This window comes from Bos indicus x Bos taurus, chromosome 3 (genome assembly GCF_003369695.1).
Source record: "Bos indicus x Bos taurus breed Angus x Brahman F1 hybrid chromosome 3, Bos_hybrid_MaternalHap_v2.0, whole genome shotgun sequence".
Taxonomy (NCBI): domain Eukaryota; kingdom Metazoa; phylum Chordata; class Mammalia; order Artiodactyla; family Bovidae; genus Bos; species Bos indicus x Bos taurus.
Window position 1 is genome coordinate 48,574,110 of NC_040078.1, and position 144,179 is coordinate 48,718,288.

The 144,179-nt window shown below is 41.0% G+C and overlaps 1 protein-coding gene and 1 non-coding gene across 2 annotated transcripts; one reads left to right on the forward strand and one right to left on the reverse strand.

Annotated features, from left to right (window-relative positions):
- The first annotated feature begins 19,077 nt into the window (after positions 1–19,077).
- Positions 19,078–117,518, forward strand: ALG14 (ALG14, UDP-N-acetylglucosaminyltransferase subunit). The gene is made up of 4 exons (XM_027536443.1): positions 19,078–19,613; positions 24,621–24,772; positions 55,920–56,051; positions 117,081–117,518. Exons 1-4 carry the CDS (start codon positions 19,475–19,477, stop codon positions 117,309–117,311), a joined length of 654 nt encoding a protein of 217 aa, XP_027392244.1. The 5' UTR covers positions 19,078–19,474; the 3' UTR covers positions 117,312–117,518.
- On the reverse strand, positions 90,543–90,614 carry TRNAY-GUA. The gene has a single exon. It is a non-coding gene; the product is annotated as a tRNA-Tyr (tRNA).
- Positions 117,519–144,179: the final 26,661 nt, after the last annotated feature.

A 144,179-nucleotide genomic window follows, 5' to 3' on the forward strand; every position in this document is an offset into this window, starting at 1 on the left:
CTTATTCTATGGTCTACCCATTCCTCTTTTCATTGTTTTAACGGTGGCTACTTTGAGGTAATCTTAAAAAATAAGTAAGTGTTAGCACCGTTAATCTGATCTTTGCTGAAAGGCTAGGTTTGTTTCTTTGTCAGAGGATCTTAATTCGTTGTTGTTGTTCACTTGCTAAGTCATGCCTGACTCTTTGTGAGCCCATGGACTGCAGCATGCCAGGCTCCCCTATCATTCACTATCTCTCAGAGTTTGCTCAAATTCATGTCCATTGAATCAGTGATGTCATCTAACCATCTCATCCTTTGCCACCCTTTTCTCCTTTTGCCTTAAATCTTTCCCAGCAGCAGGGTCTTTTCCAATAAGTTGGCTCTTAACAGCAGGTGCCCAAACTATTTGAGCTTCAGCTTCAGCATCTGTCCTTCCAATGAATATTCAGGGTTGATTTCTTTTAGGACTGACTGGTTTGATCCAGTCAGTCTTTTCCAAGACCACACTTTGAAAGCATCAATACTTCAGCACTCAGCCTTCTTTATAGACCAGCTCTCACATCTGTACAAGACTACTGAAAAGCTTTAGACTATACAGAACCTTTGTCAGCAAAGTGATATCTCTGCTTTTTAATACACTGTCTAGGTGCATCATGGCTTTCCTTCCAAGGAGCAAATATCTTTTAATTTCATGGCTGCAGTCACTGTCCACAGTGATTTTGAAGCCCAATTTTCCCCTTCTATTTGCCATGAACTGATGGGACTGGATGCCATATTAGTTTTTTGAATATTGAGTTTTAAGCCAGCTTTTTCACTCTCCTCTACTCCCTCATCAAGAGGCTCTTTAGTTTCTCTTCACTTTCTACCATTAGAGTGGTGTTATCTGCATATCTGAGGTTGTTGATATTTCTCCCTGCAATCCAGATTCCAGCTTGTGACTCATCCAGCTCAGAATTTCACATGAGGTACTCTGCATATAAGTTAAATAAGCAAGGTGACAAAAGACAGCCTTGTACTCCTTTCCCAATTTGGAGCCAGTCTGGTGTTCCAGGTCCAGTTCTAACTGTTGCTTCTTGACCTGCATACAGGTTTCTCAGGAGATAGATAAGGTGGTCTGGTATTCCCATCACTTAGAATTTTCCACAGTTTCTTGTGATCCACACAGTCAAAGGCTTTAGCATAGCCAATGAAGCAGTAGATGTTTTTCTGGAATTCCTTTGCTTTCTCTATGACCCAACGAATGCTGGCAATTTAATCTCTGGTTGCTCTGCCTTTTCTAAACCCAGCTTATACATCTGAAAGTTATTGCTTCACATACTGCTGAGGCCTAGCTTGAAGGATTTTGAGCATAACCTTACTAGCATGTGAAAATGAGCACAGTTGTACAGTAGTAAATTGAAGTAGTCTCCAGTATCACTGTCTGTACAATCCCATGGTCAAAGATGTCTGTCGGGCTATTGTCCATGTGGTTGCAAAGAGTCACACACAACTGAGCATGAGAAATCTTAATGGAAGGGCTTTAAAAATATATATATATATCTGAAAAACAACCTTTATTCTCCTGTTTGCACTACAAAAATAGTTGGATTTTCTAATCCTGTGAGGCCCAAATTTTCTATACACTCTATTTCCTTCCATTTCTGTTTACAAAACCCTCATTTCTTATATGAGCTCATCTCTTTCTCAAAAAATCTTGCTAAAGTCAGCAAGGACCAACCATCACACATTTATTTTCTGGTTCTTCCCAAATGCTTCCACTAAACTTCTGCCATAGAAAGATGGTCAGGCTTCCAAGTTGACTAGGTAAAATTTCTACCAAACACTTTGCAATGGTATTAAAAGGATCACCAGTTTTCCAACCTGAAAGATCTATTCCTTCACTGTCAATTGTCTGATTGTTTATGTAATGCCATATGTTTTAAGATTCTGTTAGAAGTTCCCCATTTCCAGGTATCAATTTTTATATTAAATGCTAAATTGCTGTGATAAAGAGGCCCTAGAAGTCACAGACATAAAGAAAGTGAAAGTTTCTTTCTTTCTCAGATACTAGTTGGGCCTAGACTGACACAGCATCCAGTGTTATGAGGTCATTTAGGACCTGGATTCCTTCTACCTCGTTTTGCATCCCCTCCTACCATGTCTTCCCCACTTTTGTGCTGCAGTGGGTCACAGACATGTCCATGAAGGACACAGAAAGGCGTCTAAGGCAAGCCATGTTCTTTTAAAAAGAGTAAGGCAAAAGATTTTCTCATCACTTCTAGTTATATTCCACTGGCAAGAACTTAACCACAAAATCATACCTAGCTGCAGAAGAGGATAAGAAATATAACTGCCAACTGAGTGAGCATGTAACCATAGAGAAGATAATGGATTTTATGGTGAAAATCATTTACCTTAGGAAAAAAGATACACAAGGTTAAGAAACCTCAGAAATAAAAATTAAAAAGCTCAAGTGTAGGGGGAATGGTGGTATAAATAAAGCTTTTCTTTCTTAGAGAGGAAAAAAAATGACAGTCTGAACAAGGAAGAAAGGAAGGAATGGAAGGAAGAATGGAGAGAAGGAAGGAAGGAAGGAAGAAGAAAGAAGGAAGGCAAAATTATCTAGCTGGTGGGTACCCAAGTTCCCATTTTATTTTTTCCAATGTTTTCCTGAATATATTTTTAAATATGTGTGTGTGTGTGTTTTATGAGAATTAATAGAGAAATAAAGGCCCAGGAAGACTATGAAGGTAAAGTTAATAGTGATATGAGGAGACCCAGTTCAGTTCAGTTCACTCCCTCAGTCACGTCCGACTTTTTGCAACCCATGGAATGCAGCATGCCAGGCGTCCGTGTCCATCACCAACTTCCAGAGTCTACCAAAACTCATGTCCAATGAGTCGGAGATGCCATCCAACCATCTCATCCTCTGTCGTCCCCTTCTCCACCTGACTTCAATCTTTCCCAGCATCAGGGTCTTTACAAATGAGTCAGCTCTTCACATCAGGTGGCCAAAGTATTGGAGTTTCAGCTTCAACATCAGTCCTTCCAGTGAACACTCAGGACTGATCTCCTTTAGGATGGACTGGTTGAATATCCTTGCAGTCCAAGGGACTCTCAATAGTCTTCTCCAACACCACAGTTCAAAAGCATCAATTCTTTGGCGCTCAGCTTTCTTTATGGTCCAACTCTCACATCCATACATGACTACCGGAAAAACCATAGCCTTGACTAGACCTTTGTTGGCAAAGTAATGTCTCTGCTTTTTAATATGCTACCTAGGTTGGTCATAACTTTCCTTCAAGGAGTAAGCGTCTTTTCATTTCATGGCTGCAGTCACCATCTGCAGTGATTTTGGAGCCCAAAAAATTAAAGTCAGCCACCGTTTCTACTGTTTCCCCATCTATTTGCCATGATGTGATGGGACCAGCTGAGTACATCAAGTCTCTACACTGTCACCCTGCTTATTTAACTTATACGCAGAGTACATCATGAGAAATGGTGGGCTGGAGGAAGCATAAGCTGGAATCAAGATTGCCGGGAGAAATATCAATAACCTCAGATATGCAGGTGATACCACCCTTATGGCAGAAAGTGAAGAGGAACTAAAAAGCCTCTTGATGAAGGTGAAAGTGGAGAGTGAAAAAGTTGGCTTAAAGCTCAAAATTCAGAAAACGAAGATCATGGCATCCAGTCCCATCACTTCATGGGAAATAGATGGGGAAACAGTGGAAACAGTGGCTGACTTTATTTCTGGGGGCTCCAAAATCACTGCAGATGGTGATTGCAGCCATGAAATTAAAAGACGCTTACTCTTTTGAAGAAAAGTTATGACCAACCTAGATAGCATATTCAAAAGCATAGACATTACTTTGCCAACAAAAGTCCATCTAGTCAAGGCTATGGCTTTTCCAGTAGTCATGTATGGATGTGAGAGTTGGACTATAAAGAAAGCTGAGTGCCGAAGAATTGATGCTTTTGAACTGTGGTGTTGGAGAAGACTCTTGAGAGCCCCTTGGACTGCAAGGAGATCCAACCAGTCCATCCTAAAGGAGATCAGTCCTGGTTGTTCACTGGAAGGACTGATGTTGAAGCTGAAACTCCAACACTTTGGCCACCTGATGTGAAGAGCTGATTCATTTCAAAAGACCCTGATGCTGGGAAAGATTGAGGGCAGGAGGAGAAGGGGACAACAGATGATGAGATGGCTGGATGGCATCACTGACTCAAAGGATGAGTTTGGGTAAACACCAGGAATTGGTGATGGACAGGGAGGCTTGGCGTGCTGAAGTTCATGGGGTCGCAAAGAGTTGGACATGTCTGAGTGACTGAACTGAACTGAACTGACGGGACCAGATGCCATGATCTTAGTTTTCTGAATGTTGAGCTTTAAGCCAACTTTTTCACTCTCCTCTTTCACTTTCATCAAGAGGCTCTTTAGTTCTTCTTCACTTTCTGCCATAAGGATGGTGTCATCTGCATACCTGATGTTATTGATATTTTTCCTGGCAATCTGGATCCCAGCTTGTGCTTCATCCAGCGCAGCATTTCTCATGATGTACCCTGCATATAAGTTAAATAAGCAGGGTGACAATATACAGCCTTGATGAACTCTCTTCCCTATTTGGAACCAGTCTGTTGTTCCATGTCCAGTTCTAACTGTTGCTTCCTGACCTGCATATGATTTCTCAAGAGGCAGATCAGGTGGTCTGGTATTCCCATCTCTTTCAGAATTTTCCACAGTTGATTGTGATGGACATAGTCAAAGGCTTTGGCATAGTCAATAAAGCAGAAATAGACATTTTTCTGGAACTCTCTTGCTTTTTTGATGATCCAGTGGATGTTGGCAATTTGATCTCTGGTTCCTCTGCCTTTTCTAAAACCAGCTTAAACTTCTGGAAGTTCACAGTTCACATACTGTTGAAGCCTAGCTTGGAGAATTTTGAGCATTACTTTACTAGCGTGTGAGACAAGTGCAATTGTATGGTAGTTTGAGCATTCTTTGGCATTGCCTTTCTTTGGGATTGGAATGAAAACTGACCTTTTCCAGTCCTATGGCCACTGCTGAAATTTTTCAAATTTGCTGGCATATTGAGTGCAGCACTTTCACAGCATCATCTTTCAGGATGTGAAATAGCTCAACTGGAATCCCATCACCTCCACTAGCTTTGTTGGTAGTGATGCTTCCTAAGGCCCACTTGACTTCACATTCCAGGATCTCTGGCTCTAAGTGAGTGATCACACCATCGTGATTATCTGGGTCATGAAGATCTTTTTTGTACAGTTATGTGTATTCTTGCCACCTCTTCTTAATATCTTCTGCTTCTGTTAGGTCCATACCATTTCTGTCCTTTATCGAGCCCATCTTTGTATGAAATGTTTCCTTGGTATCTCTAATTTTCTTGAAGAGATCTCTAGTCTTTCCCATTCTATTGTTTTCCTCTATTTCTTTGCACTGATCACTGAGGAAGGCTTTTCTATCTCTCCTTGCTATTCTTTGGAACTCTGCACTCAAATGGATATATCTTTCCTTTTCTCCTTTGCTTTTTGCTTCTCTTCTTTTCACAGCTATCTGTAAGGCCTCCTCAAACTATCATTTTGTTTTTTTTGCATTTCTTTTTCTTGGGGATTGTCTTGATCCCTGTCTCCTGTACAATGTCATGAACCTCCATCCATAGTTCATCAGGCACTCTGTCTATCAGACCTAGTCCCTTAAATCTGTTTCTCACTTCCACTGTATAATCGTAAGGGATTTTATTTAGGTCATACCTGAATTTTCTAGTGGTTTTCCCTACTTTCTTCAAGTTAAGTCTGAATTTGGCAATAAGGAGTTCATGATCTGAGCCACAGTCACCTCTCGGTCTTGTTTTTGCTGACTGTATAGAGCTTCTCCATCTTTGGCTGCAAAGAATATCAGATTTTGGTGTTGGCCATCTGGTGATGTCCATGTGGAGTCTTCTCTTGTGTTGTTGGAAGAGGGTGTTTGCTATGACCAGTGCGTTTTCTTGGCAAAACTCTATTAGCCTTCGCCCTGCTTCATTCCGTATTCCAAGACCAAATTTGCCAGTTACTCCAGGTGTTTCTTGACTTTCTACTTTCGCATTCCAGTCCCCTATAATGAAAAGGACATCTTTTTTAGGTGTTAGTTCTAGAAGGTCTTATAGATCTTCATAGAACCATTCAACTTCAGCGTTTTCAGCATTACTGGTTGGGGCATAGACTTGGATTACTGTGATATTGAATGGTTTGCCTTGGAAACAAACAGAGATCATTCTGTTGTTTTTAAGATTGCATCCAAGTACTGCATTTCGGACTCTCGTTGACCATGATGGCTACTCCATTTCTTCTAAGGGATTCTTGCCCACTGTATAGATATAATGGTCATCTGAGTTAAATTCATTCTAGTCCATTTTAGTTCGTTGATTACTAAAATGCCCACATTTACTCTTGCCATCTCCTCTTTGACTACTTGCAGTTTGCCTTGATTCATGGACCTAACATTCCAGCTTCCTATGTAATATTGCTCTTAATAGCATCGGACTTTGCTTCTATCACCAGTCACATCCACAACTGGGTGTTGTTTTTGCTTTGGCTCCATCTCTGTATTCTTTCTAGAGTTATTCTTCCAGAGATCTCCAGCAGCATATTGGGCACCTACCGACCTGGGGAGTTCATCTTTCAGTGTCCTATCTTTTTGCCTTTTCGTACCGTTCATGGGGTTCTCAAGGCAAGAATACTGAAGTGGTATGCCATTGCTTTCTCCAATGGACCATGTTTTGTCAGAACTCTCCACCATGACCCATCCGTCTTGGGTGGCCTTCCACGGCATGGTTTAGTTTCTTTGAGTTAGATAAGGCTGCAGTAGGAGAGTAGAAAAAGAGTAATATGAGGAGCAGTATGATTAGTATGAGGAGAGTTGGAAGAAAAAAATGGAGTCGTGGAAGTCAGTCAGAGAAAAAAATTCAGTGGCCTGAATGAAGACAAAAAAAAAAAAATTAGAAAAGGAGATTTTCTTTGGGTTTAATAATCCAGCAGTTACTAGAGAATAATTATGGCAGAAGCTAGATTTCAGTGAATTAAGGAAAAAAAAAAAAAAAAACTAGACAGCAAGTATGGAGTAGTCTTTAACAACACTGACTTTATAGGAAAGAAAAGACATGATGGTAACTAGTTATGACTGGTTGCACTAGCATGTGGACTAACATAAGAACCAGTCTTCAAGGCTGAGTTGGGGTATTGGGTCCTAGAGACCAGGGTGGTTCACAGTTCTAGCTGTCCAGCATATACATAATGTACATCTTAAACAGTAGTAACCCAACAGAGCTCTCTGATCCTCGGAATAGATTATGGATGTAACTAGTATGCACAGGGCACTGTCATTCTAGGACAAGCCCTGTGTCAATCAATACCTGACTTCTGTAGTGCTGGGAGGACCAAGTTTCTTCCATATGCTGAGAGGAGCCTCCATATACTTGAAGTCCACCAAAAACAGGCTGCCTAGCTACATGTCCAGGATGACCACCTTTCAACAACTGAAAAATAATTGTTCTATGCACACCAGAAGGCTTCAGTTCTATGAAATAGCCCAGTTGCTTAAAAATAGACTGGGAGTGGAAAAACACTCTGGCAAAAGGATAGAAGGTGTGGTTGGGCTGTGCAGGACTGGTAGTTTAAAGGAGTTCTGCCGAGCCAGGCCCAGCGAGGGAGGGTTTTATTGATTGTGCTTTTATTTTTTAATGGGAAAGACTTCAGCTTTAGAGGCTAAAGGGCAAAAATACAATGAGAGTGCACAGTTAAAGATTCAGGACAAAAGGCATAATTGATGGAGGAAATTGACCATAAAAGGTTTTGTTTCATTTATAGTACCTTTTTAGAAAGGGAAATTGAGAGTTGTTTTTTTTTTCCTAAGTTAAGACACAGACATTCCACAGTTCCCAGGAAAACATAAATGAAGTATCACAGAGTGTTAAGAATTTCTCAGGTTCATTTATTTTTTAACTTGTGTGTGTGATTATTCATGTCTGACTCTTTGTGACCCCATGGACTGAAGCCCGCCAGGCTCCTCTGTCCATGGAATATTCCAGGCAAGAACAGTGAAGTGGGTTGCTACTTCCTACACCAGGGGATCTTCCCAAACCAGGGATCAAACCCAACTCTCTTGACTCTTCTGCACTGGTAGGCAGATTCTTTTACCAATGTGCCACTTTACTCCAAAACAAATATAACCAGCAAAGATCCCACTGGAGCACTGGTGTAGAGAAAGGAATCTTAAGTTTGGCAAATAGCCAAGCCATCTGAGATTTCTATCTTAAAAAAGGTTTTCAGTAAATTGTCAAGCCTGTTTGTAACAAATTGAGAAGTAATTCACAGTGAATAGAGTACCTAATATAGATGAAAAATGATTAGGATATTAAATAAATTGTGGAGACGCTGAGAAGAAACCAGGTTACACGTCACAGCAAGAGCTATATATCCCCTGTTGTAAAGTATACTCAATATTATTCACACAGAATTTTAGGGAGAAAAATAAGACTAACCTTTAAGAGGCACATCTGTAAGTTTCATTCTTCTTATCTCCTTCTTAATGTAACATGTTCTCTGTATTTTCTGCATGAATTACTTTCCCTAAGTAACATCACTATACTCCCGAAGCCACTAGATGGCCACAGTACATCCACAGGAAGTCAAATCAAAACATCAGTGGTGTTGACTTAGCACAGTAGAGCCTTAAGTTCCTCACCTACAAAATGGGGATAATAATAGTACTTAAGTTCATAAGATGGTTGCGAGAGGTAGTTGAGAAGCTATACAAATGCCTACTAAATGGCAGACTGCTTGTATGACTGTGTATATGAATTTTGTTTTTTCATATAAAGTTAAGCAATAATGTATAGTCAGATAAAGGAATGAAAACATAATTTGTGTGTTTCTATCAAGGACAATCAATCTGATTTTGATACTGACCATTTGGTGATGTTCATGTGTAGATTCATCTCTTGGGTTGTTGAAAAAGATGTTTTGCTATGACCAGCAGGTTCTCTTAACAAAACTGTTAGCCTTTACCCTGCTTCATTTCATACTCCAAGGCCAAACTTGCCTTTATTCCAGGTATCTCTTTACTTCCTACGTTTGCTTTCCAATTCCACATGATGAAAAGGACTTTTCTCGGTGTTAGTTCTAGAAGGTGTTGCAGGTCTTCATAGAACTGGTCAAATTCAGCTTCTTCAGCATCACTGGTTGGGGCATACACTCAGATTACTGTGATGTTGAATGGTTTACCTTGGAAATGAACTGAGATCATTTTTGAGATTATATCAAAGTACTGCATTTCAGACTCTTCCGTTGACTATGAGAGCTACTTCATTTCTTCTAAGAGATTCTTGCCCACAGTAGTAGGTATAATGGTCACCTGAATTAAATTCACCCATTCCCATCCAATTTACTTCACTGATTCCTAAGATGTCAATGTTCAATCTTGCCATCTCCTATTTGACCATGTCCAATTTACCTTGATTCATAGACCTAAGGTTCCTATGCAACATTGTTTACAGTATCGGACTTTACTTTCACCACCAGACACATCCACAACTGAGCGTTGATTCCGCTTTGGCCCAGCCACTTCATTCTTTCTGGAGCTGTTACCAATTGCCTCCTGCCCTTCCCCAGTAGCATACTGGACACCTTCCAACCTGGGGGGCTCATCTTCTAGAGTCATATCTTTTTGCCTTTCATACTGTCCATGGGGTTATCCAGGCAAGAATACTGGAGTGGGTTGCCATTTTCTTCTCCAGTGGACCACGTCTTGTCATAACTCTTCACTGTGACCCATCTGTCTCAGGCAGTCCTGCAGAGACAGCATGGTTCATAGCTTCATTGATTTACACAAGCCCCTTTGCCATGACAAAGCTGTGAGAGTTGGTCCACAAAGAAGGCTGAGTGCTAAAGAATTGTTGCTTTCAAACTGTGGTGCTGGGTAAGACTCTTGAAAGTCCACTGGACGTCAAGAAAATCAAACCAGTCAATCCTAAAGGAAATCAACCATAAATATTCATTGGAAGGACTGCTGCTGAAGCTCCAATATTTTGGCCACCTGATGCAAAGAGCCAACTCACTAGAAAAGACCCTGATGCTGGGAAAGATGGAAGGCAAAAGGAGAAGGGGCTGGTAGAGGATGAAATGGTTAGATAGCATCACCAATTCAATGGACATGAATCTGAGCAAACTCCAGGAGGTAGTAGAGGACAGAGGAGCCTGGCATGCTACAGTCCATGGGGTCACAGAGTCAGACACAACTCAGTGACTGAAAAACAATAATAACAAGTTAAGGACAAAAAGTTCTATGGAAGCGGAAAACAACTTGAGAAAGACAGAATAAAGGGCAGATATACAATGAAGAAGAAAAGATGGATTTGATGGAGGTGCTGGTCAGAGGCTCTGGGAGGAGGAGGAAGGGTTGGGATGAGGAGAAAATTAATTCAGCAGATTTCAAAGACAAGCAGTGTTACGTGAAAAAATGGAATTGTTTCTTTATAAGTCTAAAACAGAAAATATGGTAACTTTGAAAATTAAGAGCTACTTCTATTGTGGTTGTCATTAGTCAATAGTATAATGTGGTATGGTACTTACCATGATAGTTTTGGAATACATTTATAAATAAGATTTTAATGTCTTGTTAAATTTGGAACTGATAAGGCATTCTGGGTGCACAGGCTAGGGCAGGGATTTATAAACATACCTGGAAAGGCATAGCTGAGATAAACGGACATAAAGTGAGAGAAAAAAAATAGCATATCTAGTCATTTCACTGCAAGTATATTGAATCAAGTGTTAAGATGAATTTACAGTAAAATGACTAGACACACTAATTTTGTTCTCTCACTTTATGTCCAGAGAGAGAGAGCAGCATATATTTGTCTGTCAACCTATCTAATCTAGTATTGTATTTTAATGTATCAATACTTGGAGAAAAAGCTAACAGTAAACCAATTCTTGACTAGCATGTGAAACAGCTACTTTTCAAAATCCTTTTCCTCCTATTGAGCTCTAATTTTACAACTGAAAAGTCAGGCATAGTAAACAATACTGTATTTCTATCTTGCTTTCTATAATGTATAGCACAGCACCTGGTGTAAATACACAATAAACACATTTAATGATACTGTAGAAGTTAAGAGTGTGAGATATTTTGAATTCTGACTTTCAGTTCCTGGCTTTGTGACCTAGAGTAAATGATGTGATCTCTCTGTACCTTATTGTCTTCATTTGCAAAATGGGGGTCATTATAATGCCTACCTCATGGAGTTGTTGTGAGCATTAAATTAGTTAATTCATGATCTGAGTGCTTGGCATATATTAAGCACACAGTAAAACGCCAGTTAAGGATTAAACAATGACCTTAAAGAGGTAGCATTCAAGGAACAGTAGGAAGTGGCTTCATCAGGAAAAGGTTGTGACTCAAATATATAATAAGTGTGTGTATGTGCGTGTGTGTGTGCAGTCACTCAGTTATGTCCAATTCTTTGCCCCGACAGCTCCTCTGTCCATGGAGTTTCCCAGGCAAGAATACTAGAGTGGGTTGCCATTTTCTTCTCCAGAGGATCTTCCCTACCTAGGAATAGAACCCATGTCTCCTGTGTCTCCTGCTTGGCAGGTGGATTCTTTACCACTGAGCCACCTGGGAAGTCCTATATGTTAAGTACATTTGGCCAAAAAAAAAGTCTTGGCTATAACTCAGATATTTGGTTGTACTGGCACAATTTCTGTCGCCTATCTGACCCAACTTTCCAGAAGATCTTTATGGTAAAGCATACAACCATCCATCCTGGTGGCCATAGTTTTATCTCTGGCCCAGGCTAAGAACTCCCTTCCAGCTTTATCCTACCTTGTCAAGGACAAACATAATGCTGACCAAAGTGGATCTCCCAGGCTCTTGCAGAAAAGCTTCATTCTTCTTTACCATCCTCATTAGGATTGAAGATTGCTGAACTCTGGTGGGAAGAGCTTCGCTGCTAGGCTTCCTGGCAGCCCACACTTCAAGGCAGCCCATGAGAGCATGGGAAGGTGACTTTTCTCTAGGAGGCTCTGGTAAGACATACACAGTTCATTTAGCCAGGATCATTGTAAAGTCACTGCTGGGGTGTTAACTGTCACTGCCCACAGAGTGCAGCATGTAACAGGTACTAATAGACCTGGATGGATATGAATTGAGAGCCTGTCCTCAACCCTCTTTACTTCAATCCAGAAGCCTCCCAGATGAGCTAGAAGCCTCATCGCTGTAGTTACTGACCCAAATGACCCAAATGGCATTCCTCACCACCTTACAAACCCTTTCGCTGCACCTGTAGACTTCTTGATCTTAACTGAAGATTTCCCCTGAATCTTCAACTTCTTTCTGAATGTCTTCTTCCCTTTGCTGCATAAGCTGAAAACTTGCTCTCTCACATTTCTTCAATATGTCTCTCAAAGACAGGCTGTCTGACTCTCACATCCTTACAGGAGGTGGGGAAAGTACTCCTCTGGACCCCTGTCACTGCTTCCAAACCATTTCTCCTTCTTCTTTCAAAAACTCCAGCTCCTTTGAAGTTCTAGTCATGCCACTGTACCACCCTGTATCAGCATCCCTAAAAGACAGCATACAGATGGCACAGTTGTATGCGGTTAATTTGAAGATGATTTAATAAAGGGACTGCAGTGTTGACTCTCACCCTAACCCTAGGGTGGGGTTAGAGTTTTCACTCTGTACAGTGGAAAATTCTAGTATAATTTATAGTCAGCCCTCCATATCCATGATTCCTTCATGTCTGTGTTTCCTGCATCCACAATTTCAACCACCTTCAGATCACGAGTATGGAAGTGCTTATTATTGAAAAAGCTCCACATATGGAGAAGGAAATGGCAACCCACTCCAGTATTCTTGCCTGGGAAGTCCCACAGACAAAGAAGCCTGGAGGGCTACAGTCCATAGGGTCGCAAAAGACTAGGACATGACTTAGCAACTAAAAACACACACAAAAAACCAACTTGTCACTCCTGAGGTATCTTTGCATCCACTTTGTTTTCTCTTTTTTAAATCATTTGTTAACCTACTCAATGCGGAAAAGATACTTGATCATGTGATTGTACAAAGTCCAGAATTAAAAAAGATATAAAACCAGAAAAAAAAAGAAAAAGCTCCACATATAAGCGGATTGCCACAATTCAAACCTGTGCTGCTTAAAGTTCAACATATTTACAAAGATGTGAATGAGGTAAGGAAGGCACAAGAGGTCATGCAGTGACTCAGGTTAGTATCAGTGGAACTATCATCATTCCTAGGCCTGATGGAACAAGGAAAGGGAACGCAGGCACCCAGAAGGAGAGAGATGTGTAGACAAAGCCACGTTGAAGAGCAGAGATCTTGAGTTCCGGGACACAGCCTCCCTCCATCCATTCTGAGGATCCCCAATGGCCAAACCCAACCAGAACCAGAGAGCAAAAAAAACCAATTGGTTTAATCTAGGTTTGAGCTCCCATGGCACTAAGTGCAATGGAGAAATGTGGATCTGGAGGGACAGATGGAACATATCTAGCTTAAAACCAATGCTTTTGGGGGGGGACTTCTCTGGTAGCTCAATGGCTAAGACTCTGTGCTCCCAATGCAGAGGTCCCAGGTTCTAACCCTGGTCAGGGAACTATATCCCACATGTGGCAACAAAGATAGAAGATACTTCTTGAGTGCTGCAACTAAGATCCAGTGCAGCCAAATAAATAAATATCCTTTTTTAAAAATGCTGTTTTTGGTTGCTATCATCTTTCAACCTCTTACTCTTTGACGATGTGAAATCCTAGCTCATTTTCTTGCTCTCCGCCCCTTAGTGACCTCAGCATCCATTTGGGTGTGCACACCCACCCTGTGATCTTTTTCATCCATTCATACTGTCACACCCTAACTACTACCACCAATAATAACAGTATTGGCTTCAAGCATCTCACTTGCTGACCACCACCTCTTATCTCTAAAGTTCGCTGACTCTTTTCATTGCAATTTTTAAACATTTTTTAGGCCTCCAATCTACTGACTTTATACTCTTCCATGATTCATCCACAGTCCCACCTCCATTCCCCTGTCTTCACTTTCCACTGTGTCCAGAGAAAACTCCATGGACCTCACTCCCTTGAAAAGAACCTCTCTAACGTATTCACCTGTCAAAAATTTAAGTCTGGTTAAAGCCAACTGTTTGCATTTTCCAGTGGCGGGGTGGGGTGGGGGGAAACATAAAATCATGCCAACTGGTTTTTCTCTATATTTGCTATCTCAAGCTACAAATGGGCATCCCAATCCACTCAGAAATCCTAGGCTGATCCTGGTAAGTATGCCAATTACTCTTCAAGATGCTTAATTCATGCATTCTTTCTTCTTGAGCTCCTCATACTCTTCTGCACCCAAGTTTCCACACCCTTCTCTATTCACCACCAATTCTACAAACCTCCCAGTACTGCATCCATATCCCTGCCCTCCATCCTGTAACCATGGAATAAGAGTCCCTCCTATCAAAGCCCAACCACTCCCTTTGTCCTCAAGATTTCAACCCTTTTCATTTTTAAAATAAATGCATTACAGGACTTCCCTGGTAGTCCAGTGGTTGGGAATCTGCCTGACAATGCAGGGGACATAGGTTCAATCCCTGATCCGGGAAAATTCCACATACCACAAGGCAGCTAGGCCCGTGAGCCACAGCAGCTGAGAACACACTCTAGAACCCGAGAGCCACAACTACTGAAGACCGCATGCCCTAAAGCGTGTGCTCTGCAATGAGAGAAGCCACTGCAATGAGAAGTCTGCCTACCGTAACTAAAGAGTAGCCCCCACTTCCCACCACCAGAGAAAACCCATGTACAGCAATGAAGACCCAGTGGAACCAAAAATAAAAATAAATAAATAAGTAATTAATTAAAAATAAATAAATGTGTTCCTATTCTCATTCTCTTTCTCTCCTGCATCAATTTGCCTCTACTGGATCATTTTTAACATCAAATGGAGTTGGTGATGGACAGGGAAGCCTGGCGTGCTACAGTCCATGGGGTCACAGAGTCAGACACAACTGAGTGACTAAACTGAACTGAATATGACAATTACCTCCCATCTTAAAAAATATTTCCCTTATATAAGGAATTTAGAAAGACGGTAATGACGATCCTATACATGAGACAGCAAAAGAGATACAGATATAAAAAACAAACTTTTGGACTCTGTGGGAGAAGGCGAGGGTGGGATGATCTGAGAGAATAGCATTGAAACATGCATATTACCATATGCAAAATAGATGACCAGTCCAAGTTCAATGCATGAAACAGGGCACTCAAAGCCAGGGCAATGGGACAACCCAGAGGTATGGGATGGGGAGTTCAGGATGGGGGACACATTATACCCATAGCTGATTCATGTCAATGTGTGGCAAAAACCACCACAATACACCTCCAATTAGCCTCCAATTAAAATCAATAAATTAATTTTAAAAATGTTTCCTTGACTACAAATTCTCCTCCATTTCCCATCCAATTCATCCGTTCCTCTTCAAAGGCAAACCTGAAATAACTATGTACAGATGCTGCTTCTCTGCAACTCCCCGTCTCTCCTCTGCCCATTTCTATCTGCCTTCCACTACCACCATTCCATGGAAATGCTGCTCCTGTTTAGACTGCCAGTGACTAGACTGCCAGTGACTTATTTGTTCCCAAGTCACTTGATGTGATCTATCTGCAGCCTGTGACGTAGCTAACTGGACTCCTATTCTTAAATCATTTTCCTCCTGTGGTTTTTGTGGACACCATTTTTCCTGATTTTCCTCCCTGGCTCCCTGGCTTTTCCTTCTCCATCTTCTTCTTTGCTGGCGCAATCTCCTTAACTGGATTTCTAAATATTAATGACTCCAGACTCTTCTCTACTCTGAGCTGTCTAATACATTAGCCATTGGCTAATGTCAATGTATCTATTTAAGTTTAAAATAACCGAAATGAAATAAAAGTTCAGTTCCTCCATCACACTAGCCACATCTCAAGGGCTCAGGAGGCAAGTGTGTCTAGTGGACAACGTGGTCACAAAACATTTCCGTCATTGCAGAGACTTCTGTTGGACCTGACTGACCCAAATTCCTTCCCTAAGTGATCTCACCCAGCTAGTCCCACGGCTTTAAACACCATCTATACGTTGAATTCGAAATTTACACCTCTAGCTCTAACCGAGACTTCAGATTTATACGTAAAGTGCCTAACTGACACAACCACTAGAATGTTTAACAGGCTATTCAAACTAACACCCAAAACAGAACACTTCCTTGTCACCCCCTCCTCCCCTTTCTTTACCCACAAAAGCTTGTTTCTCTTCCTGTCTAGTCCTGGCACGACACCATCCAACCAGTTTTCAAGCCAAATATCAGCAGTCACCTTGATTCCCAATATCTAATCCATCAATGAGTCTTACTGACTCTATCCATAAAATATATGTCAAATCTACCCTCTTCTGCCTCCCACTGTCATCTTCTTGTCTAAGGTTTTTGTCTGGATTAGTGTCCTTCTCATACACGATCCCCTGCAATGAAACCCAGCACACAGCATGTGTGCATTAAATATGTTGAAAAAAATTAATAAGTACAATGCTATTTAATAGTGCAAAATAATCTTACTTTTAAAAATATTCATGAATAATACTTGTTAAAGAAATTTTAGAAAACAGATTTAAGAAGATAATAAAAATCACTTCCAGGCAGACTTTACTTAGGATTGATTACGGCTCAATATTATTATTCAGTTTATCAATTACTAATACATTTTCACACCTTCATACACTTTACCTCTGTGCATTTATCTGCATTGTCAGTGCAGCTTACCTCCCCAAAAGAAATTTTCGTTGCTCATTCCTGATCAGTCCAGCCTTTTCTGATTAATCCAGTATAGTTTCTTGACCTCTTTTAATTATAGTCCACGCCTGTCAACCTCACAGGAGTTGGCTCATGCAGCAGACATTTATTGCGTTCTGGAGTTCCCAACTTGGTTTCTGTCCCTGCCTGCCACTCAGCTCCTCCCTGCGTCCACAACTTCCTTGTCAGCCTTAATTCAAAATAACTCATCCAATAACTCCAAACAATGTCTGCTACTCCATCTTCTTTGATTCTCGTTATTTACTGGTAGTCGCTAAAACGCTTGATCACCCCCTATTCATTCCACCTGCAACTAAGTGTGGTCAAGCTGATTTTTCGTACAGGCAATTCCAGTAGTGAGGGGATGGGTAGTAGGGAATGCAGGGGTATCTCTTGGGGCTTGGATTCTAGACATTATCAATATGTCCAACATCTGCATTGCCTGTGTCAGTTTACAGCACCACTTCAAACATACTATCTCCGCAGCAATCCAAACACTATTATTTGCCTACCCAACAATTCTCTCTCCTCCACCCTCCTCCAACTTCCTCCTCTCCAAGAGAATGTCCATTTTGTTCAGCACCCACCCTACACCAAACAGCCAGATACAACAGGTGAGTTGTATATCATCCTCCATCCTACTCCAGCCAGCTTTGTGGTCTCATTCCTTTGATGAGTGGGCAGGTGACATAACATGGCCAGAGAGTGAAAGTCTTCTGTGAGAGGTTCTGGAAAAGGTTTCCTCACTCTTACACAAACAAACAAAAAAGGGCCCGATGACAAGATAACCTCTTGAAATCTGGAGACTGCCTATCCAGATGTAATTTCTGAGACCACTAAATATCTGCTTTTAAGTAGGAGGGGAAACGGCATTAAGCTGAAGCCATTGCTGGGAATGGCAGAGCGGGCAGACGAAAGAAAACTATATCCTTTGTAATGTTCTTAAGCTGTTGTTCACACTGAGCCAGAGGCTCTACTTCTGGACTTTCATCTATGTATTGTAAGCCCAGGGGATTCTGATGCCATCAAAATTTGAGAGGCACTGACTTCTAAACCCACAATTATAAAACTTCTCCACCACTACCAGCTAAGTAATCTTAAGCAATTTAACTTTTATAGAATCCTTTTCTTTATCTGTAAAGTGCAAAAGTAATATTCACCTTATGACCTTATTGTGAGGATACAGAGTTAAGAGGATTTGATAGAATACAGAAAGTGCTGCAAGGTCCATTAGCCAGAAAATGATGCTACATAGTTCCTAAATATTTCCCAAACTTGCCTGCTGATACAAATAGATGGATTGGTTAGATGAGTTGGTCTTAGGCCTCTCCCCTGGAGATTCTGTTTCAGTAGCTCCCTACTGTACCCTAGAAATCACATTTTTAACAACACTGTTCTAGGATCTAAGCAAGTTTGAATTTAGCAAAGGAATGTGTGAAAATGTTGCTCAGTTGTGTCCTACTCTTTGTGATCCTGTGGACTGTAGCCCACCAGGCTCCTCTGTCCATAGAGTTCTCCAGGCAAGAATACTGGAGTGGGTTGCCATTTCCTTCTCCAGAGGATCTTCCTGATCCAGGATCCAGGGATGGAACCCAGGTCTAATGCATTGCAGGCAGATTCTTTACCATCTGAGCAATCACAGAAGACCTAGCAAAGGAATATACAATGTAAACTCCTATGCAGCAGGAGTTGGGATTTCCACTGTCTAAATCGAGATCTGCCACTGTCTCACTTGAGCAAGCTGTTTAACCTTTCTGGACTTGTTTACTCCTCTGTACACTTGTCCTATCTAACCTACAAGTCCACGGGGGACTGAAGGCAAATTACACGTGGGGTGAAGGGGTTTCTCTCAGTATTTTTATATTGCTGTAATGGGAATTAAGTAAACACAAAATTAAGCAAAACTGAGATAGGATAGGTGTTGCCTTTATGGTAAAATTAACTGAATAGGACGATGTGATCTCTGGCCCGCCACCTTGAACCCCTGAGCGTCCACTCCTCTCAGGATCACGGTGTAACCTGAGGTGATCACCTACTCAGGTCACACTGTTCGAGATCTGTGAAAACGTCTAGAAAAGTGAAAAGCCTGAGTGTTGGGAAAGAGGAGAAATACGAAGACCCTAAATTCAACTTTCTGTACCAAGGTACCTTTAACTGGCAAACACTTTCAGTAGCTGCGCATGTGCAACAGAAACATTTCTCTCGGCGTTTCATAAAGAAAAACGGCGATGTATGCCATTGGCCTCAGGTGGAAGTCACAAAGTTGGTAAAGCTGGAACACCTGCTAACTTGGGCGCTCCGGGGTTCTTTAGGGCGCACAGGTGTTCTGACATTCTCATGAGCTGCAACCAAACTTCTCCAGGGCGTTAATCCGTGAATTTCAGTTTATGCACTGGCTTGTAGGTTAGCAGAAACCCGCCCCCCACCCCCCGCCGGAAGCCAGCGGAGCGGTCTGAGCCCGGGCTTCCGCCTCTGGCCTTGAACTCCTCCCACCTCAAGCAAGCCACGCCCACCAAGACGCCCACTCTTCGAGTTTGAGTCTCCGGAGAGCCCGTAGTTTTGAACTCTGACCGCTCCTGCGGCCGGCACCGGGATAGCACGCATGCGTATTTTCTTTGAATGGGTGGTGCCCTTATCCTCGCTGCGGCTGCAGGAGCCCTGGCCTTGCTGCTGCTGGCAGTACGGCTGTGGGTCGTCCTGAGTCCTCGCGCTCCTGTGCCTCGGCGGTCTCTCAGCCTCTTGGTGGTGGCTGGATCTGGTGAGCATACGGGCCTTGACTGGCGGGCTAGGGTCGGGAACTACAAAACCCAGAGTCCATCGCGGCGCTCTTCGGCAGCGCCAGTAGGACTTTCTGCAGCTTTGAATGCTGAGATTTGTAGTTTGTGTGCATGATTGGCTCGTCTGCCCAACCTGGGCAAAACGCTGGTTTGTTGCCAATGTGCCTCAGGCCGCGCGTTTATTGACAAATGGGTAATTTACACTTGTCTGTAATAAACTTTTCTGTAGCGTATATTTTTCTAACAAAGTAAGTATCAGTTACCAAAGATGACACAGAAGCCTGTTGATGCAACATGAAATTTCCCTGAATAAATATTGTTATTTTGCATTATTAATCTAGACATTTGGGATTTAATTTAGGAATCACAGTTACTGCATGAAAAACAAGACAAACCGAATCGTCGCATTTTTAAGTATACATATACAAAATCTGCGAGTGTAGGAGCAATTACCTACTAACAGGAGAACAATACACACCTTAGGATGTTGTGTCAGGGAATGAACAACAATCTGTACAGTCAGATAATGCCATCTAAAGGGAATCGGCCAGCTCTGTACGCGCTTACAACTTTAAATGGACAGCTCTGACAGCCATACACACCCACACTGTGTACATATAGAAATGCCAGAAAATTGCATCCAGAAAGATTAATGTTTATAGTATTAGCAAGTGTTCTAAACCTATGTTCACCTGTAATTCATTACTTTATTCACTTAATGTGTTTTGAGCCATGGGAGAGAGGGCAGGCAGTAAACTAAGCCCTGAAAATAACAAAACTGATTAACACTACTTGTCATGAAGTGCTATGTCCCACGCACTGAAAGGTGTGAGGGAACAGCTGTGAGCGAAATGGAGAATATAGAAAAACTAACAAAACAAAAAACAGAATGGATCCTTGGCGCAATGAGAAAAGTGCTGTAACCTGGAAAGTAGAACCTGCTATGTAAGTTCACACTGGGCATCACTTTATCTGAACCTGAGGCAGGAGGCTTCCTGGAAGAAGTGATGTCTAAACAGATACTTGAAAGAAGACTAAGAATTAGCCAGACAAGGGGGAGCTGGGTCTTTGAGGTCTGGAAAGCTGTGTAAAGAAAGCCATGGCACTTCGGATGGCCAGACGTGAGAGAGCACTCCTGCAGTGAGTTGGATGTGGGGAGGTAACAATTGGAGAGGGTATTTTAACACCCCCCAAACACACACACATAGAGAAAGCGACACTACTCCACTGCATCCTACCATGTAGTCATTAGGATCACTTACCTCTAAGTTAACATAATACCAGAGTTAAATGACATCTCTGCAACTTACTAATTTGGTGATCTTGGGCAAATTAGTTAACCTCATTGAACCTTCTGTTTCCACTTTGAAAAACGTGAGTTAGGAAGAGCTGAGAGAGTAAATGTGGTGGTAAAGTGCTTAGCAAAGTGCTTGGCACATAGTAATGCATTTAATAAGTGATGACTTTTGATAGTCCTAGTAGCAATGGGATCTTTTAAAGAATTTTTAAATGAAGAGTGACCCAGTTGCATCTGAGCTTTCACAAAGACCATTCAGCCTGCATTGTCAAGAGAATGTCTTGCAAAGACTGAGGTAGGGAGACAAGTAGGACTTTTGAACATTTCAGGTGACAAATGACAGCCTGACTGGGGGGGTTGAAGAGTGAGGGGATGGAGAAAAGTATATGCATTTAAGTGAGATTTACGAGATAAAAATCACTAGAATTGTGGATTGGAAGTGGAGGGTGATGGGAAGGTGGGCTCAAGAGTCATGTCTGGGTTTCTGGCTTGAGCAGATGGATGGAAGAATGGATGTTCAAGCCATTCACTTAACATCATTAGATTTGGCAGACTGGGAACCAAAACTAAAATTGAGAATTTGTCAGGCAGGTGGTGCCCTCTGTCATTCAAACCATTGAGGGTATGAAGAGTCAAGGACCTCCAAAAGTCATCCAAACCAAAGAAAGATTTGTAGTTAGATAAATAATTTAATAGTTCATGTCCAAAATTTAGGATGGGAAGGCATTTTCCTTGTTTACCCTGAGTACCAAAAAATGCTTAATCTTACCATAAAGTATCACTTGTTTAAAGAATACCAATCAAAATTATTATTTGTCTTTGAAATAGCATATGTTTCAAAGACATGTGACCTGCTTAGACAATTTTAGATGTAATATTAAATTGTCTGTCATTGGAGGTACAGCAGTAACAAAATAAAAGCCCTTGCTATCATGGTGTTTACCGTCTATTGGGGCTAGGGTGGGGGAGACCAAAACAGAAAAAATGAATAGACTGAATAGTTAGTTAGAGGCAATAAATACTATGAAGTAGAGAAAGGAAGTTGTATTTTAGATAGAATTGTCAGGGAAAGCCTCCTTGGGGAGATGACAGATACCCAACAGCAAGGAGGCCAGAGTGGCTGGAGTAGACTGCGTAAGGTGGGGAAGAAGTAGATGAGGCCCAAGAGCTTACAAAAAGTCTTTTATTCCATATGAGAAGGGGAGCCCTTGGAGGGTTTTGAATAGAGATAAATAATTTGATCAACTCTTTTTAGTAGGATCACTATAGAGGCTGTGTTGAGAATAGACTATAGTGGATACTTAAATAGACAAGGACAGTGAGGGCAATAGACCAGGAAGCTACAGTCATAATCCATGCAAGAGAGGTGTGGTTTGGAGCAGGATGCTTGCAAAGGAAGTTAGAAGTGATTGCATTCTGGGTTCATCTTAAGATAGAACTGAGAGGATTTCATTCCCAAAGAATAAATCTTATTGAAAGAGTAAAATGGAAGACAAAGCCCATCATTTTAATGACTTGATTCAGTAACAAGCTTAAATTTTCAAAGAATGTATTCAGTGAAGCTTTCCTTTAAAGAAAAAGGGAAAAAGACCATGAAAGTAGGTAAAATAAAGTCTTAACTGCAGTGGAAGATGTTATGTATATTAGGTTTTATCCTTAATTGTTCTAGCTGTGAAAATAAGTACCTACTTTGCAAACTACCACACTTTTTCAAAGTTAAAAACAAAAATTCTAAGATGAGTATGAGATGTGTGAATTACTTGCATAAGAAGATGGATGACAACTTATTGACAGAGGTGCCTGTTGGGCTACAGTCCATGGGGTCACAAAGAGTCAAACAGGACTGAGCAGCTAACACTTTCATTCACTTTCACAGAAGAAAATGGGTGACAAGTTATTAAGTTCCAGTATGATTCTAATTCCCTTTATATTTACTCTGTGCTGACTATTTCTATATCTAATTCCTTCTGGGATCTAGAGAGTAATCTTTCCCTTTCTACTATAAGAATATATATGTGCTTCAAGAAAACACATACTTAATTTGTTTGATTATCCTACTTGTTTGTTTGTATCACTATTGAAAGCTTTCTTACAACAGGGAGGTGGGGCAGGGGGAGCTTTGTAGCATAGTGAGTCACTAGTGAAGCCGCTCGGTTGTGTCCGACTCTTTTTGACCCCATGGACTGTAGCCTACCAAGCTCCTCTGTCCATGGGATTTTCCAGGCAATAGTCCTGGAGTGGATTGCCATTTCCTTCTCCAGGGGATCTTCCCCACCCAGGGATCAAACCCGGGTCTCCCGCATTGTAGACAGACGCTTTACCGTCTGAACCACCAGGGAAGTCTATGCTTTGTAGCATGACCAGAAGCAAAGAAGAGGTAACAAATAAGATGAACACAGAGAATGTTAAAGACACCAACCTGGCTGAGGCCAAGGGATTGTGCAATTAAATAGATAAGATAGGGCTCATTCTTAAGAAGTTCAATTGTCTTGCTTAATTGGCATATAGTTAATGAGATAAATAAATGTTCTTTTGATTTTTTTTTCCCCTGAAAGAAACCTTAATGAACACAGTTGATTTTTAAATTCATGGTTTTAAAATTAAAGTGTTAAAATTTTGGAGATTGTACAATTTCAGAAATTGAACACACAGTGGTTGGATGAAGTTTGGTAAATATTTGAAGACCTGCAGAGAGCTGAGACCTCTGTTAGGAGGTGTTGAACAAAAGTCTTCCTTAGAAAGATCTGAGCACTAGCAGTCAGTGCTCATCAGTTCAGTTCAGTTGAGTTCAGTCGTGTCTGACTCTTTTCGACCCCATGAATCGCAGCACGCCAGGCCTCCCTGTCCATCAGTGCTCATGCCTGCCTAATATTACTTCACAACATGGAAGCCTTCAGCAGCTGCTTCCCATTTTCCAACCTACTTTGCTGACCTTACTTCACCCTCATCTTTCTTCCCAGTGTTCCCACCAAGCCTTGAACACCCACCCCACCCACTGGCATCCCTATACCTGTCTGCCCATTAGCTTCACTTTTAAGTCATCTCAGCCTTTACCAGGGATCTTCTCTATGCTGAGGGCATTGCTTTTCATAACAGTTTGCTTGCCCGTCCCCCTCATTTTAATGTTTTTTGCTGTCTTGCGTCACTCTTTATATACCTGTGCGTGTCTTGCCCCTCTCCCATCAGACTTCTTGATAACAGGACCTGTGTCTTATACCAGGCTTCCCAAGTGACACAGTGGCCAAGAATCTGCCTGCAATGCAGGAGACTTGAGACACAGTTTTGATCCCTGCGTCAGGAAGGTCCCCTAGAGAAGGAAATGCTAACTCTCTCCAGTATTCTTTCCTGAGACAATCCCACGGACAGAGGAGCCTGATGGACTGTAGTCCATGGGGTCGCAAAGAGTTGGACACCACTGAGCCACTGAGCACACACAGTACAGTGTCTTATACTTCTGTGTACCTTCTTCAGCTAGAACAGTAGCATGACTTACTGCTGGTACTGATGTTATTTTTATATTATCCTCTTCCCCCATATAGAAATAATATTTCTACAGGGGCACAGATTATTGTTTCCATATATTCCTTCTGTATTTTGAGAAATGCACAAAACTTAGCAGTAGGATAACATCATCAGATGGATATGTCCATTACAAGTTTCTTCATCTTAGGCCTTCCAATATTTTTTCCAGGTGGGCATACCACTGAGATCCTAAGGCTGCTGGAGAACCTGTCCAATGCTTATTCTCCTAGACATTATATCGTTGCTGACACTGATGAAATGAGTACCCATAAAATAAATTCTTTTGAACAAATTCGAGCTGATAGAAACCCCAGTGCTACGGTAAGTAATAATTTCTGTGTCTAAGAAAGTTACAGGTTATATATTGAATTTAATTCTCTCATGGCACTTCAGTGCCCTGCTCACACAATACAGTCACACGTTTATTGCCGATGAAATATAGTGCCTTTACTACCCAAAGATAAAAGCTTCTTTAAATCTTCAGATAAAAATGGTTGCTAATTTCTTATATTCTTTTGTTTCAAATAGATAATTTTTTTTTGATAATTCCAACTGCAAAAATTGTTTTATTTAATTACATACATTAAAGCATCCAGTTCATGTGCTTATTGGCTCTTCGTTAAATTTTTTTTTTTTATTAAGAACACACCAAAGTGTAATTCTTTGTAATATTTATCTGTTTATTTGGCTGTGCTGGGTTTTAGTTGCAATGTGCAAACTCTTGGTCGTGGCATGTGGGATGTAATTCCTTGACCAGGGATTGAACCTGAGCCCCCTGCATTGGGAGCATGGAGTCTTAGCCACTGGACCATCAAGGAAGTCTCTCATTAAAGTTCTTTATCAATGTATTACGTGTATTGATCATTTATCTGTTACTATTGTTTATCCTTCCAATTATATCTGTATCTGCCTTTAAAAATTACTTCTCAGCTCCTCGTTGCTCACTTCATTTTAGCATTTTAATCAGATTTTGGAGTAAACTGAAAAAAAGTAAAACTATTTTATCAAGGAAAGAAACCAGAGCTATTCTTCATTAGCTTGTCTCCGTCGTTCCCTCTCTCTGGTACCTGCCTGGCCATGGAGCTCCAACAGGTAGTTCAGGAATGGACAGACAACCCGGCTCAGGCCACTCAAATGGTTCCCTCTGGGCTCTTTGGACTTGAGGACCCAGAGAATGGAAATAGTCTTTCTTCAGGTGCTTCAGCTCTATAAAAGAGAGAACTTGGAGAAAAGCAGTCATGTTTTCACCTGCTAGCTAAAGACAGCTAGAGCAAACTACGAAGTTAATATACAGGAAGAGCAAGATGGAAAAGCAGATGCTGAGTCCTGCCTTCAGTTACTCCAGAGCTGCCCTCATATGAGCCCTATCGTTCTTATCGATAGTGCATCTAATCAGGATGCACTAATGGGTAACTCACCCTCTGCTGACCTTTGTAGCTAGTTAAACCTTGTTTTAGTTACGATTTGGTCACTTGTAAGCGTCATCCCTTACTGTGTGCATGCGTGCTAACTCATTTCAGTCGTGTCTGACTGTGTGCAACTCTGTGGACTGCAGCCTGCCAGGCTTCTCTGTCCATGGGATTCTCCAGACAAGAATACTGGAGTGGGTAGCTATTCCCTCCTCCAGGGGATCTTTCTGACCCAGGGATCAAACCCATGTCTCTTAAATCTCCTGCATTGGCAGGTGGGTTCTTTACTACTAGTGTGACCTGGGAAGGCCCCTCATCCCTCACTTCAGTTCAGTCGCTCAGTCATGTCCGACTCCTTGCGACCCCATGAACTGCAGCACACCAGGCCTCCCTGTCCCTCACCAACTCCCAGAGCCTACCCAAATTCACGTCCATTGAGTCAGTGATGCCATCCAACCATCTCATCCTCTGTCGTCCCCTTCTCCTCCTGCCCTCAAATCTTTCCCAGCATCAGGGTCTTTTCAAATGAGTCAGCTCTTTGCATCAGGTGGCCATCCCTCACTTATGCACTACTAAAATGTGTTCTTGGAAGATCCCTGTTAAACAAGATTGAAATCCACCCGCTATTATTCAGCCATAGTGAAATATGTGGTATGGGATGAGCCAAAATGCTTCATTTCTGTTTCAGGACTCAATACTGTGTTAGTTTCCTAGTGCTGTTATAACAAAGTGCTATACACAGGGTGGCTTGAAGCAAGGGAAATTTATTCTCTCACTTCATTTGTAGTTATTATAAAATAATGGCTGTATTCTGTATAATATATCCTTATAATTTATTTATTTTATGTGTAGTTTAATCCCTTCTCCGACTTGCCCCTCCTTCCCTTGCCCCATTGGGAACCACTAATTTGTTCTCTGTATCTGTGATTTTATTTCTTTTTTATTATATTCACTAGTTTATTTTTTCGATTCCACATGTGATATTATACAGTATTTGTCTTTCTCTAACTTACTTCGCTTAGTATAATATGCTCCAAGTCAATGCATATCATTGCATTTGGCAAAATTTCATTCTTTTTATGGCTGAGTAGTATTTCATTGTGTATGTGTGTGTGTACACTACATCTTCTTTATCCATTCTTCTGTTAATGGACACTTAGGTTCCTTCCGTATCTTGGCAGTTGTATATAATGCTGCTATAAACCTTGGGGTGCATGTATCTTTTTGATTGAGTGTTTTTGTTTCTTTTTTCAAATATATACCCAGGAGTGGAATTGCTGGGTCATGTGGTAGTTCTCTATTTTTAGTTTTTTGGGAAACCTCCATACTGTTTTCCACAATAGCTGCACCAATGTACATTCTTACCAACAGTGTATGAGGGTTCTTTTTTTTCCACATCCTCACCAACATTTGTTATCTGTGTTCTTTTTGATGACAGCCAGACAAGTGTGAGGTAATATCTCATTGTGGTTTTAACCGACATTTCCCTGATCATTGGCCATCTGATCTTTTCTTTGGAAAATTGTCTGTTCAGATATTCTTCCCCTTTTTTAATCAGGTTGCTGGGCTTTTTTTTTTTCTTTGTTTTTTGATATTTGAGCTGTTTATATATTTTTGGATATTAGCCCCTTATTGATCATGTATTTGCAGATGTCTTCTCCCACTCAGTAGGCTGTCTTTTTATTGTGTCAGTGTTTTCCTTTCATGTGCAGGAGCTTTTAACTTTCATTAGGTTCCATTTGTTTATTTTTGCTTTTGTTGCCTTTTTTTAGGAGACAGATCCAAAAAACACTGCTACAATTTCTGTTGGGAGTCTTCTGCCTGTGTGTTCTTCCAGGAGTTTTATGGTTTCTGGTCTTACATTTAGGCCTTTAATCCATTTTGAGTTTATGTTTTCTACCTGATGTTAGAGAATGTTCTAATTTTATTCTTTTATATGTAGCTATCCAGCTTTCTCATTGCCACTTATTTAAGAGACTGTCTTTTCTTCACTGTGTGTTCTTGCCTCCTAAAATTTATCCTAAGTAATCGACCATCAGTGTATGGGTTTATTTCTGGGATCTCTGTTCTGTGCCAGAGAACAGAGATCTGTGTGATCTGTGTGTCTGTTTTTTTTTTTTGCCAGTACCATCTTCTTGATTACTGTAGCTTAATGGTATAGTCTGAGGTCAGGGAGCACAATTTCTCCAGCTCTGTTCTTTCTCGAGATTGTTTGGCTGCTTTGTTGTCTTTTGTACTTCCATACAAATTTAAAAAATTTTTTAAGTTCTATGAAAAATGCCATTGGTCATTTGATAGAAATTACATTGAACCTGTGGATTGCCTTGGGTAGCATGGTCATTTTAAGATTATTAGTTCTTCCAATCTATGAACATGGTATACCTTTACATCTGTTTATGTGGTCTTCAATTTCCTTCATCAGTGTCTCATAATTTTCCAAACACAGGACTTTTTCTTCCTTAGGTAGGTTTATTCCTTGGTATTTTATTCTTTTTTGTGCAATTGTAAATGGGATTGTTTCCTTAGTTTCTCTTTCTGATAGTTTGTGATTAGTGTGTGGAAATGCAGCAGATTTTTGTGTATTAATTTTGTATCCTGAAATTTTGTTGTATTCATTGATGAACTCTTAACAGATTTTGGGTGGTGTCTGTCTTCAGGATTTTTTATATATAGTATCATATCATCTGCAAACAGTGACAGTTTTACTTCTTTCCAGTTTGGATTTTTTAATATCTGTTTCCCTGCTGATTTCTGTGGGTAGGACTTCTAGCACTGTGTTGAATAAACATGGTAAGAGTGGACATTCTTATCTTATTCCTAATTTTAAAAAAAATGTTTTCAGCTTTTCACTTTTGAGTATGATCTTAGCTGTGGACTTGACATATATGGCCTTTATTATGTTGAAGTGTGTTATCTCTATGCCCATTTTCAATATCATTAATAGATGTTGAAGTTTATGAAAAAGTTTTTCTGCATCTATTTAGATGATTATATGGCTAGTCAAGGCTATGGTTTTTCCAGTGGTCATGTATGGATGTCAGAGTTGGACAGTGAAGAAGGCTGAGCACCGAAGAATTGATGCTTTTGAACTGTGGTGTTGGAGAAGACTCTTGAGAGTCCCTTGGACTGCAAGGAGATCCACCCAGTCCATTCTGAAGGAGATCAGCCCTGGGATTTCTTTGGAAGGAATGACGCTAAAGCTGAAACTCCAGTACTTTGGCCACCTCATGCAAAGAGTTGACTCACTGGAAAAGACTCTGATGCTGGGAGGGATTGGGGGCAAGAGGAAAAGGAGACGACAGAGGATGAGATGGCTGGATGGCATCACTGACTTGAAGGATGTGAGTCTGAGTGAACTCCGGGAGTTGGTGATGGACAGGGAGGCCTGGCGTGCTGCGATTCATGGGGTCGCAAAGAGTCGGACACGACTGAGCGACTGTACTAAACTGATGGCTTTTATGCTTCAGTTGGTTAATGTGGTGTATCATATTTATTGATTTGCAGATATTGAAAAATCCTAACATCCTGGGATAAACTTCACTTAATGTATATCATCCTTTTAATGTATTGTTATGTAGTCAGTTATGTAGTTATGTTATGTAGTATATCATCCTTTTATATGTATTGTTATGTTATGTAGTATATCATCCTTTTAATGTATTGTTAGAGTCAGTTAGAGCTAGTGTTTTGTTGAGGATTTTGCATCTATGTTCATCAGTGATCTTGGCCTGTAATTTATTTTTTGTGGTATCTCTGTCTGGTTTGGGTGGCAAGGTGATGCTGACCTCACAGAATGAGTTTGATAGTGTTCCTTCCTCTGCACATTTTTAGAATAGTTTGAGAAGGATAGGTGTTGACTCTTCTCTAAATGTTTGGTGGAAATCACCTGTGAAGCCTTCTGATCCTGAACTTTTGCTTGTTTGGAATTTTTTTTAAATTATTGATTCATTTTCATTTCTGGTAATTGATCTGTCCATATTTGTATTTCTTCCTGATTGAGTCTTGAGAAGTCATGTAAGAGTTTTAGGAATTTGTCCGCTTCTTCTAAGTTGCCCATTTTGTATTGCCCATAGTTGTAGTAGTATCATGACTCTTTGTAGTTCTGTGGTGCAGGTTGTAACTTCTTTTTTATTTCTGATTTTATCGATTTGGGCCCACTTTCTTTTTCTCCTTAATGAATCTGGCTAGAGGTTTATCAATTTTGTTTATCTTTTCAAAGAACCAACTCTTAGTTTCATTGATCTTTTCTATTGTTTTTTAGTCTCTATTTCATTTATTTCCACTCTGACCTTTATAAGTTCTTTTTTTCTGTTAGCTTTAGGTTTTATTTGTTTTTCTTTTTCTAGCTCCTTTAGATTTGAGACTAGATTTCTTATTTGAGATTTTTCTTGTTTCCTGAGGTAAGCTTGTATTGCTGTAAGTGTCCATTTTAGAACTGCTTTTGCTGCATCCCATAGGTTTTGGATCATTGTGTTTTCATTTTCATTTGTCTTCACATATTTTTTTAATTTCCTTTTCAATTTCTTCAGCAATCCATTCATTGTTCAATAGCATAGTGTTTAGCTTTCACAGGTCTATATGTGTTTTGAAGCTTTTCTCTAAAAGTTGACTTTTAGTCTTATAGCAGTGTGGTCAGAAAACATGCTTGATAGGATTCTAGTTTTCTTAAATTTATCAAGGCTTCTTTTGTGTGAAGCCTGTAATGTATCCTGAAAAATGTTCCATGTGCACTTGAAAAGAATGTGTACTCTGCTGCTTTTGGATGGAATGTTCTATAAATACTCCTAAGTCCATCAGGACTATTGTGTCATTTAAGGCTAGTACTTTTTTTGTTAATCTTCTGTCTGGTCTGGATGATCTGTTCATTGATGTGAGTAGGGTGTTAAAGTCCCTTACTATTATTGTCGATTTTTCCCTTTGTGTCTGTATTTCTTTTATGTATTTAGATGCTCCTATGTTGGGTGCATATGTTTATATCTTCTTAGAGCAATGTCTTGATCATTATGTAATGTCCTTCTTTGTCTCTTGTAACAGTGTTTATTTTAAAATCTATTTCTTCTGCTGTAAGTATTGCTACCCCAGCTTTCTTTTGATTTCCACTTGCGTGGAATATGTTTTTCTATCACCTCATTTTTAGTCTGTGTGTATGCTCAAACTACCGCACAATTGCACTCATCTCACACGCTAGTAAAGTAATGCTCAAAATTCTCCAAGCCAGGCTTCAGCAATATGTGAACCGTGAACTTCCTGATGTTCAAGCTGGTTTTAGAAAAGTCAGAGGAACCAGAGATCAAATTGCCAACATCCGCTGGATCATGGAAAAAGCAAGAGAGTTCCAGAAAAACATCTATTTCTGCTTTATTGACTATGCCAAAGCCTTTGACTGTGTGGATCACAATCAACTGTGGAAAATTCTGAAAGAGATGGGAATACCAGACCACCTGATCTGCCTCTTGAGAAATTTGTATGCAGGTCAGGAAGCAACAGTTAGTACTGGACATGGAACAACAGACTGGTTCCAAATAGGAAAAGGAGTTCGTCAAGACTGTATATTGTTACCCTGTTTATTTAACTTATATGCAGAGTACATCATGAGAAACGCTGGACTGGGAGAAACACAAGCTGGAATCAAGATTGCCAGGAGAAATATCAATAACCTCAGATATGCAGATGACACCACCCTTATGGCAGAAAGTGAAGAGGAACTCAAAAGCCTCTTGATGAAAGTGAAAGTGGAGAGTGAAAAAGTTGGCTTAAAGCTCAACATTCAGAAAACGAAGATCATGGCATCCGGTCCCACCACTTCATGGGAAATAGATGGGGAAACAGTGGAAATAATGTCAGACTTTATTTTTCTGGGCTCCAAAATCACTGCAGATGGTGACTGCAGCCATGAAATGAAAAGACGCTTACTCCTTGGAAGGAAAGTTATGACCCACCTAGATAGCATATTCAAAAGCAGAGACATTGCTTTGCCAACAAAGGTCTGTCTAGTCAAGGCTATGGTTTTTCCTGTGGTCATGTATGGATGTGAGAGTTGGACTGTGAAGAAGGCTGAGCACCGAAGTATTGATGCTTTTGGTGTTGGAGAAGACTCTTGCGAGTCCCTTGGACTGCAAGGAGATCCAACCAGTCCATTCTGAAGGAGATCAGCCCTGGGATTTCTTTGGAAGGAATGATGCTAAAGCTGAAACTCCAGTACTTTGGCCACCTCATGCAAAGAGGTGACTCATTGGAAAAGACTCTGATGCTGGGAGGGATTGGGGGCAGGAGGAGAAGGGGACGACAGAGGATGAGATGGCTGGATGGCATCACTGACTTGATGGACGTGAGTCTGAGTGAACTCCGGGAGTTGGTGATGGACGGGGAGGCCTGGCATTCTGTGATTCATGGGGTTGCAAAGAGTCGGACACGACTGAGCGACTGATCTGATCTGATCTTTAGATCTGAAGTGCATCTCTTGTAGGCAGCTGTTTTTTTTTTTTAGCCACTCATTGTCTTTGATTAGATCATTTAGTCCAGTTAAATTTAAAGTAATTATTAATATGCATGTTCTTATTGCCATTTTGTTCATTGTTTTTTAGGTCTTTCTTGTTCTTCTTTTGTTCTCTCATGATTTGATGACTGTCTTTAGGATTAGGTTTGGATTCTTTTTTCTTTTTGCATGAGATATATGTATGATTATGATTATATATATGATTAAATTCATGATGTCTTAATTTCAACTGCATTTTAACAACTTTGCATTTGTATTCTCCTCCCCTCATGATAACTGTTTTAGATATCATGTTTTACCAGGAGTTGTTTTGTGTATCCCTTGTCTGATTATTGTGCATATAGATGGTTTTACTAACTTTCCTGCTAGCTCTGTGCATGGAAAATTTCCTACCTTTCCTGTATTTTTGCCTTTGAAAGTGAAAGTCACTCAGTCCTATCCAACTCTTTTCGACCCCATGGACTATATAGTCCGTGGAGTTCTCCAGGCTAGAATACTGGAGTGGGTAGCTGTTCCCTTTTCCAAGGGATCTTCCCAACATAGGGGTCAAACCCAGGTCTCCCACATTGCAAGCAGATTCTTTACCAGCTGAGCCACCAGGAAAGCCCGAGAATACTGGAGTGGGTAGCCTATCCCTTCTCCAATAGATCTCCCCGACCCAGAAATCGAACTGGGGTCTCCTGCATTGCAGGCAGATTCTTTACCAGCTGAGCTACAGCCTTTACTGATTAATTTTTTCCATTCATATTTTCATGTTTCCAGTTTCTAATTGTGACCTTTTCTTTTTCACCTTAGAGAAGTTCCTTTAACATTTCTTGTAAAGCTGGTTTGGTGGTGCATTTTAACAAGATTAGTTTTTCCAATCCATGAGCACAGAATATCTTTCTATTTATTGGTGTCTTCTTTAATTTCTTTCATCACTGTCCAATAATTTTCAGTAAACAAGTCTTTCACCTCCTTGGCTAAATTTATTCCTAGGTGTTTTATTCTTTTTGATGCAGTCGTAAATGGTATTGTTTTCTTAATTTCTCTTTCTGATAGTTTGTTAATAGTTGTAGAAATACAAAAGAGTTTTGCCTATTGATTTTGTATCCGGAACTTTGCTGAATGTGTCTCTTAATTCCAATAGTTTTTTGGTGGAATCTTTAGTGTTTTCTATATATAAAATATCATAGCACCAACAAATAGTCACTATTTTGTTCTTCTTTTCCAGTTTAAGTTTTGTATAACTTGTCTGTTATACAATGGCCCCAATGTCTGGCCCCACTGTGTTATTTTTGTTATGGAAATAAAACTTTGCAGCCTTTCTGTTTCTTTAAAAATCAGTGTAACAAAGATATTTTTCTAAGAACATGTTTAATTTTGGTAACTTTGCAAATATATTGGCATTGCTGCTGCTGCTGCTAAGTCACTTCAGTCGTGTCCGACTCTTAGCGACCCCATGGACTGCAGCCTACCAGGCTCCCCTGTCCATGGATTTTCCAGGCAAGAGTACTGGAGTGGGGTGCCATTGCCTTCTCCATATTGGCATTAATATTTTCATAATATTCTCTCGCTGTTTTTGTAATCTGTGCTATAGTGTTTGTGTATTTTCCATCTCTTTTGAGTTTCGTGTGTCATGATGTTTTAAATGTGTCTTTTATAAATGACAAAGTATAATTTTAAAATTCAAAACTGAGAATCATTGTCTCTTAACAAACATGTTTGGTACATGTACGTTTATTTTGGTTACTAATATATTAGATTTATTTCTACTATTTTATTTGGTTCTTTCTACTTACCATTTTCTTTGAATCTTTTTTTTGTTCCGTTTCTGCCTTCTGTTTGGATTGAGTTTTCATTGTTCTCCTCTTCTCCTGGAATGGAAATTACCCTCTTCCCTTGGGTATTTTCTTTAAACTGTTAATACAGATATCCAACTTAAAATCAAAATCTTGTTATTTCCAGTCTTCTGGAAAAAAAGAAAAAGCTTTTAGAATATTTTAACTGTATAGCACCACCTCCCATCCTATATGGTATTGTTCAGGGTTTTGGTTCTACCTTGTTTTTATTCCACTTATATTACTTATTACTATTATTTTATGCAGTTAGTATTTATTTAGATGTATGTAGTATTTGCTTTTCTTACCCTCACTACTCCTTTCTTTTGGATCCACTCTTTTTCTTCTAGAAATATATATATTTTTTTAGTTCTTGCATGGAAGGTCAGTAAGTGATTTATTCTTTCCATTTTGTTTGTTTGAATATGTTTGGGTTTTGCCCTCCTTTGATTGCATTCTGTATTTAGAATTCTAGTTTGAATTTTTTCCTTAATAACTGTGAATTTGGCATTCACTTATTTATTTAACAAGTATTTATTGCATTCCCATTGGGTGCTAGGGATACATTAGTGAATAAATTACAAATGTCTCTTCCTTTATGGTGCTATATCTCAGTAAGGGGATAATAAACAAGATATTTAAGTAAAATGTATAATTTGCTAGTGATAAATGCTAAAGAGAGAAATAGAGCAGGGAAATAGAGCAGTAAAAGGGAACAGAGAATATTGGGGAGTTGAAAGGAGATTGCAGTTTTTGGTAGAGTGGTTGGGAAAGGTGATACTTGAACCGAGACTTGATGGAGGTATGGTGCAAAGCAGCCTGAGGAAAGCCAGTTCTTGAAGAGGTAACAATAACTGCAGTGAAGTCCCCTGAGACAGAATTGTACCTGGCATATTTATGAAACAGCAAAGGAGATCAGTGTGGCCAAAGCAGAGTAAGCAAGAGAAAGCTCAGTAGGTTATGAAGCCATAGATGTTAAAGTGGGGATAACAGGGTCAGATCTTTTAAGACCTTTTGGTCCATTTTTAATCTTAGGTTTTTTTCCCCCCATGAGTGATATGGGGAACCATTGGGAAGTTTTAAAGGGGAATGATGTGATCCAGCTTATATTTTAATAGGATCATTTTGGCTGCTGAATACACTAAAAGAGGCAAGGGCAGAAGCAAGGAAAGCAGTTTGGAGGCTATTGGAGTAATTCAGGTGAGAGACCAGCATGGCTTGGACAAGGACGGCAGTGGTGGGTGTGATGGGGAACAGTCAGATTCTGGACATACTGTGAAGGAAGAGCTAATAGGATTTCCTGGCAGACAAGGTGCAAGATGTGGAGAAAAAACAGAGTGGGAGATGACATCCAGATTTTTGGCCTGAGCTACTAGGAAAATGGAACTGCCATTCATTTACATGAGGAAGACTACATGAGAGAACAGCAGGGCTGAGTGTAAGATATCTGAATATATAAGCAAGGATGTTGGCTGTGCAGTTAGATGTATGAGTCTGAAGTTGAAGGAAGCTGGTCTTCAACATGAATTTTGGAGTCACCTGTGTTTACATGGTAATACTCAAAACGAGAAACTGTGATATCACCCAGGAACTGAATGTAGTTAGGAAATAGAAGGCGGCTAAGAACTAAGCCCAGAGCACTCTAGGTTTCAGATATAGGGGAGCTGTTACTGTTGTGAAATTATCAGCCTTCAGTTTTTTGTTCCTCAGTAGGCCTCTGCTCTGGAACCTGGGGAGGGCAACCCAAAACCCAGCTCTAGCTTTCTTGCATCATTATATCCTCCTCCCAAACTTCAGGGTCACAGACTGCTCCCATTTCATTTTCTTCTTGTTTCTAGCAAGCAGAGATTTCCCTTCTTTCCAGTTCAGATAAAACTATATTTTGTTGTGTATCTTGCAGCATTTTAATCCATTTAGAGAAGGGTTTGGATCTTCGTTTAAGTCAGAGTTTTAATGTATCCTCTGTATAGATGCCTATTCTACACTGTCTGTATTAATGTCTTTAGTACATCTAATAAATAGCACCCCCTACCTATCCAATTTTCCCCACTCTTTAAAATCTGGTATAACTGTACCAACTGCAGTTTCCTAGCAGTTGATAATACTCCTGCAGTTAAAGTCCTTGACTGTCTCTTTTTAGTCTAATTTTTTTCTTAAGTAAACCAGAAACTCTGTACCACTTTAAAGCATTAATAATTGCACCCTGTGCCTGGGTGGGGTGTCTCATCCATATCCCTCAGAGCACTTTAGGAATAAAAGTGCATCAAGTCCCACTTGGTTCTGGTAAGAAGCCAAAACCTGCATTCTCAACACAAGCCCGCTCTTCTAAAAACATAAAGAAGACCTTCCCAGTAACTAGAAGATACAAGTGACCTATTATTAACCACATATTGTTGCCCAAGTAGCATAGGAAGTTTCTACTGTTTGGTTAATAACTTAGTCTAATATGGAATTTCTAAATACTTTTGTTAGTTTTTAGAAAAATATTTAAATGTTAATATTTGTCTATTTATGATAGATATAAATATCTAGCAGATTTTAAAGCTAAATTTTATGTTAATAATATAGTCTTATTATTGAAAGGTAGAAATGACCTACTTTTGTTGCAGAAACCTCATTCAAATTCCTCCTAATTCCTCTGATTCAGTACATTTTTACTTGTATTTAACATCTTTAGGTACATAATTTATCTTATTTATAGTTACACAAGAGTGAAGAGAAATAGTTATTTCTGGTGCACTTTTAACTCATCTCAGTCTATGTTTCTTTAAGTAGTTTAACTAGCTTTTGAAGAGAAACAGGCTTCTCTGGGGAGAAACATCTCGATGCCACTCAAAGAAAGCAACTGAGATTAGAAAGGTGAGGGGCAGAACGCTAAGCGAAATAAAAAACAAAACCATGTTTAGCTGTGAAATTACCTGTATGAAAAAAATCTGGAAAAGCCTTCTAAAGAAAATGTAATTTCCACTGGGATTATCTCTAAAGTAAAGAGTGGCTAAAGTAATATCTTTTCGAAAAATTGGATGGTAACCTTTCCAAATAGAACCAATTACCAGAGCTGTATTATATAAAGGTAAGTGAAAAATCACAGCAGAGCTTCTTCCCGGGAAGCAGTCATCCACCTGTTGGCCTGTGTTTCAGCAGGGACATCCACCCCTTTGGGACACTGAGGGAAGTGAGAGTCAGGGCACTGCACTGTAGATTCTGGTTCATTTTTTTATTTGCTTCTCAGTCTGCGCCTTATTTGTTAACCACCCGGCTTGACAACCATTACTCCTTGTAACTTCTGTTAGAGCCTGAGTTGGCACCTTAACATCATATCAGTAAAGACAGAAGTTCAGTGACACGTGAATAAAACATTTTTTGAATACACATAAAAATTAAAAGAGTGAGCTTTTTTCTTATGTAAAACAATAATAGAAGTTTCTGAAAACTGAGTTGAAGGGTTGAAAATTAGGGTCAACCTTCTTTACTTTTGGGTCACTGACTAGATTTCTCACTACTCTATAGTTAAACGTATAATGCTTTGCCAAGAAAGATTATTTGTTTATTTTGTAGGGGGAAAAAAGGAATATTCAGTGCATGCCAATTCTATACAAGACATTATGCTTATGTGGATATTTCAGCATATCTTTATAATCAGTATGCCCCATAATTACCTGCTGCAGGACTGTAAACAGTTATTTTTCTGTTTCTTTTCTTTTCCAAAAGTTGTTTTTCTAAATTGAAAATCTGTAGACTGCAAAGAAGTATGGGAGTAAAAAATGGGAGTTTCCAGTAACCACTCCAGTCTCACTGTCTAGAGGGAAACACTGCACCAGCTTGAGTCATATCCTGCTGGGATTACTTTTTTTTCCTCCTGTTATACATGTACTTATAACAGGATATTATGAATTATGTGTACATATATATACGTAACTGTATAAACAGGGGTGGGAGAGCATAGCATGGCTAGTCTATAAATCACACCCTGTACATTGCTGTCAGCTTTTCTGTTCTTTTAACTCTGTACCTACTTTTCCATGTTGGTACTTGTAGGTCTACCTTATAATGCTTAGATATGTAGTATTGTTGTGCCTTTTCCCTATTGTTGTTTTCAGTTTTTCATAGAATACTGTAGTAAACAATTTTGAATTTGTTATATATAGTCTGCAAGTATTCTTATAACTTTCTAGATTTTCTGCAAATGTGAGTGTGACTTTGATTAGAAAAAAATGAAAAACCAAAAGCGCAAATTAAGTACCTTGCTGACATGGAAGGGCGTGTCACCCCTTTGGCACTGTAGCATTCTGCTAGAATGTTGATTGAATTCTTGATTTGATGTAAATGCAGTAAATATATGAGAGTATCCTGTGGGGTAAATAAGTGAAATAGCTATCCCAAACTCTTACTGTTTTGGTCACTAAATAAAACCCTCCTGGGCCTCTCTTCATATTTTTCAATAGTTTACTGGGCCAGGTGGTACTGAATGCATGCCATGTTCAAACCCCACATATACTGCAGTTACTTTGAATTCTAGTCTTCTTATCTGCATCATATTCATATTCTTGGCTGCCTACATTTATTGTCCTTAAACAGTGCATTGAACAAATAACCTATTATTCTAACATTTTTAATGATTTCCTTAATGTGAAAAAGTGTATTTGGAGCCAAAAGCCAATCTCCGTAAGAGGCATTCTTCTCCCTAGAATCAGACCCCAAACAAGAATACCTGCCAATTCAGTTCAGTTCAGTTCAGTCGCTCAGTCGTGTGCAACTCTTTGTGACCCCGTAGACTGCAGCACGCCAGGCTTCCTTGTCCATTACCAGCTCCCAGAGCCTGCTCAGACTCACATCCATCGAGTCAGTGATGTCATCCAACCATCTCATGCTCTGTCATGCCCTTCTTCTCCTGCCTTCAATCTTTCCCAGCATCAGGGTCTTTTCCAATGAGTCAGTTCTTCGCATCAGGTGGCCAGTGTATTTCAGTTTCAACTTCAGCGTCAGTCCTTCCAATGAATATTCAGGACTGATTTCCTTTAGGATTCTGGTTGGATCTCCTTGCAGTCCAAGGGACTCTCAGGAGTCTTCTCCAACACCACAGTTCAAAAGCATCAATCAAAAGCTCAGCTTTCTTTATAGTCCAACTCTCACATCCATACATGACTACTGGAAAAACCATAGCCTTGACTAGACGGACCTTTGACAAAGTAATGTCTCTGCTTTTTAATATTCTGTCTAGATCGGTCATAACTTTCCTTCCAGGGAGTAAGCATCTTTTAATTTCATGGCTGCAATCACCATCTGCAGTGAGTTTGGAGCCCCCAAAAATAAAATCAACCACTGTTTCCCCATCCATTCCCCATGAAGTGATGGGACTGGATGCCATGATCTTAGTTTTCTGAATGTTGAGCCTTAAGCCAACTTTTTACTCTCCTCTTTCGGTTTCATCAAGAGGCTCTTTAGTTCTTCACTTTCTGCCATAAGGGTGGTGTCATCTGTGTATCTGAGGTTATTGATATTTCTCCCGGCAATCTTGATTCCAGCTTGTGCTTCATCCAGCCCAGCATTTCTTTCCCCAATTTATGATGCAGTATCAGTCAGAATTCTAGAGTTTTTCAAGTTTTTTTTAATTCAGTATTAAATATTTGTTTTCTACTTGCCAGGCATTGTAATAGGCAGTTGGGATACATCAGTGAAAAAACAGGCCAGAAATATTCCTGCAATCTACTCGAGCTGGATCAGAAAGGCAGTAATACTAGACAGAGTGAATAAGAAAACCATACAGCTTATTAGTAGGCAATCAGTGCTGGGGGGTGATTGCCCAAGAGCCAGGGGTTGGGGTGGGGGATTGAGAATTCTGACAAGGAGGAAAAATTTGCAATTCTGATCAGGATCTTCAAGAAAATGGGAGCACCTGGGAGAAGGCATTTCAGGCAGAGGGTGTGGTCTGGAAAAACTGCCTAATGGATGTTGGGGGAATGGCTGAGGGTCAGAGTGAATGGAGGGAGGGATACCAGAGAAGAGACGGAAGGGTAGGTTGGGGCCAAATGGTGTGGGGCCTTGTAGGCCCGTGTGAGGACTTCCTGTCTTGCTCTGAGGAAAATAGGGAGCTGTTGGAAGGTTTTGCCCCAGAGAGTGACGTGGCCTGACTGCTATTTTAAACAAATCACTCTGGTTGCTGTGTTGCCCGTAGACTGTAAGGGACAGGATGAAACCAAGGAGGGTAGTTAGGTAGTTGAAGCAATCCAAGCAAGAGAGAGTGTGGCTTGTATTACTAGGGATAGGAACAGGGGGAAATGGTTAGAATTTGGATTTTTTTTTTTTCCTGAAAGTAGAGTAATAGAATTTTCCTGACAGATTGGATATGAGTTGAGGAGAAAAGAGAAATCAAGCAGAAGTTCGGAGATTCTATCAGTGGCCCTGGGAAGTCTTATCAGTGGAGCATCCTCATCTCCAAGTGTCTTTATAAATAATATTTTGTACCACCCAAATGAGTCAACAGCCTCTATCTACACTGGCTGGAGGAACCAGGATGCAACCTGGAATTCAAAGGGGCTGCCCAGGCCCTCCCAGCACTGCTTTAAAACTATCTCCTAAGTCCTGTGCATTTGCACTCTCTCTTTCTCTTTTTTCTCTCCCCTCCCCCGCTTCCTCTCTCACCCCTCCTCTTCCAACCCAAAAAGGCCTTTCAAGCTCCAGAAATGATTCTTCGAAGTCCTTCCACGTGTTGAAGAACTTTGTAAAATACTAAGACTCTTCCTCGGCTGCTTCCTCACCCCATGTTGCTGTCATCCCTCATGCTGCCACCAGGTGGCAGCGCACTGCGGAACATTATGCTTTTGGGCCCTGCTCGACTTCTCAGTAGGGGCAAGGAACCGCTGGACTTTAGATGGATTTCTAATATATATCGCATACTAATCTGGCTTGGGGAAGATGAGGAGAGATTGTCCCCAATTCTTTTTTTAGTAGCATCATATAACCTTGCTAGGGATAATATCCTTTCTTGAGTTTGAAAAGGCTCTAACTGGCTTTCTAGCAGTCTTTCCATGTAGAGTGTGAATTTAAAGACTTTCTTCACCAAACACCTTCTTGAGGTTGCAGTATTGTTTACTTGTTTTATACGCTCTTTATTTGTGACAGGTAGAACAGCTCCCTAGAAGGCTTCCCAAAAGTAAAATCCTTGAAAATTATAAGTGGATATTAAGTAGTTTCTGTATGCAGAATGTGGACTGTGTTTTTATAAAGTAAGGAAAGGAAGTACCCTTAGTCTGAGGTTTTGGTGTAGTTGGACAGGCAGAGCATGAATACTGGAAACCTTAGAAATTAATTAATGATAGTGTTATTGGGCAGTGCTGCTGACTAAAAAATAATATAGCACCAGGTACCTCTGGAGTATGGAGTATAGGGTAGGGTGGGAAAGAAGCCTCTTGGTTGAAGTCTGCCTAACTGCCTTGTCAGTTAGGCTCCCAGCCTCTCTGCCGTTACCTGGTAGAAAACCCAAGGTTTATCCACCGGAAAGGTTAAATAAAGAAATTTTGGCTTTGGAAACAACAAACCAAATTGCAGATGGGTTAAGACATTGCCCTAAAAACTGAGAGCTTAAGGAATGTGTATAACTACCCCTGTTCCCCCCATGCATACCACTTAGGTCTCCTTTGCCATCAGTTCATATGTTTCCCCAGGCAGGAGATTAAACATTAACTTTGAAGAAACTGATTTGCTTTGGAGATTAGAGCTATGTATTCCAACACTTGGGATTTTCCCCCAGTGAAGTGGTCAAGTCCTGTTTTTGTCCTCTACGTGACAAGTTCCACCCAGCACACAGAGCTTCTGTCTTCCTTTTAATGCCTCATTCTTCAGTAGGAACTGGGATTTCTCAGCCTTGGTACTGTTGATATTTTAGATGGGGAGGCTGTCTTCTCCCTGGGGGATGTTTAGCAGCATCCCCAGCCTTCACCACTAGAGGCCAGTAGCACCCATTCCTTCTCCACCCCTCACCCCCAGTCCCACCCCTCACCCCCAGGCTTCCGGCCAAACGTGTCTCTTATCCTTGTCGCCTGAAGGTCTCTGAGGGAGAAATCTCCCCCTCTCTCTTGAGAACTACTGCTTTGAACCAGCATCCACAGACTACCAAATATTGGAAGAAAGTCCCTAACATAAGAGAAGGCAAAACTAACCAGGAAAGGGATTTTGAGAAAAGGAATGGGAAGGGTGGAGGAGAGGGTTTTGAAGGAAAACAGTAACGTTAGAGAAATGAGAGGACATTGTATCTTTAAAAAAAGAATGAGATCTACCTTCTAAAAGCCCTCATAGAATAAGAAAGACCTTTGGCTATTAAAATTTTAATTATAGGAATTAAAAAATCAGAACATTGGAAGATCATATTCAAGAACTCTTCTGTAAATAAGAACAAAAAACAAAAACAGTAGAGAAAAGGTAAAAAAATTAAATAATTAAATTAGATGTTGGCAGTCTACTATCCAAAAAGACCAAGGACATAGGGAAGTTGTTTTTTTTTTTTTTTAAGTGAAGAGCCAAGAAAAATTCCCAGCACCCGAAGGACATGACCTTCAAACTAAAGGACTACCCCCGAGCCAGTTAAAACTGTAGTCACAGCAAGATATATCATCATACTATTTCAGAACTCGTGGTTAAAGAGAAAAATTCCAAAAACATCCAGAAAGAAAAAGGAAAGGAGTCACATTGGGGGTTCTACTGGCATTCAGAATGACAGTGGAGAAATGTCCTCAAACTGATTCCCCATAAATCCTTTCACAGAGGACGCGCTCCACCAAAACAAGGGGAATCCAAGGAAGAGGAAGCCTTTAGTCCAGGAGTCGGAGAGCAGCAAGCGGAATTCTCTGGATGGCAGGGAAGGAGTTCCGTGCGAAGACAGCCGTGTTCAGCAGGCCCAGAGAGAGAAAAGACCATGCTAGCAGGTCCAGAGAGATTTGCGTGTGAAGGAGGGACAGCTCTGGAGCTAGAGTGTTGGGGGCGGGGGCGGGAATGGTAGCTTCTCGGGAAGGGTAGGGGGACGCGAAGAGTGAACCTGGGGAAAAGTAAGGAAGGCGGGGAGTTCAGCACTCGAAGGAGCAAATGGAGGAATCACGACAGCTGCTGAAAGCAGTCGGTTAAATTTACAAGGCAAGAAATTATTTCAGATTTAGAAACCCAAGACCGTCTTAGCATGTTTCCAGTTGCAGAAAAGATTTAAGTTAGCTGGTATTAAGATTGTACAAAGTGGGTAGAGGAATCATCTTAGCGTTACCAATAATGGTTGATTTTCAGTTTTGTTTGAACATTTTCTGTGTTTTCTAAAGTTATAATTAGAAAACAAAGTGTTTTGGAGGGGTTTTTGGTTTTTTGTTTGTTTGTTTGTTTGTTTAGAAATAAAGCTGAGAAGAGAGAAAAGCCCCAGTGGAAGTAGTAATTTTCTGAATACCCACATTTCATCAGCACTAATATTTAGGGACTAGTAAAAATTTTTGGAAGCACATTACTTTTTCTGTTACTTTAATAAATAGGGATCTCTTGGTATCATCTTTTAGCCTGTCTGTATGATTCAGTGACAGTTTCCTGATTGTAGGACTCATCTACCAGAACTTCTGAAATTAGCATGATGTGCTTGCATTTAACAACACCTGCTGTTTTCCACAAGGTGGGGTGCTGACTTCACACAGTGAACTGAGGCTGTGTTTAACTGCTGAGACTTCTAAATCTAATGCTAATGCACTTGGTATCTCTCTTACATAATTCCCAGGCAATCCTAGAAGAAGTAAGTTTGTGAACTGTGTAAAAGCAGTTACAGGGTTTTGTTACAGTTCATGGTTTAACGTATTTACCTTTTTAGAGTGTGACCAGTGTATACATGCACTTTAACTCTTTATAGTGGACCTTAACTACATTCAATTATAGGTGAAGGTAAAAAATATCTCTAATTTGGAAGAGGATCATTCTAGATGCCTGAAATACCTTAAATAGAAAGTATCTAAAGTGTATTGCACTTAGAGATCCTGCCGTGGCTCTTTCAGTGAATAAATGATTATTTCTAAAACAGTACATCAGATAGATGTATAATATATGGTTCTCAAGTATTTTAAGTAGCTTAAACTCCTTCCCAAATCTTAATTGTCACATCCTCCATCTCTTCAACAAAGGCACATTAAACTTTCTTTGAATCAGATTCTGAATTGATGTTATTAAAGTAACTGTAAATAGTATATTGCAGTTATTTCAACCTTCAGGTAATTTAACTTCTTCCCCGTGCCAGTGAAATTTGTATGGGCTTCTGACAACATGCAGAGCTGGTAACATTTTACAGTATGATGCTGTTGTTTCTCCATTTTAAAGCAAATTAAAGACATTATAATAACCAGTGTTTGAATTTAAATATTTACATAAATAGCATACTTTAAAAATTCATGGGCCCAAGTATACAGTAATTTTTGTTGTTGTTGACACAAAATCAGGATGTGGCCTGTTTCCTTTTATCCTTCCTTTTGCATAGATGGAGATCCTTTGGTCCCTTTTAGCCTTTAAGCTCCAGGAAATAATTCTGGAGCCAGTAGTCACAATCCTGCCAGGGACAACATAGTTCTAAGCCCTGCAAGTAGTGAGGCTGACCAGTGGTGGTTTCAATCACCAATTGACCAAAGAGCTGAGCGCTAGAAGAAGGCAGAAGTGGAAGAGGGGGTACAGGGGTGTTCACTCATCCTTCAAGGATGTGAGAGGCGCCTGAGTCATGGCAGAAAGTGACGACCCACGAAGTGACCTATGACAAAGGAGCTCTGGGTTCCAAGCTGGGTCCTGCTGATGACCAACCACCTTATCACCTCGGGTAACTTAGTCTCTCTGGACGTCAGCCTCTCACTGTGAATGAAGCCAGGAGGCCTGGATGAGACCAGGGATCCTCAACAAGCATCTGTGATCCCACCATTGGCTGTCAGGTCTGACTTGTCTGAGACAAATGAGGCCTCTGCTCCAAGCCAGGTTACCCTGAGACCTGTCAGCGCCTGCCTAGAATCTAGATTTCCCAACACTGCCTTTTCCTAGATTCCCAGTTGTCTTACTCTGTCTACCACCCTGCCAAGTCAGTCCATTGCCCATGTTCCTGTACAAATCCTTTCTGTCCCATTTCAACCTGAAAATTACCTGTATGTATTCTCTAACAAGTGGTGCTAGTGGTAAAGAACCTGCCTGCTAATGCAGGAAACATAAGAGATGTGAGTTCGATCCCAGGGTTGGGACAATCCCCTGGAGGGGGGCGTGGCTGCACACTCCAGTATTCTTGCCTGGAGAATCCCATGGACAGAGAAGCCTGGCGGGCTACACTCTGTAGGGTCGCAAAGAGTCGGACACAACTGAAGCGTCTTAGCACACGCATTCTCTAACACTGATATATTTTGTACTTAGAGTGTTTTTCTGACTCAAAATTATGCTCAAAATCAAACCACAATGATATGCTCTCAGTGTGTTTCCCCTTTTACCATCACTCCCCTAGAAACCTGAGAGTCACCCTAAGCTCCCCATCCTCCTTAAATCCCTGATCCCCGCCTCTTGCCCTCTCCAGTCCTTCGCCTTAGTGTTATGAGCATCCGTTAGGCCTTCAGCATCATCCTCCTGGTATATTTGTTTCTCCCAAATGCTTTCCCTTCTCTGGTTGAGACCCCTCAGCAGGGCCCCTCTATCCACTCTCTTCATACGCTCCTTTTTAGCATCTTCAGTATCTCCTCTTTGCCTTTAGATTTGAGCACATACTCTTTAGCATGGCTTTGGGGGCCCTACTTCTCAAGCTCCATTTGCTGCTGCTCTCTGCTCTTTACATGCCAAAATCTAGTTCCCCAGGTATTCCATGCCACTCCATGCCTCCCTGCTGCGAACATGCCAGAAGAACCTCTTTCCCCCTCTGCTAGACCTGGTAAATCTCATATTCTTCCAAGTTAGATAAAACAGCTCTTCCATAAAGCTTAACTTAGTTTATCAAAGTATTAATTCATCATTTCTTACTTGGTGCTAACATTATTTTTAATAATTATGTCTCTTATTGTATCAGTCTCTCTGATTGCAATTATTAGTTGTCCTGTGTCACTCTACCAAATGGCAGTGAGTTCCTTATAAATATTTTACTTACCCTTGTGCTCCCAGCCTGGTTCTGTCACCTAGTAGGTGCTCTTGGGAGTTTATCTGAGCTTACAATGAAGAGTCCAGCTCTGATAGCCAGTGTTGTAAATGACTGCTTCATCTATGATTTGAATATATTTTCCTTTTTAAGCAGAGGCAAACAGTCTTTAAATTCATACCATTTTAAAGCTAAAAGGAAGTGTTTCAGCTGCAAGTGCCCTAAAACCAAACTCAAAACTGGCTCAAACAATAAAGAGAATGTGTTGACTTACGACATGGGAAAAATTCAGTCTTGTTTCTGGCAAGACTTGGTCCAGCTGCCCAGGGAGATCACCAAGGATAGCAGCATGTCTCTGCTCCATCTTCCACAGAGTCATCGCCATTGGGCCCCCCAGTGCTGCCTCCAGCAGCCCCCAGCTCTCCCCACAGGGGAGCAAAGAGCATTAGCACCTCCTGGCTTCATGTCTTTGCCCTAACTGTCTAAGGAAGAAGAAGGTCTCTTATAGCATGTAGGAGAGGGAGAGATAAAGCATCTTTTCCCCAAAAATCCAAGCTAACATCTGCTGCCTAATGATCTCCAACATGGGATCTCATGTTCCCATCTTTCAGCTAATCATCACAGCCAGAGGTGAGTGTTGTTCCCTGGTGCTGAAGCTGTTCCAGGTCTACTCTTGGAGCTACAGGTTGGGAGCTAAGGAGACGGGCTAAAATCCTACCAAAAGCATCTGACTGCGAATGTGAGCAAGAGTGAGTTACCCAAAGGAAAAATCAGATTATTGCTGGAAAAGGACAACTAATGTTCATTATGAAGGACTTTAGAAATCTTTTGGGCCAGACTCCCATAATTGTTTCAAGAACAAACTTCTTTTTTATTTCCCTGAAGCCTGAGACCTCCACATAAGAAAAGAACTTCTCAAGGTAAAGTGAGGAATGCCTGCAAGTCGTGAGGCAGGGCTATAACAGCAACCTTGTCTTCTTTGATGAGTCAAGCTTGAGAACGAGTTGTGGGATCCTGATGGCTGGTTAAGGATTCCCTGATCTCAGCCAGGCCTCCTTGCTTTCCAGTGAGAGATCTGAGGTCCAGAGAGGCTAAGTCATCCGGGTTTCAGAGCTGATTATCTGAGCGGAACCTGGCTTGGAACCCACAGCTCATTCATCCTAAGTCACTTCACGGTGCATTGTCATCATCTACCGTGAAGTGAGCAGCTACCAAGTTCTGGAAGGACATGCCTATAAAACCTTTTGTGTTTTTTAGTAAATTATGGTCATCTTGATTTCAGAATCGTTGGGTGAGTCATCCAACATACTTTTACTGTATATTATACTTTTCATTATTAAAAAGAGCAGTTATGAAAGAAAGCTGAAACCATTTTTGGTTGAATAGAATTTTACCATTTTCATTTTGTCTTGTTTCCAAGATTCTGCACTAGCATGGCATTCACTAAATAATAAATGTATTGTTATTTCAGTGTGTGGTAGCAGCGAAGAATGACTTCATAGACCACTTGACCTGCTCTGTTGTGGTTTATGATGCCATCTGGATTCCTTGGTGGAATTATTTCCATCTAAATCACTATAAACTCCTATTTAGCTTGTCACAAATCTAAAGCCAGATATGTCTGTGGTTTTTAGTAGTGATGTAATTCTGAAAGACACTTTGAAAGTTACAAGTTGTCGTATGCCCTTAGCGTTTCACTTAGTGTTCCATATAATTCCAGACAAACTAGAAGCTTAAAAAAAAATCTATTACTCTTTTTTTTTTTTTTTAACTCTTAAACATTCCGCCTTTGCTGTGGATTTGGTTATACATCAATCGAGTATGTGTGGGGAACACTGGGAGGCTCTGTGGGCTACACAGTAATGTAAGCCTGGTCCCTGCTACTTCTTAATGAGAAAGCTTACATAGATAGATGAAAAGGATGTCTCTATATGGTGAAGAGAGAATTATGGAGAGTGTCTCTTTGTCTTTGATATCACTGCCAATTGTGTGAAAAAAACTGGATCACATTGCAGGATAGACACATACTGCAGGGTGGCCATGTTGACCTACACAGAAAGAAAGGACTCAACTACAACATAGTTTCTCAGAGAAGGCAATGGCACCCCACTCCAATACTCTTGCCTGGAAAATCCCATGGACGGAGGAGCCTGGTGGGCTGCAATCCATGGGGTCGCTAAGAGTCGGGCACGACTGAATGACTTCACTTTCACTTTTCACTTTCATGCATTGGAGAAGGAAATGGCAACCCACTCCAGTGTTCTTGCCTGGAGAATCCCAGGGACTGGGGAGCCTGGTGGGCTGCCGTCTATGGGATCGCACAGAGTCGGACATGACTGAAGCGACTTAGCAGCAGCAGCAGCAGCACAACATAGTTTCTAGGAGTGTGTGACCTAGTTGGCTGCCAGGTAGGAGCAACAGCAAAACAGCAGAACCTGCCAACAGGGCCTCGGGGTCTAATATTCAACAGAAAAGTCTGAAGATTTCTAAGGCCCTGCGTTTTTGTTCTGAATTTTCCCCGGAAAGGCTTGGGGGCAGAGGAGGGAGTCATTGGTAACAGCGGTAGGTGGGGGAGGGGAGCCAAACCTACAGTGCAGAGCGGAGCACAAAGTGCAGAGAGGAGAGAGGAGGCCAGGAGAGCAGCTGCCATAGAGATGCAGCACACTCTGGGGGTGGCAGGCTGACGACACATGGGGCAGGCGGGTTGCCAAACAGAGAAAGAAGAGAAAATGGGTCAGGATGGGTAGCTGGCTGTCTTAGAAACGACAGGAGGCGGGGAAGCACAGCTCCAGGGGCAGCTGATTCAACTAGCTGTGTCAGGGAGTCCGGCTTCTCAGCAGGAAGGCTTAGGGACTCAAGGCCAGGGTTCCAGTCCTGGCTCTACCACTTGCTGGCTCTGTCCCCCTGGGAAATTTGACTCCTCATCTGTGAAATGAGGAGATGGGATTAATTGGTGCTTTATGTTCCTGAGATGGTATGAGATAAAGAATCATTATCCTCCCCAGCAGAGACCACAGGTTGGGACTTCTAGAAATGGTAATGACACTCATTTATCTACTCAGTGGTGAAGAGCACGTGTGACTCATGAAACACCATGCTGCGTGCCAGCCTCACGAAATCCTGTCCTTCACTGGAGCTCTCGCTCTGGAGAGAGAGGCAGGGAGCAGTCAAGCCACCACAAACAAGTTAATTTGCATTACCAAGAACAGCTGTGAAGATAGTAAAAGAAGACAGTGTGGTCAGGGAGGGGCTGATGGAGGAGAAGTGAATCCTCTGAGGAGAGAACATTCAAGAGAGACCTGATTTGCAGGAAGGAGCTTACTAGGAGAAAGTCCCGGGGCAAGGCAGACCGCTCAGAAGAAGCAGAAAAGGCCCTCAGGAAGGAATGAGTCCGGCACATTCAAACAGCAGAAAGGAGACCAGTGTGGTTAGGGTGAGCAGGGGGCGGTTGGGGAGATAAGCCAGCCCCAGACTACATGGGACCTTGGAGGCAGTGGTAAGAAAGTTGGATCTCATCCAAAGAGTAGCGGTAAGCCTTTGGAGGGTTTTAAGCAGGAGAATGAAAGGAAAGATCTGCTGTACATTATGAAAAGATCGCTCTGGAGATTCTGTGAAGGATGAAATGAAGGCAAGCAAGAGGAGAAGCGGAGATGAATTAAGAGGGAATTGTAATAGTGAGAGGTGGTGATGGCTTGGACCATGAAAGTGGCAAGAATGTAGGGAAGAAGTGGGTAGATAGGAATGTGTGTAGAGGTTTGGGAAGAAGGAAGCAGGGGGACAGTCCCCCCCACCAGCCCTCGTCTCTGCTAGTGCCAACATAGATCTTCATGTCTATTCAGGAAATCTGTTTATGATAGAGTCTTCTCTTCATTTGTCAATTTTTGGTTTGGTAGTGCAGGAGTATCCTGTTTTGGTAGCAAATATAATAGTTGAGTTTCAAGTTGTTATAGAAAAGCCTAGTAAATAGAGGAACACCAAAACAAGTATATATTTCTTGCCCTAGTAGAATGGATTGAGGGTCGCCGGTTTAGCAGTCCACAGTGTTTCTCAAAGGAAGAACTGTGCCTGGGTCTCTGTAAGAATCCAGGAAAAAGCTGACCCTGCTTGGGTCATGTGGCCACTCCCAAATCAAATGTTAGATTTGGAGATGTGGCTCAGTGGGTAAAATGATGGGTGAAGCATGCTTTGTGTCCTGCATCCCATTAATAAGACATAAAAAAAGGGTCGGGACAGTTTCTTCAAGGCAAAGGTACAGACTAACAAAAACAGTATGTCTATAAAGATGCCTTCACTTGAATTGCTCCAGATGCCACAACTCCTCAGAATGCCTGGTCATAGCCAAGCCTAAATTGTAGCTCTCTGAAATTGTTTCATTCCTTTGTCTTCAAAGGAACTTTTGTGAAGACCAAAATATAAGCATTCTGTCAATCAGTTTTCCTCATTTACTTCTTTATATGTTTGATTATCTTCTGAAACTCAATAAAGTAATAAAAACTCTCTTAAGATTTTGTCCTGGCCTGGTTCTCAGTATTTCTTCTAGGCGACATGGGACATCAGACACCCCAGCACCAACTTCTGTGTATCAGGCATGGATAACTTGAGGGCTCCGTCCATATCAGGATGGCCTTAGGCTTCCATCCACTTGACTGTCTGCCTGCACATAGGTTAATACAGACCCAGTGGGCATAGAATTTTTCAAACACTTTAAGATACACAGTGGGAGGCTCTCTAACCTCACTCCCTTTCCCTTTGTGCTCATACCTCAGGCATGGACCTGTTTTCTGGGGAGAGGATCCACAAGGGCTAAGAAGTTCCTTGAGGCCCTTGTGAATGGTCGGTTTCACAGAGAGAAGTCTAGGCTGTGTACCCAGGTCTCGTTAATTTGTCGTTGGTTCCTTCTCATCTCCCTTAGGGTTTCATGCCTCTTGACACTGGCTGTTTGTGAACTCTCAACCCAGAGCTGTGCTTGGGCATTTTCCCTCTAGCCCCAGGAATTCCCATTTATTGAGTAGATTGTACAAATAAGGCCCATGGAAGCACTCTGAAATTACCTGCTTTGTGTCATTTCTTCATTCCTAGTCTAAATACATCTCAGCTAAGTGACAGGAAGCTTGAATTATTTTCTATTAATATCCAATAATGTACGAATCACTTATTCAGTAAATATGCATTGCTCAAATACTCAAAAGCACTGAGATTGCAGTGATTCAGGTTCCTGGCCTCTTCAGGTAAGTTATATTCTAGTGGACCAAACAGACAGACATGTGGAGGAAACATATAATATGCCAGGAGAGTAAGTAGGGTAACTTTAAAACAAAAAGCAAGCCTGGTGTTTGGAGGAGAAAGGAGTGTGTGTACAGGCAAGAGGAGCAGGGTTATGTAGAAAGATGAGTCGGAAAAGGTGCCTCTGAGAACTGATCTGATGGAGTTGGGTGGGAAGAGACTTGGATTTGGAGAGAAATCTCTATTTTGGTAGGATTGCCAGTTACCTGACAATTTAGATGGCATTTGGAGGTACCGGCCTCTCTGGTGTGAAGCCATAAGCCAGAAAGTGGCACCATATGTAACCACCACCACTCACCCTGGCCCCATCCCCTGCTAGTAACCGTCATGGTTCTGACCCCTTGCCTAGCTCAGTCCTTACTACCCACCTTTCTCCACACTGGTCACCACCTCTCTGTTGCCCTGTTTATCGCACTGGTAGAACTTCCAGGCTGGCTTTCTTCACAGCTACCACTTAAGCTCTCGTCCTTGATGGTAATGTAGATGCTTGCATCACATTGCCTTGGACTATTCTGAATAAATTTTCTTTCCTATCTCTAGGATGAACCTACCTACTCATTGCCCACCCTATGGGTAACAATAGACTCTATCATTGAAACTGAGACACTTCTGAGAGCAGAAGGAAGTATTATTAATAATTATGCTGGGACTACACGTATAAACTGGGACCACCTGTGCAAACTGGATGATTGGTCACTGTGTGCATGTGGTGATGGGCCCAGGTATCTCCAGCCCACGAGTGGAACCAGGACCCCCCTCCCCAGCCTGGCATCTCATCCGAAGAATGAGGTTGGGCTCCTTATGTGGCTCATCCAGAAGTCAAATATAGGTCACCCCTCTTCAGGCACTACCTTGTTTTTTCACCCTCAGGCCTGTCTTTCTAGTTCCCGTCAAGGAGGCTCCAGAACACGCTTCCACTAGTTTCCCTTCTGCTGGGAATGGACTGAAGATTTCCAGAACCTGTTTTCTCAGCTTCTTCAAGCTGCCACCCGGGATGAGATGTAGGCTCTTCTCCCTTGTCCAGGTCTCAGAGAGCTGTCTCCAGACCCTTGCATAGGCCCTAGAAGGCCTGTGTTTTTGCCTCTCTGGGGTCTGGAAGGAGTCAGAGGAGTGGACTTTCAAGCCAGAGTCAAACCAATCTCCCTTCCAACCCCTCAGGATGCTAAAAATACCCCCCAAAATATTGTTCATTGTTCTTTACATAGCTATAAGCAAAGAAGATGCAGTTGTGCATGTGTGTATATATATATTAATAATAGAGTGAAATAATGCTATTTGCAGCAACATGGACGGACCTAGAGACTGTCATACTAAGTGAAGTAAGAAAGAGAAACACAAATACCATGAATATCACATATTTGGAATCTAAAATATGACAAATAGAGCTTATCTACGAAACATTCACAGATATAGAAAACAAACTTGTGGCTGCCGAGGTGGGAATGGCAGAGGGATGAAGTGAGAGTTTGGGACTAGCAAATGCAAACTGTTGCATATAGAATGGATAAATGGTAAGATCCTACTATATAGCACAGGGAACTACGCACTCAATATCCTGTGATAAACCATAATGGAAAAGAATATGAAAAAGAATATATATATATGTATAACACAGTCTCTTTGCTATACAGCAGAAATTAATACAACATTGTAAATCATCTAAACTTCAATAAAATAAAAAAAATTAAGTTATATTGTTCACAGCTTTAAAAGATTCAAGGGGCATAGTAAATACCCACGCTTTTTGAATAAAATATTGTAGATACTAAAGTCAGGCCTCAAATTTTGGAAGTAACACAAAAAAAAAACCTTTATAATAAGACTCAACTGAGTTATTTTTACTGTAATAATAATGACATCTTACTGGGTTCAGATGTATTGTCTAGTACAGGTCCACAGTCCCTATTCTGAAATCTTAGAAAGCTTGGAAAAACAAGGAAGAAAAAAAGTTCCAAGTTTGTCACAAGTTTATCTAATAGCAAAACCTGGGTTGAATTGGCGTGAAGCATATTGTCTCATCTCACTTAGTGTGAATATTCCTATTTTGCTGCAGAAATATTAATATTTGAAGAAGCTTGGAGAAGTTTCGGTTACTTCTCCAAACTTTAAAGGTGGGTATTGTGTAATATGTGGTATATGTACTATAATACCTGTTCACAACACTTCTGACCCAAAGGTTTCTGATGGGGGATTTTGTCTCTGCAGTGCTGAAATCTAGGCCCATGTGCCCACAGTGCAGAGAGCCAAATTCCGGCAGCCAGAGTCTGCAGCAAAGTAAGGGTTTACTGCCAGGCACCAAGTAAGGGAGTGGGAGACAAGCCTCAGATCCATTCCCACTTTTTCTTCAAGTTAGGGATTTCTTTTTTTTTTTAAGGGTAAGAACAAAGACTGATATTAATTGGCTTGTGACATTTCTTAATCATAGTTTTGGGACTCAGGATGTTCTGTTTTGTGAGTCTCAGACCAGGGGGTCCATGGCTCGGGGGTCTGTTAGCTCATCTTGTCCTGGAGAAACAAGCTGGGTTTGTATGTTAACGATGAAAACACATACTAGTGATTTTAGTACATTAGCAATGAGTATTGGCAATATATATTTTAGTCATCGGACACTGGTAGGATTAGTGCTCAGTTAGCATAGGATTGAGGTCAGAGGGGACAATAAAGGGAATAAAGATTTGCATAGAGAGATAGTCATAAACTCAGTAAGGGAACTCAGTTTTAGGGGAATTCAGTTTCAGCTAACAGGACTATTTTACCCATTACATGTTTTCAATGAATAATCTCCACAAATTAGGCAAACACAACCTCCAACAAGATTCCTTACAAGTTTGCCCCCTTTTGGATTCTGCTCCTTGTATGGTCTATAGTTTGGGAACTCTTTGTATTATTTTCTCATTGAACATTTACTACCTTAATCCTTTGGAAGAAAACAAACACACTGAAATAGTAAATGATTAATAAGTAAATAATAATAGTGAATAACATATTGAGCCCAGAGCTTTTGTTCTTCTCTGGTGTAGCATGGAAGGAAAAGGGAATATCCTTTATCATCATATGTAAAAGAGAGTGGTCACATGTGTCCCCCATTTTCACTTTATGCTGAATTCTAGGAACTACATAGATGCCCTCCTGGAGGATAGCATAAACCTTCACACATGAGTTCATGCTTTATGAGTCTCAGACCAGGTGGTCCGTGGCTCAGGGACCAATTTCTTCATGCAAATACTAATATTTGTATGTCTTCATGCAAATACTAATGTGTGTACCAGTGTGTATACCAACACACATAACTGTGTGATTTGTTAATACATACTGGATCATATTAAACATACTGTCCTGCAACGTGCATATTCACTTTGACAACTTATCTGGGCACATCTTCCATCTCTGTTCATATAAATCTATATCATTTGTTCTTATATATTTCATTGCATGGACTTTTCCTATCCCTTTGGAGGATATTGGACGGTTTCCAATTTCCACAAATACAGTGATAAAGTGGATAGCATATGGATAAATCTGTAGGATGTATTTCTGGAAACAGAAAGGCTGGATCAAAAATAGACAAACTTAAAATTCTTATAGATATTCCCAAACGGCCTTCCCCAAAAGTTACATCAATGTGTTTGCCAAGGGAATGTAAATGTCTGTTTCCCTATATCCTCAGTAACATTAAATATCCACAATCTCTGCCAACTCGATAGGTGAAAAATAACTCATTGCTTCCTTTTATGTTTAATTGTTAACCATCTTTTCAAATGTTTGACTGTGTTTCCTGTTTAGAATTATCTGTTCCATCTCCTTTGCCCATCTTGATACTAGGTTTCTTGTCTTATATTATTGATTTGTAATGACTCTGCATATCAGTATGTTAAGGTCTTTACATAAAACATATTTTATAGAAAATTTCCCTTAACTATTGTCAGTAGGCTTCCTTGGTGGCTCAACCATAAAGAATCCACCTGCAATGAACAAAACCCAGGTTCGATCCCTGGGTTGGAAAGATCCCCTGAAGAAGGGACTGGCTACCCACTCCAGTATTCTTGCCTGAAGAATTCCATGGACAGAGCAGCCTGACAGGCTGCAGTCCATGCGGTAGCAAAGAGCTGGACATGACTTAGCAACTAACAGTTATTGTCAATATTGACTTTAACAAGGCTGTCATATTTAGGAACTTTTTGTGATAACCCAGTGATGTGTGTTGTATAAAACACGAAAAAGGCTTAGCTTAAAAGTAATTCCAAAGAAAGTTAAAAGTAATCAAGACAGCATTTCCTGTTTGTACAAATGTTAACTGTTACTATGTTTAACTCCCGTATCGGTGGCCCAGTTGATTTGGGTTTTCCCTATTTCCTTCCAGTTTCCTGAATACTATGTTCACCGCATTCCCAGAAGCCGGGAGGTCCAGCAATCCTGGCTGTCTTCAGTGCTCACCACCTTGTACTCCATGTGGCTGTCTTTCCCCCTGACTTACCGAGTGAAGCCAGATTTGGTACGTATCTGGTGCCAAATACCAGATTTGGTATTTGGAGGGGAGCGAGGGTCACTCTCCTATGGATGCTTTGTTGGTAATAGGACAAGCTGTTTTCATAAACAGCTACCATTTATCATTGCGCTAGATACTGTACCAGGCCTTTTATTGGCGTGTGCTAAGATTTATCATTTCAATGCACTTTGCTGAAAGAGGTGAGGAATTTGTCTTCCCTCTCTGGCTATAACTTGAACCCTGAATTTGCCTTCTTCCTCCCTCTCTGTCTCATGGCAGTAAGAACTAACAGAGCACTTCTTTAACCAGTTTGTTCTCCTGTCCACCTGTGGTTCCTGAGCCAACATCATGTGCTTACTTGTCAGCTGGAAAAGAGCCAGTTTTTTATTCCTTTTCAATACTTTTCTTGTTTTGTCAAAACTCTGTTACTGATACTCTGTAATGGCCTATTTAGAAAAGAATCAAAAAAAGTGTGGATATATGTATCTTATTTACTTTGCTGAACACTTGCAGCAAACCCAGCATTGTAAATCAATTATACCCCAGTAAAAATTTTAAAAATTGGCAATCTAGTAGGCAAATAAAACTTTGTTACCAGAAATGATATACAATGGGCAGAATGTCATACACTCCCAAGTTTTTATAGGAAAGTAATACAGAATATAGAAATGCGAAAACTTTATTAGTACACCGTATTAAACCTTACCTTCCTTATCTATAACGGTCTTAAATTCTCTGTGGATGAAGTTCTGTTACTAAATTCTAAATGCACTTCAGTGTAAGGCAGATCAGCAGATATGTTATCACAATAGTGTAGACAGCTCTTAAATAATATTCTCATTCCTGTTTAAGGCAGAATCCATTAATCTGTGTAGCCTTAAAGAAACTCTTGATTAACTTACCTTATACATGATTTCTGGCACAGTGGATATTATTTTCATGAATAGTTGGACAAAAATGCACTTAGCTCTGATGATTTTGAAAGATCTCTATCACTTTGGTCTTTGCCTTTCACCAACTGAACTGCCATTCAAGTGCCTCCTTTAGATTAGAATTTTAAAACTGGAATTTTCCATATGAATAATTTAGATTGTTTTTAAAAGCTATAATTTATAAGCAGTGAAATGCAAAGATCTTAAGTATATAATTAGACTATATCTCTTATCAAGATATAGAACATTTCTATCACCCCACTGGCCCCTGCCCAAGCAACCAATTTCTGGTGATTCCTATCACCATAGATTAATTTTGCTTATATTTATTTTAAAATTTTTGACAAAGTAAATTTATCTCACAGTCTCCAACCACATTTTTAGTGTGTAAAATTCAGATGTTTTCTGAAAGATCATTAGTGCTCTTAAGGGGCTTCTCTGGTGACTCAGTGATAAAGAACACACCTGCCAACACAGAAGACTCAAGTTTGATCCTTGGGTTGAGAAAATCCCCTGGAGGAGGAAATGGGAACCCACTCTGGTATTTTTTCCTGGAGAATTCCATGGACAGAGGAGCCTGGTGGGCTATAGTACATGGGGCCACAAAAGAGTTGGACATGACTGAGCAACTGAGCACACATGTGTGTACTGCTCTTAAAGATTTAATTATTCCTGAAACTTAAGAGATAAAATGGAAGAAAAATGGTCTTCACATTTTAAGCTGGAAGTTTTGAGTTTACATTACTAAGTCACTGAGGGTATGGCCACTGTCACAGACAGCAGCCAGGTTCGGGTGTGATGACTTGAGGACGCTAAGGTGTGAAAGTGAGAAGGAGGCAATGATGTGATGGCTGATGTCTGCTGTGGACATGGAGGGCTCTGCTGTCTGCCTGGCCAAAGTGTTTAATACCCTTGTGGTGGGAAGAGTAGCCGATGGGGCATGAAGACACTGGGTCCCAGGCTCATTTTGGCTTTTATTTGATTTTAGATCCCTTCTGGGCCTCATTCTCTACCTTAAAACAAAAGGACTGAACTAGATGTCCTCTCAGTTTCCTTCAAACTTAGTCTAAAATTTTATGAGTGCCATAAATTTGCCTATAAAGAGTGGAAGGAAAAAAAAACTATTATGTTTCTAAAGGAATAAGAGGGGGGAAAGGAGGGAATGTGAGGTACTTATTTCCATTTTAAACTGAGTTTTCAAAATTATTTCAAACCTGAGCATTGTCCAGTCTGCTGTTCTGATATGGTTGGCGTCACAAAATGAACTCCCACTTAGTGCAAGTCCCTTTTACACACACACCAAGTTAACGGGTAAAAGGCCTTTTTTCCTACTTCAAAAGCAGAACTACAACATGCAGCTCTCTCCTGTATTTGTCCTTGACTTTTTCTTTTTTAAATAAATTATAAATGGCACTAATTCTTTTGAGTATTTTTGCCCTTTTAAACTGAAATATAGTAAATTTATAGTGTTGTGTTCGTTTCAGGTATACAGAAGAGTGATTCAGTTGTGTGTGTGTGTATGTATATATATTCTTTTTCAGATTCTTTTCCATTATAGGTTATTGCAAGATATTGATTATAGTTCCCTGTGCTGTACAGTAGACCTTGTTCTTTATGTCTTTTATGTATAGTAGTTTGTATCTGTTAACCTCAAACTAATTTGTCCCTCCACCTTCGTCCCCTTTGGTAACCAAAAGATTGTTTTCTATGTCTGTTAGTCTGTTTCTGTTTTGTAAATAAGTTCATTTGTATCGGTTTTGTTTGTTTTTGGATTCCACGAATAAGTGATAACATATGGTATTGTCTTTCTCTGACTTATTTCACTTAGTATGATAATCTCTAGTTCCATTCATGATGCTGCAAATGGCATTGTTTCATTCTCTTTTATGCTGAGCAATATTTCGTTGTATATGTATGCTACATTCTTATCCCTTCATCTGTTGGGCATGCTTACATTGCTTCCATGTCTTGGGTATTATACATAGTGCTGCTGTGAACATGTATCTTTTCAAATTAACATTTTTATCTTTTCTGGATCTGTGCTCAGGAGTGGGATTGCTAGGTCATATGGCAACTCTGTTTTTAATTTTTTAAGGAATGTCCATACTGTTTTCCTCAGTGACTGCATCAATTTACATTCCCACCAACTGTGCAAGAAGGTTCCCTTTTCTCCATGCCCTCAGCACTTACTATTTGTAGACTTTTTGGTGGTGGCCATTCTGACTCGTGTGAGTTTTGATTTTCATTTCCCCAACAGTTAATGATGATGAGCATCTTTTCATGTACTGTTGACCATCTGTATGTCTTCCTTGGAAAATTGTCTCCAGATCGTCTGCCCATTTGGTTTTTCGTTATTAAGTTGTATGAGCTGTTTGTATATTTTTGAAATTAAGCCCTTGACGTTTGCTTCATTTTCAAATATTTTCTCCATGTCTGTAGATTGTCTTTTTGTTCTGTCAAGGGTTTCCTTTGCTGTGTGAAAGCTTCTAAGTTTGATTAGGTCCTATTTGTTTATTTTTGCTTATAGATAGAATATTGTCTTGGAAATATAGAGTGACAATTTATGTCAGAGAATGTTTTGCCTATGATGTTTTGTAGTTTTATGGTATCATGTCTGACATTTAGGGTCTTTTAAGCCATTTTTAGTTTCTTTTTGTGTATAGTATAAGGATGTATTCTAACTTCATTGATTTACACATGACTGTCCAGCTTTCCCAGTACCACTTGCTGAAGAAACTGCCTTTTCTCCATTGTATATTCTTGCCTCCTTTGTCAAAAATTAATTGACCACAGTGCCTGGGTTTATTTCTGGGCACTCTGTTCTGTTCCATTGATCCATATGTCTGGTTTTGTGCATTCTTATGACTTTGATCAAAGTTTCTTTTTCACTTCTGTTAAAAAAGAAAACCCCACTTTTAGAAACAATAGTAATATCAGACCTTAAATTACCTGAGTTGTCTAAACAGCAAGGTGATTTTCTGCTTCACCTCAGTTGTGTGCACCTGAGCCAGTAAGTTGACTCTTCATTCAACTGTCTCTGTTCCTCACTTTGTCATCTGTAAAACAGAAATAAAGTCACTTTCCTTGTTTCAGAGCGAATGGTGAATAATAGAACATTTCAGTGTTTTTTAAATGGAAATTCCATCTGGTATATAATAGCTAACATTTATTGACCACAGTTACATGTACCAGGCTTGGTCCTTAGTACTTGCGTTCATGCTGTGTGAGGTGGGTAGTACTGTTATGCACATTTAATAGAGGAGGACTCTCAGGCTCTGTGAGACAGGAAGTTACTTGTCCAGAGTATGCAAAACCAGGAAATAACAGAGCTAGGTCTAGAATCCAGGTCTTTCTGATTCCACAGCCCAAAGCCTTAACTACTGGACTGTATGCCCCATTCTGGCTCACCATGGAAGGTGTATTCATTCATGTAGGCCAATTAGAAGTCAATTAATAAATTAATTTTAAAATAAATTACATTAAATATCAGTCCTCTAATTGAGTATGTAAATTTAAATATACCCCAACAGCTCAAGTTAAGTATTTGCTTTCATAATAGATTTAACAAAGACTGATCTAATTGAATAATAGTAATAATAGTGTATATTTCAAAATTAAGTATCATGTATATTTGTCAAAATATAATATTTTTAGAATACAAAATGGATAATTCAAATAAGTATTAATAAAGAAGTATTACAGAATTTTACAAATGAGACTGATGTGGAAAATTGATTGAATTCATATTTATCAGTTTTCTATTATAGAAAATCATATGTAAAACCATTGTAAGAATATGTAATATTATATCTTAATTTAACTTTTTGAATGAGATAGTAATCCAAAAACTCAGGTTGTTTTGAGGGAAAAGTGTAGAATTGTGCTTATTGAGCATGTATTAAAAGGCATACTTGTTTGGGGGACTTCCCTGGAAGTCCAGTGGTTAAGACTCCAAGCCTCCAATGTAGGGAGCTTAGGTGTGCCTGGTCAACAAACTAAGCTCCCACGTGCCACGCAGTGGAAAAAAAGTCATGCTTGCTTCTTCTAAGCCAATTATTAGATGAAAAGTATCTTAGAGGATAGGTTATAAACTCTCATTTGGAGGCCTGAATCTAGTCTTTACTAATTGGAATGGATGGTTTCTTCTTTTACAAGGTCATGAAATAACTTTTTAGGTGGTTCTGATATTTCACGTATCATATTTTTCCAAGAAATATGGCTTTGCCAGGCATCCTGTGAATAAGAGTTGTAAGTTCCAAAGGGTATCGTTGAGTCTAAAAAGACAATTGGACAGAAAATAGATCGCTGGTTGCCAGCATCTGAGGTGGGGGAGGGACTGACTACAAAAAAAACTTGAAGGAACATTTTTGGGTGAAAAGCTGTTCTAAATCTTGATTGTGGTGGTGATGGTGGTGGTTGTTAATTGCATGCGTTTGTCATAACTAAGACTTGTGTGCTAAAAGGGATAAATTTCACTCTGTAAATTATATCTTAATAAATATCAGTTTTAAAATCTGAATCGTGGCTGAAAGCCTCAAATCTTTGCCTCCCAGTAGCTTCATATATAGCATGTAATTTATCTTTGAGTAAAAGTGATTTGGTGAATCGTTGCTTACTCCTCTCTACACCTCACCACGCTAGTGTTTTTAAGACCCTCTCTTAAGTGGCACAAATACCAGAGTCGAGTTACAGCATTTATCTAAAATTTCTAACACAAAATTCAACTCCTTCGCCGAATTACGAATCTGGGTCAGGGAACATCACTAGCAGCCAAAAATGACATAGTTCATCAAATGAGCTGAGTTTTCTAGTCATTCCAATCACATTGTTTTATGTTTGTCTCTGTAACCTTGGAAACAGCAAGTAGAGTTGGTGAAGTTTGCGATGCTGTATTATATGTTTGATTCTAGGTGAGTCTGTCATCATCAAAGAGTTAGTTATTGAAAGTATATGTTAAATGCCTACTGCTTTTCCCCTTGTACTGCTTATCCACTTGTACATCCAATAGGCATCTGAAACTTTCTTGGTTCAAAATCGTAGGTATTTCCTATTTTTTCCCAGGTGGCACAGTGGTAAAGATTCCACCTGCCAACTCAGGAGACACAAGAGATGTGGGTTTGATCCCTGGGTTGGGAAGGTCCCCTGGAGAAGGAAAGGACAGCGCACTCCAGTATTCTTCCCTGAGCTCTTGCGTGCGCGCGTGCACACACACACACGTACGTGCATGCTAAGTCACTTCAGTCATATCCGACTGTTTGCGACGCTATGAACTGTAGCCTGCCAGGCTTCTCTGTCCCTGGGGCTTCTCAGAGTACTGGAGTGGGTTACCATGCCCTTCTCCAGAGGAACTTCCTGACCCAGGGATCAAACACACACTCTTCCCCATCTTGGTAAACTTACTTAAGTCAAGTTTTCAGGAGACATCTTTGATTTATCACTGCCACACCCTACTCCTGTTCAACAGCAAGCCCTGCCAGCCATGTCCTCACAATTTATCATGATTTCTGTCTGTTTCCGTCCATGTTCACTGTCCGCCTGCCATCCAGCACCACCCCATCCCCATTGCATGGTCTCTTGCCTGCCTGTGGACATTCATAACCCCCTGCAATTTTACCACTCAGCAGCCAATGTGATTTATAATGTAAATCAGAGTCTGTTACTCCTCACAGAATGCTGTTACATCCAGCAGTCTTCTATGTTCTTAGAATAACATCCAAATTTCTCACTGTAGCCTGCATGCTCCAGCCTGACCAGCTTCTCTGACCTCTTCTCCTCCTCCTCTCTTTCCCTAGTTTTCTATGTGCCAGACAGACCTGCCTTTTTTTCTCCTCCAACAAACCCATCTGATTCATATCTCAGAGCCTTTGTACATGCTGTTTCCTGTGGGTGGGGCTCTTCACACCTGGTCTAAATGTGACTGGTGCCTTTCTGTTCTCTGAGCTCAAATGTTCCCTCCTCACAAAGGCCTCCCCTGATACAAGCCCTTCCTCCAGCCCATGTCCTCACCTCTCTGAGAGACTGCCCTGCTTTAGTTTCTTCAGAGTCCTAATCCCAATTTAAAAAAAAGAAAAAGAAAAGCTATTTTATATATGTGTTTGTCATTCCATGAGAAACTGCAGCTGCCGTGTTACTGTACTGATGCAGCAGTGCCTGGCACTTGGTAACCTCTCAGTACGTATTTTTGATGAATGGTTCAGTCACTGTGCTAAGTTACTGGTGCCTTATGGTGGCGAATGAACACTGCTATGGGAGTATCACAGAAGAACTCAGTGGTTCCCTCACTCACAAATGGTGGTCAGGGACCCTGCTCTATGACAGGATTTATCCTGAGTGTGAGAAGTATGAAAGTAAGCACAGTAGACAGCAGTCTTGCCCACAGCTGGGTTATTATAGTGCAATAGGTCCTCTGGGGCGGAGAAGGCAATGGCACCCCACTCAGTATTCTTGCCTGGAGAATCCCAGGGATGGGGGAGCCTGGTAGGCTGCAGTCCATGGGGTCGCTGGGGGTCGGACACGACTGAGGGACTTCACTTTCACTTTTCACTTTCATGCATTGGAGAGGGAAATGGCAGCCCACTCCAGTATTCTTGCCTGGAGAATCCCAGGGATAGCGGAGCCTGGTGGGCTGCCGTCTATGGGGTCGCACAATCGGACACGACTAAAGTGACTTAGCAGCAGGTCCTCTGGGGAGCTGGATATGGCTTGAGAGTGGAGATGACATTTAACCAAAGATGGATAAGAGTTAATCAGTCAGAGAATAGAAAAAAGGTCATTTTAAGAAGAGTAAAAGATTAATAAGTCAGTTGAGTGAATCACATAATGTATATAAGATTGAAGTCTTTAGACTGTACCTTTATTAATTAGCATTTCACATATAATATTTTATTGTTATTAGAAATTAATGAGATCCAAAACTTAAGACCTGAATGCAGTAGCAAGGTAGTCATTTTTATAATGTTAATTATGGGTACTTGTTAAGATGACATATGGGACTTTTTTCTCTATAAACCCCATAGATTTTTCTGAATGAAATGAATTTTTCTGAATGAAAAAAAACAGATTTTTTTTCATTGAAGTGCAATAGTATTTAAAGGAAATGACCACTTAAACATTTTATTGATTTATCATTTTGATTCATGTGAATGGAACACCTTAAAGTCGTATTTTTAAAAAATTTTAGAAAAATAAAAATTTTTTCAACTCTCCCTGTGTCAGTTACTATTCTATGTGCTTTACATATGTTAACTCATTTAATTCCCTTAGCAGTCCTGTGACATAGTACTCTTTATCTCTGTTCTATGGATAAATAGCTCAAAATCCAGAGATGTCTGAGCAACATGGTCACAAACCTAGTCAGAGTAGCATAGTTCCAATTCTCTTAGAAATGTATCAGGTTCTGCCAAAATTAGATAACTTATTCAATAGAAACTTAACTAGTATTTTTTAATGTCTGTATTGCAGCAGCACTGAAAGCAGCACTGGCTAAATAAAATATAACCAGTGTCCTCAAGAAGCTTATATTTAGTTAGCTTCAAGGAAAATGGCATAAAGAAATAACAGGTAGACATGAAATAGTAATTCTGTTGCGGGGGGAAGCCATTTAAATCAGAAATAGTTCTTCCATCTCTTCAGCCTGCGCCTTGTTTGGTAGCTGAGATTCTTTTAAAAAGCATTTGAGTAGATTTTTTAGCATTTTTTTTGTTTTGAAATGATTACAGATTCCAAGAAGTTGCAGAAATAGTACATAGCACTCCAGGTACTCTTCACCGAGCTTCCCCTAGTGGTGGTCTTATATAATTGTAGTGCAAAATTGATATTAGTATAATACTGTTAGGGTCTTCCCTAGTGGCTCAGCGGTAAAGAACCCTCCTGCAATGCACGAGACGCGGCAGGAGCCACGTGTTTGATTCCTTGGTTGGGAAGATCCCCTGGAAAAGGAAATGGCAACCCACTCTAATATTCTTGCCTGGGAAATTCCATGGACAGAGGCTACAACCCATGGGGATCACAAAAGAGTCAGACTCAACAGAACACAACACACACTAGTACACACACTACAGTAATGTTCTAAAACCACACTTTGTGTGTGTGTGTGTCCCCATAATACTATTAACCAGACTAAAAACCTTATTCAGTTTTCACTGTTTTTCATATGTGTTCATGTGTGGTTATGTGTGCGTGTGTGTGTGTGTGTGTGTAGTTCTATGCTGTTTTAATCCATGTGTCAAAGTCGAGGTACATAACTGTTTCACATCACTGCCAGAGAACTGTGCTAGCCCTGTTCTAGCCCCAGTCCATGTTCCATGGTAGCCATTAATTCGTTTTCCATCACTATAGTTTGTCATTTCAAGAATATTCTATAAGTGGAATCACCCAGTATGAAACTTTTTGAAATTTACTTTATACACTGAGCTTAATGCCCTTGATATCCGTTCAGTTTTTTAATATGTATCAATAATTCCTTTTTATTGTTAAATAGGAATTCATCCTATGTATGTACTACAGTTTGTTTAACCATTTATCAGTTCAGTTCAGTTCAGTCCAGTCGCTCAGTCGTGTCCGACGGTGCGACCCCATGAATCGCTGCATGCTAGGCCTCCCCGTCCATCACCAACTCCTGGAGTTCACTCAGACTCACGTCCATTGAGTCAGTGATGCCATCCAGCCATCTCATCCTCTGTCGTCCCCTTCTCCTCCTGCCCCCAATCCCTCCCAGCATCAGAGTCTTTTCCAATGAGTCACCTCTTCGCATGAGGTGGCCAAAATACTGGAGTTTCAGCTTTAGCATCATTCCCTCCAAAGAAATCCCAGGGTTGATCTCCTTCAGAATGGACTGGTTGGAGCTACTGGCAGTCCAAGGGACTCGCAAGAGTCTTCTCCAACCCCACAGTTCAAAAGCATCAATTCTTCGGTGCTCAGCTTTCTTCACAGTCCAACTCTCACCTCCATACATGACCACAGGAAAAACCATAGCCTTGACTAGACGAACCTTTGTTGGCAAAGTAATGTCTCTGCTTTTCTAGGTTGTCTATGTTATCTAGGCTGGTCATAACTTTCCTTCCAAGGAGTAAGCATCTTTTAAAATCATGGCTGCAGTCACCATCTGCAGTGATTTTGGAGCCCCAAAAAAGAAAGTCTGACACTGTTTCCACTGTTTCCCCATCTATTTCCCATGAAGTGATGGGACCAGATACCATGATCTTCGTTTTCTGAATGTTGAGCTTTAAGCCAACTTTTTCACTCTCCACTTTCACTTTCATCAAGAGGCTTTTGAGTTCCTCTTCACTTTCTGCCATAAGGGTGGTGTCATCTGCATATCTGAGGTTATTGATATTTCTCCCGGCAATCTTGATTCCAGCTTGAGCTTCTTCCAGCCCAGCCCAGTATAACCATTTATACTGAGGGCTATCTGTATTATTTTTCAGTTTTTTGCTGCTATGAATAAAGCTACTGTGATTATTTATATATAGGTTTTTGTGTAGACACAGGTTTCCACTTTTCTGAATAAAGGCCCAAGAATAAGATTGCTGGGTCTGATAGAAAGTACAAATTTAGCTTTATAAGAAACTGCCAAGAATTCCCTGACGATTCAGTGGTTAGGATTCTGCACTTTCACTGCCAAGGGCAAGGGTTTGATCCATAGTCAGGGAACTAATATCCCACAACCCTCACAGCCAAAAAAAAAAAAAGCCAAACCATGTTCCATAGTGGCAATACCATTTTACATCTCACTAGCAATGTATGAGAGATCCAGTTTCTCTGTCTTCTCTCTAGCATTTGGTATTATCAGTATTTCTTAGGTGTGTAGTGATATGTCATTGTTTTTAATTTGTATTTCCGTAATGGCAAATGATGTTGAACATCTTTTCATGTGCTTATTTGTCATTAATAGCTCTTCTTCACTGAAATGCTTGTTCATGTCTTTTGCCCATTTTCTAATTGAATTTTTCATTTTACTTTTGAGTTTTGTATATTCTAGATATTGGACTGTTGTCCAACATGTAGTTTACAAATAATTTCCCTCACTTCATAGTCTTTTCATCTTCCTAACAAGGTCTTTCACAAAGCAAAACTTTTTACTTTTGATGAGGTCTAATTTATCAAATTTTTCTTTCATAGATTATTCTCTTATTGTCATATCTATAACTCTTCATCCAGCCCTCAATCACAAAGATTTCCTCATATTTTCTTCTAAAAGTCTTATAGTTTTATGTTTTACATTTAAATGTATAAATCAATTTTTGTATCAGGTGTGAGGTTTAGATGAAGGCTTACTTTGCCTGGATGCCCAGTGCAAGTTTGTTTTTTTAAAAAAAGAAAAGGAAAAGAAAACTTCCCTCCTCCATTGAATTGCTTCTCCCCTTTGTTAAAAATTAGTTGGAGGGACTTCTCTGGTGGTCCAGTGGTTAAGACTCTGCTTGCTTTCACTGCAGAGGACTCAGATTGAATCCTCCCTGGTCAGGGAACTAAGACCCCACATGCAGCATGGTGCCACCAAATAATTTTTTTTAAGAGAATGATTACTAACTATAAAAAAAAAATCAACAAAAAAATCAGTTAGAAGTTTGAAAAATAAGGTAGTTGGGTGTCGCGTTGATCTGTGTCTCTGCTTTCTCAGTACCACTCCCTTGTGGTTGCTATAGCATACAAACCTTAACTTCAGGTAGAGCGATTTCTCCTACTTCATTCTTCTTTTTCAAAATTGTCTTAGCTGTTCTGATCCCTTCCCCTTTCAATATAAACTTTAGAATAAGTTTTTCTATACATAAAACAGAGTTTTGCTGGGATTTTGATAGGAATTGCATTATGTGTATAGATCAATTGGGGAGAAATTGACATCTTTACTATATTGCGTCTTCCAAAATGTGAACATGGCATGTCTCTTCATTTATTTAGATCTTCTTATATTTTATTCATCAATGTTTTGTCATTTTTCAGCATCTAAATTATATGCATGTGTTTTAAATTAGTATCTTGGTATTTCACTTTTTTGGAAAATTGTAAGTTATAAATGGAATTGTGTTTTTAATTTTGGTTTCTACATGTTTGTTGCTAACATACCAAAATACTGTTGATCTTTGTTTATCTCACTCAGATTCTGTGATCTTGCTTTCCTAAATAGATTTTCTTGGATTTTCTAGAAAAAAATCATATTTTTTACAAATAAGAAAGTTTTATTTCTTCTCTTCCAATCAGTATATAATTTATTTCCTTTTCTTACTTTATTGCACTGAATAGGGCTTCTAGTATTATGTTTAATAAGAGTGATGAGAGCAGCTTTGTCTCTTTTCCAATTTTAGAGGAAAAGCATTCATTCTTTCACCACTGATTATGATGTCAACTTTAGGCTTTTTATAGATGCTCCTTGTCAAGTTGAAGAAGTTTCTCCTTTGTATTAGTCAGGGTTCTCCAGAAAAACTGAACCAGAAACAATAGGATAGAATTTTACTCAGCCTTTTTGTACTATTTAGGTGTTCAGCTTAACACATTAGGGAGAACAATGCACTTTACTCAGTCTACTGATTGAAATGTTAATCGTACCCCAAAACCCCTCACTGACATTGTTGTTGTTCAGTTGCTAAGTTGTGTCCAACTCTTTGCGACCCCATGGACTGCAGCATGCCAGGCTTCCCTCTCCTCTTCTATCTCCCGGAGTTTGCTCAGACTCGTGTCCATTGTGTCTATGATGCCATCCAACTATCTCATCCTGTCATCTAAATAGATTTTCTGGGATTTTATTTTCTTAATTTATTGTTTTGTTTTCTTAATTTTAATTTATTTTCTTAATTCTTAATTTATTGCACTGGCTAAGACTTCTAGTATGTTTAATACTTTCCCAGCATCAGGTTCTTTTCCTATGAGTTGGCTCTTCACATCAGGTAGCCAAAATATTGGAGCTTAGCTTCAGCATCAGTCTTTCCAATGACTACTGAAGGTTGATTTCCTTTAAGATTGACTGGTTTGATCTCCTTTGACCAAATTCTGGGTACCTCATGACCCAGTCAAATTGACATGTAAAATTAACCATCACAACCTCTATTCCTGGTATTCTGATCATGCTTTTATTAATCACATTAGTGAAAAATTAATGTATTAATGACGAAATGAATTTTGTCCAAACTTTTTTTGTTGATTGATACAACCATGATTTTTTGTTTAGCTGTTGATACAATACAGTGAGAGATTTTCAAATATTGAAACAGACTTGCATTTCTGGAATGAATTCTACCCGATCATGGTGTATAATCATTTTTGGGTATAGATGGATTTGATTTGCTAGTAATTTGTGAGAATTTTAATGATGATATTCATGAGGGGTATTTGTCATTAGCTTTCTGCTTTAGACTTTCAGCTTGGTATTGAAATTAAGCTGACCTTATAAAATGATTGGTAGGTGTTTCACCCTCTTTATTTTCTGAAAATAATTATTTAGAATCTACGTTAGTGCTTCTTTAAATGTTTGGTAAAATTCTGCAGTAAAAACATTTGGTCCTGATGATTCCTTTTTCCAAAGCTTTAGCTACAGATTACATTTCTTTAATAGACATAAGATTATTCAGGTTCTCTGTCTTATATTGAGTGAGATTTTGTAGTTTGTGGTTTTTAAGGAATTGTTCCATTTAATCTAAATTTTCAAATTTATGTGCATAGAGCTGTAATATTCCCTAATTTTTCCTTTTTGGTTTAGGGTCTGTGGTTATAGCTTTGGTCTCATTCTTGATATTGGGAGGTTCTGTTTTCTCTCTTTTTATATTTGTCAGTCTTACTAGAGACTTATCAATTTTATTGATCTTTTCTAATAGTTAGGTTTTTGTTTCATCTATTTTCTCTTTTGTTTATTTTTTCCTTTTTGTGGCTGTCTTGGGTTCATTTTGCTCTTCTTTTTCTAGTTTCTTAAGGTAGGGACTTAGATCATTGATTAGACCTTTCTTCTTTTCTAATGTAAGCATTTAGTATTTTAAATTTATCTTTAAGCACTGCTTTAGCATCATCCTGTAGATATATTTTCATGTTGTGCTAAGTATTTTTTATGTCCTTAGATACTTTTTCTTTGACCCATGGATTATTTAGCATGCTTTAATTTCTTTTTGGAGATTTTTTTTTTTTTCCCTATTACTGATTTCTAGTTTGATTGATTTTGGTCAGGGAACACACTTTGGTTTTAAATATGTTGACTTAATGTTTTATGATCTAGGATATAGTCAATCTTGGTGAATATCCCATGGGTGCTTGAGAAGAATGTGTGTTCTGCTGTGTTGTACAGGATGTTCTATAACTGTCCATTAGATCCTTTTGATGGATGATGCTATTGAGCTCTTCTATATTTTTGCTGATTTTCCATCTAAAGGTCTACATATAACTGTGAAAGACATGGACCATTTCATGAGTCATTCTAAAGCTATGTCTAAATGGTCTCATTGGTCTTAGCTCTTCGTAATCCATTCAGTGCCCTGTTCCCCCTACTGTAATGTACACATGGATCCTGCAGTAATATAAATTTTAAGTAGACCTTATAGTTCACTGTTTTGTCTCTCAAAACCCATGTATTTCTTCACTATTGTGTTTTTCTAGTTTCTCCTAAAAGTGGGGGGTCTTTGAATCATTTTTTCAGTAAGTTGGCTGATCTCATATTCTTGGAAACATACTTCTACAGAAAAATTTGTTTGTTTCAAGGTGAAAAAGAGAACATTGAATTTGTGAGTTACTGATCATTGAACTAAAGAGGACTGCTTACGTTCAGGGAGAGAGATCTGTAAAGTTCTTGAGGATAAAGGCCATGTATTTTTCTGTTTCCCATGGTCCCTGCTTAGAAAAGTGTCTTCCACATATTTGTGGAATGACTTAAAAATAAATGAATGAATACTGGATGACGTGAGTCATCACAAAAACAAAGACGCCTGGTCCCTAAACTGGTGTTCTTCTCAGGCTTTATTAAAGAGTCTGAAAAACCAGAAGGGTTTCCCAGGTCTGCAAGTGTTTGATTACTGGCTTCCTTCCAACCTGGCTGTTGTTAAATGAAATACTCAGAGAAAGAGCTCTGCATGTTAAAATGAAACCTATTTTAATTTTTAATCAAGTAAAAAATAAATATCAGATTCTACATGTATAACAAATTGGAAAGAAATGGACCATTTCAACCTAATACACTGCCTCTTTGCCTGAAGCTGAAGCTGATTTAATTCACCATGACAAATGTAGATGTATTTATTACATGTACACTCATGCTTTGTATGAAAGAAATCCATTCTTTTACTTAGTCTTTTTTTTCCATGTTCTATATCCAGTTTGAGCTGTGAAATGTCTAAGTTCATAGCAGTAGCAAGTTGATGATGTGCATAATGGGTTATTGTCCATAAATGGAATACTATGATTTTTTTTAATGAAGGATTTTGGGTGGTAAACCACAAACTGGGTGGTATTGAGATTACCACTTGTTTGCATAGTATATAAAAATTTTATTGGCCTATTGATTGACATGTGTTTCAGACATTAGGAAGAGTCAGTTAATTTCTTGTTGATATGCCAGAACCTTTACAGGAACTTTGTTTTTCCCCTTAATTTGTGTTGGTTTGATTCTTTGTATAATGACCTTCATCTGGTATTATGTTTTTCGGTGATGAGAACCTTTATAGCATGTTCAAAGGAAACTAAGCTAGACAAAGAAAAGGTCAGCTGGCCCAAGATGCCTATCTGTAATTGGAGTTAAGTGAGAATATGATTTTTCAAGCCAAGTCAAATAAGAAGCAATTAGCTCACAGTCGTCTGTTGCTTCTTGTTTTCCAAGATTAATGAAATCATACTTGGAGCCATTTGTTTAAGTGTGTTCAGTTCCTGTTCCTCTGTCGACCAATCCTCTGTAGCACATTAAAATAATACCAGTGTTACTTTTTTCCAATGTCTATTTCCCCTCCATACATGTACTATAAATTTAGCAACTTTCATAGAGATACAGTTGGTATTGTGTGTGCATTTAGCAGGTCTGATAAAGCTCAGAGCCCACAGTGAGGAGTGACTGTACGTGAACATTCTCCCACGTATCTGGTTTCTTAGGCCTGAGGAACTGCTTTCCCAGCTGCGAGTGAAACTACCAGCTGTGCCACTGACACACTGGCTAGGCGACAGGCTATAGCTGCTTCCATCCCCAAATGAGGTATTTGATTTAAATGTTATGGTTTCTGATTCACATTTTGAGTGCCCTTAAAATCTATGTCAAAATTATGCTGTGTATTATCAGAATTTTTGTATTTATTTTTGAATTATCAGCTTTGTATTTTTTTTCCTCCACTTTGGGGGATTCTCCAAAGCTTGAAAACAGTTTTTCTTTTCTTTTCTGAATTGATCCTTTTTCTACTTGGTAAACATGATGTTTTTCCTCTCTGCAGAAGCCAGTATGGCTTTGCCTACCATTTTTCTCTCGTTTCACTTTGCCTACATCACTCTTTTGAGTTGTCGCTGTTTCAGATCATCACAGGCACAGATGAGATCTGGGTCTGGTGGGCCCTCTTCCTCTTGAGATGAAAGCTAGCCTCTTTTCATAAGGATAACAACGTGGCTACAGTGAAAACCGAAACAAAAGTTGAAGGAAGAGAAATTCAGTTGTGAAAGGGTCAGGGAAGCGTGATGGGAACAAAGCTGTTTTCCAAGAAAGGACTGATATGTAATCAGAGGCAGTGACCTCAGAGAGACCTGGCCTTGTGCAGAAAGGTGGTGGAAGGCACCAGTAGCTAAGTGAAAACAGTGAGATCAGGAGAAAGGAAATCTTTGAAATGATCTTCAGTTTTCATAATGATTCCTAAGAACCAGCCAGTTTCAGAACCTTACAGTGCCTATTTTAAAGTTTTACATGAATCAGTATAGCTCTATATTTATAGTATCTGAAAATCACTAAGGTGCCATTTTTGTCTAGGATTTTAAAAATTTCCCTTTGGTCTGTAAAAAGAAAAAAAAGGAGCACAATCAGAACACAAATATCTGAGTGTGAAATAGGTGAGCTTAGGAAGGGCTGCTATAGTCCAAGTCGAGTGCAGTCATTAACGATTTGGAGATGTCTGGAACTCAGGTTGGTATGGAAGTAGCTTGGGGAGTATTAAATTTGAATGCAGACTGTGAACTCCTTGAGGAAAGGTAAGATGTATTACTCATCTTGGCAATCCTAGCACCTCTTAAAGTGCTCTGGGGCATGTAGGAGTTCAATAAATATTGAAGGAAAGAAGTTGGGTAGGAGGAATATAGGAAGGAAAGAGTCAGAGAAGCTATTAAAACTTAGTGATGACTGCTTAGAGCTTTTAAGGAGGTGGAAGAAATAGAATAGGGGAAAAAACATTGCGTAACTGCTCCTTGGCTAACCTTTGCACCCACTGAACTAATCCCTGGAATACATCTAAGGATTTTCTTGGTGGCACGTTTCTGAAGCATTAAATATTGTCTTTGTCGGAGCAATCAAAAGGAAATGGCAAACATTTCTCATTCACCTTAAGCAGAATGCAGTTGCTTTACTCTACTTTTCTTTTTATTGAGATAAAATTTACATAAAATAAAATGAACTATTTTAAAATGTACAATTCAGTAGCGTTTAGTACATAGACAGAATTAAGTAGCACCTGTATTAGGTTCCAAAACATTTTCATAAAGAGTTGCTTTATTTTAATGCCTGAGTATCATGAAACCACTTAGAGTGTTTTACTTTTTTTTTTTTAAATTGAAACGTAGTGTTTTCCAGCAGCCTCTGGAGACTAAATGCTATCTTTGTCATAGTCTGCCTTTTAAATTTCTCATTTCCCTCCCCCCGAATCATTGGGTAAAACTTACATTTTTAGGCTGGCTTTTCCTCTTTGGTAGCTTGCTTTTCAGTGGTTTCTTTTTCTCCTGGCCTCCTGGTGTAATTCTTATATTTTGTAGCATGAATACAGCAAAGCCTCCTGGTCGTGGATTTCTTTTTCTAGTGTTAGAAAAATCAACTGTGGAAAGCTTATCACTTCTCTATATATGGAGCATGACATTTGAGATTCCACTTATACCAGGAGATGTAAGCCAAGGGTCCTTGCTACAGGATGAAAAGGGCAAACTCTGATTTTCTCTAAGACACATGGACAAATAATTATAAAAATATTCTTCCAAAGGACCTTATAATCAGGGATGAGGAAACTTAGGACTACCCTAGATTTACTGAGAAAAATAAATAAAACCCTAAAAATTTCAAACACTGCTGTGGCTTACAGAATAAGATATTTTAGCATTATTGCTTAGAGCAGTGAAAAGGGCCCATTTAGGTTAGAGAGCTTGAGAGCTCTGTTAAAAACAGCAAGACATTCCCTGCTGATAAGACCTCTAAATTATAGAACGAACATATCGTGACTGATCATTCCTTTTAAGAAATGTGAATAGCAGATTTATAAGTTTCATATGGTTATGATGTCAAAATTTCCATATTCTGCCGTAAAGAATGAAATCTGCAGAGGGATCACCTATAAAATTGCAAAGGGCAGCAAATTCCATTTGTGAGCAGAATACCGTTTTGCATTCTTGGTTTTCCTGAAGTCACACTTAAGCCATTTATGCAAATCTTTGACAAAGCAACTTTTAAAAAATATTTATAGTTGACAGTTCGTGGAAACACATTTGTGCTTATGGGCTAAATAATTACTTTTCTCTAAAGACAGGTGTCTCGTGCTCAAATCAGTTGTGTCCACATCTTAAAAGCTCCAGATGCTATATTTCAAAAGATTTGCTTATACAATACAGTATTTTGTAGATAAGTCTTGTTAGTGAAGTCAGTGCCCAGGGCTCAGGGGACTTTGTTGCTGTTTTATTATTCCCAAGCCAGCTTTCCTGTTTCAGCGTTTCAAGGAGCCATGATTCATCTCTGTGAAGTCACACAAGGAGAAAAAAAAAAAAAACAAACCCTCACTGCTCAGTAGGCACAGAGAACAGAATTGGGGTGGGCGTGGGTGGAGGTGTGTATTTCCCTCCTCCCTAGGAGAACTGGGTGAGACTTGTGCATGGCAGACTTCCAGTCTTCAGGTCACAGAAGAGTTCATTTTTGTTCTATAGCTTTCATCAAGAATTTGTTCTGAATATTTGCTTTACATTTTTTCTTCCACATTGTTGTTTTCCGCATTATTGTTTTCTCTGGCTTGCACCCATTATACCTTGGTTTTGGTACAGGAGGAAGTATGCCACACTGGGGATCAGGAGGCTCTGGGTTTACTCTCAGCCTTGTGAATAATTAGGCATGTGACTCGAAGCTAATCAGTTAGCCTGTCTGAGCTTAGCCTCTCTTCCCGATCAAATGGGAATAAGAAGTAGACAGAGCACAGGTGTCAGATCCACTTGCTTTTGAACAGGCCGCTGCCTCTGCCAGGAAGGTGATAGATTCCCTGCCACTTAAAACCACTAACTCCTGCTCTGTTCACCTCCTGTCTGAATGACTGATGGCTCCTTGAAGCTCCTGCACCTTGCAGTATCTTAGATATAGTGGATGCCCAAAACGTGTTTTTTTAAATTGTGATGACTTACTTCTGAGAACATTTCTGTGGTTCCTCATAGTTTATTTGCAGAACACCTATCACCTATACACACACATTCAAATGCTTGGCTACCCTTCTACTGCCCTGCCCTATAGAGCGGCACTCTCTCTTCTGTCTCTTTTTATACAGTGGCCGTTCTTTCTCTGTCTTCTGCTTTCTCACTCATACCTCTGACCTCCCATTGGGATTCATGTTGAAAACCCTGTAGTTTTGCCCATTAACCTTTACTTTTCTATAGCTGTCTTGATCACCTTCTACTGCAGGAATTCTTCTTCCCTTAGCTCTCTTGGGAGATAGAATTTAATTTTAATTTTCCACAGTTCTCCCAGTTTTTTGTGCTAGGTGAGTGTCCCTAGCACACTCACCTTTGTTTTAAAGGCTCTCTTCCCCTTGACTATAGGAAGCAGATAGGTACTGACAAAAATTGTAAGCATTATTAGAGTTAGACATGTAAGAGCTTATCCTTTACTGATAGACTTTATCCAAATAAAATGGGAAAGGTCTTTCTCAATGCCTTTTCTTTGTCCACTTCAATGAGGGCCCTCCCCCCCTTTTTTTTAATATTTAAGACTAGGTCTCCTGCATTTCTTTTTTATCAGCTAATTCTGAAGCAAACTGATAAGCATTGGATCACATGCAGATACAAACATGTTTTGTCTGATTCACCTAGCTAGTTGGCATTTTGTACCACATGGTGGTTTCAGGTGTTTCATGGTGCACAAAAACCCATATTTCTGAGTCTGTTTGAGGAATTGGAAGAGCAGGTGACTGCAGGGAGGTATCAGCCAGAGCTGAGTAGTGACCGTCCTGTCTGGGGCACATACTCTCTTACCTCTGGTTGTCTCGTTTATGTAGGCTCCCTGAGCAGGTTGTGTTTGTGTTCAGCCTTCATACCTCTCTTGGCGACCAGAGTGAGTGGTGGTAGCTCAACACAGTGGTTTGTAGGCCTCATACACTCAGGGGACTAAATGCAGGCCATGCAAGTGAGAGCAGTGGGCTCAGTGTACTCGGTAGCAAGACAGACCTGCTATCCCTGAACCCTTTCTCCTTAAAATCCCGGAGCTGCCACTGCTTTTGTGACACAACTGTTTATAGCCTGGTGGATTTCTGTATACAGAGATCAATATGTGTCCTCATATTCCCCCCTCCTCTTTTAATTAGAACAGTCATATTAAGTCATTCCCTGGTGGGGAATCTACTTGTACACTTAGACTCATAAATGTTCACAGATGATACCTTAGCAATTGTTTAATCCTACATCTTCCTTTTAAAGTTTAGATTATAAAGCCAAGAGGGGGCTTGCCTTGTATTGTCTTAGAACTAATAGCAAAGCATGGTTGACAAACCCCATTCTTCTCACTCCCACCCTCCAGGCTCAACTCTAGACCACACTAGACATGAAACATGGATTTCCCTCCTCTCTAAGGGCATCCCTGGTGGCTCAGATGGTAAGGAACCTGGCTGCAGTGCAGGAGATCTAGGTTCAACCCCTGAGTTGGAAAGATCCCCTGGAGAAGGGAATGGCTACCCACTCCAGTATTCTTGCCTGGAGAATCCATGGACAGAGGAGCCTAGTGGGCTATAGTCCACAGGGTCACAAAGAGTCAGACATGACTGAGCAACTAATACTTAGAGCATCCAAGTGTATATTCTCTACATGAAAGAGAGAAAATGGGCTTTGGGTAGCAGGTATACTAAGGTTGAGGATCTAGGTCTGCCATTCTAATATATGGGCAAGCTTAAGTGAGCTGTTTGATATGCATAAGTTTCCTTTGCCTCTGTAGAACAGAGACCATGATACGTACTTCTTAGTCTTATGTGAATATAACTAGTGTATACATAAGGAGCCTCCATGGTATATTCCTAGGTCCTCTTCACCTTTTTTTTTTTTTAATTTTAAGTTTGGTTTTTTATAAATGATTGAAAATTTCTGATGACTCACAAAACCAATTTTTAGGGAGAAAGCAATAACAGGAGAACAATAAAAACCTTATGCACATAATTTAAGAATAATGTCTTTTGTATGCATTAATGTTGAGAAGAAACTTTGCAAATTACTGATTTTGGTAAAAAGCTATTAGGTAAATAAATATAATAAAATATATTTATCAAGCAGCATACTTTGTTAATTTATTTTACAAGTATAATTGAGTTTTAATTACTTATGAGTTTTCCACATGAGGTAAGTGAACTGTGATATAACTTTTAAAGACCATGAAATATGTATTCTTATCAATTCATGTCAGTATCCTATTACTGAGATTATTCCTTCAAAAGGGAACCAAAATACCAGATGTGTTTGTTAAATATATTGTGTTTGGAGCTTAATCAATTTGGCAGGAATTCAATATAGAATTATCATATGACTTAACGAGAAACATAATGCTATTTGTTAAAATATTCCTCTTTAGTTATCTCATAGTAGAGGGAAAGATAAATAATTCATTGTATGACACTATTATACACAATCACTTAACAAAAATCACTTTGTTAAATTTATTTAAAAATCATATTTCAAAAAATAGTTATATAATCTTATCTTTAAAACTACATCTAAAAGCATAGTGATCAATCACTAACTCATGATCTGGGACAAAAGATTTGATCAGACTGATATGCGTAATTCAGTGCTTCTCACCCCTTTATCATCAGGTTAAATATTCTCTTCCAAAAATTGAGAGGCTAACAAGGAGTTAATAAGTATTTTTAAACTTAGGCCAAGGAATGCCTGGATGATGTGATGTGTCTGTTTTCATGTTGATTTTCATGCCACAGTGAGCCCCTTCAGGCGTGAGAACAACTGAGGATTATTTGCTTCTCATTCTTTCTTTTTTGGCCCTCTTGTGTTTTCATCACTGACTCCAGCCCTTCCAAAAGCAGTCTGTCAGGGTTCTCTCTCCTGCCGGGCCACCAGCAACATCCTTCTGAATCTGCCCCTCTCAAGGAGGAGTTCATCTGCATGGGCCTGATTCTCAGTTGCACTGTTCATTTACCCAATTTCTGGAAGCTTCTTCTTAGCTGTGTCTTGCACTATCACTCCATCCAGACCTTTACCATCCATGAACTCTTAGGGCTTTATAGGCTAGCGTTTTACCATTCTCTGGTCATCTCACTTCCATTCGTTTTCCCCTTCCCCAGATTACATTATGAGTACTTTAAGGGCCAGAAACAAAATCTTCTGACTGTATTGGGTGCTTATAGAGGTCTGTGATTAACAACTGGATCATAAGGAAATGGAAGACAGCATGACAAAAATTAGCTCCTGATCCCATCTCTTCCCAGTGCACCACACTGTCTTCCTTCTCTGCCAGTTATTAATGATTTCTCCTCCCCGGCTACCTCCTTCTTTTCCTTCTTAGGTGCCACTGAATGGTAGGGAGTGACATTCAGAGGACCCTTCAGCTGTCCCATGGGTCACCTTTATCCTTGAGACTCTGCCTCCCTGCTAGCCAGGTGTGCCCTGTACTCCTAGTTATCAGAGGTCATGGGAACGTGGACCTCCTCTTTCTCTAAGAGCAAACCACAGTAAGTCTAAAACTATGCAGAGCTCCCTTCAAATTGAAAAAGATTAGGAAACATAACCAAACCTGAGAAACTCAATTCTTCCTCTGCTGCCATTCCCCTGAAATACCCACTTGATTCTTAAGGAAGATGTTACTAATTTAATTATTCTTTATTTTTTTAAGAGGACCTGAAACTATCAATGTAAAAATTGCCTTCTGATGCCATTTTTTAGGATTGTAAAACCTGGGTATCAAAGCAAGCTTTTACTGGTTATAATCTGAATCTCTATCCTTTGAAGTCATTTATTCCTGAATTTGTTATTTTATAAACTTATTATTTACAAATAAAAATTATCTGTAAATAAGTTTATGAAAAATTATAATTTATTTGTAAATTAATTATAGATAAGTAAATTATTTACAATGGTATTATTATTTTACATTAAATAACTGCTGTGAGCTGAGACCTGAGCTGGCCACCATAAAAGATGGAGGTGAGCATGAGATGTGGGTGGCATTCATGCTCAGAAGAGTCTATAATCTTGGAGGCAGGCCCTGCCCCAAGTCCTGGGTTAGTAAGATCATGTGGACTGGGAACTGAACTGACCTGCCTCAGGGTTTAAAACAGAAACACCAGGGTGATTATTTGGAGGTATTTTAAATCCCAGACCCTCTTTTGGAGGTGAGAGCTGATTAATGAGCCATTATCCCATCATTCACAAACTACATAGTGAAGAATAGGCATAAGGCTTCAGGATGTCTGACAGAACAGTTCCAGAAGGCAGGAGCAGCAAATGTACTTCAAAGAACCCAGAACAAATAGCTCTTTGGGTCAGTTTTTAAATCAATAACAGATCGGGCGCTACAAGAGGAAGCCTGTTTCCCAGCCAGTGAACAATGCTAAAAGCTCCGGCTCCCACAGTCTCTGGGGAGTAATTAGAACTTGTTCAGTAATCAGCCAATTTGGATTTCTGAGAATGATTCTAAATATAAAATGATAAAAGTTGAATAAACTAAGCTATTGCTTCACCATTTAATTTCATAATTCAATTAGAGAATCATAAAGTTAGAAATGCTGAAGGGTTTTTTGGATTGTTTTTTTTTGTTTTGTTTTGTTTAAGGAAAAGTTATTTAAAGGCAATGCTATTAAAAAAAAAAAAAACTCGAGGCTAAAAATATATGCTGAAGCATTTTATCTCATTGGGGACCTGAAAACAGTAAAATATCCAAGTTGGAGTCTAGTCTTCATTAGACCAATAAGTTAGTTTGGGAACTTTGAAATAATTGTTTGATTTCTTTTGTCTATAAAGTCAGTGCAGATTAGGTAGATTGTTTGTTTTAATTGTTGGCAAAACACTGTAAACATCCAGGTTCTGGTTGCTGTATTTTTATTATAAAGCACAGGAAACTTCCATCAGAAGTAGTAGAGTGTTAGGATAAATTCTAAATAAACAGTAGCTTTTGGTCAAGTTCAAATACAGCCTGTTACTTATCCTGCACTGGAAAAATGAGGCAATTCTTCAATTTCTATGATTACATATATAAATGGCAACTCTAATATTTTTGATGAGAGGGAAAGATTCTTCTGGATTGTTTTTTTGTTGTATAATCAATGGCACAAACCCATAAAAGAGTTGAACAACATCTTACCAAGTTATACTTTTCCCTGTGATATCACTTTTGATCTTTGAGGTTCCTTCCAGCTTTAAGAGTCTTTAATTCACTGATTCTAATGGGATATTCTAGGGAATTCCACCAAAGCAGGACTGGCTGGAACAGGCCCTGTTGGCCCTGGCGTATAGATGTTCTCCAGGGGAAACCCAGTGTATGATGATGTAAGTGTGACTGACCTGCAGAGGACTGCCTGATTAGAGGTACCTCAGAACTTCACTTAATGCTGCCAGCATAGCCTTGGTGACCAGCAAATGCAGCATTTGTATTTCTTAGTAACAGATATGGAGAATTCATTATTACTTAATGAGCAGCAAAATCTTACTGAGCTGTACTATAATAACTTCATAGCTTTCTCTAATAAGACAAAACAACTGGAAAATAGTTCTCTAAGTTTAGTTCCAACTCCACTTCTCATTGAGTTGGATAGTATTTCCCTAAACTAGAGATTGTGGATTACCGTGACATTCACCAAAAGATCCAAACCATGTTTACATGGAAGTACATATGATGAAGTAATTGAAATTCACTTTTTATCACTTTTACTCATTCAAAGTAAAGACTAAAATAATTATCAGATTTACTTTTTGAATTTCAATAACAAGGAATAATAGAATGCTAATCCTGCTTTCTCAAGAGGCAGGTCAAGTGGTCTGGTATTCCCATCTTTTGAAGAATTTTCCACAGTTTATTGTGATCCACATAGTCAAAGGCTTTGGCATAGTCAATAAAGCAGAAGTAGATGTTTTTCTGGAACTCTCTTGCTTTTTCAATGATCCATCGAATGTTGGCAATTTGATCTCTGGTTCCTCTGCCTTTTCTAAAACCAGCTTGAACATCTGGAAGTTCACTGTTCACGTATTGCTGAAGCCTGGCTTGGAAAATTTTAAGCATTACTTTGCTAGCGTGTGAGATGAGTGCAATTGACTCATTGCAAAAGACCCTGATGCTGGGAGGGATTGGGGGCAGGAGGAGAAGGGGATGACAGAGGATGAGATGGCTGGATGGCATCACCGACTCAATGCAGATGAGTTTGGGTGAACTCGGAGTTCGTGATGGACAGGGAGGCCTGGCGTGCTGCGATTCATGGGGTGGCAAAGAGTCAGACAAGACTGAGCGACTGAATTGAACTGAGTCCTGCTTTACATGAAAGGATTGGATTGGCCAAAAAGTTTGTTCAAGTTTTTCTGCAACATCTTATAGAAAAACCCAAACATACTTTCTGGCCAACCCAGTAATTGGATCTTTGGGTTTCTAGGCTAATTTAGATTCCGGGCCCGCTCATTCTTTTCTGAGATGGCTTTATGATCATAGTGTAGCAGGAAAGGCACACAGTATTCTAAGTATACGATAAGAACAATTCCCCTGATGTTATTTTTTGTTAGTTTCTTTGTTTACATAAAGAAGAATGTGCTTGTTTATATTTCTGCTAGGTCCTGTTGGAATTTTCTCTTCCAATTTCATAGAACTTTTCACTAAGTATGGGATGATATGCTGATATCATTTTCACTTCCAGTCAGTAAAAACTTTATTTTCTTTGCAGATCTTAGGAATGGTGAAAAGAACTAACTCATTTCTTGTGGTATTTTCTAAATCCATACTAAACAAATGAGTAGTCACATGGCTGATAGAAATAACAGTATACAGTAACTTGTTTCTTTCTCTCTTTTTTTAAAGTAGATTTTATTCTTTAGAGCCATTTTAGATTTACAGCAAAATTTAGCAGAAGGTATGGAGAGTTCCCATGTACCCTCTGCCCTACACAGGCATCATATCCCCCATTATCAATATCCCTCATCAGAATGGTACACTGATTATATTTGATGAACCTGCATTGACACATCAGTATCATCCAAAGCCCACATATTTACATTATTATTCACTCTTGGTGTTAACACATTCAATAGATTTTGAGAAATATATAATGACATGTATCAGTGGTAAAGAATCTGCCTGCAAATGCAGGAAACACAAGTTCCAGATCTTCTCTGGGTCAGGAAGATCCCCTGGAGAAGGAAATGGCAACCCACTCCAGTATTCTTGCCCAGAGAATCCAATGGCCAGAGAGCATGGTGAGCTACAGTTGATGAGGTCACAGAAAGTTGGAAATGACTTAGCAACTGAATAACAACAACAGTGGATATGTACTGGTATCTTGTTTTAATTTGCATTTTTCTAATAATGTATGATGTGGGGCATCTTTTCACATGCTTTTTTGCTATTGGTGAAGTGTTGGTAAAGATATGGCCCATTTCTTAGTCGATTTGTTCATTTTCTCAGTTTTGAGTTTTAAAAGTTCTTTGTATATTTTGGATAATAATTCTTTGTCTGATATGTCTTTTGCAAATATTTTCTCCCAGTCTGTGATTTGTCTTCATTTTATTGATAAAGTCTTTTAAAGAATTGATTTTTTATTTTAACTAAGTCCAAATTATCAATTATTTCTTCTGTGGATTGTGCCTTTGGTATTATATCTAAAAAGTCATCACCAAACCCACAGTCATCTATTAATAGATTTTCTGTGTTATCATCTAGGAATTCCATAGGTTTGCATGTTATGTTTAGGTCTGTGATCTACTTTGAGTTACTTTTTGTGAAGGGTATAAGATCTGTATAAGAAGGCATCTGTATCTTTTTTCTTTGGGGCATATGGACATCCAGTTGTTCTAGCACCATTTGTTGAAAAGACTATCTCTGTTCCATTGTGTTGGCTTCACTCTATATAGTCAACTGTCAGTTGACTATGTGGTTCTACTTCTGGCTTTCTGTTATGCTCTTGTGTTATACTTGTCTGTTCTTTCACCAGTATCTCACTGTCTTGATATTGTAGCTCTACAGTAATTACAAAGTCAGTACTTACTTACTGAAGTCAGGTAGTGTCAGTCGTCCAACTTTGTTCTTCAATATTATGTTGTCTGTTCTGTCTTCTGCCTCTCCATATAAATATTAAAGGTGCCAGAGCAGGAGATATCAGAGACATGGGTTCGGTCCCTGGGTGGGGAAGATCCCCTGGAGGAGGGCATGGCAACCCACTCCAGTATTCTTGCCTTAAGAATCCCATGGACCAAAGAGCCTGGCAGGCTGCGGGCCTTAGGGTCACAAAGAGTCAGACATGACTGAAGTGATTTAGGACACATAAATATTAAAATCAATTTGTTAATATCCACAAAATAATTTGCTGAGATTTTGAGTGGGATTGTATTGAATCTATAAGTCAAGTTGGGAAGAACTGAAATCTTGTTAGTACAGAGTCTTCCTATCCATGAACATGGAATATATATTTTATTCTTCCTTGATTTTGTTTTTCAGAGTTTTGTAGTTTTCCTCATATAGAGCTTATACATATTTTGTTAGATTTATATCTAAGTGTTTCATGGTTTGGGGTGCTAATATAAATGGTTATGTGTTTTTAATTGAAAATTTCAATTGTTCAATAGAAAAGTGATTGACTTTTGTATATTAACCTTATATCCTATAATCTTGCTCTAATCTCTTACTACTTCCGGGAATGTTTTGTTCATTTCTTTCAGATCATGCCATCTACAAACAAAGACAGTCTTATTTCTTCCTTCCCAATTAGTACACCTTTTATTTCCTTTTCTTATCTCACATTAGGAGTGATGAAAGTGGACGTCCCTTCCTTGTTCCTGATATTAGTGGAAAAACTCCTGGTTTCTCACCAATAACTATGATGTTAGCTATAGGCTTTTCATAATTTTTTTTTATCAAATTGAGGAAATTTCCCTCTATCCCTAGTTTATAAGAGTTTTCTTTAAATCATGAATTGATCTGGATTTTATCAAATACTTTTTTCTCCATCTATTAATATGATAATGTGATTTTTCTTCTCTATCCTGTTGCTGTGATAGATTACATGAATTGATTTTCAAATGTTGAACCTGGCTTGCATACATGGAATAAATCACACTTGATTGTAGTGTATAGTTATTTTCAAACATTCTTGGATTTGATTTGCCAGTATTTTGTTGAGAATTTTTGCATCTATGTTTGTGAAAGATATTAACGTATGAAAGTGAAAGTTGCTCAGCCGTGTCCGACTCTTTGTGACACCGTGTACTATACAGTCCATGGAATTCTCTAGGCCGGAATACTGGAGTGGTACCCTTTCCCTTCTCCAGGGGATCTTCCCAGCCCAGGGATCAAACCCAGGTCTCCCACATCACAGGCGGATTCTTTACCAGCTGAGCCACAAGAGAACCCCAAGAATACTGGAGTGGGTAGCCTATCCCTTCTCCAGCGGATCTTTCTGACCCAGGAATCGAACCAGGGTCTCCTGCATTGCAGGAGGATTCTTTACCAACTGAGCTATAATTCATCTATAGTTTTCTTCTCATGTCTTTGTCAATTTTTGGAATTAGGGTAATTCTGGACTCATGGAATGAGTTAGGAAGTTTTCCCTCTACTTCTATCCTCTGAAAAAGATAGTGTAGAGAATTGGTATAATTTCTTTAAAATATGGACTGCTTTTTATTTTGCAGTCATTTTGCTGCTACTGCTAAGTCGCTTCAGTCCTGTCCGACTCTGTGCGACCCCATAGACAGCAGCTCACCAGACTCCCCCGTCCCTGGGATTCTCCAGGCAAGAATACTGGAGTGGGTTGCCATTTCCTTCTCCGTGCAGTCATTTTAGGCTTACACAAAAGTTGAAAAAATAGTAGAGAATTCATGTGTATCATTCATCCAGCTTTCACTGGTTTTAATATCTTTTAAAACTGTGCTACCGTTACCTAAACCAAGATATTAACACTGGTATAATAACCATTAACAATTAAATTGCAGCCTTCATTTGGATGTTGTCAGTTTTTCCGTCACTGTACTTTCTCTGTTCGAGATCCAATCCGAGGTTCCTATCCTAGTTATTTACCAGGTCTCGGTAGTTTCTTCTAATCTGTGACATTTCTCCAGTCTTTCCTTGTCTTTCATAACCTTTACATTTTAGAAGCAAACTGGTCAATTATTTTGCATACAGAGATTACAGTTGTATGATACATAGTGGGATTCACTGTGTCTTTATTTCTAAATGAAAGTCTGAGTTTTCTAAAGGTTTTGTTTCATGTTTGTGAAAATCCTGCTGTTTACATTCTGTTGTTAGTTTAGTTGCTAAGTCATGTCCAACTCTTTTGTAACCCCATGGACTGTAGCCTACCCAACTCCTTTGTTCATGGAATTTTCTAGGAAATACTGGAGAGTGGGTTGCCATTTCCTGCTCCAGGGGATCTTTCTGACCCAGGGATTGAACATTTGTCTACTGCATTGGCAAGCAGATTCTTTGCCAATGAGCCACCAGAGAAGCCCCGTTTACATTTTGTTGTTGTTCAGTTGCTCAGTCGTGTCCGACTCTTTGCAACCTCATGGACTGCAGCACGCCAGGCTTCCCTGTCCTTCCACCATCTCCCAGAGCTTGCTGAAACTCATGTCCATTGGATCGCTGATGCCATCCAACCATCTCATCCTCTGTTGTCCCCTTCTCCTCCTGCCTTCAGTCTTTCCCAGCATCAGAGTCTTTTCTAATGAGTCGTCTCTTCACATCAGGTGGCCAAAGTACTGGAGCGTCAGCTTCAGCATCAGTCCTTTCAGTGAATATTCAGGATTGATATCCCTTAGGTTGACTGGTTTGATCTCCTTGCAGTCCAAGGGACTCTTAGAGTCTTCTCCAACACCACAGTTCAAAAGCATCAGTTCTTCAGCACTCAGCCTTCTTTACGGTCCAACTCTCACATTCATTCATGACTACTGAAAAAACCATAGACTTGACTAGACGGACCTTTACCAGGTTGCAGTTATTTGTCATATCTTACCTTCTTGGGGATCTATAGTTATTTGAAACTTCCTCCTTCAGTACAAGGAAATGATGTATCCTCAGTTCTTTTTACTGAAGCAGTCTCTCTGTCTCCAGTAATGATATGTGAAGTATCATGTGAGGAATAGCTTTATTAATGCAGAATATAGTTACTAAATTAATAAATTTTATTTTATAAGTTATCTTTAAGAGCCTTATATTGGTTCCTCAAAAACTTAAGCATAGAATTACCATATGATCCACCAGTTTCACTCCTGGTTTTAACCCCAAATGACTCAAATAATTGAGTCACTGATTTATTTGTACACTGATGCCCATAGCACACTAGCCACAGTCAAAAGAGGAAAACAACACAAGTGTCCTTCAAGAGATGAATGCATAACACCATGTGGTATATGGAATATCATTACTGAGCCACAAAAAGGAATGAAATTCTGATATATGCTATAACATCTATTTGAAAACATTATGCTAAATGAAATAAACCAGACCCCAAAAAAGACATACTTTTTCATTCTAATTATATGAGGTACCTAGAATAGGGAAATTGATAGAGAGTAGAATAGAGATTACCAGGGGTTGGGAGGAGGTGATATGGGGAGTTATTATTTATTGGGTACAGAGTTTCTGTTTGGTATGATATAAAAGTTGTAGAGACAGTGGGTGGTGAGGTTGCACAACAATACTTAAAAGTGGTTTAAGGGTAAATTTTATGTTATGTGTAGTTTTTAATTTTTTTAAATTAATTTAATTTTGGCTACACTGGGTCTTGTTGATGCACACAGGCTTTCTCTAGTTGCAGCGAGTGGAGGCTCCTTCTGTCGTGGTGCACGGGCTTCTCGTTGCAGTGGCTCCTCTTGCTGTGGAGCACAGGCTCAAGGGTGTGAGGGCTTCAGTAGTTGCGGTGTGTTGCCTCAGTAGTTGTGGTGCTTGGGCTTAGTTTCCCTGCAACATGTAGAGTCTTCCCAGACCAATGATTGAACCCACCTCCCCTGCACTGGCAGGCAGATTCTTATGTATATTTTACCACAGTTTTTAAAACGTCTTATTCAACTATCCCTTTCCTTCCCACCCCCACACCCCCTCTTACTGGGTCGTTTTAATCCAGTAAGTAATTTTTTTCCATATTTCACAGGTTAATAACACTCTTTCCCACTCCCCACTTATTGGGTCATTTTAATCCAGTATGCATTTTTGCCATGTTTCACAGATTATTTTTTTCTGAGAAACCTTAAATAGCATTATCATGGTATAGCTGACCTTATAAAAGTTGTATTTCTTCCATCATTATAAGTTTGAAAAAGTTTCACCCCAAATTTATTTCATTGTGAGTAAGATATATCCTGAGACTAGTATTTGATTAGTTACAAAGATGAACAATATTAGAAACATACGCGTATTCTCACTAGAGATAGATTTTATCTTGTTGCCTTGGGTTTTGTGATGGAGATTCACATAAAGTTTAGCCTCTGAATGATCTACCTGCGAAATGTACCACTCACATTCATCAAACCTCCTGACACTATGCCTTGATTCTCCAGACATAGGAAGGAGTACAAATACCTGCTTAAACTGTAGGGAATCTAGGGGCTAGGGACATGCAGATTAATAAGCTCCATACTTATAACCCCATTTACTAGCTTGTTCAGTCTCATTATTGGCAGCACCATCAAGCAGCAGTTCACAAAAGAAGGGAATACTGGGCAAAACAAAGATAGATGTCTGCTGCTGCTACTGCTGCTAAGTCGCTTCAGTCGTGTCCAACTCTGTGCGACCCCATAGATGGCGGCCCACCAGGCTCCCCCGTCCCTGGGATTCTCCAGGCAAGAACACTGGAGTGGGTTGCCATTTCCTTCTCCAATGCATGAAAGTGAAAAGTGGAAGTGAAGTCGCGCAGTCGTGTACGACTCTTCGCAACCCCATGGACTACAGCCTACCAGGCTCCTCCGTCCATGGGATTTTCCAAGCAAGAGTACTGGAGTGGGGTGCCATTGCCTTCTCCGAGATGTCTGCTACATCAGGTCATTTCGTTAATTCATTCGGCAAATATTTGTTAAGCAGTGTGAACAGCGTTCTGAGGGCTTGGGGTACATCAACTAACAAAATAGGCAAATAACCCGGCCCTCATCTAGCTTACCTTTGAGCTGGTCTGTTCCACTGCAAAAGCGTATTGAGACATGGGCAGCCAGTTGATGTGACATCAAGGGCTTAAATTTCTGAGGCTAACCAGTCCCCTATTTGTTGATCAATCCACTGAAGTCTTTGCATTCAGGGTGGATAGGAAGCTAGTGTTTCTATCAGAGTGATGTTCTTCTACAGAGTTCTGCATAGCTTCCAAAGACTCAGACCAGTGGATGGTGTACTGGGGTTCAAGAGTCCTTATACCTACAATGAGGAAATGAACTGGTGCTGTTTCAGTCCCAAGGGACAGCATGGTAAGAGCCAGTCAAGTTATTGCAGGGCTTCATTCTCAGACCAAAATGGGGTGAAAAATCAGAAGCCTGGATAGAATTATGCATGGTGGGGCTCAAGCTGACATTCACTAGACATACAGGAATGCAGGGGCTTTCTGCACACACCAGATCCATGCTTAATACAGAAATACTGATTCCAACTTACAGGCCAAGCCCCTAGAATGGGTGGCATACTTGCCAATCTTCGATAGACTTGGGACATGGGCAGACAAGAAATGACTACAGGAGGGTGGTAAACAGATGCTATTGGCAAATAAAAATAAATGTTAGTATTTATTAGCCAAATCCATATTTTCATTTAATCCTCAAGACAAAAACAAACTAGGAAGAAAAAAATAGCTCTGAGATCTGCACTCTCTTTGTGACTATTAAAAACTGAGATTTAACATGTTTAAACAAAAGAAAGGAAAATTTTTTTCAATACTGGTGATATATTGAGGATTAAGATAGATCTCCCCTGTTCCCTCCCCCATCCTGATCTCACTGTGTGGAGCAACAACACTTTCCCCTTTTGGCGGGGGATATTAGGAAATATAGTTATATATTTCAGTGCTGGAAACCACATTCAGTTCTAGGCACCACACTTCTAAAGGGCCACTGACAAATTGGAGCATGTTCTGAGGAAAATGGCCCAGATGGTAAGGGAACATGAAACCAAGTTATATGAGAAACACTTGGAGGAAGTACGGAGATTTAGCCGAGAGAAGAGAAGATTAACCAGAAAGTATTACAGAGACCACAGTTTTCAGTTTCTGGAAGAGACGCTAAGGATGGGCTAAGGATTCATCGTGCTTTGCCTACTGGAGCCTCCAAGAACAAGGGTCATTGAGGGGAGATACAGGAAGAACATCATCAAAAAGAACTTGATAAAAATCAAAGGCATGTCAAAAGGAATGGATATCACTGGAGACAGATACCAAGCCCCACATCTCTGAAATTATTCTCACAGAGGCTGTCAGTCAGTGCCTGCTCACATCAGACCTACACCGTGGGCCTTCCCAGGCCCACCATGGCCAGTAGCATCTCTTCCCCTTGTTCTCCCTTTGTACTCTTACCTCTCTGAAGTACTGCCATGCTTTCGCTTGTGCTTTAATTCTGTTCATACCTGTCTGTCTCTCACTAGTGATTCTCAACTTTCAACCTGATTATATTCTTTTAATGGTTTCCCTTGTGGCTCAGCTGGTAAAGAATCCGCCCGCAGTGCGGGAGACCTGGGTTCGATCCCTGGGTTGGGAAGATCCCCTAGAGAAGGGAAAGGCTACCCACTCTGGTATTCTGTCCTGGAGAATTCCATGGACTGTACAGTCCATGGGATTGCAAAGAGTCGGACCTAATTGTATTCTTTCAACCTAATTGTATTCTCTTTATAACAAGTATAATATATATAAATTGTAACACGTGTTATATATTATAACAAATATATGTTATAATATATATAGTGGTGATTTAGTCGCTGAGTTGTGTCTGACTCTTGGAACCCCATGGACTGTAGCCTGCCAGGCTCCTCTGTCTATGGGATTCTCCAGGCAAGAATACTGGAGTGTGTTGCCATTTCCTTCTCCAGGGGATCTTCCCAACCCAGGAATTGAACCTGGGTCTCCTGCATTACAGGCAGATTCTTTACCAACTCAGCTACAAGGGAAGCACTTTAATATTTTATATATATATATATATATATATACATATATACACACACACACATAAAATATAATGCATATAGTTTCACATTTAACTATGTGAAATTCATAATTAATATAACCCACCTGTGCAGCACACAATTCCAAAAATATACTATAATGCCCTCATATTGCACTTAGTCACTCAGTCATGTCCAACTCTTTGCGACCCCATGGACTGTATAGCCCACCAGGCTCCTCTATCCATGGGATGCTCCAGGCAAGAATACTGGAGTGGGTTGCCATGCCATTCTCCAGCCCTCATATTAAGGCAATTAAAAGGAAAAACAAATTGTATTCAAGTTACATATTTCACACAATCTCCAGGAATGACCACACCAGGAAACACAGTAAAGTAGATGGATTTGGAATGTGGGAGCAGCACTATTAGGGCAGCTGTGCTGCAGGCTGGTGTAGGCACATTGCATCAGTAACTCAAAAAAAACAAACAAACAAACTAGGAATGTGTTTGCTTCCCATGATACAGTATTCTTTTTCTTTCCTTTTTAATTCTTTTCAATTTATAACTTGTTTATTTTAAAATGTGTAACATAAAATGCATCATTTTAAGCATTTTTAAGTGTACAGTTCTGTGGCATTAAGTACATTCACTTTGTCATGTAACCATCACCACCTTCCATCTTCCAAACTTTTTCATCTCCCTCAACTCATGATGTAGTTTTCTTAAGTAATGAGTCATCCTGGCAAAGGTCCAGACAACACAATGTATAACAGTCTTCCTTCAGTTTCCTTGGTAATTCTACTTATAAGATTTCAGTGTATATATTAAAATATGTAAAAAAGTTTTGTTTTTGTATGTAAAACAGAGTTAGGTTTTAAGTTGTGCTGCTGCTGCTGCTAAGTCGCTTCAGTCGTGTCCGACTCTGTGCGACCCCATAGATGGCAGCCCACCAGGCTGCCCCATCCCTGGGCTCCTCCAGGCAAGAACACTGGAGTGGGTTGCCATTTCCTTCTCCAGTGCATGAAAGTGAAAAGTGAAAATGAAGTCAGTCAGTCGTGTCCTACTCTTCGCAACCCCATGGACTGCAGCCTACTAGGCTCCTCCATCCATGGGATTTTCCAGGCAAGAGTACTAGAGTGGGTCACCATTGCCTTCTCCTTCAGGTGATTGTAAATGGGTTGTCACCCATCCAGATGACCAATGGGATGGAGGACAGGGGCTTGTTGACTGAAACCCAAATATTGCAGAATATCTGTATCATTGGCACCTGTCCACTAAATGCAAGTACCACCCCTTGGTCACTGTAACAAGCAGAAACAACCCTATTCGTTCCCTTATCATTACCACCATTGAGAGTCAGACTGTACAGTACATGAACTCTAAGGCAAGACTCAGTTTTGTCCTTTTTTTAACTTCCTTAGTACCTGGTGGGGCTTCCCAGGTGGCCTAGTGGTAAAGAACCTACCTGCCTGCCAGTGCAGGAAACATAATGAGACATGGGTTTGATCCCTGGGTCGTGAAGATCCCCAGGAGGAGGGCATCACGACCCACTCCCTGTATTCTTGCCTGGAGAATCCAATGGACAGCGGAGCCTGGCGGGCTACAGTCCATGGGTCTCAAGGAGTTGGACACAACTGAAGCGACTTAGCATGCACAGTACCTGGTACAAGAGGCTTTCAGTGTTTATTAAAGTAGAGAATGTAGTAGAAAGGATGCCCACATGTCCCTCAGGTAGCTGTAGCTCAGCTTTTCTGAAATTGAACAAGAAATCATCTTCCTCTTCTCTAGCCTCGCTCCTCAATCTTTCCTAACCTTCTTCATTCTCAGTCTTTACAGTTATCCAAAAAGCTAGCCACTACAGATTCGTCTCCCTCACTGTGCACATCTGGTGGGTCATAGACCATCACTTCTGCCTGTCCTAACTCAGGGACCCTCTGTTTCCCCTGCTCCAACCTCCCTTATATCTTCTTCTATTATAATACCCTTGTTTTCTGGCCTCCACGATCACCATCCTTCAAATGCTCAGGAACTCTAAGCATTCCATTGGCATGCCAAGCCTTCCATTTTGGAGTAGTGTAGCCCCATTTTGTTCAGTCTCTCAGTCGTGTCCGACTCTTTGCGACCCCATGGACTGTAGCATGCCAGGCTTCCCTGTCTTTCACCATCTCCCAGAGCTTGCTCAAACTCACATCCATTGAGGCATCAATGATGCCATCCAACCATCTCATCCTCTGTCATCCCCTTCTCCTCCTGCCTTCAATGTTTCCCAGCATCAGGATCTTTTCCAGTGAGTCAGCTCTTCTCATCAGATGACTAGAGTATTAGAGCTTCAGCTTCAGCATCGGTCCTTCCAATGAATATTCAGGACTGATTTTCTTTAGGATTGACTGGTTTGATCTTCTAACAGTCCAAGAAACTATCAAGAGTCTTCTCCAGCACCACAGTTTGAAAGCATCAATTCTTCGGCACTCAGCCTCTTTTATTGTCCAGCTCTCACATCCATACATGACTACTGGAAAAAGCATAGCTTTGACTATATAGACTTTTTTCAGCAAAGTAATATTTCTGATTTTTAATACTGCCATCTAGGTTTGTCATAGCTTTTCTTCCAAGGAGCAAGTGTCTTTTAATTTCATGGCTGCAGTCACCATCCACAGTGATTTTGGAGCCCAAGAAAATAGTCTGTCACCGTTTCCATTGTTTCCCCATCTATTTGTCATGAAGTGATGGGACCAGATGCCATGATCTTAGTGTAGCTCCTTATGCCTAGAGTAACTGTTACCTTTTTCAACTTGAAAAATTCCTACTCATGCATGGAGACTCAGCTGAAATGTCTCCTCCTCTGGTCCCAGATCTCAGATAGAATTACCCACTCTGTGTCTCTGTTGATATCTTTGTTGTATCATTTCTTGTGTTAAACTTTGTTCATGTGCCTGTCAGACTAAGAGTTCCTTGAGTAGAAGGTAATTGCTCAGGCTTTAGAGTCAAGGGCTAGAGTTTGAATCCTGCATGACTTAGCAGTCCTGTGGTCTTGAACAAAGCCCTTCACCTCTGGAAGCCCCAGTTTTTCTTATCTGTAAAATGGGGATAATATACTGCTTACAAAGTGTTTAGAGCAAAGCTTGAAATGTTAACCATTTTCATTGGCTTTGTATCTGTCCAGCACCTCATAAGAAGCAAAATAGAGGAGGTACTTACCAGCTGTTTTGAATGAAGGAAGCACGGACTGCTGATATTGTCAGATTTGGAGATTTTATTATTTAGTCATGTTCAAACGGATGTTATATTTGGCACTTATAGACAATTTTATCATGCATAAATTTATCCATGGAAAATATTCTTGAAAGAAAAAAGCAATCTGTTTTCAGCTCTGACTTTTTTTAGGTGTATTAAAAAGCATTCATCCTGAAACAGTAATGTAAAAACCCTTGGTAAAGTCTATGCCCACTGTGGAAAATTATGTGCCTAGAAACTCCTGTGTTTTGGATTTTGACTTGTAGTTTCCATAACGTGAAATGTGGGGAATGTCACTTTTTTCTTACTTATCTGAATGGTGAAGACCGGCGACCACCTCTAGCATCATTGAGCCAAACCCCATGACTGTCCTGCACTTGTCCCACCTTCAGTGCAAAATGTATATTCTTATTCAGCTTATGACTCAACTATTTGCTTTAAAAACCCTTTAAGTGCTGCTTGCAGTGTAAGACCAAATCCTAAATTTTAAAAACTTCCATAGCTAATACTCTGCTAAATGTTTAAAGCCTGACATTTAATCTCCATGAACTGGAGCGCTCTGATTTCACTGTTTGCAGCTAGTAAATGTCACTCTGAACATTGTTGCTTTCACTCACACTTAAGCACTTTCATCTGTCGTGGATGCAGTGTGTCAGAGAAGTCTTTGTGTGCTATTCTAGTGAGGGGAAAAAAAGACGAAACCCGGCCTTTAAACAGACTGAAAAAAACTGCTTGAAAGGCAGCGATGACCCTGTTTTTTTAATATGGTGTTTGTGAACACACAATCCTGAGTTCCACCAGATTCTCTTAAAAACTAACTCTATTAGCTCAGTCAGAACAGGGTCCCCGCTGAGCTCATTCGTGGTTGCCAGCCAAGCAGCTCCCCCTCCTTTGTGACCGGAGTGGGGATTGGTGGGGAGAAGGGGGAGAAGATGCTGGCATTCCTTTCATTTCACTTCTGCCTGCAGGAGGAATCTTGTCATCCTCTGGCTCCCCAAACTATTTTCAACCTGGGTGTTTTATTTCTTAGTTCCTGAAGGCTGCTGGCACATAGGACAGCCCTCACTTCTCATCATCTTGACATGGAATGGAAAATCAGTTTGTGGCTATTTTCATAGCAAGTGATTTACTCCTGTTCTTTTATCTGTCTCCGCTTTATACTCTTTGTTTGAACATGTTTTTATTTCCCGTCTCTGCGGCCTTTTGTTCTTTTTCTGGGATTTTTCTGTTCACTTTTCCTTCCCCTGCTCTCTCCCCATCCCCCACCCGCCATCCCCTGCTAAGTCCCTGGGGCCTTCCTTGTCTCGGTCCCCAGGCCCTTGTCCCACCCCTTTTGTGCACATCCTGCTTCCTGCCTGGCTGCCCTTCTCTCTCCTGCACAGTCTGTTACAGGCACTGCTGGTGCTGCCTCCACTGCTGTTCTCATCCTTGGGGTCCCTCTTCATGTACCCGTGGGCTCAGTCTGTAATAGCCCATGGTACAGCAGGCAGACAGACTGAACTTGTCCATGGTCACATTATAGACAGATTGTCAGCCAAATTCTTAGGCAGATTTGTTTTTAAGGCCGTTAATGCCTACACTAGCCTTTGTTTCCAGTTTCCTGGCAGCCATGCTAAAGCATGAGCTGAAGCCTAGAAACAGAACACTCTACAAGAAGCACTGAAGGGGAAATTTTAGAAAACTGTGGGCTTTTCTGACAGACATGGATTCAAGTCTCTACTCTGTGGTTTATTAGCTTTGTGGCCTTGGACAAATTCATTCATTTGACAAATGTTTATCAAGTGCCTATTATGTGCCTTCTGCTGCTAAGTCACTTCATTCGTGTCGGACTCTGTGCGACCCCATAGATGGCAGCCCACCAGGCTCCCCCGTCCCTGGGATTCTCCAGGCAAGAACACTGGAGTGGGTTGCCATTTCCTTCTCCAGTGCATGAAAGTGAAAAGTGAAAGTGAAGTCGCTCAGTCGTGTCTGACTCTTTGCAACCCCATGGACTGCAGCCTACCAGGCTCCTCCGTCCATGGGATTTTCCAGGCAAGAGTACTGGAGTGGGGTACCATCGCCTTCTCCGATGTGCCTTCTAGGCAACCAATTAATTACCTTCTGTCTTCTTCTCTTATGTTCCCAGCCAATTGGGAAATAAGACAGTAGAAATCAAAATATCAGCTTTATCAACTGATGGAAGCCAGATTAGAGGATGTGGCTAACATATGCAGCCACCATGGGTTTACTTCTCTGCTGAATTAGGCATTAGGCCCGCCTCTCTTCTCTACTCAGCACACAAGCCAGGTATAGAGGATAGATGCTGAAGACAGACAGGCTGAGAAGAGAGTGAAGAAATCCAGGGGCATGGTGCACCCTCATCTCCTGACCTCACCCATAGGCAGGCCACTCCTCCCACGGGGAAGGACCTAGTGGGGAGCCTGAGAGGAGATTTCACCCCTCCCTCCTGGGACCTGGAAACTCCCTTCCCTCCAGGGAAACAGGAGGGTTGAGAGCGCGCCCTTAACTCTGAGCTCTGTACCTAACCAGTGATTACCATAACAGGCAAAATAAATATTGCCAGTCTGTTTCGTCACCTATAAAATATGAATCATCATACCCATCTCTTACTGTGGCTGTGGGGACTAAGGTGAAATGAGATGCTGTTTATGAAGAATATGAATACCTGTTAGCTGTCACCCTTTGATCAGGACCAGCTGAAAGTAGAATTAGTCACTCAGTGGCTTGATATATCTTTGTTGTCCTCTTTATCTTCTCTTTTTGAGCCCGTTTGGTCATTTTTCCCCTCCTCACTACTGTTTAAAAAACAAAAAAAGTGGAAATAAAAAGCAGGAATACTGGTCCTAAAGCACAGTAAGCACAAATCATTTCTAATCCTGGTGTACGTGTTACACAACTCATTAATCTGGAAAAAGGAAGCATTAGAGACAATTAAATCTACTTTAGAACTACAAAAACTGGTTGTTCTTGAAGGGTCACCAAAGTACAATTTATGGCTACAAGCAGATATCTTATATTACATGGGAAATGTTTGTTTTGATTCCTCACACTTATTGTTATATTAACTTAAATAATATTCATGAGGTTCTTTATTACCGTAGAAAAGAATTCAGCTGAGCCTGGAAACCACAGTGATGAAGGAAAACAGTAAAGATAGTTTTAGGGAATAACTTTTAATTCAGGGTACTTGGACTTTTTTTGAGGGCAGCAGGAAGCCACTGATGACAAAAGCTGAGACGGTCAGGTTTGTACTGTAGGTGAATGCCACGTAGCAGCGCTATGGGAATGAAACAGGGGAGAAGGCAGGCCTGGGAGAACAGGGAGGAGGTGAACCAGGTGAGAGGAAATCGATTTACGCCAAGTAGCAGCACCCAGATTTAAGGGCCTTCAGGAGTAAAATTGGCAGGGTCAGGATGCCGGGGCGGAGGGCCGAGGAGTAAAATGTATCTGGTAAGAGGGCTCTTTTCTGAAGTTAAAACAGGAATTTCCCTGGTGGTCCAGCGGCTAAGACTCCAAGGTTCCAGTGGAGGAAGGGCAGGTTTGATTCCTGGTCCGGAAGCTAGATCCCACGTGCCACGACTCAGACCTCAGTACAACGAGGGTGGCAACTAAGACCTGGCACCGCCAAAGAAATAAATACTAAAGAAACTATAAAATAAAGCTAGAATTATAAGAATTCAAATGGCAGTGCTGCCCTTCCCAAGCAGGATTAGAGAGTTAACATGGGAAACTCAGCCTGAGAGAGACCAAGCCAAAGGACAGATGAACTTGGCCAGCAAGAGGGGCTGGACCAGTTTCCCAAGAGGGAGCCCTCTGGCAAGATAAAGCAGCAGGGTATGGCGTGACACCGAGATATGCCTTCCACTGATGGGAAAGAGAGAGGAAGAAAAAGAAAGCCAGAGAATTTAAGTCAGTTGGGGGCTTTGGGGGGGGGGGGGGGAGGCCACTATCAAGAATGCTGTGGAGTTGTAGATTGTCCTGCCTCTCGCATAATTATGTCAGCCATTCTCATAATAGACACATAAAGCCTTATTTCAGTTTTTCCCTCAAAAAAACAGATTTAACAAAAGTTCTTAGGTGGATACTAAGCTAGATATTTTTTTGTTTTGTGAACAGTTTTCTTCTTTGGGCTTTTTTAATTGCATTCTGTTATTGACTGGGATGGAGGGAATTCAGTCCTTGGGACAGGCTCTCTCCTTTTAGTCAGTTTTTATAGGATGTTACAGAACTTTTCAGTTTTGAAACAGATCTAAAAACAGTAAACAAGAAAAGATCAGTGAATACTTTTGCAAGGTGGAAGGGGAAGGAAAGAGGAATGACTCGATGGCTTTGGAACAGTCCCTTTTTATATCCCTGTGTGTGTGTATGCTAAGTCGCTTCATTTGTGTCCAACTCTGTGTGACCCTGTGGACTGTAGCCCACCAGGCTCCTCTATGGGATTCTTCAGGAAAGAGTATATACTGGAGTGGGTTGCCATGCCCTCCTCCAGGGGATCTTCCTGACCCAAGGATTGAACCCGAGACTCCTGTGTCTCTGCATTGGCAGTCCGGTTCTTTACCACTAGCGCCTCCTGAGAAGCCTCTTTATGTCCATGCTACTGCTAAATCACTTCAGTCATGTCCGACTCTGTGCGACCCCATAGACAGCAGCCCACCAGGCTCCCCCATCTGGGATTCTCCAGGCAAGAACACTGGAGTGGGTTGCCATTTCCTTCTCCAGTGCATGAAAGTGAAAAGTGAAAGTGAAGTCGCTCAGTCATGTCTGACCCTTAGCAACCCCATGGACTGCAGCCCACCAGGCTCCTCCGTCCATGGGATTTTCCAGGCAAGAGTACTGGAGTAGGGTACTAATTGAACAGAGCACTCTATTCCCATCACAACAGAGCAGTATTAGGCATATCTGTGGTGAACATACATTTTAGTTTTCTAACTGGTTACACAAAACAATGGAAAACTATTTTCTCTGTTTCAAGATGAAAGGTTTTCCTTCCATTTCATAGTTTTTAAAGACCCAATATTGGAGCAAGGAGTTTTTAACTAATGACATACTATTAAAGGGTTTTGTTCATATTTGTAGAGTCAGTGTATAAAGCCATTATTTTTTCTGAAGTATTTTGATATATTAAACTGAGGAAAACTAGAGACCCAGCAGTGAATCAGTATTTCTGCCAGCTCCCCTAAGACTTTTTTTGGGCACCTGTTTTGTGCAAAGTGCTTGTTGATAAGGGCTGAATACAGTGCCATGTGTCTAGATTGTAGGCTCCCCAATGGCTTACTTGTCTTCCCAAACCCAAGTGCCAAGAAAAACGCCAAGCATCATTATATTTGTTGACAGGGAAGAATAAATTGAGAAAGTATCATTGATATATATACACTAACATGTATAGAATAGATAGCTAGTGGGAAGCTGCTGTATAGCACAGGGAGCCCAGCCTGGTATTCTGTGATGACCTAGAGGGGAGGGATGGGGGAGGGGTGGGAGGGAGGCTCAAGAGGGAGGGGATATATATATGTATAGTTATAACTGATTCATGTCGTTGTACAGCAGAAACCAACACAACATTGAAAGCAATTATCCTCCAATTAAAAAATAAGTTAAAAAACAAAATAAAAACAATACTTGTTGACTGTAAACAAATAGACTGCCAGGTACTTCTCCAAAAGTGTGTTTACTTGGGATCAGCAAAGAATTGCCATTTGAGGATCTGCGACCGTAGTTTTTTGTTTTTTGTGGTTTTTTTGCGACCATAGTTTTAAAAGATGCTTGCTCCTTGGAAGAAAAGCTATGACCAACCTTGATAGCATATTAAAAAGCAGAGACATTACTTTGCTAACAAAGGTCTGTCTAGTCAAAGCTGTGGTTTTTCTAGTAGTCACATATGGATGTGGGAGTTGAATCATAAAGAGAGCTGAGCGCCAAAGAATTGATGCTTCGAAACTGTGGTGTTAGAGAAGACTCTTGAGAGTCCCTTGGACTACAAGGAGATCAAACCAGTCCATCCTAAAGGAAATCAATCCTGAATATTCATTGGAAGGACTCATGCTAAAACTGAAGCTCCAATACTTTGGCCACCTGATGTGAAGAACTGACTCATTGGAAAAGACCCTAATGCTGGGCAAGATTGAAGGCAGGAGGAGAAGGGGATGATAGAGGATAAGATGGTTGAATGGTATCACTGACTTGATGGACATGAGTTTGAGCAGGCTCCGGGAGTTGGTGGTGGACAGGGAAGCCTGGCATGCTGCAGTCCATGGGGTCACAAAGAGTCAGACATGACTGAGCGACTTAACTGAACTGAAGTAACCACGGGTGAGCCATGTGCAAATCCCTGCTGCCAGGCCACAAGAAGAGGGAACCTCTCTTAAAGAGGGGGAGAGGAAGCTGGGAGGGTGATAGTGAACAAAGAGTCTGTTGGAGGAATTGAGAGTTCGAAGAATAGTGGCTTTTCATTGGCTGGTTGTGAGCTCTTGCCAGGCAAGAAGAGGAGTCTGTCTTCTCCCTGTTGCTCTGTCTTCATAGGGCGTGAGAACCTTCTGGCCTCCCAACTCAATTTTAACTGAGGTTTCCGTTTATTAACTTTTATAGACTTTACATGTGTTAACTCATTCAATCATTACAATAACCATATCCTATTTTTATCCCCATTTTGCAGATAAGAAAACTGAGGCATAAGGGGAGGAAAAATTGGTTTGCCCAAAGTATGAGGGACACTAAGTGGCAGAAATAGGATCCAAACCCGGATAGCTTGAGGCTGCAGCATCTATGCTCTAGTCACTGTACTCTGCTACCCTTCTGCTCAGGACGAAACTATTGAATTCATGAGTAAATATCCTAATGGAGTCATACGGATGAGACCATCCATTGTGACAGGCTGGTGATAGTTAATTAGAATTACAGCATGGACTTTAAACATGCTTGATTATAGTTAACATCAAATTTGAAGTTAGCATCTATCACATGTGTGAGTGCCTGACTTCAGTTCCCCTCCAGCATTCTCATTGCCAACATTTCCCGGACCAAAGGGAGCCTGCTTTTGTTTCCACACCCAGCTCTCTTTCAAAGACTGAAACCGTGGTGGGAGGCTGAATGGGGTGAGACAGCCTGTGGGGGTGGGGAGTCTGAGCAACAATGAACCAGCAGCGTTAAGAGCTGCATGGCGCGTACTCTCCCTGGAAACGCTCTGCCACAGGCAGGAAGTATGATTTAATCCTGGTGAAGATAATTCCATTTTATACCCTAGAATAGACTGTCCCTGTACCCGAATTTTATTTGCAATCTTGCCCTGGGAAACCCTACCAGTAAGTTGTCCAGTGTACGTTATTTGTCCTATTAGCTAAACTGAACAAAATAGGGCCCACCACCTTTTCCGTTAAAAGGCTCTTAAAAGAGGCTGCGAGAACCTGCTGCCCCAACAGAAGATGCCTGGACCATGGCCCAACGGTGCCCTGGGCAGGGTTTGCAGGAGGGGGAAGACTGCAATTCGGTCAAAAGAGCCACTGTTGATCTTGAAAGAGCATCAGCTACAGATGACACAAGGATTCTGTCCCCACTCCAGCTCTGAGACCCCTCTTTTGGTCACTGTTGTGAAGCAGCCTTAGGCAGAGAGATTAAAAAAATATATAATGGCAGCAAATATACACAAGGAACTTGCTGAGTTCTCAGTGCTTGGCAGACTCTGCCTCACTTAGTCATCGCTGTAACACTATGTGGAAAGCCCGACTTCAGTCCCCATTTTTACAAATGAGGAAACTGAGGTTCAGAGAGCTGAGATAACTAGCCCAGCGTCACAGGGTAGAAAGCGGTAGAGCCAGGATTCACTCTCAGGTGGTCTGGCTTCAGGGTCCACGCTCTCATCACTGCCCTTTCCCTGGACTGTCAATGCCTCAGGTACCCCATCTTGTTGACCATAAGACAGAAACTTGTTTCAAAAACTGAGGAGAGAGCACATGTGAATGAGAAAACCTGAAGGTTTGGTCTTCTCTCCATAGTAGCTAAGAATTTCTTCTTAACAAAATTTGACTTTTGGTCAACCAAGATGTTTCAGAGATTATCTACTGAATCAAAACCTGTTGCCCTGCCCTTAAGATGACTGTGGCAAAGGACCGCCCCCCCGCCCCAAGTGCTACTGACAGACTGAGCCCCACCACTGAGGCTTTGCTTGTCCAGCCCACCCCCCACCCCCAAAAGACCCGGGCTGTGATGCCAAGAAGCATGAGCAACCTTCCCCACGTCTGCAGAGACACTGCTTGTTGGGATGGGGCCTCTTGGCAGCAAAGGAGACAGAGTGGCAGAGCTTATGTCGCCTTGCCTTCTTCCTCATCAGTGTCCCTTTCCGCCCGCCCTCAGGTGCCTTCCTTCTCTTTAGCCTGTCCTTATCCTCACAGTGTTGTCCACTTACCATTTTTAAAGAGTTAGATAATTAAAGAGTTAACTTGTTAACTTCTGGTCTCTAAGATAGGATCCAACCAGGGGTGCTCCCTGTGTAAGGAGCTGATCTCTAAGCCTAGCCAGTGGAGGGAAAGAGGGGCGTCCTGGCAGAGCTCCTCAATTTCTGGCAGTTCTCACAGCTATTAGGAGCCTCAGGCTCACTGAAAAGCTCTTCCAGATGAGTTCAACTGAGCTCCTTGTCCCCAGAGTGGTTTCTGAGCAGGATGAGAGAGAGAGAGTGGCCTTTGATGGCTCACCAGTCCCCGCGTTTCCTCCCCCCGCCACCCCTCCACGCTGTCTTCTCCGTTAGCACACTCAGACCCCTTCGCAGGAAGGCAGATGAGGCAACGCTTATGTAGATTGCCAGCCCCCTTCCTGTAGTGCAGAGCAGAGGTTTCCAAGCACTAATCTGTACCAGAAACACCTGGGAGCATGTTTAAAATGCGTATTCCTGGGCCCCAGACCCAGAGATTCTGATTTGGAAAGAATATGAATTTTTTATTCATTTTAATTCAAATATATCAGGCTTCCATAGTGGCTCAGTTGGTAAAGAATCTGCCTGCAATGCAGGAGATCCAGATTCAGTCCCTGGGTCAGGAAGATTCCCTGGAGAAGGAAATGGCAGCCCACTCCAGTATTTTGCCTGGAGAATCCCATGGACAGAGGAGCCAGGCAGGCTACACTGTCCGTGGGATCCCAGAGTCAGACACAACTGTGCAACTAACTTTCACTTTCACTTTAATTGAAATGTAGTTGATTTACAATATTGTATCTATCTCTGCAGTAGAAAGTCACTCAGTTTCACACACATATACATTCTTTTTTTAAATAGTCTTCTCCGTTATGGTTTATTCCAGGAGATCTGGCTGAGAAGTTCATTTGGGTTTTCTGTAAGATACCAAACCTAAATAAATACCAAACCTAAATGAACTTTTTGGTCAACCCAATAGTTCCCTGCGCCCTACAGTAGGACCTTGTTGTTTATCCATTCTAAATGTAATAGTTTGCATCTACTAACCCCACATTCCCAGTCCATCCCCCTCCCTCCCCTAAGAATCTGCATTTTTGACAAGTACCCCTGGGTGAATGTGATGCGGAGGGCTGTGAAATACTAACATGGAGTCGCTTCTCTCCTTGCTGGTTTAAAGGGTCCCTCTCTGAACAGAACTGGGGCAAACCCAGTGCTTCTCTCAGTTTCTACCAAAACTCCTGTCTTCTCAGTCTATAATAAGAGAGAGTTGTTAGTACAGCTGAACATTCCTAAACAAGTTTAGCAAAACTCAGCTAAGCTTGAAGGCAAGAAAAACCTCCAAAAGATACTGATTTTGATAAGCAGTGTCATTCTGCTCCTGCAAGTTACCAATGGAGTCAGGGGCACCAATGCTAGGATCTAGATAGATGCGTGGTGGACAAATAGAAATGCCTTTTGAATCTCTGACTGCACGGAATGAAGCACATATTCTCTGGAGAACTCTGAACCTCTGATTCTAGGTGTGGAATCCAAGCTCAGCTCTAGAATACCATGTTCTTTAAGCTGCAATAAGGTACAGCTTCCTAATGCGTCTCACTTTGTTGAATTCTGTGTTCTCGCCTCTGTTTCATTGTCTTTGAGTATTATGTCTGTCTGTCTCTCATACACACAACCAGAAACTCGCAAACAAGTGTTTCTATCTATCCTTTCAGCTTGGAATTAAGGAATTAGATAATCCTCTATAAAAAAAAAAAAAACTTGTAAACCTTTTATTACTGTACATACAATCTGTACATAAAGGAAATTATCCAGGGAAAACTGCTGAGTAGTTTTCAGTTCAGCAAGACAGAAATTTTATACATAGGTTCATGTAAAAGAAATTAGGGAAGGATCATGAATAAAATATCACTTATCTGCCTGAGAGAGGGCCTTGACAGAAGTCAGGAATTATATAATTGCTTTGAATTCAAGCCAGTCCTTCCTGTTTAAAAAGGATACTCCCTTTTCTTTTGAAAATGTTAACCATTTCCACCACTACCCCCCAATTTTATCTGCTGAAAAGCTTTTGCAATCCATCGTAGCCCAATGGTATGTTATAGTCTGTCACTAATTTCTCAATTAAAGCTATAAAATATGAACATCTATTGGCAGAATTTTGCCTCAATCCAGCTCCCTGTGTTGTTTGTGCCCTGGTGTCTGCCTTGCTTTCAGCCCACTTCCAACTAATGCTGGACCTGATGAGGGACAAGAGAGTCCCAGGCTTGTCTTCTAAAGCTGGTTTGAGTTTCAGCTGTCTGATCTTTCATAGGTCACTTAATTGCTCTGCATTTCAGCCAGGTTAAAGTGGGATAATTATGCAGAATGCCACACTTAGGCTCTGCACCTGGCAAGTAGTAGCATCCCTGTGAGTATCGAGATCTTTCCCTTCCCTTCTCAAGCTAGAGGGCAAGGACTGAACCTAAGTGACTCCCGAGACTGCACCCAGCACTAGCAATCGGTGCTTCTGAGTATATGGTGTGAGGAAAACAAGAGGAAAAACTACTGGATTACTAGGACTTAAAGGCCTCCATGTAAACATTTCAGAGTGTTGAAAATACAATGAAAACAAAAAAAGACCAAGAAGTCAGGAAATCGTCACCTTGACCATTGGGCCCAGAGAACAGGAAAACTAAAAGATTCGGTTTCCTCAACTGAAAGTAGAATCAGCCAGGAAGCTTTGGAAAACAATGTTTGGCTAGCCTGACAGTGATCTTTAACGATGATGCAAAGAAGGCACAGCTTAACCATTCAGATTAAAAAAAATAATAATAAGTACTGATTTTATCTATGTATTTACTTATTTAAAAGAATTATTTGTTTTTGTCTGTGCTGGGTCTTTGCTGCAGCGTGCAGGCTTGCCCTAGTTGTGGCGAGCAGGGGCTACTCTCTCGTTGTGGAGCCTGCACTCTTTTTTTTTTTTCTTTTAGGTTTTTGTTTTTTTTATTTTTGTTTTTTTTTTTAATTTAATTTTATTTTTAAACTTTACATAATTGTATTAGTTTTGCCAAATATCAAAATGAATCCGCCACAGGTATACATGTGTTCCCCATCCTGAACCCTCCTCCCTCCTCCCTCCCCATATCATCCCTCTGGGTCGTCCCAGTGCACTAGCCCCAAGCATCCAGTATCGTGCATCGAACCTGGACTGGCAACTCGTTTCTTACATGATATTTTACATGTTTCAACTCTTAAGTGCTGGGCTTTAGTCATTGAAGCCGGTGGGCTCAGTAGTTGTGGCTTAGTTACCACATGCCACAATGAAGGCATGGGGGACCTTCACAGACCAGGGATTGAACCCGTGTCCCCTGCACTAGCAGACAGATTCTTAACCACTGGACCACCAGGGAAGCCCCTTTGTATTTATTTTTATAAATACATCAGGACAAAGCAATGAAATGCCTCTCCAGTGTGGGCACTGACAACCTCCGGACTCTTTTTTGGCCATGCTGCACAGCATGCGGGATCTTAGTTCCCCCCATCAGGGATGGAACTTGTGCCCTCTGCAGTGTAAGCTTAGAGTCTTAACCTCTAGACCACCAGGGAAGTCCCCCTTGAGCTCTTTTACCTACTCTGTACTTACAGTCAGAGGAGCCATAAACATTTATGGAGTGGCCAAATTATGTGGAGCCTTGGGTCGGTAAGGTCTTACCGACATGCATTGAAACTGCTGGTGAACATCCTGCAGTTGTGAGGGGACACTGGTGTCTACTGTCTGTGCATCTCTCACATGCTTAACTTCCACCTCTGTATCTCAACCCAAACCCAACAAATCAGGATGGTTGCGGAATGTTGGGAAGTCTGGTTTCCCACACAAGGACAAAACAGCTTAACCTGGGGACTTCCCTGGCGGTCCAGTGATTGGGACAATGTGCTGCTAATGCACCCCAACATTCTCTACCTTACCATCTCTAACTCCCAAGAAGGAGAATACATTAGCAAGGACCCTCAGGACAGTCTCATCATGCCCTGTATATGTCTCCATTTACTTTATTCACCACAAGAGGTGGAAGCCCCTGAAAGAGTCACCTGGACCTGTCATCTCTGTTAAATTATAATCAGTCTCAAGCCCACAACCCTCCCCAACCTTCCAAACTGTTTTTATTGGCCCCGATTTATGGTCCGTCCACGAAGTCTACATCCTCTCTCCTCCATCTTGCTCTAGTTGGTTTACCTAAAATACTGTGCCACTTCATTAGTTACTAGCCCCCAAGTCACCTCCTCTCAGGTCTCCTTTGACCTCCATGTGTCTCTGTCCCCTTCTGCTTTGTATTATATAAATGTGTACCTCGTGTTTTCTGTCTTCCCACTGGAATGTAAACTTGATGAGAGAAGAGGCTTTTGTTTACTAGTAAACAACAATATCCGTAATACCCAGAACAGTACCTGGCATATTATCCTTACTCAATAACTATTTCTTGAACAAATGAATCTGTGAGTGAAGGAACTGAGATATAGAATGAATAAGCATTCTGTCCCTATTCACATTGCTGCTAAGCAGACAACTCAAACCTGTGTGATTGCAAAGCCTTGGTCCATAAGCACCTTGAGGCTTCTTGATGGATTATGTGAATGCAGCATGAGCAAGAATACCCTGGTTGACTGGGAGTAATCAACATTGGGGTGTCAGTATTAGGAACTTATCAGTTGAGCAAGATACTACAGGACCAACATTTACATTATATGATTATGTGATTTTCAGATCACCAAAATATTTTTGGTATATATTTGGTCTTCGTGCACTGTTCCTGACTCACAGCTCCTAAAACCCTTGGAATTTCCTAAGTGATGACAGTGATAAAGGTGCCTTGTTAAGTTAATGGGATGACTTTTGGAAGGCACTCAAGAATGGGGGCTGCTTGCCAGTGGAGCCAGCTGTGTGATTAAAGGGTCAGAACTTCAATCCCACTCCCACCCTACCCCCAGCCTCTACCTCTGGCAGGGGAGAGAGGATGGGGGATGGATCAGTCACCAATGGCCAGTAGTTTAATCAATTGTGACTATGTAATGAAGCCAGCGTAAAAACTCAAGAGATCAGAGTTGGGAGAGTTTCCAGGTTGATTAACACGTACAGACTTAGGGAGAATGGCATGGAAAGTCCACACCTTTGCCCCATACCTTACCCTGTGTGTCTCTTTTTCTGGCTATTGGTTTGTGACCTTTAATATCCTTCATAATAAATCAATAAACTAGTGAGTAAACTGGTTTTTCTGATTTCTGGAACCATTCTAGCATGTGACTCGACCTCAAGGAGTGGGTCATGGGAACCTCTGATTTATAGCCAGTTGGTCAGTAATGTGAGTAACAATCTGAGTTTGTGACAGGCATCTGAAGGGGAGGGTGGTCTTGGGGACTGAGCCATTAACCTGTGGAATGTGATTCTATATCAGAGTAGATAGTGTTAGAATTAAGTTAAACAGTAGGACAACCCGTTGGTGTCCATAGCATTGTTTGTTGTGGGGAAGCCTATACATACACACACACACATTGGAATTGGGTCCAGGAACCTAATTTACACTGGGAACAGTTTTCTTGAGCTGTTATCAAACAAAATGGAAGTAACTGATATTTGAGGAACTAACAAATTCATTGTCTTTATACCATAAGCCATTAGCCTAGATAAAAATGATTTATAACTTAACCTTTTTGGAAATGATTTAAAAGATGAAAGCGATGCCTGGGTAAAGAGGAGTAGGGCAGGGCCTGAGTGGACTGTGACATGTTCAAGCAGGGAAGCAGCTGATGCCCGTGTACAAACATCAAATGGAAGAAGTGATATATTTGGAAAAATAGACCTCAAAATGCCATGTACACAATGATGACAACTCTGAAAATGCTGTGTGTTAGCAATAGAATTGTAAGAGGCCTTGAAGTTCATGAATAGTGATTCTTTTGGGTTTTTGCATGTGGCTTTCTTTGGTTATTTCATGTGGGTCTTGATGTTTAGATGTTCCTATTGAACTGTTACTACTCAGATGATTAAATATACATAAAAAAGAAGAAATGCAGTGTACCACAGTGTGAGCCAAGCAGACACGTCATCCCATCTGCTCTGCGTCCAGTTCCTCTTGGCTGTCCACCTCCAGTGAGCACCAACACTCAGCACTGCCTTTGCTCAGGCTGTACTCCCGCCCCCGGCCTTCCGGTCCTCTGACGATATCCTCTACGTGTTACAGACCACCTGCCCTCTGACTGCATTTTCTCCCTTACCCTCTTGATTACTCTCAGATGCTTCTCTCTCCAGTTTTCTGAGGCTTTTATTCCACTGCTCCTGCCCTCCTCTGCTCCTGAGATGAGGACTTGAGAGTGTCCTTTCCCTATGCCAGAGCACTCACCCTGACCTTTTCCACCTCTGCATCCTCACCCATGTCTCACTCTGCCTCTTCCTGTGCACGCGAGCCAGCGCTCGGAGCCCTGCCCGCGGAAATCCTGCGACTGTTCTGACGTGAACTGTTCCTTCTCTCACTCTGAGTTTGCTGCTCTCAAAACCTTTGTCTTTTTCCAGACCGATCAGGTTCTTTGTTAACGAACCATAAAAATCCTCTCTGGCTGGCTGAAACAGAAAAAGAATTCAGTGAAAGACTGTTGAGAGCGCTGAGAGTTACTGGGAAAGCTAATGAAGGAGGATTAGTAAGCATGGAGGGACAAGCGGGGGAGCCGAGCAGCTAGAACCTCAGGGCTGCTTTGGAGGGGCAGTGCCACCACCACCGCTGGACAGTGAACGGTGTAGCTGGCCCCCAGTCCTGGATGCCAGATTCTGCCAGTGGTTCCTCTGCCACCAGAACAGATTCTCCTTGGCCTTGCCTCTCTGCACCACTAGATCCTGGTTGGACCTAGGCAGAAACATCGGGTCAAGTCACAGCCCATCCACTGGCTGCAGAGGGGACGCAGACAGGGTATCTCACTGTGCCGTGAGAGCTGGGCTTGGCCTGCTGCCCCAACTCTTACAGTGGGAAATCACTGTTTCCAGACAAGAACAAAAAAGCGAAATAAAAGGCCACATGGCCCATCCCCAATTCAGGACAGTTGTTTTATTAAACTTTCTACAACTTCCTTATTAAGTCCTTGAAGCTGTTTCTTCTAACCTCTCACTCAGCAAGAACTCTGGAACATAGTTTAATGCAAAATGAAAGCCTTAGGGGTCACAGATTTATATACAAAATGTTCATAACAGCATGATTTAGAATAGCAAAAAGAAAAAAAATGAGTCAGCCTGAATTTTCAACAATAAAGGAATAGTTGGATGAATTATGATATATCCATAGGATTAAATATATGCAGTAATTAAAAATCATGAATTTTAAAAACTTTTTACAACACACAAAAATATAACTGAAAAGAACTTTATAATATGTATATGTAAGCTCTCAGAATTATATATGTGCATACATGAACATATTTTATAGTGAAATATAAATGTATATATAATACACCAAAATGTTGACAGATTGATGAGATTAGAAGGATTATTTTTTACTTTATGCTTTTCTGCACTTTTCACATTGAGCTGGGAAGTTATAAATATTGAAAAGAAAATCTGGTGATGGTAGACTTCCTGCGCCACCATTTTTAACCTTTGCCATGTTCTCAGTACAATTTTTCCCAAACCAATCTTACACTAAATAGTCTAAATTCTTACTCTTTTCTCCCGATCTTCATGTTCATGTACAGCTCCTTCATTCTGTTCTGTAAGCCACTCCCCAGCCCCACTTCACATGTGAGCTCCCCCTCTCTCCTGCTCACTTTCCCTTCCCTGCCTTTTAGCTCAGTGATTCACTGACATAACCATCTCTAGGGTTTCCATTACTCTTCTTTTAGCCAAATCTGAAGATCTTGTCTCTGTCGGTTTAGCCAGGTCGCCTTGTGGTTTTCTTATTCAGGTTAATTCTTAAGCACCCTACCTATAAGGCTTCATAGGAAGCCTCACGTCTGAGCTCTTCCTGTGTCTCCTGACTCGTCCCAGGCCTCAGCGTTTACTCCCTCCCTCATCTGCACAGTGGAACCAATATCCTATACATGTAAGTGTTGGTTTTGACAGGACCTGTGACCTCCAAAGACTACCTGCTGAGCCAGCTCAGCTTTGACAATAGGTTTGAATTCCCCCCAGCTTTATCCGTGGCCCTGGAAGCTCAGTAAAACCTTGCCTGCAGCTGTGTTCCTGCAGTTCTTTAGCTCTCTCCAGCTTCCACCTCCACCAGGAAGACGTTGTGCAAGAGGGTAGTTTTCAGGCCATGGTCTCAGAGATGGAATCTGCTTTTCTGTCCAGTCTTTTCAGATTACAGCCATAATTGGGCTCTCTGTGGGGCATCTCCAGTGGCTCAGATGGTGAAGAGTCTGCTTGCAATGCGAGAGACCCAGGTTCGATCCCTTGGTCAGGAAGATCCTCTGGAGAAGGATATGGCAACCCAATCCAGTGTTCTTGCCTGGAAAATCCTATGGACAGAGAAGCCTAACCAGCTACAGTCCACTGGGTCACAAAGAGTCAGACACGACTAACTTTTACACACATCTAGCTTTCAGGTGACTCAGATGATAAAGAATCCACCTGCCAATGAAGGAGACCCGGGTTCCATCCCTGGATCGATAAGATCCCCTGGAGAAGGGAATGGCTCCCCACTCCAGTATTCTTGCCTGGAAAACCCCATGGGCAGAGGAGCCTGGTGGGCTACAGTCCATGGGGTCACAAAGAGTCAGACGTGACTGAGTGATTAACACTTTAACTTTCAATTCATTTGGCTTTCAAGCTCACCTTCATATCCTTGGATCACCCTCATTGACCTTCAAACCAACCTAGGACCCCAAAGGTCTTGGCCCATATTCTGTGTATGGGGTTCGTACTAGGCTAGGAGTAAAATTCAGACTACCCTAGTTAAATATATGTTGGCACGCCTGTGCCGGTGTCATATCTCAACCAACAGGCCTTGACCTGTGGTGACCCAAATCTATGGAACAACAGTCCTTTTGTAACTGCTCTTAATCCTTGATCTGGATCATCTACCCTCACGACTTCATGTTTATATTAGCCCTCACCTCTTTCTGTTTTATGGACCCATAACTTACATTATCCTTAGTATATCTATATCTTGGGTTTCCTGCTTTCAGAGACATTTATTTATTGATTTGTTAATTCATCCAGCAGGCCCATATGAGCACCTACCAGTTGGCGCTGTAAGCAATCAGAGGCTAGGCAATAAGTTAGACAAAATAAAGGACTGTGTCAGTTGGGATGCTTTTTATTGCTAGTGACAGACATCCTGATCCAAACTGGCTTAAGCAAAAATGGAATGTATTCCCTCGCACGCCTGACAAACCTAGGACTAGATATGATTTCCTTCAGGCACAGCTGGCTTCATGGACCTTAAATGCTGCCTTTGGGACCTGGCCTGTCTTCATCCCTCAGCTCTGCTCCATTGTGCTGTGTGATGGCTTCATTCTCAGCTCTCCAGGTGGTGGCAAGAGTGATGTTAACAGTGCCAGGCCCACATTCTCCTAGGCGCCAGTACAGCAGAGAAGGTACTGCTCTCTTAGTAGCCCCAACACATGTCCTGCTGTGTCTTGTGGTTCTCACTGGATTGGATGCTCTTCCCTGAACAAATGATTTTTGCCAGGGAAAGTTAGGGCTCTCACTAGTGGCTCAGATGGTAAAGCATCTGCCCACAGTGCGGGAGACCTGGGTTGGAAAGATCCCCTCGAGAAGGAAATGGCTACCCACTCCAGCACTCTTGCCTGGAAAATCCCATGGACGGAGGAGCCTGATAGGCTACAGTCCATGGGGTCGCAAAGAGTCGGACACAACTGAGCGACTTCACTTTCACTTTTCACTTTGGTCAGACTAAAGTCATATGGCCTCTCCTTGTAGTTGAGTGTGAACTCAACTCTGTTTAAGCACTTAAGTTGAGAGCAAGGGGTACAGTGGTTCCCCTGAGGAAAAGGCAATGGATGTGAGATGGTTAAAAAAAAAAAGAATTTTTAAGCTGTCAGTCACAGCCTTTATGCTCATGATGAATGTGTGTGATAGAGCTACAAACAAGGTCGAGTCTGGCAACAGGAGCCTTTGACTTCATATATGACAGGCAAATGATTTCCAGCTTCCTTGTCCCTCAATATGTCTTTTTATTCCTTCCTTCAGCAGAATTTAATGAGTGCCTGTTTTGTCATACATGCACAGCATAGATTATACTAGAGGTTGACCCTGCTCATAAGCAGTGTACAAGATAGTGAGGTAGAAAGATAGTAATGACCCTGCACCCATGTTTACTGAGAATTTGTATTTTAGGAAAGAGAAAAATAAGAAAGAGTATTTCTGTGTTTTTTTTAATTAAAAAGACAGCTTCAACCATTATATTGTTTAAAATCTTCTTTCCCCAGGCTGTCTCAGTAAATTCTGTTTTGTTTAGTGCTTGAAATAAGTCTTTCTGATATGCTTTGTTGAATAACAGAAACTCCATAATCCACAATTTTTCAATATTTACCTAGGCTTCTGTAAGGGCTTCCCTGGTAGCTCAGTAGTGAAGAATCCACCTGCAATGCAGGAGACACAGGTTCGATCCCTGGGTCCAGAAGATCCCCTGGAGAAGAAAATGGCAATCCACTCCCATATTCTTGCCTAGAAAATCCCATGAACTCCCAGAGGAGCCTGGCAGGCTACAGTCCATGGGGTCCCAAAAGAGTCAGGCACGACTTCACAACTAAACAACAACAGTAATAAGGCTTCTGTAGAACTCAGATTTAAAACCTGTATGTAATTAAAAGCTTTCCTTCATTTAAGTTTTAAGGGTTTTTTTTTTTAGGATTTGGTTTAGGGTTTTGTGATTTTATTGTTCCTAGGCTTTTTGCAGTAAGGTACCTCAAAATCAAGATGCAACAGAGGCAAACAAACAAAATACCTTTAATTTCCACTTTTACCTTAGCAGTCTCTGCTTCTGGTCCATGGCAGGTTATTAAAGCATCTCCCACCAGTGCCCCTATCTCCAGACATTTCTATCAATGTATTCACAGCTTGTGTATATATATAATATATATATACATGTGTGTGTGTGTGTGTGTGTGTGTGTGTATATATTCGCAGCCAACCAGATACTGAATGGAACACGTGTGGATATGTACTTTAAACATCTGTTAATTTTTGGCTGTGCTGGGTCTGCTTTGCTTGCAGGCTTGTCTCCAGCTGCAGTGAGTGGGGCTGCTCTCCGGTTGTGCATTGGCCTTGCACTGCGGTGGCTTCTCTCGTTGGGGAGCCTGGGCTCCAGGCGCACAGGCTTCAGTAGTTGCAGCAGGTGGGCTCAGTAGTTGCGGCTCTCAGGCTCCAGACCACAGACTCAGTAGTTGTGGCACACAGGCTTAGTTGCTCTGTGGCATGTGGGATCTTCTCAGATCAGGGATCACTTCCATGTCTCCTGCACTGGCAGGCGAATTCTTCACCACTGAGTCACAAGGGAAGCCCTGTACTCTTTTTTTTTTTTTTTTTTAAGGCAGCAAACATGAAAATACTTTTGTGACATTCAAGATCCAACATGCAACCCTTTTTATTATTTTTTTAGCTGCAGGTTTTACTTTGTTCTGTGTTATGGGAGACAAAAATGAGAAAAAGCAACACAAATAATCCAAGGATTAGGGAATACATTAACAGCGGTTCTCAACTGGAGAGTTGGCAATGCCCAGAGACATTCTTGACCGTCTTGGCTACTGGAATCTTGTGGGTAGAGGCCAGGGATGCTGCTCCACATCCTACAATGCACAGGACTGGCCCCCGCAAGCAAAAATAATCCAGTCCAAAATGTCAATAGTGCCACTATTGAGAAACCTTGCATTAATAGGATTTTTAGAATTCTAAACCCTGAAAGGATTCAGAACAGTCTTGTAACTTAGGCTTCAGACAAAACCAGAAACAAATGAGACTCAGAGAATTCTAGAATCCTGGAACTAATGGGAAAGGTCATCTAGTCCAGTCTTTCTACTTCCCACATACAGTTAGGAGTCACATAGAGGAAAGGAGGCTGGAAACAAAGGTGGAAACTCCACCTTTGCAATGCATGGTCTGGCAACTGGTCCATCTCAGTTTTCATATTCTGTGAAAAGGGAACGAAAAACTCAAATGATTGCTGTGAGGATTAACTTAACACAGGAGGGACGGGACATATGCACACTTATGACTGCTTCACATTGTTGTATGGCAGAGACCAACACACATTGTCCTCTAGTTAAAAATTTTAAAAAATACATCTGAGATATAAAGAAAAGAATACATGTGAGGTGTTTAGCACAGTACCTGACCACAGTGGGTTGTTAATAAATAGTGGTAGTGAGAGCCGAGGTGGTCATTAAGATTACCGTTGTTACCAGAAAAACAAACAACACAATCAAAAAGTGGGCAGAAGACCTAAACAGACATTTCTCCAAAGAAGACATACAGATGGCTAATAAACACATGAAAAAATGTTCAGCGTTGCTCATTATTAGAGAAATGCACATCAAAACTATAATGAGGTATGACCTCACACTGGTCAGAATGGCTATCATCAAAAAATCTATGAACAATAAATGGTGGAGAGGTTGTGGGGAAAAGGGAACCCTCTTGCCCTGTTGGTAGGAATGTAAATTGATGCAACCACTATGATGAACAGTCTGGAGATTCCTTAAAAAACTAGGTGTAAAAATATTGTATGACCCAACAATCCCACTATTGGGCATATTCCCTGAGAAAACTATAACTGAAAAAGACACATGTACCCCAGTGTTTATTGCAGCACTATTTACAATAGCTCAGACATGGAAGCAACCTAGATATCCATTGACAGATGAATGGATAAAGCATTGTGGGATGTATATACAATGAAATATCACTCAGTCATGAAAAGGAATGAATGTGAGTGAGTTCTAATGATGTGACTGAACCTAGAGCCTATTATACAGAGTGAAGTATGTTAGAGAATAACAAATATCATATATTAATGCGTGTGTATGGAACTCCCTGTCCCATTTTCTTTTGTTCATGCTCCCTTGAGGGTCCATGAAGAAAGGTTATAGGGGCAACTCATTGAGGATTAAAGAGCACTAGCCTGGAGGGCAGCTTAGTAGCTGGGACTTCAGGAGAAAGTCTCAACAAAAATTCTTCATAGGAGACAGGCAGGGGGTTTAACTTGTAGGTAAGAGCTAAGGAAAACTAAAGAGGATTGGTTCCCACCTGAAAACAGGTTACTCTGTCTGACCCCAGAGCTCTGTAAATGGTGTTCTAGGTGGTCCTACCTCAGCGAAAGGTGGGACTTAGGTCACATGCCCTTTACCAAACCCTTACATTCTCCCGTGTGTCTCACAGCTGTGACACATGTCTGTCAGAGAGGGTCCCCGCAATGCTCAGATGATTATTTCAGCTCTAAAGTTCTCTGAGGCTTCCCAGGTGGCTCGGTGGTAAAGATCCACCTGCCAATCCCTGGCTCAGGAAGATCCCCTGAAGGAAGAAATGGCAACCCACTCCAGTATTCTTGCCTGAAAAATCCCAAGAACAGAGGAGTCTTGCCTGAAAAATCCCAAGAACAGAGGAGTCTAGCAGGCTACAGTCCATGGGGTTGCAAATGTCTAATAATAAGTTTTGCGGACCTTGTGCTGAAGTGCTTGTGTGACATCATAGGCTATGCCTAGTAAGTGTGTGTTGACACACAGATCTTCTGTTTTATGATTTTTGGAGTAAAAAATGTTTAATTAGGTTTTACTAGTTCAGTCAACATGAACATATGATTAACATGTGCAAAATGTTTTAAAAATAATAATAAATGATCTTGGTGGCTCAGTGGTAAAGAATCTGCCTGCCGATGCAGGAAACACAGGAGGTTTGATTCCCCGGGTTGGGAAGATCACCTGGCGAAGGAAATGGCAGACCACTGCAGTATTCTTGCCTGGAAAATCCTATGAATAGAGGAGCCTGGTGGGCTACAGTCCATGGGGTCACAAAGAGTCGGACACAACTTAGCATCTAAGCAACAAACAATGAACTTACCAACAGTTCTGTGTAATAGGTTTCCTCTCATTTTCTTAAAAAACCTATAAAAATTCTTTGCAGTTACTCTATGAGTTAAATTCAGCAACTAAATTATTTTTAACCAGTGGCTTTCTATTAAAAAAAAAAAAAAAAGATTAGCAGAATTCAAAGCATTAAAAGGCTCTGGATTACAAGTGTGGATTGAATTCTCTTGAGGGAAAACCTCATTCATTTGGTAGCCTTCTCTCAAATATCCCACTTTTTTGGGGTGTTTTTTTTTTTTTTTTGGATTGAACTACAGTGATTCCACCTCCAACAAAAATGTTCTACATAATTTGGTCATTTAAAGATGTTTTCTCCTATATCTTTCATGTCAGTCCTCCAACTATCATAAAGATTGCTTTAAAAAAAATCAACACAAACAAGTCAACACATTAGAAAACAGTGAATCACAGCTGGTTTCCATATATTTAACGTTCAAGATCCACAAAGCAGTCAGAAGAGCAACACACACGCATCCCGTGGGTGGTGGCCGAACACCGGGCACTGTGTACATGCGTCCCTTAGCACAAAGCCGGCCACCCAGGTGCAGAGAAGTGCAGTCATTTTCCCCAGGGCACGCAGTTGATAAGCAGGGGAGCCAACAGCACCGCCCCACTTGGCTCCCAAGCACATGAGTTTGCTGCAGACTGGATCTTAACAGGGAATCACTCAAGACTTGGAATTAAAAAAAAAGTCTCTAAGATTAGAATGTTTTTATTTTAAATGCCTCACTTAGAGTAGTATCCTGTGTTTTTATTTGACCTTCAACTTTTTTTTTTTCCAAGGTGTTGTGTAACGGACCAGGAACATGTGTTCCTATCTGTATATCTGCCCTTCTCCTTGGAATACTGGGAGTAAAGAAAGTGATCATTGTCTACGTTGAGAGCATCTGCCGAGTGGAACATTTATCCCTGTCCGGAAAGATTCTGTTTCACCTCTCCGATTACTTCATTGTTCAGTGGCCAACTCTTAAGGAGAAGTATCCCAAATCTGTGTACCTCGGGCGAATTGTTTGACCTACGACAACTTACTTCTTTAGAATTTTGCTAGCCACAGTGTTTACTGTAAATGGGGAACAAAAAAACTACGTGTTTTTTATTAAAAAGCTTTTGAAAATCCTGAGAATTATTGGTGGTCAAGAGTAAAGAAATGTGTCAGTAACCCAGTGAGGAAACTGAGGTTCCTCTTATAAAACAAACATTAATAAAACTATTAAGTATGTATGTCTCTGTGCTCCAAATTTCCTTTCTATGTAAAAGTATTTATCGCTGCCTGCAAATTATCTCCTGACTTGTTTTACTTAATATTTTTTCTAGGGCTAAATATAGAATTTGTATGATTAGCCACATTTCCTGTTCTATAGGTTTTTTGTTTATTTTATTTATTTATTTTTTTTTTACAGTATTCTGCATTATATAAAGAAAAATATTTCTTAGTTTTTGTTCAGACACAACAGGCTTTATTTCCTGTATGGAAACAGAGAGGTCCCTGGTGAATCCTTTCAGCATAAAGGAAGCAGTTATATTAAATTGGCTTCATGACAATTTGCACTCCACAGGCTTCCAGAACTGAGCGCATAAACCAGTATCTTTTTTTATTCTTCAGTTTTGCTTTGTGAGTAGTTGGCCTCAATCCAGAATATCTTTTAAAAATCTTTTGTTTGTTAAAATAAATGGAAAAGTGACTACTGTCATAGGAGTAAGAACATGTTTCTGTTTATCATGGCCGAACTCTCAAAACACTTTTTTTTAGCATTTTAGTAAATTCAGCATTTCATGGCTATAGTTGTCTCTGGCATTTTAAGATGTGTAGGCTCAGTAAAGTGTGTATTTACTTAACATTTAGGTGAGTGCTTGTTGAATGCCAGGTATTCTTCTAAGCACTTTTCAAATAGTAACTGATTTAACTCTAATAACAACTCTTTGAGGTAGGGCCTGTTTTTATCCCCATTTTACAGATGACTTTCCAGAATCACATGACTGGTAAGTGCCAATGTAGGAATTCAAGCTCAGGCTTAATAACAGAGCCAGTTGAGGGCCCCATAGTTAGGAGGGCCCCTCACTTGGTTTAATACTCTGCTGTCTTCCTCTTGAATTCTTCACATATTATGAACAAGAGGCTCTAATTGTATTTTGCATTGGACCTCGCAGGTTGTTTAGCTGGCCCAGCTTGAGAATCTCTTCTCCTAAACAGCCATGTCAACTTTAACAGAAGTACAACACCCAGTGCAGGGCCTGGCCTGGCGGGTCTGCAATAAACAGGAATTCCATTCCCCTCCTTGCTACTTTAACAAGGCAACAGACAATGAGAAGACCTTTTGTGATGTTTGTTAATTTTTTTTTCCTCTTAAATATTTTTTATAAGTATGATATAAAGCTAATAAAAATATATAAATTAAAAAAGAAATTGAGTTTTGGAGAAAAGAGTGATCACCCAAGATGACCTACAGTTAAAACACTGAGGCTACTCTAGTCTTTCTTGTACTTTTAGAAAATCTCCTTCTCTGAAGTCCAGTAGGCTCATCTGTCACCAGTACCTTTTCCTGGGTTTTGGGCTGGAGAAGCACATGGCAGAAGACACTCAGAACAGAAGAAGTACCTTGCTGTCTGGATTTGGTGGCTATGGGATAGCCAAGCGCTAGTTCATTGCGCTTTGACTTTAATTCTCAAACCTCAGGCACTGGCTCCGTGTCACCTGACGTAAAGGTCTGAAATACCAGACAATGTATTTGTGTGGTTCAACCAGGAGTGGAAATGAAGTGAGCCTCTATTTTTCTAGGGAGAAAGTGATTTTTTTAGGGACAGTAGCACATACATTTTATGTGTCTTTGAGTTTGTTCATAAGTGCCACTGGGTGAATAGTTGCTCAGTGAAATTGGACTGTGTTCAGTGCATTTAATGCCTGTCTGTGCTCCAGAGCAACTGCCCCTGGGGCCCCACAGCTAGGCCTGATGACTTGGCTCCTGCACGGGCTTAGGCCATGGAGAATTGTAGTAAAGAGACCATGATTTTTTCCAGAAACATATGTCCCAGATGTTTTGCAGAGCCTTAACTTAGACAGTGGTTAGTCTGGAATGTCAGAGAAAGAATCTTATGTATATCACTAAAAGTTTAGAAATATCTGCAGGGCCTGGGGCTGCTGTGCACACATTCAGACCCTGGCTGAGCCACACAGGATCACGCCTTCCTGTTCAGTTCCAGATTATTTGGTAAACAAATTCATGTTCCCCTGTGCCTTATTGTTATGACTAATTCAAATCCTCAAGATCACACTTTAGCAAAAGAGGCTGATTTGAGGTTGCAGTAGAGGCCATTCTGCTGTGCATTTCTGTGGTGTAAAGAAAGCTAGTGCTCTACTCCCGATTCAAACTGAAGAAATCAGTAGCTAGCTTGTCTTTTCCAATTTCTCTTGAAACACTTGGGAATGCAGCTCTTACTGGTAGAGACTGCTCATGAGAAATTAGTTGTATCAGTCTTTAAATGAGGCAGGCAAACCACACATCCTGCCCACACCTACTTCCCTGGAAGATTTTATCTACAGTTCAGCTGTCCTGAAGGGTCTCAGCAGCTTGCCAGGTCAAAACCAAACTGTTTCAGAGAGGGCTTCCAAGAGTCATCACAGGAAGCTTGTGCTGGAACGAAGAGTGCTATGATACCATGTCAACAAGAGGAATGTTGTACAGTTTTAAACTGAAAAGCAAGAGTTCCTTGCTAGAAGGGAGCTGGCCTAAGCGTCCCCTTACAAAAACAACTTCAAACATACTCTGATTGCCTTTACCAGAAGAGATTAACATTGGAAAATGTACCACTCCGTACTGTGCAGCTCCCTGCCTGGAATCATGCTTCATATCTTCTAAAAATCCCCAGCTCACCGAAAAGAGTTTGGTAGCAAGTTCTTTTACATGAAGCGTCTTTTATCCACTTTAATGTCATTTGTGCATGTGTGCTAAGTTGATTTAGTCATGTCCGACTCTTTTCGACCCTATGAACTGTAGCTCGCCAGGCTCCTCTGTCCATGGGATTTTCCAGGCAAGAATACTGGAGTGGGTTGTGATGAGCCTGCTTCTGTAAGTCTCAACAGCCCAGCACTCTAAAACAAAGTTGTGTTCTTGTTGCCACTCACTTTAAACACGGATTTGACATGTCTCCTTTTCCCTCCAGAGTGATCACCAATGCCAGGCTCTGCTATCTCACTCAAACAGCAAACTGAAGTAATTTTTGTTTTGTTACTCTTTAAGCCACATATAATAGATTGCCTTAAAAAAAAAAAAAAATAGCCTCAGAATTTTCTCTTGTCTTTTCATTCTCCTGTCCTTGTCGTCTGATTTTACCCATCAGTTCTGCCTTTGAACTAGTTCTTATCTAGCTTCCTTTTTAGTCCCATGGTCACAACTCAGCTAACTCTTTAACATAAATTTCTTGTTATGTTAGCACATTTGTTGAGGAACTGAGGCATAAAGAGATTAAGTAACTTATCTAAGATTGTGTAACTAGAAAGGAGCAGAGCTGGCATTTGAACCAAGGTTCACTAGCTCCAGCCAGACTTACTTGAACAGCTGTGTTAGGTTTGAAATATGAAAAGTGCTAAAAAGTAGACCAACAGGATGCTGTGATGGGAATACAGTGCTGGGTGCTGTAAAGAGGAAAATCAGGAAAGGATTCTCTAAGGGTCACTTTAGATGAGATTTGAGGCCGAGTGCCTGATGTATTTGTCCTCTTCCCACTTCCCATATTATCTCCCCTGTTACCCATAGCCTGGTTTCAGCAACTTCTCTACACACTTCTTTTTTATATATACATACAATTTTATTTGTTTATTGGCTGCACTGGGTCATTGTTGCTGCTCAGGCTTTACTCTAGTTGAGATACACAGGCTTCTCATTGCAGTGGCTTCTCATTGCGAAACATGGGCTCTAGGCTTGCGGGCTTCAGTAGTTGCGGCTCCCGGGCTCTAGAGCACAAGCTCGGTGATTGTGGCCCATGCGCTTAGTTGCTCCACGGCTTGTGGGATCTTGCCGCATCAGGGATAGAACTCATGTCCCCTGGATTGGCAGGCAGATTCTTAACCACTGAGCCACCAGGGAAGCCCCTCTGCACACTCTGTGTCCTAGCCGCACACACACAGTTAAAGCTGATTACACACCACCAGATTGCAATACCTGTGCTTGTAAACACGTGTGAAGGGAAGACACCAGTGCTTTTGCTAATTATTTCTTTATGTTTGTCTTACTTGAGGGACTATACCTCATATTATTGTGTCCTTGCTTCATTCTTGGTCATACCTACCACAGCTCAGGACAGAATGTAGCCATGAGGTAAGTACATAAATTTTAGACTTTGTCTAGACCTACTTCTAGTTCCATTTCATCTGGATCAGTACTTCTCAAGCTTTTTGGTCTCAAGACCTCATTAAAAACTGTTGAAAGATCCCAATGAACTTCTGTTTACATGGGCTATATTTGTCAATATTTACCACATTAGAAATTAAACCAGAATTTTTTTAAACATAAGAATAGACAAGTATATATACTTTGCATTATCCGTCAGAGTGATGATATCAACACACATCATTGTAGCATTTACAAAACTATAAAATAATGAAAGAATGTGCAGGGAAAAGGCAAATAACATTTCGATACGTCTTATGACAATGTTTTGACCTCGTGTTCTCATTTGAGAGCTGATCTTTATAACAGCACGCCAGTGAATTCACCTCCTCTAGCAGCCTTTCATCAGTCTGTGCTCTGCCTACTAGTTTTCTATTGCTGTGTAACAAAACTGCTGCAAAGTTACAGGCTTCGAATAATACTATCTCGCAGCTCTGGCTTAGAAATCCATGCAGGACTTAACTGATTCTCTACGCAGGGTCTCACAAGGCTGTAATCCAGGTGACAGCCAGGACTGGGCTCTGATCTAAACCTCTGGATCTTCCAAAGTTATTCAGGGTATTGCTGGCTGAATTCATTTCCTTGCAGTTGTAGGACTCATGGTGACCTGTTTCTTTTTCTTTGGTGGGTAGGTGGGCGGTTTGCTGTGTGGCATATGGGATCTTAGTTCCTCAACCAGGGATTGGAATCTTAACCACCGGGCTGCCGGGAAGTCCCCGATGGTGATCTGTTTCGTACAGGCTAGCAGGAGAGTCTCTATTGCTGCTTGTCTCTTTTAAGGACTCACATGGCTGTGTCAGACACACCTAGGGTAATCTCCCTTTTAATTAACTCAGGGTCAGCTGATTAGGGACCATAATAATATCCAAAAAATCCCTTTTGCCATATTAATAATGTCATCAGGAGATTAATAGCCCGTGATATTCACAGGTCCCACTCCTATGTGGGGGCTTCCCTGATGACTCAGTGGAAAAGAATGTGCCTGCCAATGCAGGAGATGTGGGTTCAGTCTCTAGACTGGGAAGATCCTCTGGAGAAGGAAATGGCAACCCACTTCAGGATTCTTGCCTGGAAAATCCCATGGACAAGGGAATCTGGCGGGCTATAGTCCATAGGGTCTCAAAAGAGTCAGACACAACTTAGTGACTAAACAACAACAACTCCTACTTCAAGATAGGGGATCATAGAGGGTGTGGGCATCATGGGGTAGAATTCTATGCCAGCTTAGAATTCTGCCAGTTATAATCTGCCTGGTGATTTTGTTTTGTTTTGGGGAAAAAAAAATTTTTTTTAAACTTTTACTTAGGTCACCAAACTCCTGCATTAGCATCCAAGTTCTCTAGCCTTTTTTTTTTAATATGAGAAATTCGTGTCTTCCAAACCTCATCCCTTTTCTAGCAAGTTGTTCTGTGCCTCACTTTGTTTACTTGTCAAATAGGCATAATAATGGCACCTACTTTTAGAGCTGTGAGCATTAAACTAGAAGATACATGTAATGCCTTTAGCACAGAGCCTAACACACAGAAAGCCCTATGCAACCTGATGTCTCCAGGCGACCAAGGTAGCTCCCTTGGTGTGTCATGTCCTGGAGGTAGGTTGTCCTTAAACTAAGCACAGCAACCACTTCCTGCCCTCTAGGATGGCCTTTATCAAACAAAGCAGAAAATAACAAGTGTTGCCAAGAATGTGGAGGAACTAAACCCTCACATTGCTGGTGGGAATGGAGAATGGTTCAGCAGCTGTGGAAAGCAGTTTGGCAGTTTCTCAAAGAATTAAAGTTACTGTATGATCCAGCAATTCCACTCTGAGGTATATACCCCCAGAGAATTGAAAACACATGTTCGCACAAAAACCTGTACACAAACATTCATACCAGCATTATTCACAATAGTCAAAAGGTGAAAACAACTCAGACATCCACCAACAAATGGATGGATTAGCAAAAGTGGTATATCTGTACCATGAAATATCATTCAGTCACAAAAGGGATGAAGTACTAATTCATAACATGCTAAGCATGGATGAATGAACCTGGAGGACATGCTAAGGGAAACAAGCCAATCCTAAAAACCCACATATTGTATGATTCTGTGTATATGAACTGTGCAGAATAGGCAAATCCATTGAGAATAAGTAGATTCATTGTTTCCAAGGGGCTGTGCTGTGCTAAGTCGCTTCAGTCGTGTCCAACTCTTTGCAACCCTCGTAGACTGTATCTGCCAGGCTCCTCTGTCCATGGGATTCTCCAGGCAAGAATACTGGAGTGAGTTGCCATACCCTCCTTCAGAGGATCTTCCCCACCCAGGGATGGAACCCATGTCTCTTACATCTCTCCTGCATTGGCAGTGGGTTCCACTAGTGCCACCTGGGAAGTCCAAGGGGCTGTGGAAGGAGGCAATGAGGGTAACTTTAAGCAGATATGGGATTTCTTTTGTTTTGAGTGGTAATTAGATGGTGGTAATGGTTTGTACAACTCTGAACATACAAACCCACTGAGTTGTATGCTTTAAATGGATGTACCTTATGGCATATGAATTATTTCTCAATGAAAAACACTGTCAATAGTCACAGAATCTGTCTGTGGATATTTGTGGGTGTGTATACATATTGAAAAGCAGAGACATTACTTTGCCAACAAAGGTCCGTCTAGTCAAGGCCATGGTTTTTCCAGTGGTCATGTATGGATGTGAGAGTTGGACTGTGAAGAAGGCTGAGCACCGAAGAATTGATGCTTTTGAACTGTGGTGTTGGAGAAGACTCTTGAGAGTCCCTTGGACTGCAAGGAGATCCAACCAGTCCATTCTGAAGGAGATCAGCCCTGGGATTTCTTTGGAAGGAATGCTGCTAAAGCTGAAACTCCAGTACTTTGGCCACCTCATGCGAAGGGTTGATTCACTGGAAAAGACTCTGATGCTGGGAGGGATTGGGGGCAGGAGGAGAAGGGGACAACAGAGGATGAGATGGCTGGATGGCATCACTGACTCGATGGATGTGAGTCTGAGTGAACTCCGGGAGTTGGTGATGGACAGGGAGGCCTGGCGTGCTGTGATTCATGGGGTCGCAAAGAGTTGGACACGACTGAGCGACTGAACTGAACTGAACTGAACTGATACAGATGAAGAAAGACAAAACAGAAAACTAAGCACAGCAGCCAGGAAGCAGCTACAGGGAGCGTTTTTGTTTACTGTGATTCCATCTCTGCCCACAGCCAGAGACTGAACAAAGACTGAAGGTGCTGGGGACAAAGCACGGCTATTGGGGAAGAGCTGAGTAAGAACAGGATGAAAAGAGCCAGTGAGGGGTTAGGGGGCCTGGCAGGAGAAGATGGCCTCGGTGCACACTAAGTCCCTCCCCCACCTCCTCCCTAAAGGGCCTCACCCCAGACGACTGAGGTGAATTGTATTTTCCAAAGTTGGCCAGCCACGTGCTCTGCAGTATGCCTTGGCCGCTTCCCGACGCGGGAATGGAGTCTGGCTGCTCTTCCCCAGATCTAAACATGGCCATCAGAATGCAGTGAGAGTGGGAAGTGACATACATTTTAACTCAGACTCTCCCCGGGGGCATCCCCAGACCATGAGAAGCCAAAGGCTCCCGGAGAGGCCAGGTTGTAGGTGTTGCGGTTCAGTCAGCTGAGCACAGGCTTGGGGTCATCTCCATACAGATGCTGGACATGTGACGGGAGAAGCCTCCAGATGACTCCAGCCCCACCATCTGAGTCACTCCCAGCCTTTTTAGTCCTCCCAGTCCTCCCACCTCGGAGCAGAGAAAAGGTCTCCCTCCGCTCCCATTGAGTTTCTGACCCAGAGTGTCCATGCGCAGAATTAAATGGGTGCTGTTTTCTGCCACTAAGTTTTGGAGGAGTTCATTTCAAAGCGATGGGTAATTAGAACAATAACTTTTCAGAAGGAGCCAATCCCTCCGAAGTTTGGTTACTTTGGCTTAATATTAGGAGAGGAAACGATTTCTCCCTCCAAGGCAAAAGGAATAAAATGTATTTCTACACCATGAATAGGAAAAGGCTTTTTTTTCTCTCTTCTCCTTGCTCCTTGGCCTGCATGTAGCAGTGAAACAGAAACCAGTGAATTCTTTTAAATCTTTTAACCATATGCAGATGAATAAGCAAATGCTTGGACTTGGTTCCTAATCTCTTTTCCTTTCCTGTGTAACTGATGGGGGTTTTTTTTTTCCACTCTAATAAACTTTAGTATTTAAACAGAAGTCATGTGTCACATGTATGACGATTAGTGGCAAGAATGTAGAAAAAGAGATAGCTGCAGAGCACGAAGCCTTAATTAATAGCCAAGCCATTCAACTGAAAATAAGAACAATGTTTCTGGCAGGGAAATGTGAACTTGGCCTCCTTTTTCTTCCCTCAGTCTTCTTGGGATAATTATTTAAAATTCAATGATTATAAAGAAAACTTTTCAAAGTTTTCATTCAAGTGCCAGTGCTTGAATTTCAGTAATCTTTCAGTGACATCAAATAGACCCACCCTTCCCATTTCTGGATCTTCCTGTGAATTGCCAAACCCCAGAATTTGCACACTGAGACTTGTGCAGAAATCAAACAGAAGGGAAGGCAACAGTGGCAGGAGGCATGGAGTCTGGAATGATAGTCTTCTCCTCTCTCAGAAAAAGGGAAAAGAAGTTTCATTCTTCAAAGAAAACAGAAAGAAAACAAGACTTTTATGGAAATACCATATACAGAGTTGGCAGAAATTCAGCAGGGAATAAAAAGTATCCAAAATGTTTCCTTGTTCAGTTCCAGCCCAGCAGCCAAATTATAGGGGCTCCATTTTCAAGCTGATTTCCTCCGAGTTATCTGGACCTGTGACCAAGCAAGCCCTCTAGAATGGCCCAAGCTTTGGTCCATTGATTCCCCAGCTGAACAAGCTAAGTCTAAAGATGGAGAGAGAGCTTAAAATTCATCAAAATCTTATAGAAAAGCTGAAAAGTTTTAGAAAAAGTTACAGAAAAGTTTATGACTGATATGGTAAAAGTCTGATATTTGACAGCCATTCCAAAGAACAAAATAATGCCGTTTGATGTAACATGGGTGGACCCATCCCCAAGACCATCCCCAAGAAAAAGGCAGAAAGGCAAAAAGGCCAAGTGTTGTCTGAGGAGGCTTTACAAATAGCTGTGTAAAGAGAGGCGAAAGGCAAAGGATAAACGGAAGATACACCTATTTCAATGCAGAGTTCCAAAGAATAGCAAGGAGAGATAAGAAACCTTCCTCAGTGATCAGTGCAAAGAAATAGAGGAAAACAATAGAATGGGAAAGACTAGAGATCTCTTTAAGAAAATTAGAGATACCAAGGGAACATTTCATACAAAGATGGACTCAATAAAGGACAGAAATGGTAGGGACCTAACAGAAGCAGAAGATACTAAGAAGAGGTGGCAAGAATGCACAGAAGAACCATACAAAAAAGATCATGACCCAGATAGTCACGATGGTGTGATCACTGACCTAGAGCCAGACATCCTGGAATGTGAAGTCAAGCGGGCCTTAGGACGCATCACTATGAACAAAGCTAGTGGAGGTGATGGAATTCCATTGGAGCTATTTCAAATCCTGAAAGATGATGCTGTGAAAGTGCTACACTCAATATGCCAGCAAATTTGGAAAACTCAGCAGTGGCCACAGGACTGGAAAAGGTCAGTTTTCATTCCAATCCCAAAGAAAGGCAATGCCAAAGGATGCTCAAACTACCGCACAATTGCACTCATCTCACACGCTAGTAAAGAATTGCTCAAAATTCTGCAAGCCAGGCTTCAACAGTTCATGAACCATGAACTTCCAGATGTTCAAGCTGGATCTAGAAAAGGCAGAGCAACCAGAGATCAAATTGCCAACGTACATTGGATCATCGAAAAAGTGAGAGTTCCAAAAAAACATCTATTTCTACTTTATTGACTATGCCAAAGCCTTTGACTGTGTGGATCACAATAAACTGTGGAAAATTATGAAAGAGATGGGAATACCAGACCACATGACCTGCCTCCTGAGAAATCTGTATGCAGGTCAGGAAGCAACAGTTAGAACTGGACATGGAACAACAGACTGGTTCCAAATAGGAAAAGGAGTACATCAAGGCTGTATATTGTCTTATTAAACTTATATGCAGAGTGCATCATGAGAAATGCTGGACTGGAGGAAGCACAAGCTGGAATCAAGATTGCCGGGAGAAATATCAATAACCTCAGATATGCAGATGACACCACCCTGATGGCAGAAAGCAAAGAAGAACTAAAGAGCCTCTTGATGAAAGTGAAAGAGGAGAGTGAAAAAGTTGGCTTAAAGTTCAACATTCAGGAAACTAAGATCATGGTATCTGGTCCCATCACTTCATGGCAAGTAGATGGGGAAACAATGGAAACAGTGACAGACTTTATTTTGGAGGGCTCCAAAATCACTGCAAATGGTGACTGCAGCCATGAAATTAAAAGACACTTAGCCCTTGGAAGGAAAGTTATGACCAACCTAGATAGCATATTAAAAAGCAGAGACATTACTTTGCCAACAAAGGTCCATCTAGTCAAAGCTGTGATTTTTTCAGTGGTCATGTATGGATGTGAGAGTTGGACTGTGAAGAAAGCTGAGCAGCAAAGAATTGATTCTTTTAAACTGTGGTGTTGGAGAAGACTCTTGAGAGTCCCTTGGACTACAAGGAGATCCAACCAGTCCATCCTAAAGGAAATCAGTCCTGAATATTCATTGGAAGGAGTGATGCTGAAGCTGAAACTCCAATACTTTGGCCACCTGACGTGAAGAACTGACACATTTGAAAAGAACATGAGTGAGTGAGTGAAGTGAGTGAAGTTACTCAGTCATGTCCGACTCTTTGCGACCCCATAGACTGTAGCCTACCAGATTCTTCCATCCATGGGATTTTCCAAGCAAGAATACTGGAGTGGGTTGCCATTTCCTTCTCCAGGAGATCCTCCCGACCCAGGGATTGAACCCTGGTCTCCCGCATTGTAAGCAGACGCTTTACCATCTGAGCCCCCAGGAAAAGACCATGATGCTGGGAAAATTGAAGGCAGGAGGAGAAGAGGACAACAGAGGATGAGATGGTTGGATGGCATCACCGACTCAATGGACATGAGTTTGAGTGAACTCCGGGAGTTGGTGATGGACAAGGAGGCCTAGCCTGCTGCACTCCATGGGGTCGCAAAGAGTCAGACATGACTGAGCAAGTGAACTGAACTGAACTGGATGGACCCAGAGATTACCATACTGAGTGAAGTAAGTCAGACAGAGAAAGACAAATACCATATGACGTTGTTTACAAATGAACTTATTTACAAAACAGAAACAGACTCAAAGACTTAGGAAACAAATTTATAGTTATCAACGGGAAAGATGGAGGGCCGGGGTTGGGGGTGGGTGAGGGCAGCAGGGAGAGATAGATAGGGAGTCTAGGGTTGACATCACACAGTGCCCTTTTGAAAATAGGTAAACAGCAAGGACCTACTGTAGAGCACAGGGAACTCTGCTCAATATTCTCTGATAAGCTACCTGGGAAAAGAATTTGAAAAAGAATAGATACATATATCACTGAATCACTTTGCTGTATACCCAAAACTAATACAGCATTGTTAGTCAATTATGCTCCATTATAAAATAAAATTTGTTTAAGTAAAAGGTCTAAGATTTGATTCAAGATTTGTTGCCAGGGTGGGGAAAGAACTCAGGTTTACAGATGAAACAGGCTTAGCCATACATGATCACTGAATATGGGAACGGGACAGTGGGTGGACGGGGCTTTATACCCAACCCTCATCATTTTATTCCCTTTACTTTCATATATCTTTGGGCATTTACATAATTAAAAGTTTTAAAAATACAAACCTTGTAGGAAATCTTCAACTGCTAAAAAAGATAAATGTATTGATTATAGGTAAAATGAAACAAGCTAGGTTTTAAAATGAGAACAAGGAAGGAAATTTACAGGTTACCTTTATTTCATATTTCACTCATGAAAAGAAATTCAGCCTGCAAATCTGTTTCCTGAACCAGAATCAGTTTTTCTGACTTAATGTCCTGGGCCTTTCACTATACTGCTATCGAGGACGGAATGTCAGCTTCTTCTTTATCCGTGTAAGGGCTGTGCCCTCTCGTTGTTGAGTAAATATTTGAGGTGTTCCCACATCAACCTGACAAGACCTTCACAGGAGGCTCCCGGCGCTGACTGCCACTAAAGATGTCCCCTTTCTCCAAGGCCACAATCCCTGCCCCCATCCAGAAGACAGCGATAGCACAAGTCACCTCTGTGGACTGGGCATATGACAATTGGTGCAGACCCTCAGGCCTTTGTGAGGGATTGCATCATGGAGCCGAGGAGAGGCAGCTGTGTGGTGAGAGCCTGAGTCAGGCTCTGGCTCCACCACTGTACGTGTGTTTAATCACAGTTAACTGTAGTATGTCTGTTGTTTCCTCACATAACACAAAGGATTTGGGCAAGATCATCCTTGAGATCCCTTCTAACTACAGCACTGCCACCACAAGAGTAATAACAGCAGCTTCCATGATTTATTACATGCTAGCAACATGCTAGCTCCTGCACTAAGCACAGCACACGCAGTGACTCATTTCCTCCTCAGACCCAGGCAACGGAGGCCTCACACTTTGGAGACCCCTCCACTTGCCACCTCCCTCTGTGTGTGAGGCCAGAAGGGTGTGATCACCTGAGCTCACTCTCCCTTCTGAACCAACTCTGGCAGCAAAGGACCCCAGAATTCCTTGCCCCAGTGGCCCAGGGCTACTCCTAGGAGTTGCAGGGTTCTCTTCCTGAGATATGCCCTCCCAGGGTGGCTTCCAGTGGGGAAGAGTGTGGAAGGTTAGGCCCTGCAGGCTGGGGGCAGGGCACAATGCACAAAACTCTTCAGTGGAACCAGGTAGAAAGAGAAGGACAGGGACTACTGTAGCCAGGGGTTAAGACGCACTTCCAATGCAGAAAGTACAGGTTCGATCCTTGGTCAAGAAACTAAGATCCCACATTCCACACCATGTGGCAAAAAAAAAAAAAGCTTTAAAAAGGAGAGAGTGAAGGACAATGGCAAGGGTGGGTGTTTAAGCTCTTGGCTAGGCTTCTGGCAATGTTAGGGGTGGGGATAAAGAGATTAGTATTATTGTTACCATCTTGATTTTACAGAGGATGAAACTGAGACGCAAAAAGCTTGAGTCACTTGCCTGAGGTCACGCAGCTGGTTAGCAGTGGAGCCAGGGTTTCAACTGTTGTCCTCCTGATGCCATGCTCTTCCCTTTCGTGCTGCCATCCAGCAAAACCCGCAGACCCTGCAGATCCCTAGGGCCCTCTTGAGACACAGGAAAGAGACCAAAAAGCTGTGTTCCACCAGATGAGTTGCTTTTCTACCCCCAACTACATTACTGGTGCCAAGTGAGAATGTGGCAGACAGTGGTGGTAAGCCAAGCCTCATCCAAAAAAAAAATTACCATGGGAAGCTGATTCAACAGAAAAATATTTGATACAAGAGTATGACAGTTAATCCTAGGATTTCACTTTTTGTTCTGAACTCCTGACCCACAGCTGCTAGACCAACCACGGAACATCAAGAAGGTACCTTAACTAGATTTTAACCCTGTTAAACAAGTGTTTGGCCAATCAAATAAGCAGGTCTTTGTTGATTTCCTTTCAACTCTAAAACCAGGAAATTACTTCTAATATGTTAAGACCCCCACCTTCCCTCCAAGGACATCCTAAGGCACAGAAATAAAATCTAACCAAACATACTTTCAATGACTATTCAGCATGGAACATCCAGAGAATTACAGGCAATTTGAAAAAAAGCAAATTTCCTTACAAAGCTATAAATATATTCCTATGGTATTTTTAGAAGGCATAATTTGATGTATTTAATGCCAAATGCTCTAATTAGTAATTTCTTGGATATTAAGCACAAATATATAAGGTTGGTATTAATAATAGTAACTAACAGTATTGAGTGTTTATAATGTGCCAAGCATAATCCTTCATTTTTTATACGTTCACTCACTTGATCTTTATTATATCTTCACAGATGAGGAAACTGAAATATAGAGAGAAAGGCAAGCTTAGATTGAGATTATACATAAATGGATTTATTAATGTAGCATTTATAATAGAAGAAAGTTGGAGACACTATTTTTTTTAACTTTTAATTTTTTAGCCATACCATATGGCATGTGGAATCTTAGTTCCCCAAGCAAGGATTGAAACCATGATTCCTGGAGTGGAAGCATGGAGTCTTAACCACCAGACCACCATGGAAGTTCCCAGAAACAATCTAATTGGAAAAATGTAAAAATTAGTAAATTATGATAAGTCCAGATAATGAACTATTTGTGCAGTCATTAAACATCTCTTCCTTGAAGAATATTTAATGGCATAGAAAAATGCTTGAAATTCTTTATTAAGTAATTTTTTAAATGATGCAAATAAATATATATTGTGAGCACAATTTGAAAATCTATGTAAATAAATGTAAAGTTTAAGAAGGGATAGAAACATATAAGAGTTTTAAAATGGCTATCTCTGAGTTAAGGAATTATGTATGAAGTCATTCTATAATTTTTAAAACTCTATATTGACTATGTATTACATAATAAAAGAAAATAAGATTTTTAAAAAATGACTGAACTCCTGTGAATCATTAATTCAGCTAGTAGAAAAAAGGGAAACATAATTTCTTCTAAGAAATATCATACCAGTACTGTAACAAATAATAATAGAAATAATTACTTAATAAACATGTGTCTAGGGAATCCCCTGGCAGTCCAGTGGTTCGGACTCCCAAGATTTCACTGCCAAGGGCTCGGGTTCAATCCCTGGTTGGGGAACTAATATCCTGCAAGCTGAGCAGCATGGCCAAAGAAAAACCTGCAATAAACATGTGTCTAATACTTACTGTTTTATGTACAACTTTCACAGCATCTCACTTGATCCCTGCAAAGACACTGAGAGGTAAATAGTCTTGTCTCTGATTTAATAAAGCTCAGAGAGGCTAGGCTGTGCCTTTTCCAAGCCTCCACAAGATGGTACATGGTCATGCCAGGTCTGAAATCTTTGGACGCTCAATCACAGTGCAGCATCTGTGAACACAGGCCCAGTGTGTGGGCAGAGCCAGAAATAGGTTGTACTAACCACGTTCTAATTTCTTTACCATGAAATTGAATAAGTATGGCAGCAGAATGGTAGCAGACGAAGAGAGCCTCACACCACTTCCTGGGAGGGCCTGTTCACGGCCTTTTATGGCCAGTTCATGGAAGGCAGGAATCAATAGATCTGAGTTCAGATCTTATCATTAGTTAGGTCTGTGGCCAAATCTTTTGACCTCTCTGGGTCCCTTTTTATTCATCTAGATACTTCACAAATGTAATGAGATTTCCTGGGCCCAGGGACTGTCTTGGCGATCAGGGGCTACATTGTCACCTGCCAAACACCCAAAATATGATTCCAAAGGCTTTGAATGGCAGTGGTGATTTCCACGGGTGATGAGGGGGAGGCGGGTTGCATCACACATCACTAGCAAAACATCTTTACAGTTTCCTTTGAACACCGTTTTCCTCCAATTCCCTCTTCCTCTACCAGCTGCGCAAATTCTCTTTTTATGTTTCCTTTTTCCTTTAAAATACATACACAACTCTTTGCCCATTCCTTTCTCAGGCCACGCTCTTCAGGATTTCTCCCTATCCCAGTCTATTCTCATTCATTCAACAAATATTTGTTACATACCTACTACTTCCTAGGACTGTTCTTGTTGCTGGAGGAGACAGCAGCAGACTTTACATTCTATCCCTTTATTAGATGGAGTAATCTAACCTGGTCATAGCTTCTTAAATTTGCATCCAGCCAAAGGCAGCTAGTAGGGGAATAAGAGTATTTAATTATTCAGTACTAATGCTTTTTTGGAAAACTCAGCAGTGGCCACAGGACTGGAAAAGGTCAGTTTTCATTGCAATCCCAAAGAAAGGCAATACCAAAGAATGCTCAAACTACAGCACAATTGCACTCATCTCACATGCTAGTAAAGTAATGCTCAAAATTCTCCAAGCCAGGCCTCAGCAATATGTGAACCGTGAACTTCCTGATGTTCAAGCTGGTTTTAGAAAAGGCAGAGGAACCAGAGATCAAATTGCCAACATCCGCTGGATCATGGAAAAAGCAAGAGAGTTCCAGAAAAACATCTATCTCTGCTTTATTGACTATGCCAAAGCCTTTGACTGTGTGGATCACAATCAACTGTGGAAAATTCTTCAAGAGCTGGGAATACCAGACCACCTGACCTGCCTCTTGAGAAATTTGTATGCAGGTCAGGAAGCAACAGTTAGAACTGGACATGGAACAACAGACTGGTTCCAAATAGGAAAAGGAGGACGTCAAGGCTGTATATTGTCACCCTGCTTATTTAACTTCTTTGCAGAATACATCATGAGAAACGCTGGGCTGGAAGAAGCACAAGCTGGAATCAAGATTCCCGGGAGAAATATCAATAACCTCAGATATGCAGATGACACCACCCTTATGGCAGAAAATGAAGAGGAACTAAAAAGCCTCTTAATGAAGGTGAAAGAGGAAAGTGAAAAAGTTGGCTTAAAGCTCAACATTCAGAAAACTAAGATCATGGCATCCAGTCCCATCACTTCATGGGAAATAGATGGGGAAACAGTGGAAACAGTGTCAGACTTTATTTTGGGGGGCTCCAAAATCACTGCAGATGGTGACTGCAGCCATGAAATTAAAAGACACTTACTCCTTGGAAGGAAAGTTATGACCAACCTAGATAGCACATTCAAAAGCAGAGACATTACTTTGCCAACAAAGGTCTGTCTAGTCAATGCTATGGTTTTCCCTGTGGTCATGTATGGAAGAGTTGGACTGTGAAGAAGGCTGAATGCCAAAGAATTGATGCTTTTGAACTGTGGTGTTAGAAAAGACTCTTGAGAGTCCCTTGGACTGCAAGGAGATCCAACCAGTCCATTCTGAAGGAGATCAGCCCTGGGTGTTCTTTGGAAGGAATGCTGCTAAAGCTGAAACTCCAGTACTTTGGCCACGTCATGCGAAGAGTTGACTCATTGGAAAAGACTCTGATGCTGGAAGGGGTTGGGGGCAAGAGGAGAAGGGGACGACAGAGGATGAGATGGCTGGATGGCATCACTGACTCGATGGACGTGAGTCTGAGTGAACTCCGGGAGTTGGTGATGGACAGGGAGGCCTGGCGTGCTGTGATTCATGGGGTCGCAAAGAGTCGGACATGATTGAGCGACTGAACTGAACTGAATGCTTTTTTTAAACTGTTAACATATAAAATGAGAAATGAGTACTTCTTGCTCTCAAAGGACTTCCAACTCAAGTTTTAAAAAGAACTCTATGATTCAGTGAAATTAATTTCATAGCAGTGTCTCCTGCAGAGACACTGGTAATTATAACAAGAATGTATTAGGTACTCACAGTGCCCCAACACTAATTACCTGACCATTGAACCCTCACAACCATGAGCTATAGGTACTATTATTCCACTCTCCTTGATAGAGAAACCAAGGGACGTTTGGTGACTCACCTGAAGCCAAACAGCCACTGGGCAGCAGCTTGAGGATTCAGACCCAGACGAGCCTGACTCGAGATGCTGTGCTTTTTGCCTCTGTGCTCACTGCACCATCTCATCCCATCTCATCTTCTCTTACCCAAAGTGTGGTTTTGTTGGGAATATTAATGTGCATTAAAATCTATTTTTCTTTTCCATTTTTGCCGTGTTTTCTGTCCTCGTCCATTTGAGCAACTATGAAAAAAATAAACACTGTAGACTGGGTGGCTTATAAACAACATACACTTATTTCTCACGTTTCAGGAGGTTGGGAAGTTCAGGATTAAGATGCCTTGGAGATATGGCACCTGATGTGAGCTATTTCCTGGTTTACAGGCAGCCGTGTTCTGGATATAACCTCAGGTAACAGAAAGGGTAAAAGAGGTCTCTGGGGTGTCCTTTATAAGGGCACTCATCCTATTCACAGAGGCTCCAGCCTCATGACTTAGTCACCTCTCTAAGGCCCTTTTTAGCTGGAAAAAGTTTATTCAGGATGCTGGCTGTAGAAGTAAGTTTTCTGCTTCTCAACATGCTTCCAAGTGATGGGCTTAATAAAGCCATTTCAGGCCCCTATAGTGGAGTCTCTTATCTTTCTCTTTGGTTTTCTCTTTCAGTTCAGTTCAGTTGCTTAGTTGCGTCTGACTCTTTGCAATCCCATGAACCACAGCACACCAGGCCTCCCTGTCCATCACCAACTGCTGGAGTACACCCAAACCTATGTCCATTGAGTCAATGATGCCATCCAACCATCTCATCCTCTGTCGTCCCCTTCCCCTCCTGCCTTCAATCTTTACCAGCATCAGGGTCTTTTCAAATGAGTCATCTCTTCGCATCAGGTGCCCAAAGTATTGGAGTTTCAGCTTCAACATCAGTCCTTCCAGTGAACACCCAGGACTGATCTCCTTTAGGATGGACTAGTTGGATCTCCTTGCAGTCCAAGGGACTCTCAAGAGTCTTCTCCAACACCAGTGTTCAAAAGCATCAATTCTTCGGCACTCAGCTTTCTTTATAGTCCAACTCTCACATCCATACATGACTACCGGAAAAACCATAGCCTTGACTAGACAGATTTTGATGACAAAGTAATGTCTCTGCTTTTTAATATGCTATATAGGTTGGTCATAACTTCCTTCCAAGGAGTAAGCGTCTTTTAATTTCATGGCTGCAGTCACCATCCGCAGGGATTTTGGAGCCCCCAAAAATAAAGTCTGACACTGTTTCCACTGTTTCCCCATCTATTTGCCATAAAGTGATGGGACCAGATGCCATGATCTTAGTTTTCTGAATGTTGAGCTTTAAGCTAGCTTTTTCACTCTCCTCTTTCACTTTCATCAAGAGGCTCTGTAGTCCTTCTTTGCTTTCTGCCATAAGGGTGGTGTCATCTGCATATCTGAGGTTATTGGTATTTCTCCCAGCAATCTTTATTCCAGCTTGGGTTTCCTCCAGGCCTCCAGGGTTTCTCATGATGTACTCTGCATATAAGTTAAATAATCAGGGTGACAGTATACAGCCTTGACGTACTCCTTTCCCTATTCAGAACCAGTCTGTTGTTCCATGTCCAGTTCTAACTGTTGCTTCCTGACCTGCATACAGATTTCTCAAGAGGCAGATCAGGTGGTCTGGTATTCCCATCTCTTGAAGAATTTTCCACAGTTTATTGTGATCCACACAGTTAAAGGCTTTGGTATAGTCAATGTTTCAAATTATTACTATAATTTCCCATATGTTGCAATTTTTTTAAACAGAGTCTTCTTAGAAGACTGCCTTTCTCTGAAGATCAGTGAGAACCCCTGGAGGAATTCACAAAGAAACAAGACAGATTTTTATTTCCATCCTAAAAACAATGGGGTAAGTGGCAACATGTGCGTTGGTGGGCTGCTGCTGCTTCTTCTTATTCACAAGGACTAGAGTGATCTGGTAGGAGCAACAGAAGTCACTGAATTCTTACAAGCATCAGGGATTTTTGTGAAGTTTCTAATGTGACAGTAATCAAGGCAATTTCCATTCAGTGTCAAAGTTTTTATGGATTTTTTGCTGCTTCTATTGTCTGACAACACCTTAGAGGTGAATGTCCACACAGTTAAAGTATCTAAGTGTCACCACATGAGTCTTGGCTTCCATAGGATACTGAATGTATAGATTTAAGGCAACATGTGTTAAAAGGTGTCTTCAAGTTATGAGAAAAAAACAAGTTAGTTACACAATGGAAGGATTTCCTTACTTTTTCCTTGCCTGTTCCAGAGAGGGATACAATGGTTTAAACCCCAGCTTTGTGTAACCAAACGTGTAAACGTTATTTTCTTAAATTTTTACTTGGTAATAAATGGGAATTGATCTACACCATACACAAATTATACGTTGAATCTTTTGGAAAACTAAGGATTTGGTTTACCCCTATTATCTATTATCTGCTAATATTTTTCAATATTGTTTCTTCAGTAACTAAGCCAGGGATCCTTAAAACAGGGTCCATGGAAATATTTGCACATTTTTGAAATTTAGCTATGCATTCTTTGGAAAGAGAGGACATAACTTTCTTTAGATTTTCTGTAACTCTTCCCTTCCTCCCCAAAGAAGGCAACAAAACTTATACGTAAGATTTTGAGGCTTTCAAGGACATATTTATTTATTTTTAACTCTTTTCTTCAACTTGAGGCTCGAAATTTAATGGTAAAACAAACAACCTATCTCCTTTCCTTCTTTATCTATTCAATCATCCCACTCCTCCAAAAACGAATGGTGTGTATGAGTGTGTGTGTCTATGTGTGTGTGTAAAGCCTTCTCTGAAGGCAGCAGGATGCAAAAAAAGAAGATTGGGGGGAGAAAAAGTAATGGAAATTTTTTTAAAGAAAATAATTTTTTCCCAGAAATCTGCCTTTGATTTTTAAATTTCTACCCCAGTCTCTTGGCTATTGTTATTGTTATTTAGTAGTCACTGTGAATTCTTTTGTGGATGACTGTAAATTACCGGATTCTATTTTAACTAAAGGAGCCGACACAGCAAATTTATGTTCTGTTATAAATTAAGTGATGTGATGACATATGCTTAGTGGTTAGGCTGACATGCAAAATAAATCAGATATAATCATTTGAATATAAGTTTGAGATATAAAATAAACCATTTGGGGGTTTAAACAAAAGACCATAAGAGTAATAGTTTGCCAAAGCACAAATATACTAATTCTGCTTGCAATCAGCAAAAGAAAAAAATCATTTCAATTGGATATTTTATTTGTCTTCTTCTGTGAGTACCATACAAAGAAGTTAATAGCTCAGATGTGAAAACATGAAATTTAGAAACTGAAGATTTATAAGTGGATATCTTCACTTTTTTTTTAAACAGATGAGGCGTAAGACCAAAGGCACTGCAAAACACAGAGCTTTTGCACAAGCTCTGAAACTCCTGTGTTCTAACTCCTCGGCTACTTTCCACTGTATTTCATCCAGTGAACTAAAGTGAGAAAAAGTAACTTGACACAGCACACTGTGCCATTGGAGAATGTGCAATAAAAGCATAATTGCATACCTGAAACTCAGATAAGGTACTAGGTGAAAGCTAAAATAATCCTACCTATCACCGAATAGCTGATAACAAGAACACAACAAACGGCTAAGTGTGAACTTTGTCGTTCTGGTTCTTCGGCCAGAAACCGATTTCTAAAATTGACTTCATTAAGATCTGTTTCTTTATTTAAAGTTATACTGTGGAGGAGTTAATATTAAGGAAGTAAAGGACGTTCACTTTTTAGGAGTAGAGTTTTCTGTGCATTTGACTTTTCTCTCTGACTGGGTAATTATCTGTTACTTTCATAATTTATGTACACACAAAAAAAATTCTGTACCCTAAGGATTTTGTTTGATGTGCTACAGCTCCAGCATTCTTGTATATCATCTGACTCTGGCCTGTGATTGCCAGTTTTAATGCTTAGCCTGTCAATGGAACTCAAAATAAAAGATAAAAGACCTTACCCTATTTGTGGAGCAATTCAATTATGGTTCCTTTCTTTTGTGGCTTCCAGGAAGAGTAGACTAAAAGGTTGATTAAAAGAGAATTGATAACTGAAAGAAACTTTGGCATCATTTAGGCCAACCTGAAACTTACTAGCGGGGCTTTCCCCATGGCTCAGTGGTAAAGAATCCAACTGCAATGCAGGAGCTGCAGGAGACCTGGGTTCAATCCCCGGTTGCATGGCAACCCACTCCAGTATTCTTGCCTGGAGAATCCCATGGACAGAGGAGCCTAGTGGGCTACAGTGCATAGGGTCGCAAAGAGTCAGACACGACTGAAGTAACTTAGCACGCATGCACTCAACTTAACTAGATTAGAAGAAGCAGACATTCAGAGGCTGTGTGGAGTTAACCCAGCTAGTAAATAAGATGTCAGAGGCCTTCATCCTCCCATTGATCTACCCAATACCCACAGTGATTGCATTTCTGCAGTGGAGCGCTCCTGGTCATAAATTATCCAGTGGTTCTCTGTGGCTCACACTGGGGGATCCCACAGGGAAAGCATCATTTGTTTTGTCTAATGTGTCTCACCTCCCTCACAAGGTATAAGGGTCCGAGCCTGAAGCCTCACTGGTAGTTGCCATGTGTGCAATGTGTCAGGCGCTTGGCTGGCACCCTGCACACCTTAGCACATTCATTCTTCAGGGCAACCCTGGAGGAGAGCTGCTACTATTCCTCTTTTCTATGGGAGGAACCAAACTCCGAGAGGTTAGGAAACTTGCCCAAAGTCCCACAGTTGATAGACAGCAGAAGTGAGATTCAGACCTGGATGTGTGTGCGTGCGTGTGTGCAAAGTCGCTTCAGTCATGTCATACTCTGTGTGACTCTATGGACAGTAGCCTGCCAGGCAGGGGATCTTCCCCACCCAAGGATCGCACCCAGTCTCTTACCGTCTGCTTCACGAGCCGGCAGGTTCTTTACCACTAGCGCCATCTGGGAAGCCCCGCCTCACCCCTGCATAGGCTGATTCCAAAACTCACCACAGACACTCTTACGTGGAATTATGCTTTATTCACCTTCTTTTTCCTGACAGGAGCTAGCACATAGTAGGGACTCGATAAATGCTGTCCAGAAAGAATCAACAGGGGCTTCCCTGGCAGTTCAGTGGTTAGGACTCCACGCTTCCAGTGCAGGAGGCATGGGTTCAGTCCCTGGTTGGGGAACTAAGATCTCACAGCCAAAAAAAACAGAAAAAAATGAATAGAGTGAACAAATTATAGAAGAACTTTTTAAAGTGTTATTGTCTATGTTTCAGATATGTTTTGTTCACATTGTGGGGGCGGTGGAGGGGGGCGGTAAAAACAACCTAAGCGTTAGTGGCCCAGTAATCCATCAGTTTTCTCTGCCATCTGATGGGCACTCTAGCTGGATGGGGTTGGTTTTTTCCCCCCGCTTTGGTCCTTATTTAGTTATTTATTTTTGGCTTGATGGTGTTTTATTTTTATCAAAGTATAGTTGATTTACAATTTTGTATTCATTTCAGGTGTTCTGAAAGTGATTCTCTTACGGTGGTAATGGTGATGGTTTAGTCGCTAAGTTGTGCCCGATTCTTGTGACCCTATAGACTATAGCCCACCAGACCTCTCTGTACATGGGATTTCCCAGGCAGGAATACTGGAGTGGATTGTCATTTTCCTTCTCCAGGGGTTCTTCCCAACCCAGGGATCGAACCCACATCTCCTGCACTGGCAGGCAGGTTCTTGACCACCAAGCCACCCGGGAAGCTTACATGTATAGGTATATATTCTTTTTCAGATTCTTTTCAATCATAGCTTATTACAACGTATTGGATCAAGTTCCTGTAGCAGAGTGGTTTTGTGTGGGGGCCTGGGCCAGGCCGCCAGTGTTTCTTCCTGTCTCTGCCATTCCCCCTCACCCTGGACAAGTCACAGAGCCCCTCTGTGCCTCAGTTGTTTCATTTGTGAGGTGGGATTATAGTCGTGATTTCTTTGGAGAGTTGTTTTGAAAATGAAGTGAGGTAATAGATGTAAGGCACAGTGCGGCACAGTAAACACTCAATAAAGAACTTTATTAACTCAAATGCGTTTCTTCACGGCCCTAGTAAAACCTGTGCCGCTCTCGCAGTGAGGCATTTTCACAGGGTGCTCCGTACCACAAACCCAGGGTTGTCTCCGGGTTCTTTTCCCAGAGGTTCCTGAGTGTGGACTGTGTTGACATCCCATTATTAATATCTCCTGCTGCCGGGGCTGCAGTCAAAGTTTTTCTAGCGGCCTTGCATACCCCAGGGGTTTGCTACACTTCAGTGCACCTCAGAGCATGATAACAGGAACTGAAATGGCAGAAACTGAAAGCACAATTTTACAATTCAGCCAAGAAACTCTTGGCTGTTTTTCCCTTTGCTGCATATAAGGGGGGAAGAAGGCGGTTAAATGGAAAACCTATAAAACCTGATGAGTCTTGTATGTTGTATTCCAGAGTTGTTTTGGTTTAATTTTCTAAATATCCAGACAGAGTTTTCGTTCCTTCGTTTGGCAGACATCTCTTGAGTGTTTCTTGTGGTGTGATCCCCCATATATGTCTGATAGCCATCTACCCTGGGTTATCTAGAACAATCCCAATTTTAAATGTCTTTGGCGTCTTTTCATGGAAATAAATTAACAAGGAAGAGGGGAAGAAAAGCCTTTGGAAGACCCTCTGGCCAGAATTTTGATTTGTATTTACTTTTAGCTGAGTTTCTGCTTGCCCCAAGCTTAGGAGCCATCTAGAAACAAAGTGCCAGGAGCCCTGCAGGGCACTGTGCCAGAGAAGGGGTGCCAGCTTGTATCTTCTGTTTCGCCTTTGGAGGAAGAGACTTAAATATTCATTACATATTTTCATCTATAATTCCGATTGCTTCTTTGAGGCTGCCAATACTGGAAACTAACTTTGTATAGTATATATTCTATATATATAATATTACATATTATATAGTCTTTGCTTTTTTCATTTTGACAGTAAAATGCATTACTGTGATACATAGGGGGAAAAAAACGTTTTTTAAGCTATTGACCATTGCCACACAAAAATGGACATCCTCTTTCTAAACTGGAATTCTCCAGGCCAGAATACTGGAGTTGGTAGCCTTTCCCTTCTCCAAGGGATCTTCCCAACCCAGGGATCGAACCCAGGTCTGCCACATTGCAGGCAGATTCTTTACCAGCTGAGCCACAGGGGAAGCCCTCTTTCTAAACAGCCCAATACAAAAGGCAAGATGCTCCAGGAAGACAAAAGCTATATACTTCATGGGGATAGAGACCCTCTGCTGTTCCCACCTTTTTATTCTCACAGACCAGCACTCAATATATATCTGCAAAGGAATAACAAAGGCCCCTTTAGTGTTTTTGAAACATCTTTACTTTCTCAAATAGAAGGACCAAATATTGTTCAGTTCACTTCAGTTCAGTCGCACAGTCATGTCCAACTCTTTGCAACCCCATGGACTGCAGCACCCCAGGCCTCCCTGTCCATCACCAACTGCCGGAGTTTACTCAAACTCATGTCCATTGAGTCGCTGATGCCATCCAGCCATCTCATCCTCTGTCCTCCCCTTCTCCTCCTGCCCTCAATCTTTCCCAGCATCAGGGTCTTTTCAAATGAGTCAGCTCTTCACATCAGGTGGCCAAAGTTTTGGAGTTTCAGCTTCAACATCAGTCCTTCCAGTGAACACCCAGGACTGATTTCCTTTATGATGGACTGGTTGGATTTCCTTGCAGTCCAAGGGACTCTCAAGAGTCTTCTCCAACACCACAGTTCAAAAGCATCAATTCTTTGGTGCTCAGCTTTCTTCACATTCCAACTCTTACATCCATACATGACCACTGGAAAAACCATAGCCTTGACTAGATGGACCTTTGTTGGCAAAGTAATGCCTCTGCTTTTTAAGCTGTCTAGGTTGGTCATAACTTTCCTTCCAAGGACTAAGAGTCTTTTAATTCCATGGCTGCAATCACCATCTGCAGGGATTTTGGAGCCCCTAGAAATAAAGTCAGCCACTGTTTCCACTGTTTCCCCATCTATTTGCCATGAAGTGATGGGACCAGATGCCATGATCTTAGTTTCCTGAATGTTGAGCTTTAAGCCAACTTTTTCACTCTCCTCTTTCACTTTCATCAAGAGGCTCTTTAGTTCTTCTTTGCTTTCTGCCATAAGGGTGGTGTCATCTGCATATCTGAGGTTATTGATATTTCTCCCAGCAATCTTGATTTCAGTCTATGCTTCATCCAGCCCAGCGTTGCTCATGATGTACTCTGCATAGAAGTTAAATAAGCAGGGTGACAGTATACAGCCTTGACGTACTCCTTTTCCTATTTGGAACCAGTCTGCTGTTCCCTGTCCAGTTCTAAATGTTGCTCCCTAACCTGCATACAGATTTCTCAGGAGGCAGGTCAGGTGGTCTGGTATTCCCATCTCTTTCAGAATTTTCCACAGTTTATTGTGATCCAAATATTATAGCTTACCTTAAACATGCTAAAAATTATTTATTATATAAACATGTATATATAATGTCTGGATTTATACACAGGCTATTATTTACTTGATGGAAGGCTTCATCAGACCTGGATGAGTAGCAAATCTCAGTAGGTTTAAAGTGTAATTTGATCTATGTCATTTCTCCTGTGAAGATCAGTTCAGTTCAGGTCAGTCGCTCAGTCGTGTCCAACTCTTTGCGACCCCATGAATTGCAGCATGCCAGGCCTCCCTGTCCATCACCAACTCCAAGAGATTAAAAGAACTTTGGCAAACAAAAGCCCCACATTTGAATTCAACTTCTACCTCTGCCCTATTGTGTGTCATTGGGCAAGTTTTTATTTGTTGGCTTTACCTCTCTGTGCCTGTTATCTCTCTGTAAAAATTGAGAATAACTGCAAATGTTAAAGATACCCACTGAAGCACATGGTGCC

Coding starts and splice junctions, on each gene's coding strand:
- ALG14 (XM_027536443.1), top strand. CDS start 19,475: ATGGGTGGTGCCCTTATCCTCGCTGCGGCTGCAGGAGCCCTGGCCTTG. Junction 19,614..24,620: donor CTTGGTGGTGGCTGGATCTG/GTGAGCATACGG, acceptor TATTTTTTCCAG/GTGGGCATACCACTGAGATC. Junction 24,773..55,919: donor ATAGAAACCCCAGTGCTACG/GTAAGTAATAAT, acceptor ATTTCCTTCCAG/TTTCCTGAATACTATGTTCA.